Source organism: Leuciscus leuciscus (genome assembly GCF_965113295.1).
Source record: "Leuciscus leuciscus genome assembly, chromosome: 7".
In the NCBI taxonomy this organism is placed as follows: domain Eukaryota; kingdom Metazoa; phylum Chordata; class Actinopteri; order Cypriniformes; family Leuciscidae; genus Leuciscus; species Leuciscus leuciscus.
Genome location: NC_138731.1, coordinates 27,409,939 through 27,554,117, shown reverse-complemented (window position 1 = coordinate 27,554,117; position 144,179 = coordinate 27,409,939). Strand labels below are relative to the sequence as shown.

The following is a 144,179-nucleotide window of genomic DNA, read 5'->3' as shown; positions in this document are numbered from 1 at the left end:
ATTAATTGTGGAAAAAATACTTTAACTTTTTCTGTTATATCCATTTTTTCACTATGAACCCAATATCCTATGTCAATAATTCAAACAGCTTTTCTGCTCAAATAAATAATACACAAGTTTTAACAGAATTAATGTAAGTGCATTTCTAAAAATGTTCTCTTGAATTTAAACCCTCCAAAATTTCATCGCATTCTTTTCCACTGTAAATGCCTCATCCACTGTCACCTTGTTAAATCAACATTATGGCACAAATGCTATGGATTGAGCTTAAAGGATAGGTTAACTTAAAAATGAAAATTCTGTCATCATTTACTCACCCTCAAGTTATTTCAAAAGTTCTGTTGAACACAAGAACTAAACAGTTGATGTACCCCATTGACTTAGTATTTTTTATAATTTTTTCTACTATGGAAGTCAATGGGGTACATCAACTGTTTAGCTACCGAAATTCTTCAAAATATCTTCCTTTGTGTTCAGCAGAAGAAAGAAACTCATACAGGTTTGAAACAACTTGAGGGTGAGTAAATGACAGAATTTTCATTTTTAAGTGAACTATTCCTTTAACTTGTAGTAGGCCTACTTAACCCCAGAATATGACTTTAAATATTCAAGAGTTGGATTTCATTCACAGATATGTGTGAAATGTGTAAAACCAAATTAAAAGCGAACAATCATTTTTGCTGAAAAGATGACTGGTGTTTTACAGACCAAGCGCCACTGACACCAAACATCAGTATCAATGACAACACCACGCCACACTATTCAATATGACGGCTAAAACACACATCCACAACATAGCGCATCCTCAGTAAATGCGTGCTAATCTCCCTAAGCTCCAACTCTAGTTGTTCTATGAGAGAATAATTCTTCCTGCATGAGTCGACTGTCACTAATCATTCAATCAGTTCACTCACGGGAGCGCAAACTGCTCGAGCAGCAGATTCCTTCAGCGAGAGTCAGAGCGGAACTCAGCGAGTGCAGTAATCCATACAAGAGCACACATACACATGAGGAAAACAAGAGCTTGTGCATCTATTTTTGCTCTCCACGACCTATGGTTTTACAACAGATGCAAACCAGACTGAAAGCCTACTGGCTAATCGATAGCAGAAAAAGTGAACCTGTAGCCACAGAATCTGACTCACTGTATAAAGTTACAGAAAAGCAATGAGTTGAAGTAACAGGATAACAAGAGCGCATCTACCCGCTGAAGCAGGGATAGAAAACAAACTGATATATAGGGATGTAAGTCGTCTTCATTAGATAGGTGGATAGGCTAGATTGGTGTCAGCTGCAGGAGGAGGACATGCTGTTCTGTCTGATGGCAGAAAAGACATTTCCATTTCTGAGAACACAGTTGGAATTGGCCTGTGGCAAAAGGTGGAGTTTTATTGCATTACCCATATCATAATGAAAACCTGTTCACCATGAAGTGTTTAACTGCCAAAGTATCAACAATGTTAAACATTATAAAAAAAAAAAAAACCCTGATCTATAATGACTAGAAATGATTAATTTACTTAGGCCTATATATAATTTGCATTTTAGGCATGTTAAGGCCAGTCACATTACACTTTTTGTGCATTCACATGCTTGAAAATACTGGAGACTGGAAACGCATGCAAAGAAGATTGGCATTTGTCCATTTTGGTGAACTCTGACCTGCAAATATTTTATAGTGTGAAGATGTGTAACTAATACAAGATCAATGTCACAACGTGACTTCTTAACTGAATTAGAAGAATACAAACTTTAAAGTTGAGATTTGCAGCTTTGCAAGATAGTTGAGTAGATTGTACTTTTACATTTATTCAACTGATTAGGTATTGTTCCCAGCCAATATTTTCTGTTGGCTATTGCCTGTTTCCCGAATGGATCACTTGGTTCCTTTTGAATTGGCCACATTGGTTAGGAATGCAGAGTGAATCGGTTAGTGATTCTGAAACAATAATTTAACTACAATTCATTGAAAATAAATGCATTCAAACCTGAAAATCTATCCTATCAATAGCTATGTTTACATGCACCCAAATATTCCATTAGTATTTGGATTGATGACTCATCCTGATTGAAAAGCCTTCATGTATTCTTTCGAGCAGAATAAACTCAATCCAAATGAAATTTCGAATGGACTGAAAGGGGTGGTGAAGACCTGAAATAATCTGATCAACATGAAAAAAAATTAAGCATGTAAACGCCTGAATCCTCTGTGTTGTTTTTCCTCAAATGGATTCAAAATAACCTTGTGTAGGCTACATACGCAGTGCTGTGATGAGTATGTTTGTGTTCAAACTACTCAGTTGAGGAGACTTTTTGGCTAAAATTGCTAAAAAACAGCTGTATATGTCAGCTTTCTTTTTAGATACATGTATGTCTTCAAAGCAAAACCTACAATATATGTCATCAATGCAAAACCTGAAATTATACTCATGGTAGCTCTGTTGACATTATTGCAGCAGCTTTCTCCAGTTCTGAATGTGGTGACTGGGCCACTGGGCCAGAAAACGTTAATGAACATGTATAGGAATATGTGAATTAGCTTCCAGTGTTTAGGGTTCATATAAACAGCACTTTCAGAATCTGAAATTAGATTGGATTCATTACAATTGATGAAAATTAGAGCATGTACTGTAAATATACCAATTTAGTAGCCAAGCCAAGTATATCAAGAGTATCAAAAAATTATCATTACACAAATACTTTGTGTACAACACTACAAAAAGGAAGTTGCTTAAAAGTAACAACCTATTTTAGATATGTATCTTATATAGCTGTAACTCTTTGAATGATCGCTTTCAGCTAAAGGATTAGCTTAGCTCATTGTTAGTAATCAACCACCATCCTTTGCACATTCTGATATTTATTGACAATTAATGTATTGTATTGTGCACAATAGGTAATACAAGAAGTGACCTCTAAAGCACTGTATCATGTGATAAGGTTGGTCGATTGCATCTGACAAGAACAAAGGCTAACCAGCAGTACAGTGATCATGCAACTAATGCAAACACAATCAAATGAGATACTATTGTGTATTGGAGTAACACACATGTAAGCCCCAATCAGATATCCCACCCGTAAGTACTTGCACAATCAGTAAAGAACTGATTCTTTGTTGGCGGAGCTCAAGTTGTTTGAGTGCTGCATTGTACTGTACAATGGAGGAAGAGGAATGGAGGGGCGAATCTGGAAAAAAGCCACATAACTTAAAAGCCTTCAGCAATGATCTGAGACCAGCATTTACTGTAGATCTCCTAATTGTGGTGAAGATTATGCTTTGTTGAGCTTTAATTCATTGGTAATTGTAAGAATTAAGTGAACAACTACAATGGATATGCTTCTAAAGGAAGGGAAAGAATGGCTCTGTCATTTTATTATTAAAAACTGAGAAAACAGTTCTAATTTATGTTTAGTCACAAGGATGTCAATTTAATACAATTGCTTATACAAATTTTTTTTTAAATGAATGCCATTTATAATGCCCCCTGATGCTGGAAGGGGTGGAACAAAACAGATTTTTCAGTCTTAATTGTTTATAATTAAACAGACTACTTGTCTTCAGTTGTGAGAGACATTGAAAAGAAGCGAGACCCAGTAACGTGAAAGACTGAGCGAAGACTGTTTGTTTGCACATATGCATACACCAAAATGTAATGCAGATTGAATGTGAATGATTGGATTGTAGACCAGTGGTAGATGTGTTCAATAATATGGAAATAAAATTAACAATAAATTGATTTGTAAAAACACTTTATAATTTCTAGAGTAAGTGCTATTGAAAATATAAAAAGTGCTCTAATTAATGCTTTTGACTGCCATTTAATGTCTTAAAGGTGCAGTACGTAAATATGGGCTCTCTATTGACATCTGTGGTTGAAACATGAAATTGCAATTTAGTTGCAGAGGAACATTGGAAGCCTATAGGTCCTGCCAAGTTAAACCGACAGATTTTTTTTATGTACGGTGTGATAAATGATATTCTTAGTATTTTAACATTAAATTATCTTTATATGGGGGCTTTTTGCAGCAGATATATGCAATTGATTGTGGTTTATTTAATTCATTAGCATATCATGAAATTAATTTGATCACAGTTTGTAATTGATTGACAAACCTAGTTGTGATCTATAACATACGGAGCTGGGCATGGACATCACCAGATGGTGGCGCTCAATCTTTCTCATTGTCAGTTTGGTAAACATAATCAAGTACCTTTCAAAGGCTAAGCATAACGTGTGTAGTTTCCTTTTTTTTTTTTTGCCTTGCCTTGCCAGAGGAATAGGGATCGCTATTGATTTCATATGCAGCAGTAACACTGCATCCCCGTTTGGAATCGACCAGCTGTTCAAATGCTAAAGAGGGATTGCTAAAGTGGAAAAAATAAACCTCATTAATGGGAAACTAGACCGCTATCTTTCTAAATGGCCAGTCAGACATTCATGAAAATCAGCTGTGTCCTGTAGTTTATTTTTATAGATTACATAAAAAAGGACGGTTCAACAATATTTCAAAGTTTCACAGACATGTTACCGTCCCAGTAACCTGAGTGATGATGACTTTATCAGCAGTAAAGGTAGTGTAAGAAGTTCCTTAGGGATGGGAATCACAAGAAATTGAATCAGGTTCCAATTGCACTGATTTAAGACTCTCAAGTCTTAAGTACAACGTAGATATGACCATAAGTAATGACTTGCGGTTCATTTTGAGTGATTCAATCAGATGTTAACAGCTCTGACTGATTCAGTGAGTGAGTGAGTCGATTTAGAACAACAAGTTTGCCTGTGACTCATTTGAATTGCTCTGAAAGATGAAAAATATCTTGTTCATAAGAATGTAAACATTCATGAACCATTAACATATTCAGCTCTGAATAAGAATCCCAATCAATTTCTCAACATTTTCTTCACACACACAAAAGGTAAGAGGGAAAAACAGCCAACCATATACTGCATAGTCCAGCATAGCCCTGGGAACCAAAGACAACTGTTGTCTTGTCATCTTTGGCACTTTTTTCTCCAGCCTAGAAGAGAAAGATCATCGGAAAGAGTGAGAACGCGTGTGAATTTTCCCACTGTTCTTGGCCGAGCTGAGTGACTGCATGGTCTGTGCGTTTAGTGGCTGCTAATCATCTCTTCCCGTCGTTGTTGTGGAAGTGCATCCTGTGCCAAGGCCTGAACCACCCTCGCCTGGCACACTGCCTGGACCATCTCGCCCAGGCTGCATAGCTGAAGTGGCTTGTGGAGCCAGCATGGACACGCAACCCAGCGGGACGCTCCTCACAAAACCGCCCAGTGTTAAAAGAGAACAGATCTGTTCTGTTAGCATGAACATGCTAGTGCTGGAAATATATTCCTTTCTGATATGTGCACAGTCTGTGTAGTGGATAACATATAGCTGTAGAAGCCAAAATCTGTCTTGAACGCAATTTGCACGCTACAATTCTCGATCTTGCAGATTGCTCTGAAGCACAATCCATAATGGGCTGAATTTACATATAAAGGAGGTGTGTTTGCATAAAACAGTGACTTCATCTAAATCACAGAACAGCACAATTTCAATGGATTTAGTGTAAGGTTAAACTTGATTGCAGATGGTTTGTGCAACCTGCAAGTTGTTTATCCTCGAGTAGCACAACTGTTAAAGGGATACTTAACCCCCAAAAGTGTTGTATGAATATGAATTTCTTTCTTCTGCTGAACACAAAAGAAGATATTTTGAAGAAAATGGGTAACAGAACAGTTGATGGGGAAAAAAATACTATGGAAGTCAATGGGGCCAATCATTCTTCAAAGTATATCTTTTTTGTGTTCAGCAACACAGCAGAACTGGATCTTTGTTCAAATATTATATGAATGTCACATTTTAAGGATTACAATCATTCTGGTGATTCTGTGAGGGTGTTAATGATGATTATCATATGAGGACGCGTTTCTGAATTGTAATCTTCTTAATTAGCGCTCGCAGTCATCTGTTGTGTTCATCAGTGGTGATGTAAATGACTGCATTAATAATTGATTGTTGGCACACTGATCTCTAGCTACATGCTCTTAACAGATGGCCTGATGCTGAATGGAGGTTTCTGCAGCTGTTGGTTACAAGTTAAGGCAGGTAGAACTGGATTTAACTTCCACCAAAAGCTATTAGTCTTTTTACTGCCTCCATGGTTTTTTTCTTTATAAGGGTAGGATCACATGCCCCTTATCCCCTGGCAAACTCGGCATACTGTGCTGCATATTCCTGATTATTTACTCTTATTTTGGAGAGGTTTTTTTCCAGCTTGGTCAGCTGACTAGATTTGTAACTGCCAAGGTTGTCCTTAGATACCCTTGTTGCACCTAGTCTTTGCAATTCAAGCTTAATCTGTTACACGGGGAAAGCGCAGCCGTGTAGGAGGGAAACAACATCAATCTTACAGCTGTGGAGATGTCACGCAGCTTACCTATTTCCACCCCTGCTGTCCTGAACAGCTGTAGCGCACATGCTTTGACCTGTTTAGTAGCTCTTGAGCCCTGTTTTCAGATAAAATATTGTTGAGAGAGCAGCATGGTCTTTGTAAGAATGCCCACGCAAGGCCTTGCCAGGTTGTGGCTGAGTGTATCCCTAGCATCGGATTCCATCCCCATGGAGAGACAGAACCAAGGAAACCAAGGGGCTGATGAATAAAAAGTATCCCGCTGATTTTACTGTGAAAATGTTACTTTAGTTTGCCATAGACCAGGAATCAGCAAACTTACATGGCATATGAGTGAAAGAGAAAGAGAGCAATAAGTATTTTATAATGCATTAACCCTTCTTAGTCATGAAGCTTGTTTTATTTAGTTATGAGCTGAACTGGAATAAAAACAGTAGTGAAGTGTGATTAATATGTGCTAATCAACAGAATTGCACTGCGTTGAGAAATAATTTGAACAACCCACTAAACCGAATGCTGCAGGCTATAACAGCAATATATTGCATTTAGTGCATCATAAACCCCCTGATAGCATGGCACAAATGATGTCCTGCTATGGACTTATTAAATTTGCTGAAATTTGCCTATAAATACATATTTTCTTTTCCAAATGTAGTGGATTCAGTTCCTGAATAATAAATAGAATATATTTTTGCTACTAGCCTGCAGCACCATTGCTGGCCTTCTCATTAACCGCGTTTCACGCACTGATGATATTTCACGTTGTGCTTATTATAAATATTATAATGAGATTAGAAATAAATTTGCTGTTAAGAAGGCACAAAGAAAAGTGCTTTTATTCATTATTTACTTATAAACAGGATTTATGTGTGCACACACAGACACACATACTGTTGGGTTTCCATGTTTTATGGGGACTTTCCATATAATGATTTTTAGCCTGTACAAACTGTATATTTTGTCCCCTAAACACAACCCTCAAAACATAATTTAGTATGATTTATAAGCTGTTTTCCTCATGGGGACCAAAAACCAAAGACATTTTGTACGCACAACATATAGGGAACCACCTGCAACACACATACACACAAATAAACATAGAATGCTGACAAAACAAACATATTTACATTAAATAGTTGATTTTTATTTATGATTAAAGCAAATAAATATATAATAAATATATGTGTGTGTTGGTTCAGAACCTATTATTAGATCTGTTATGCATGAGTTCATCAGATCACTCTCTCCTCTCCCACACATTGCAGTGTTTGAAGAGTGTATAGTTGAGCACTGGCACCCATTACTAGTCTTCTTCAATCCTCTGTGAACTGCAGTTCAAGCTGATATATGATGAAATATCTGCTACAGACCTTTGTGTGAGGGAATAGTAAAATGGTCTTGGCATATGTTTGCCAGCGGCTGCTTTTTTTAGATTTATGTTTTGAAAACACAATGTTTCATTGAACTTGAAAGACGACAGCTGAAAATAAATTACATAAACTGACATAAACATGACAAGTGAATGACATAAATGAATAATTTATGTTTCTCATAATTTATCTTTGGCTGCATTATAATGATTTGATTATGATCAAAGATTGCATGAACATGTTCTGGGAATTTGGCTATTGAAAATATAACACTTAACACCACTCAAATTAACAAAATTACTTCACTAATGATTTGATAATTGTGCTGAACGCGATTCAAAGTTAAAGTCAGCTAAACGATCCTCTCTTCCCATTCTGCATATGGGTTAAGTTAACATGCATGACAACTTGTATAAAAAGAGCTTATTGTATAAAGTGTGTATATCAACCATTATAATCACCATCTGCGGTTTCAATTTTGAGAAAAAAAAACTTGTGGGCGTAAACAGACAATGTGACTCAAATTGTTCATGAACAACCTTTCACTATTTGGAAGTAGCCTACATTTTGAAGCATCCAAGTATGCAGATTAACTGGTCAGCGCTGGATTTTTCGTCACTCATTATGTTAGGCAAGCTGAACAATTTTTGTTTTCAGAACAAGGTCTACTTGATTCAAATAAAATCACCACGATAAATGTTTGGGAGGTTTCTAACCAATGTATGCAAGGTTTTTAGCATTGAAGACACAAACCGAAATGCTTTCCACACATTGACAGTAACTCTCAAAACCACAAGGGTTACAAGGCTCCTTTTTCAACTACAAGGTCAATATTGATTTTCACTAACGACAAAACAAAAAAGTATCCGTGAATTTATATGGAAACAAGCTTTAGGAGCTTTCCATCTTTACCTCATGTTACGTTGCATTCGGAGATCGACTACTTTTGACTGACAAAATTCCAGCCACTGGTTTGAGAAAAGTTTCATGCTGTGTCAAGCCTCCTTAGTGTTTTAAAAATAGCGTTGTTTAAAAGCAAAGTGTTTAAAAAAAAAACGTATGCTATCATTGTAGTGGCCCTAGCACTCCCATTCAAAAGGCATTTTGACCAAAAACGAAAATACGGTCAAACTTAAAAGTGGCGTTTACATTCTAATTATGCTTTTACACGAATGTTTGACTCAGGTAGATTAACAAGAAAAGCCTAGGTTGCAATCAGGCGAGAGTTACCCTTTAACCCTTTCATACATCGGTTTTTTTTTATATACTGTAGATCAATGCATCCAACTGTGTCACTTATAATGCAATGAACTTGTAAGTCAAGAGAAACATGCACATACACTATAATAACTCGAACCAACATTAAAAGCAAAGCTTTAAACTCAGCGACCCTTCTGCTAACGGCCTCGGATAAGTCCTCGAGCCATTTGCCAGGATCGTGAAAATGTCACCGCGCTGCTTTCATCAATTGCACAGCCGTTCACTCGATCAAAGGGATCTCAGAAGAGAGTTGGTAAGAGTAAGCGCCTCTGACGAGACCAAAGCTCTGCAAATGGCTCTCGCTCCAGCACTCTCATGTTGCAAATGATCAGCTAATTGGCTAATTAAAGTAATCTTTGTATAAATTGGTCCTTAATTACAACCAGCCAATAATGAGCTACCCCAGAGGGAGGGTTAACCCCCTACCCACACCAGTATAACTATTATTACACCTCTTCAGTTTATATGAGCAGTAGATTGGTGAACCATCAACCATTCTTATTGACAAACATATACACATTTGATGCCAAATGAGTCAGATAGCCAGAACAGCAGATACACGCAATAATTTACAAGACAACAGCTGCCACTGCTGCCACTGAAAGGTAGATTCTGGAAAACTAATCTCTGTAATTTACAGACAAACCCCATTTTCTGATTGCGTTTGTTATGTTCCAGTAAAACATTCCTGCTTAATCTCCCCTCTCACTTTGAACAAATACTGGTAATTGATTTAGAAATGTAGGCCAACTGCCCTGAAATGATGCCTTTCAAGCACAGAAGGCTATGCAATTTATACACTGTATTTTTTTCTCCAAAAGAAGTCCAGAAGTCTAGAGTTCTTCATATGTGCTTAGAACGCACTTAGTTAAAAAAGATTGACATTTTTCACAAGGGAAGAAAATTGGAGTCCCATGACAGCTGAAGTGCTTTCAGGATAATGTTGCATTAAAACTGGTTGGTTCCTCTACTGGAATCCAGTGTGGTTATATTTATGTTCATGATTTATGCATATTAAGACATTAGACATTTAGGCATACTTAAAGGTGCATTGTGTAATATTTAGGAGGATCTGTTGACAAAAATGCAATAGCATATACATAACTATGTTTTCAGTGGTGTATAAAGACCTTACTTAATGAACCGTAATGTTTTTATTACCTTAGAATGAGCCATTTCTATCTACATACACCACGGCCGCGGGTCCCCTTACATTGAAATGCGCCGTCATGTTTCTACAGTAGCCCTAAACGGATAAACGTGTTTCATCACTATGTTGTTCGTCGTGCAAAGAAGCAAACTAAAGTCAGCGAATAAAACACTGACACAATGATGAACAAGTAACAATAATATCCGCAATAACATATCGTTTTACTGAATAATTTAGTAAACCTAATTTCTTAATTTATCTTTGTAAAGAAACCTCATTGTATATATAATATTTATAATATTTACACGAGGTTCGCTGTTTTATATATTTTCCTGTTTTAACTAAGTGGGTGTGGCCTTAAAGAAAGCGCGAATTGCACGGGAGCACTCATTTTAACCATTTATGGAAATATTTTTGCAAATGTATGTGTTGGTTTTATCCACCATATTTATTGTATTTATTGACTCGTTGTGTAACAAGGTTATAGCGTTGCTTGAGAGCACTGAAACTGTCCTCAATAGATGAAGAGGAGTTTGTTGTGTTTTAGTACACAACAGTTCTAGTTTTTAGACTGTTTTTATTGATATCCTGTTTTATTTCTCTTAACCATGTTTATTTGCACATTTTGCACATCCACTTTAATAAGCACCTTTTTGTACTGCAACATCACTCCCGTGTTTACATCTTGGTGCGATTCTCCTTGTGACCACTCGGGTCTCTATCACACATGGTGGCACTGACAGTGGTGGGATATCAAATAATATCAGGTTTATTGCTCAGTTACATTAGCGCTGAGTGCCAAATCACATCAGTTGATGTCTATTAGCTCTGGGAACTGCTGAGGTAAGAGGATGCATATCATTTAAATGGGTGGGAGATGATGATTCCTTTGAGACAGAAAAAAATAGTGTTCCAGATGTTTGACTGACAAGAAGAAAATAGCTTTTTTTCAGTTTCACTCAAATAAAACAACCATAGTCTGCTCGGCTTTTACTGTATCACTTATCTGCCGAATGGAAGTATTTTTTGTATGTTTATGCCTGTTGGTACACCATCTTCATTCTCCTCCCACAATCCTATTTCCTTGTATCATCTTTGACCTCATGCTGAAATAAGAGTTTCTCTTTTCAAGTTTTATGAAATTAATTTTATATATGACGGTAAATGGGAACAAGGAGGGACTTTTTTTAGATATATAAGTTGTGTTTTGTAAGGTTTCTCTGAGAAGGCCTTGCGCAGGTGCCACACTACCATTTTTTCATTTCATGACACTGTCCTCCAGGGCCGTAGCTAGAGGATTCGGTGCCCCCTGAAAAAATATTGATGTTTTGTACACAATAGATGAGCATGGAGGCCCACATATAACAGAAGATGGTGATGTTGTTGTAAAACCTTTATTTTAAAAGTTAAATGTTTATATAAAAATTACAACTAATAAAAACTAACAAAAAGCAAGAAATTGTTAAATAATAATAAAATCAATTCTAAAAAAGTAACAGCAAAATAATATTTTTCCCCCCATCAGTCTGTTATAATTCATAAATCAAAAAATAAACATTTAGAAATTGACAAGAATGATTGATAAAGATAATATGGGACTGGTAATATTATTAAATAAAGCTTATAAATGTATTAATGCAAGTGCAGTGTGTTGTATTCGTGTTTTCTTGATGTAATAAATACATCATCAGCCGGCAGGTCATGTGCATAATGCAATGCGTCGTGACTCGTGTCAATTTTTTAACTCTATTTACAATAGTGTAAAAAGACATGAATTTTGACCACGTAATCATTCGGTCGATTGTGGTGCGCAGACTGCGCACCGATGATGAAAAGTGTCAGTACCCGGCAGGCTGTAGACGGTAGTTTTCTTATTCCCAGCTAAATAACAATACAACCTGTCTGTAAGAACGTCTTGATCGACTGGGATACAACAACTCTCCTGGCCTCCCTCTCCTTCTTTTCATGGTGTTTCTGGTACCCTGATTAATGTTTTCTGACATTTTTTCGGAAATTTTTCAGTCAGTCAGTCTCCTGCTCTTCCACTGCCGCCTCAACTCTGATTGGTTCTGTTCACGAGCAGGGGTGTGACTTACAATTGTATTGGGTCCATCTGATGTTTGTCACTGATTGAATAATTAATAAATACTTTAGATTGGAGTAAACCATTTTTAGGGAGGTAAGAGAAGCAGATATTTGAGGGGAAAAAAACATTTAACCAAATTGCATGTTTTTTTGGTTTTCATTTAAATCTCAGGTATACAACTAATATAAGTATTAGAACTATTCATACAACAGGGTCCTATAGTATAACTGATGGATTTTCCTATAATTGTCACCACCTTTCAACCCACTAGCGACGGCCCTGCTTTCCTCACACATGGCGGTTTATTTCATGGGACAAATAGGAGCATCAAGGTTGGTTATGAATTTGAATTTGAATTTATTTATTAAAGGATAGCCTCTTGAGATGCAACATCTCATTTTCAAGAGGGTCCTATTATGGGGTTAAGGGTTATGGCGAAGCCATGATGTAAATGGACCTGAGCAACAACAACAAAATGTGAACCACTATTTAAAAGGTGGCACCCACATAATGCATGACCACCACAGCACCTTCGAAATAAAAGGGTTTTATTTATATGCTGTCAATACAGTTAGCTTTACATCTTTTCAATGGCAAGTTTGGCAACACAACGGTTCCAGACAAAGACACGGTGAGAGGCAGCTATGTGAACGCAAAAAATATTGTTCGAGCTCACTACAGCTGCCTTGCACACTTTTGGTGACGGGTTTCTACAGTAGGTTTGGCCAGCGCAAGCGGCGCAGTGTGGGAGAGTGCCTCTCGACCTCGCAGACTGAAAAGGTTTCCCAGGGACAAGCCACAAAGAGGTCCGTCCGTCAGAGGGGCCCACGCACGCCACCTCAAAGATCCGCAGCAGCTGTCACGCTGGAGTTCTCGCCAAGCAACAACAGTTCGCTGCTTTGAATAATTTCAGAGAGATTTGAATAAGCACATTTTCAAAAGGGGTTTTTGCCAGCTTCGGGTGACTGCGAGCAGAGCGAAATGAAAATGAGGTGACTGGAGTGAGAAATTGAAGCTCGAAGTGAAGTGAGAAGTTTAGAGGTGTGAGGAAATCCATCTCCTGGGTGTCGATGGAGAGATTCAAAATGAAGTAGCTAAACTAATACCACGGCGTTTTAAAACTATTCTTTGTTTATTGCTATGGCGATTACATACATATTTTCAGTGTTTCCTAGCCTGTTTTGTCTCATGCTGCCCCTGCAGCCCCATCTAGTCTCTCTCGAATTCCACTGAAATGGATAGTTCACCTAAAAATGAATCAATTACTCAGTCTCGTGTTTTTCCAAACCCATAAGACTTTAATTCAACTTCAAAACACAAATGAAGATATTTTTTAATGAAATTTGAATTTCAATTGAAAGTCTATTTACACAAAACTCTTCGTGTTTCAAAACTCTTCATGGTTCAGAAACAAGCAACGGTCAATTCTGCTGTGACTTTTTAAAAACTATTTTTGTTTGGCGGAGCAAAAGCGCAAAAAGTACAGGTCTGTTCACATCAAGGGCCATAACTATATTGTTTTATTAATCATTCTAGGGAAGTCCACACCACAGCTATGATAACATCACAGAGGAACAATAATGTTGGAATCACTTTCAGAATGATTTTTTTCCAGCTGATAAGTGAGAAAAACATTGACAGCCAATCAGAATCCATCCTGCTTTAAACCGCTCGAGCATTTAAAGTGGCAGTATTCAATATTAACATCTTGTTTATTTATTTAACTCTCTTTAAAATGTTTTATTTTTTTTTATTTTTTTTTTATCTATTATTAAACTTGTTTAAAGTTTTAAACCGTTATTTGATTCAGAGAAAATCTCCTGCCCTGCTGGAAATTGTTAACTTTTCGCTTAGTAACACGTAACTATGATATATTGTACATAAATATTATGATGTGCATTAAAAAATAAATACTGCTAATCAACCTCATCATACGATGCATGTTCAGTGCAATGAGAAAATGCAAGTGATATCTGATAACAGAAGGTTCTGGTTGATCTGAGGGGTTTCTGTACATCTCAAAATACCCTTGAGTCATCCTCATAAACCATATATCATACCATATATCACCACATTTACTGCAGACAGCTTCAGCAGCCAGGAACACAGGCCCCAAGCTCAAGTTTCATTTGCATCTCTGATCATGATTTTATCTACAAATGATGTGCAGACGCCATCTCGTCTCCTGGTCTGCGTGTTTGATCTCAAGCGCAGTGAGAATCTGATATCAGAGGCTCTTGTAAAAAGAGACAGGCATCAAAAAGCCTGCCACAGAATAAGTGTTTACCCATGACATAAGGAGCTGTCAGAGTGTCGTCTTTGCTGTCGGTCCCCTCGGGATAAAGAGCTGTGCAGATTTTAGGACTTTATCTCTCTAGAAGGGATTATATGGTTACAGGGCAGAACTGAATCATTAAAGGGGACTTCCGGGTTCAAGATAAGTTAAGTTCTGGCTTAACATGCCTTAATGTTGATTCACAAAAAAATTTGAAAATTAGATTTGTCATTTTTTAAGGCAAAGTTGTGGTTACAGTAAAACTCACAATGGAAATACAAGTGTAAAGAAAATCAACCTAAAATGACACCCTTGCTTTAGGTTATAAGTTCTAACATCAGATTTTATAACTTGCAGAGCTCATGAGAACCGGCCTTGATTTCACAGCATCTGCTCCAAGATTCTGTTGTAATTGTCAATGCCAATGTTTCATTGTCTGAAGAGCTTACAGCGAAGTGCTTGTTTTTCTGCCAAGAAACAAAGCAAAACACCAATAAATCTGACAATTGAATTTTTTTTTTCCCTTTTTCGGGTCTGGTAACTGACTTTGCATTGATGTCCTCTGGCAAATCACATTATTCATAACTGTTGACTCATTATTCAAAATCATTACCACGCAGACAAGCAATTAAAATGCACCCCAAAGTTGTTTCCAATGTGTCATTTTCAGGGACAACTGGGCAGGCATACAGCATATTTCACACTATACAAAGATTTCTATTGTTTCAGATCTGTCAGTACAGTTCTTGTATTTTGCGTTTTTTTTAATGCAGTATTAAAAAAATCTCTAAATAGTGCTGATCTCTGATGAGCTTTTTGCATTTTTATCATTCTGTTTATCAGGGGGGAAATGAGCAAATATTAATCCAGTATCACCATTCTAGGTTTTAATGCATTCTTTTTTCTTTTCTTTTCTAAATTCTGAAAAAAATTCTGAATTTTCTAAACTCTTTTTTAAATTCAGCTTCCACGAGAGAATGAATGGGTTCTGGTTCCATAAACTGGTTTTGGGTTTAACAAATAAACTTCAATTCTAGTTTGATAGATATCTAAACTTAGGTCAGGAAGAGAACATTTCATCTTGTCTCTCATACTATCATAAATATAAGAAGGGAGGAAAAATTATATTTCCATGCTTTTTTGTTCTCTCGTAAAAGTATTGTTTCTCAAATAAACTTTGCGTTTTCTTGGAAAACTATTGCCTTCCTATATGAGAAGCTTTATGTTAATTTACAAAAGCACAAAAGTTTTTCCTCTCACCTCACAAAAGTTTTGCGAGTGAATGCAAAGTTTTTAGGGGGAACGCACAAGTTTTACAAGATAATGCAAAAAGCATTGAAATACTATTTCTCCTCCCATCTATTTTATTTTTTTTTTACCAACACAGTGTCCCATTATGGGCTTCGTACTCTCTGATAGCACTTTATACGAGAAGTCAATTATTTCAACATATCCTAACCCATGATAGCATTGCAGGATAACGTTTTATAATCAATATGATTTTTATCATGTTGGAGTGTTTTTCACAGTGAATTCTTTCATTTAAATAAAACAGGTGTGAATTTGAGAAAACAGGCTGTGGTGAACCACTACAGGGAATTGAAACCCATCTGGCATCCCTTCAGACTTGACAATATCACTTTTCCAGAATGTGGCCATGGCTGACAGCAACAACTTAAATGAATCAACACAGAGAAGGCATATGCGATTTTCTAAGCTCCTCTCTCTGACATCTTGAACAATATCTTTTTCAACCTATGGCTGAAATGGTTGAGGCCTGTCAACCCCACCAGTTCCCTTTGGCACTTGCTCTCACATGAAACACTTTGATACATTCAGTATGATTTAGATCAACTACCTTGGACAAAACCACTTCGGCAGGAAGGTACGAGGAGGGGAGGGGAACAGCAGGAACTTGAGAAATGGCTCTTTTATCAGCACTAAAGTGCTGGTTGATCGATGGGCCGAGATTAAAGAGACTCTGATGCTGGCCACGCTTGAGAGAGACATCAGGAGAGCCTGCCAGGACAAGTTTCTCAGAAGTGTGTTTATGCGAGTAAGCGTATAGCCGATTTGGTAACTGGGTTCAGCTGAGGACAGGAGTAACATGGGGATTCAGGCCAGAACATTCCGCTGGAGAGACACGATCAGGTTGGCCCGAGGGAAAAGAATCTCCGTTTTGAGGATACAGTCCCAAAGTGCACATTTGTGCACTGCTTGGCATCTACTCAGCACTATTGGTGAACCAACAGGTTTTCTTACAGTTTATTTTCTTAGCTATATCATTTATAGTCTCCAACATTTATTCAGATTGAAAACAAAATTTGATTGTGCCTTGTCGCCATGAAATATATTTTTTTGTTTTTTGGCATTTAGTATGAATATGTAATGAATATGTTAGCCTTACTGTTATCTATAAGCTAGTGTGCTCCAAAACAATGACAAAATTCACATTAAGAAGATGAAAGTGTTCAAAACGTACGGTCTCTCACTTCTGCCAATATGGATCAATGATTTTGATGACATCATGCTGCACTTCAACTTCTCATCAGATTTTCTGTCCAATCAAATGCTCTCTGGAATCTGAAGCGTCCCGCCCCCTACATTACAAATAGACACTGAGGCTGCGGCTGAAATCGGTCATTTGTTCACACATTTACTATTTTCTGCATGGTGAATGGCACATATTGCACAAGGGGATAGGGAACGAGTCAGACAGTGTAAATATACTTTCCATTGAGGCGAATGAAGTCACGAATGAATTTCATGTTAGTCTGGTCCAGAGACAGTCACGATAGCACATCATATACATATATGCACATCATATACACGAGTCGGCACATATGCTATTGGCTATTTTTTTTTAAAGTGGAGGAGCTGCTCAATATGTCCCGCCCTCCTTTTTCAGTGGAAATTACGTCAACACATTGAATAATGCTGAGCGTTTCAAGGCACTTCAGTGGGCCTTTAAATGATGTGTGGCATCTCAAGAAGCATTCTGCACAGCAATGTCAATGAGTTGAGCAACCTCTTTTTGTCCTTCAAGAATTAGCCATTTTCCTGTAAGTATATGACTGGAAATTCAGCAGAGAATGAATTCATCACAGGAATTCACCTACAGTATTCATGCTATGGACATAAATGCATTAAAAAAAATTATAAATCTTGGCTAGCCATTCTCATGACACCCCGACTTATCAATATATTTATTCATTTAAGAAAACCATTTTTGACTTTGTTTTACTTGAAATCTCCTTGCATTTTCCATGGCTTTAAACAAACATAGTCCACTAACTCTGATGAAGCCAACATGCCCTAATGGCAATTCATAACTATATTATGTTTTGGCAAATTATTGGCATCAAACATTTCCGTATGAATCACATCGTACAGATTAATACGAAATTGTGACCTTGTAAATTAATTACATTTTGTCTTGAGATCACGTTGTTAATTTTGTGCCCAGTTTAAAATGTATAGACCCAAGAGGAAGAGCATTGAAGGACAGCCATTTTCCAGCCATTCAGAAAAGGTTCTGTCCTCACAACAGATTACAATAACTGAGGGAGATCAAATGAAGTGGTTTTTTAATTGCAAGAGAGAGGCTATTAGTGAAGTGCCCACGCAGAACCAGCTCTGCATGGCCATCGCTACCACATTTCACTGCAAATTAATCTATATAAATAATTAAAACAGAGAAAAGGCAAGAAAGATGATGATAAAACAGCAGGGAGATTCACTCACAGAAAGTAGATATGATAATTACAGAAAAGGGCAAGATGAACTGGGGACAACAAGACGTGGAATGGGGTCAGAAAACTAAACAAAGATCAAGGTGAAGGAGGATAAACAAAATGTTCCTGAAGAGTTTACTCTGGTGTCATCCGCTATATGTGTCAGCTCTGACATATGTGGCATTTTCGAAAGTTTCCCTTTGTTTACTCTTTGTGATAGTGTGATAACAAAAAGTCCAAGTCCTCAATGGCTCGTTAAGTTTACTTTTTCACTAATGTATTCTTTCTTTCTTGTAATATACAATGAGCGTTTCATATGATCTTTTTTTCTGATGTTTTATATCTAAATGTGTAGTGTACAGACTGCAGCAGTACTGTATTGGGGGATGTGCAGTACCATCTGTGCTGTGCTTTTGAAGGTCATTAGCAGGTCCACATGGAATCTGTGCGCACAAAACTCTGCAGAATTGGAACATCCGTCTTTCACAAAGTTCTACCGCATGTTTGTGTGTTGAAATGCTTTCAGCTACCAATAAGAGTGTAGAACTCTTATCTCCATTCAACACATTTTACCACATTCGACAGAACTATGTGCAGTTTCATGCAGAAAGTAAAAAAAATAAAAAAAATAAAATGCCTGAGCCTGGTTATTAGCCATCACATGCTGGAGAAAGTATGTAATAGGGATGTAAATATACGTCTAAAATAAAATCCTTGCCTTTGTATTATTCTCAGATTTGTATGTACTTCACCGAATCACAAGATATTCACTAAAGAAACCTTGATGACCACATTTGAGTCACGAGGTGCCATGACACTTTTATAATGCATAATGCTATTATTAGTCATTAGTGCTCACTATGAAGTTTCAAAAAGAAAGCACCAGCAATAAATGTATGAATATAATAATCTCATACTGGTCTCTACTGCACATGTTTTCAAGCAACAACTAACTTCACACTTGAACTCTAAAGATGCTTACCTAGATATTAATATATTTTCCATTTCAATACATCCTGTTTGATACCCACAGACACCACATCCTTTTGTTACAACCTTACCTGTTACTACTTTCATTTTGCACTGTAAAAAATGTCTAACCTCTCCAAGTCAAAGTTTTCTAGTGACTGGTCACATCTACATTTTTAAATTGGCCCAAGTGCAATTCTGGTTGCAATAGTCTGTTAACATTGGCTCAATGAGAAATAATACGTCAGACTAATTGAAACATTTAGATGTTATCAGTCACTAGAAATTTTTTACTTGGGGATGTAATTTTTTTTTACAGTGTGTGTAGCAAATGTATAGGGTTGTCAATTTGGTATTTAATTTGGTACAATTAATGATATAATTTAATAATAATAATATTTGCATAGTTAAAAAAAGCATTTAATCATTTCAAACATGAACTGCAAATAAATACATTTATCAGGATAACAATTATAAGTCACTTTGGATAAAAGAGTCTGCTAAATAAATGTATATAAATGCAAATATTAATATAATCCCATGTTTTATTGACTTACAGATCGTGTACTGTTATATATGTCTTGTATATGTCTGAAATTTGTCCAATGTTCTTTCATCCTTCTCGAAGAGTTGAAATAGTGAAGATGAGGGCAGAACTCTTCAGTGTCTGAAGTGTTTAGCTGTGTTGGGTCTAGTGGATGTCAAGAGGCACAGCCAGGAACACTTTCTCAGGTCATGTAGTCACAATACAGCCTTCAACCCCACAACCACCAGGTAAAGACAAACACAAAAGGAACCCCCTGCCTGTTTGACCAGGTGTGGGGCGACACCACAGCAGGGGGGCAGCTCTCAACCTTTAAAGCGGGGCTAGATGCAGGCAAGCTTTCCTTGAAAGTCATGCTGTCAAAACCATTTTGATTCCCAATGTGAACTGTTTATGAGAGTTTTAAGGAAAACATCACTTTACAAAATCTAAAGCTACCGTTTACATGCTGTGATAACTGTTATATATATTACTAATATAATGATTAAATGCTATATATATTATTATAATTTGGGGGACAATTATATATAGTTTTATAGATAGATAGATATAGGCAGCAGTGCCGTGAAGATACTGTCACATACATAGATTATCAATTATGCCTCGGCTCTTATGAAACAAATGTTTCAGTCCTTCACTGTTTGTCAGTAGTGGTCAAGATAACAATAAAGTGAAGATGTCCAGTGGAACAGCATGTCTAGTGAGAGACGCATTCGTGCTGTGAGGAATTTATCACTATGGCTCCATCAGTCTCTGCCCAGCCAAGCTGCCAGTCTTTGGATGAAACCCCACTTGGCACCGGCCACTAGCTTTTCATTTCAGCCACGGACAAACCGAACCATCAGGGAATGAAACACAAAGCAGTTAAAAAGAATTAAAATAAATGGTACAAACATAATCTGTGGGGTCTCTTCTCTGCTCCCTACACATTCAGAAGAGGACATCTTTAGAAGTTTACTTGATGAAAGTTGTCAAACACGTTTTTGGAGTTCAAATAAATTGATTAAGTAAAAAATTCATGGAATAATATATTTTATTCATATTTATTCAAATATTAAAACAATTTATTGTATAAATGTACATAATTGCATATTATAATATATTTAAATGACTTGAAACCACTAAATTTAGTGATAAATAATAATAATAAATAAAATAATAATAATTAAAAACTTTAGAGCTTTTAAAGCAGCTTCTCAAAGTGCTGTGCACAAGATAATCAAATGATAAATTAAAAGAAAATAAATGTCGATAAAAACCCAGGCAATAAAATAAAAGAGCAAATGTCAACAAGCAAACATTAGTCTAAAAAAGTGTCGTAAGTTGAGCTTTGAAAATACCATAAGTCTGAGCTTCCTAAGTTCAGGAGGAAGAGAGATCAAATGGAGTATAGGAAGAAAAAGCCCTGTCAACCATAGGTTATAAGCAGGTTTGAGGAACAGCCAACAAAGAATGCAGTCAATGATTTGGAATATAAGAAATTATTAACTCAGATAAAAAATGTTGGGCCAAGACATGCAATGCTTTACATATTAGCATCATGATTTTGAAATCAACACAGAACCAGAGCCAGTGCAAGGACTCCAAAATAGTAATGCAACTACATGTCCTGGTCCCAGTCAGGATCCTGGCTGCCGAGTTTTGTACTTGTTGCAGCTGTTGGTAGTTTAATATGAAAATAATTTTGAGTTGTTTAAATTATAAAATGTGTATGTAAAGTTGTGGTCACAATAAAATTATTTCAATAGGAATCCACGCGATCGGGAATTTTGTGCGCTGGTGAAAGATTTCCCCACACAGATTTTGCAACGGGTTTAAGTTGGTCTCAAAAACTTGCACCCTAGACCAACAGAAAACTGCTTGGTTTGAACATGACTTCTGTGTGTTGCTTCAATAGACAATGGATCTTTTTTCCACCAAAATTTTGCTATTATGACTGTACCTTAACTTTTGTCGACCTGGGCTGCGTTTACGAAAAGCATTGTAAGCCTATAGATAGTAGAACCATTGCCACCAATGGTCTCTACGATCAACTTAGCTCACAATGCTTTTGGAAAACGCAGCCCTGATCTGGACTGAACATATATTCCTATGATTCTCAATTATGACAGCCGAATACCTTGTGACAACAACTTTGCAGGGCACTATTGGGGCGAATGGAAGGTACCAGTACAGTTTAATGTATTTTTATTGATACAAAGAAGAAATTATGGGGAGAAGAAGGTGGAAAGAGCATGTGCCCTAACCAGTAAGCCATGGGTCTCTATGACGCAATACACCAATACACTCTGACACCAAAAACAGAGAGGCAGTATGTAATGTGAGAGTATGTTTTAGTGTGAAATCAAACTGTGGGGCGTGCTGGCTCTTATTTCACCATATGCTGTGACTATTTTCCTACCTTTTCACGAGCAGTTTTATTCTCAAGGGGAAAGTCATTTATTCCTCCTCTTGTGTCTGTGGCCCAGAGGCACTGATTCCATCTAAGGAACTGAAAAATAATTAAGAGCTCTTTCTGCTCATTATGTGTTTGCTGTAAGGCACTAGCTTGGCCGTCTGTCGGAAGCTAGTTATTTTAGTTGATAAAGTTTTAAATATGGATATTTTTCTTACAAATGCAACACTTCGTTTCAGAAGGCCTTTATTAACCCCCTGGAGCGGTATGGATTACTTTTATCATGGATGGATGCTCTTAGTTGGGCTTCAAAATATCATCCTCCATTCACTGCCATTATAAAGCTTGGAAGAACCAGGACAAATTTTAATATAACTCAGATTGTATTCGTCTGAAAGAAGAAAGTCCTATACACCTAGGATGACTTGAGGGTGAGTAAATCATGGTCTAATTTAAAACATTTTTAGGTGAACTATCCCTTTAAAGCTAATTAGGCATGTGTCATTTTGGCCTGGGTCACTCAGGTAATCTCCAGTCACCTTTAGTCTCACAGTCAACCTTAAGCCTCTACAGATAATGCACATGTTCTCTAAACATGTTTTACATGCACATGTTAATCTCTACTCTTACATAGCACTATGCAATAATAACAGCGATTGTTTCATCTAATAAATGTTGGTCAATTAGCTCTGCCATTGCCTTGAGTTTGCTGTGTATCTCTTTATGTTTATATCATAACATTAAGATGAGAGCCACTGCTTTGAAATGGTGAAATATATAATCGTCTAATTGGTGGTGCGATAAAACTGCAGTAATGCAATAAATCATTTTCTTAATCAGTATTTTGTCCTGTTTTCTAGTAAACATCTTTCAAATAAAATAAACAAACTTGAAGGGCAAATTATATTCAAGACAAATACTTGTTTACTGAGAATATAGGGATAGTTCACTCAAAGATTACTCACTTATTTACCAACCTGTATGACTTTCTTTCTTCTGTGGAACATAAAATAAGATATTTTGAAGAATATTTCAACAGTTTTTGCCCATAAAATGAAAGAATCTGAAAAACAATTAACAAGAAATAAAAAATAAAAGAGAAACAAGAGATGAGCTAAAAACAGACTAAGTGGCCATTCACACAGAACTGTTTTACATTCCACTGGTCTGCTTTTCATTGTTTTTCTATGTAAACATGCTAGACGGACGCGTTTGACAGTTGCGCTCATGTCTCTTGCATTATCTCGCACATGACACGGCGTTCTAAAAAAACCCGTTCTGTGTGTCAATGGCCTATAGTGTAAAACTGAAATGATCAGTCTAAATGTTCTTCAATGCAAGTTCATCTTCCTAAGATGCATGCATTTTTAAAGGTTACTGTATAATACAGAGGTGGGGACAGAATATAGCCTATGCTCTGAGAGACTCTGTTGTGCGCAGTGCATTCACCACAGTATGTTATGCATGGTTAAACCCACATCACCATGGATATCTCAAGCATACATCCAGTATTTTTCCCAGAATACATTTCAGGACTGTTTTCAGATCTTAGCTATTATTGTAGAACGTCGGTCAGTGGAATAGCTGTAATTTAGCATTTGAGACTTGATTACAGCTTTCAGAGATAAATGATAGGGCATCGTTAAGGCTGCCATAAAATAATTAAATCAAAGAAAATGAAAGGGAAGTGGAAGATGATGCCTTGATTTGCTGTTATGGTGAATGAATAGGGGTATTCTTGTCACGTGTCAAGGCTCAGCATTAATGTGCTTTAAGAGAACAGGATGTAATGTGATTTGCCAGTGCTTAGACTGTGCGCTTAGCCACGAGCAGCAAGAGGTAATATAAGACGCAAGAATGTGGCTTAGTTTTTGAGAGCTCATTTTCCAGGCAGGGGTTATGTTTGCATCAAATACGCAATCATCTGATTTAATCTTTGACACAATAATTCATTGATTTAGCCTGATGTTAGTACAAATACAAAGACCCAGGGCCACTGTGATTGGGGCCTGACCGTAGGTTATGCATATTTATTGGGCACGCAGCAGTGGCAGATAAAGCACCAAGGAAAATGTTAATTAGCCACACAGAAGAGCCACATGTCCATCGGCCCAAGGACGCCCGGTCCGACGGGTATGACAAGCACTGACAGATGCGCTGTCATCTCACACGCTCCCTTTGAAATATATCAGGATAATCCCCAGCACGTTTAGAACTTTGATTAAAAGTTAATGAACTCACAGGAAGAGATATGTTTGGCATCTGCAGAATTCCTGCAGTCAACCTGCAAGGCAGAATTTTCTTTGTGGTCCAGTAGAGAGCATATGTGCATGATGTCACTGAGACACTGTGCTGACAACATGTCAGTCCAAGTATGTGTTAAATATCCATCCGAGCATTGTGCGGTGCGTGTGATTGACTTAGCAAAGAGGTTCCTGTGTGTCACAAGGTCGATAAAATGGGTAATTTCAATGGGTTATTGTAATGACCTTCCATGGGAGCACACGGCTACTGAAGATAAATTCAGATTTTCTAGCTCTTAATTACGTTGAGCTGGAAAGGAGATAAACACTTAACAGCCTCTCACAGTCAAGTTGACAGTCCCTCAAAGGCCACAATAGAGTAATTCCATTCTAGACCAAACGTTCAAAATCATTAGCTGCACAATATGGACCAATGAGGTTTCCTGGTAATGACAATGGCAAGGAATATTTGTAATTGCTTGACAACACTGCTCTGACCTTGAGCAATAGAGAAAGAATTCCTGTTGATCAGCACAGAGCAGATGACGGCCCATCCGTGGCGAAATGGAAGAAAAGATGCTCTGTAGTCTGTACATGCTGTCAATTTCCTTTTCTCAACTGTTTTACATTACTGTGAAAGGACATGTCAGAAATATAAACCCCAAAAATGATGTTATACTACTACTAATAATAATCCTCTTAGGACCAAGTAAGGAAAATGTAAGGAATAAACTGAAGTAAAAACAACATGTCAATATGTTCTCTAAATGTAAATGTCTAGGGAGAAACACAATGAGTTGTATAGCAAGTAGCAACACTTCAAAGTTTGGAAAATACAACTTCCAATAGATCTCTATTACGTCTAATTCATTTTACAAAAATAATAATAATAATAATAATAATCGCTCTGCTCCCAGTCATTAGAATATGGAAATAGCCTTTACTGTCCCTCTGATCACAGGAAAATATGAAATATGAAGTCTTGATTTCTGTTAAAATGATCAAAATGAAGTGTTTTATGATAAAACAAATAACAAATATCTGTCAAATGGGCTCAGAAAAATCTAATTAATTTCAAAGGAAAGTTTTCATAACTCATTGACAGATATCTGTTCTTGTTTTAAGCATAAACTCACTTAACTGTGTTCAAATAAAAAATAAAATAAAAACTTGATTTAAATATGCTTAGATATTTGTATTAGATAACAGGACAAAAATACTGAGGAAGATGTTCATTTAGCCTAATGCCATTACTTTATGAATGAAAGACTTTCTGCTTTTAAGACTTTTCTAATTTGTGTAAGGGTAAATAAAGACTTTTAAAGACATTAAGACCCACAGAAACCCTGTTATTATTATTATTATTATTATTAATAAATTATTTTTTGTATTTTTTGTCAAAAGTATAATATATTATTTTTGACATGGCCTTTTTAACAATAATGTTAAAACAGCTGTGAACACCATCTATCTATATATCTATCTATCTGTGGAACTGCATTGGTTCATTTTAAAAGGGAAAGAGGAGGTGTAGAGGTTTGTAGAAAACAGCGTTCTTCAGCATTCTCTCGGGTTTGAAATATCAGGAGAGGGAGACAAAGTGCGGTGGGCACTGTCATTGATCATATGTCTTTGACCTTAACACTAGCTTAGTTTGAATATTTCCAAAGTCACCTCAGGTTGGTGGAAAATTGACATTTCACTTGTGAAATATGCTCCAGAGTGCTCTTTTCACATTTAGTTCCAAAGCTTTCAGTTCTTTCATTGCATACACTGAATCAAGAAACAGAAAGACTTCAACAAAGGTTCAGATCACTGCAGCAATGGGGGAAAAAAATGCTTATGGTTAAATAGGGCATCAGGATTATGTGTGAATATTTGTGGATCAGATTACATAGGCTGCATTGGGCCAGGTTGGGAGTTGCTATTATGTTACAATGAGAGCAGCACACAAATCACTAAGAACAGTCCTCTGTGGAGACCTTGTGTAGATTTATGATGCTTTTCATTTAAAAATTGTCTGGTTACCTATCGTATGCTACTAGATTTGTTATAGTACATTTAAATGTCTGATTAGATTTTTTGCATTACATTAAATTAAATTAATTAAATTAAAATACACAAAGCTGCTTCACATGGTCACTCCTGATCATGACAACACACATTTATGTACAAAAGCATATTCAAATCAACAACTGGTTAGCACAGAGGTGTACACATTAGTATTACAGCTCATATGAAGATGAATCTGCGTTATAATGCAAGATAAAGTATAAGTGCACCTCAATCTCTGTTATGAATTTAGACGTTCTAGTCAACATATGACCTGTGAATAAAATCATTGGGATTACATTTATGAAGCAAAAGAAAATTAATTATATTTGATTTAAAGGCAACTATGCCATTAAGGTGAAACATCCACAAGCTTTTGTTCTTTCATCAACAACGACAAATGATTTCTCATCAACCATGCAGAAATTTAATGGTTTTTATTAAGAGTAAAACAATAAACGACTCATTACACCTCTCTATGTATTTCTGTGATTGTTTCCCTTTTATATGATTCCTGTGCAAATAAATGATTGTGTGCTGATATCTTAGTCTTAGCTATAAAAAGCTTTTAAACATCATCACTGTTATTGGACATGTCAATAGCGGGAATCACACTATGGGGTAAGTTGTCATAAGGGAACATGGCATCAAACAGCCTATCTGCTTGTTAAGTTGTGACATCAAAAACCATTTCGGTGTACAAGCCTCTCTGTTTCAAGTGAGAATACTATCTTAAAAAACTGTGTATGAGCAGTATTAATTTAGAACACATTTAAAACAAGATGCAGTCTCCAGACTCACAGTGTCGGGACACCAATATTTTAGAGATTCGGAAAAGATTAATGGAGATAAAGTATTTTTCAGTACTGCACACTATAAGTGTATATACCACGTTTGTTGTTAGAGCATTTGAACACAGAAACAGGGATGCCAAACTTAACTAGATTATATTTTTTTTGTGCAAAATGTAAATAGTATAACAATTATGGGTAACACTTTAAAATAATGTTAATAGGTAACTATGCAGGAAGTAATGCAAGACAAATGAGTAGTACTATATTAACGCTTCAGCTATAACTAATATGAAGACAAGATTAACTAATCAGTAAGAAATAGCACATTTAGGGCTGAGATAGTTCCTTATTAAGTAATTAATAATTACTTAATGAGACTGGCCTCATTAAGAACTAATAACTATGAAAAATTATAAAGAATTACCAATTAATTACTAATCACAACATTAACGTGTCTGAGACATGAGCAATTTCTTAATTTTTATAACTCTGAATTTGGTCATAAAATGCTTCCCTAATTACTCAAGTGTTATAGTTACTCTTCAAGAACTAGTGATCTGGAGTCTGAACCATAATTGTGTGTGTGATAATACTTGAGTGACTAGATAATACTTGAGTAATTGTGATGCATTTTATGACCACGATCAGAGTTTAAAAAAAAGATAATCCGGTCTCGTCCAGATCACTAGTAGTTCTTGAAGAGTCACTCAGTAACAGTTTTATGACCACATTTAGAGTAAAAAAGACACAAAAAGAAAGACTGCATGTCAACTAGCTCTCAGAGTAGTATAAGTAGACTATTAGGGTAGGGTTAGGGTTAGTAGAATAATTTGCATGTACTTGGAAAGAGATCCTTAAAATCTGCTAACGCCTTATTTTGATGGTCCCCCAACAGACATTCTACTTACTTACTATAATGACTTGTAGTTGACCTATTGCAAAGTTACTTATTGTTAGTAGAATGTGTAAAGTGGATTATAGAAATAAAGTGTTACCATAGTAAATGTGCATGCATTTAGCCTTAGGTGCTTTTTCTACTGCCTTTTCGGTGGGAGTGATTTGGAGGCATTGCTCTGCTTGAAATATCAGTTGCTTTGCTTTAACAACAAAATTGTTAGATATGTTTTATGGCGGGTTCTATGCATAGTGAAAACACTCTTCTGTAATTGGACTTTAGACTCAAAACCTTAGGCTATAGTGTTATTATGATATAAAAATGGTGACAACTTCCCCATGTGAGAACTAGCCTAGGTCTTCCCAATGTCTACTAAAGTGCAACATAAAATGAAAACAGACAATTCTGCATTTGAATTCGCCTTTTCATAAATTAGAGGGTGTTACATCACATGTACGATAGTATCCTACACTACTATTAACATACAGTGAATATTTACTGCCTACCTTCGTCACTCTACTGCCACATACACACCTCTCATAGAGAGGGCTGGGTTTGTGTGAACCCAGCACTATGGTTGGTTTCAATTATTTACATATGCTATTCTGATTGGGTAAAAAGCTTGTCAATCGCTAAGGTGCTGAGCCTACGTAAAAAATGGGCGGGGAAAGGCAGTGGAAGACAGAAAAAAACAAAAACAATCCGCCCGGGCGTCCATCTTGAATACAGTAAGCCAACGGTGACTGACAGCAACGGAGAGTGAAATCGCGATAAATTGAGTTCCGACCGCTCTAAAAAGTCAACCGACTGCGATCACCGGGAAAATACATATTGAAGGATTACATTTAGTGACGTAACTGTCAATTCCGTCTCATTTTTGGCGTCATATTCCCGACGGGGCTGATGAAGTTATTTCGGAGGCTGTACATGCTAAGCTTTATTCAGCCGTCGACATGTCTTAGTTTAAAACGAGTGTTTGTTTTTACTACCCACCTTAGCAGTTCTCGAAAAGCTTTGTGAGGTTGGTAATTGCAGGTTTGAGTCATTAACACCCGAATGGAATGTGGATATAGCGCGTTTGGCCATATTTAAGTCCTTCACTGTCAACTTGAGCTCGCGCGTGCGCTGAATCGTGCGCGTGACCCCGTTTATCTATGATCAGTTGTACTACATATATTATATATATTTTTTTAAATAAGCAAAGTAAGCGTGATGTGGAAATATCGTTTAGGGATGTTAATTCCATTTTTATCCCCGTAAATGTGCATGCATTTAGTGAACTGCCATAGACTTTTCAGGTGGGTGTGATTTAGAGGCATTGCTCTGCTTGAAATATTAGTTAATTTGCATTAATAACAATATTTTATACATATTTTATGGCGGGTTCTATGCATAGGTCGTCCAGTTCTGTTCATTGGAAATGGGAGCTGGCCCATATACTGAAAGATCTTATTGAACGGGCTCGTTTATTCTGAGCGCTCGACAGGGCAACACTGTATAGATAGTATTCGTACGCGTTGGAATTTCCTCGTTATTGATATGGGTTTTCAGGAAAACTGCATGGACAGTCGTAGATCACTTTATTTCGAAAAGCTCGTCTGCTTTAAATGAACTGTCACTAGTGGACACTTTGATGCCGTTTCCCAATCGCTGAATCTGAGGACTATAATCTGCCATTGGATTTGTGCACTGCCATATATCACTGACTCGGTTACATGGATGTGTTTCACTGACTGCTGATCAGTAGTTCGAGGGGAAACTTGAATGCAGAGACTCTTGGATTTTGTAGGACAAGAAAGAAGATTGAAAAATGGGACCTGCAACAAAGCTGGCGTTTGGAGTGTTCCTCATCTCCTGCTCCTCAGGTGGGTATTAATATGTTGTAACAACTCTAAATGCAATATGCATGTACAGAGTGTTCGTTTGTATCATGACATGTCTCTCTCTCTCTCTCTCTCTCTCTCTCTCTCTGTGTGTGTGTGTGTATGTATGTATGTGCCACCGGAGGCTGTTTCTCGTGTTACTCCGCATTGAGATCGAATTCACTGGTTTCTCGTAAAATAGCTACATAACACCATCTGAATATAATCTGAGCATGCACTATACAGGAGCAGCGTTTACTGCCAGGATTGTGCAGATTATTTTCTCAGTGACTGGTCTGACAAGTTTCCAACATGAAGAGCTAGGTGTTCAGTAAAGTTTAGAAAACACAAGTGGTGTATTGAACTAGTGTGTGTTCATATAATATTGACCGATAGCATTGTGCTGGCTGCTGCTCATGCATGCATGCATGTTTTATATGTTGTATGTAAACCCCCTCTACTGGTAGCTCTTATTTTTTTAATTATTCATGGATGAGGACCGTTAAATTTATGTATATTAGTACATGAGAGGTTTAAAAAGGAATAAAATAATTTGATGAGGCCGGCTAGGCCAAAGGTCATATTTGCATGTGAGAACATTAGATAAGATATGGCTGAAGCTACATGAGCATATTTAATGTGCACCTTTATGGTTATATTTATTCAGAAATATATTTAAGGAATAGCAAGGTATACAGGGGATGTTTCTATACAGACTCTGTGTTCATGGTTTGAATTTTGGTTTTATTGAAAAAAGAGGCACAATCTGTGCCTGTACTCTGTGTTCCCACTACATCCCTCATCCTGGATCGCACTTGCCCACACAGCACTGCACTCTTTTGGCTACAGAGACAATTAATCAATACAATGTTATATTTGAGCGCATCGCTTCGGTATTTATATCAGTCTAAAGGCAGAAATATTCATGAGCATCTGGGTAACATAAGAAACTGTATCTTAGGGGTTACATTGCACATGCTCTCTCAGAGGAATCGGTGTAAACTAATGGGATGAGCATATAAACCATTATAGACCTGCTTGTAGTGATATGAGGAACCTTTCACCTGATTGTTGTTTGAATCGTGTTTATGGATTTGTGTTGTATACTTGTGTTACACAACTGAATGCCCATTAGAGTTACTTCAGGATGTTACTGGATGTTTTGTCTGTATTTGGACCATTCTTGCTACTCTTCAGAGACCAATTGAAAAGTTAGATTTGGTGTGCTGCATGTAAGTTTTCACAAAAGTTTTGCCAAGACACAAGTTAATGCCTGCTGAGAGAATCAAGTCTAAGCGCTTGCCCAGTCAAATGTAAATTATGCCTTAAAAGCCACAACTCTTAAAATAAATCACAACTGGCAACATCTGACCAAAAGCACACAGAAAAACGGGAAGCTTAAAGAGTAATTTGTGAATTTATTTAATGAAGATTCTATAGATTTATCAATGCAGAATGACAGAAACAGTGTTTTTTCTAATATAGATATATTTTACATAGTAGGTGCAATGCTGTATCATTTGTTATTGTTATCCGTTTGACAGGATAACATGAATTGTATGATTTTATTTATTTATTTTCAATTTATGAGTACTTTTATGAGTGATCAGATTAAACTATGTGCTCTGGTTGAAATCAAAGCATTAGAGTAAAAAGCTTACGCTTGTAGCTTGAATTGATGCATTACAAATCCACTCATGGTTATGGCATGGTTACATTTTGTAGACAGTTGTAGTAGCTGTTCGCAAACACACTTAATGCATCCATGCCAGTACATGTCAGAAGTATAAAATCACTGGTACCTGTCACCTTAAAGTTGTAGTAAATCTGCAACCAAAAAGTTGCAATAAGACATATTTGTTGTTGTTGTTGTTACTAATAACAACAATAATAATCATTATAACAGTTTAACTTTGTGAGTGGTGGTCACAGTGCCTCAGATCTGATGGATGATGACTAGGGCTGCCCCATAATAGTCGACTAAACGTCAGTTGATGAGAAGAGGCTTAGTCGACCATGATTTTATTAGTTAGTTAGTAACTAGCCGTCACGCAGTCCGTGAGGGACAGATCGTTAACTGCGGTGGTAATATACAGAATAAATAGCCTGCGCAATCACATGCATTTTGTCCTGATAACAGCGGAAACAACTTAGAAGACTCCGTCATTTTTGGTCATACAGATAAGAGTATACATCATTTGAAACTATTCTTATTTGTGTGAACTCACAATAACAACAAAACTTTGCTTATGTAAAATAAAGAAAACAAACAGGATGCGCTTTCTGCCGTCTCGATCTCTGTGAACTGGAGCTCGTCACAAAAATGAACCGAAACTCAGCTTATGGGCTATTTGCCTCAGAAACATTAGGTATCTATAGAAAGCTTGAAATGTCTACTTTTAAATGAATCAATTCAAATAAAAATGTAATTATGTAATCTGTATGAAAGGTGCATTTTTCTCTAAAGGCACTAAACAGTGGACATGGTGAGTCAGCATCTTTGCAACCGACACTGACTCAGAAAACACTAGTTTATCAAATAATTAAACGTACAGTATGGGATTTTTTCTCCACTAGGGGTCGCTAACCTATTTACAATAACAAAGGCGTAGATTGATGACGCAACATTTGCTATGAATTATGGATTTTGTCGTCAACGTCAAGCCGACCGATCTAATAATGTATATGGATTACTGAATACATCGATGCTTTTATCATGACTGTGAGCAGTTCGGGATTGCTAAGAGACAGCTATCAGCTCCAAACGCGATGCGAGTCCCGCGGATATAAAAGGAATATGGACATTTCATTCTACCGAACTACACGCAGAATTACTACTCACAGGTCAGTTTATTAGACAAATTAAACTTGAGAGGTAACGCAGCGCTGTTTCACTTGGTCTAACATTACACTATCACTCTAAACTGCATTTGAATGTGTTGAAATGTATGTGTTAACGTTAGTTTGTCTGTATGAGACTAGCAGTAAGCTAGCTAGATCAACATTAGAATAACATACAGATCATATTCTAACATTGTATCATTGTTGAACTATATAACCTTGATTAGTTTTATGTAAATGTGCTCACCTGTTTAATAAAGTACATGTAGGAGTTGTCGAAGTCTCGGACGTGGAGCTCTCGTTTATATAGTGTCCATGGGAGCTCTCGACATCTCGAAAACACCGCGCTGATATTGATTCTCGGTTTAGTTCTCCTTTTTTATCCAAAGTCTGCTTGCCATGGTCCATAATGTTTGAACGAAACAACAACAGCGTGCAAATAGACATTGCAAACTACACAGTTGTCCGCGTCAGTTTGGTTACTATCAGAGGGCTCTGGTTCATAGCTCTGGTTGCCATGGCAGCACGAGCGGAAACCAGAGACAACACGGATATGACGGCATTGACGGCGACAAAACGGAAATAAAGACACGGTCCGTGTCTTCGAATTTAAATATTAATTTCTCTGGATTTAGAAGTTAATTGGAACTGTCGGGATAATGTAAATACACAACTTTAAAAAAATATATAACATAGATATAGTGATTTTTTTATATTTAAAAAAAAAACCAAAAAAACATATTGTGCCTTTAAAAGGTTTCCTTGCTATTTTTTCAACACATTTATAATCATTACTTTCACATTTATAATCATTACTTTTGCCGATGCTTTCGGCAAGCTATGCGTTCGCTTGAGCGTGGAATAGGCATATTGCACCTATATTAAAGGTTAAGTATTCCCCCCAGTATATTTAAGTAATTGAACGTATGCGTGGAATTAGTCGACTAATGGCTTAGGCCTAAATGAAAAATCTTTAGATGGGGGCAGCCCTAATGATAACATATTTTAAGTGTGAAGTAATGCACTTTATTTTATGATATAATGTTGACCACATAGGCAGCCTATTTCTTAGTTGAACTTCCAAACTTTATTTAAGTGGCTTCTGTTTCCTGTATCTGTTTTTCTTGTAAATATTTACTAGCTATTATAAGTAAATGCCATGGTCAGCTGTTTTTCATGGGACCTTTGATGGAATTGAGTGCCTTGCAAGTTTAACATTTAAAGCAAACAAAAACGTTTGTGTGCCTTTCCAGAATGCATCCTTATTTGACAGTGTGCATTAAAATGACACGCTTATGCACAGCGTTATGTACGCTTGTGAATGTGTTACTGTTTTAGACTAGCTACATACTGACTGGAGTGCAGAATAGAAGTAATGGTGGTAGATAGAATTTATAATTTGAGGGGGGAGTTTAGACTTTTTTTTTTATTATTACTTTATCTCGCCTAAATGTATGCTCACTCATTGCATTTTTACAATGGGGGTAATTTTGTTCTTAAGAATTTACACAACTCAAGGAAGCTTGATTTCAATCTTTGAATTAAATTGAAAAAAGTAGCGCAAATAAATACAATAGAATAAAGATACCAATAAAGAAAAAAGTTTTTGCTTAGGTCTAACACTAGTATTCAGAAATACTACAGAGACTGAATAAAGTAATCAAATGTAAAATAACACTGGGTAGTATTTTAGTCCTGACTAAATTAAATACATAGGCTATTAATCCTGATTCCTTAAAATGAAAGCTATGGTTTGTTGTTTTGACAACCAAATTAATGACAGACACATATGGCTGCTGTCCCTTTAAGAGCTAGTGCACGGATTCTGTTTCATTATACGGTCACGTGCGATTTATGCTTATTTAAGACATAACCGACTGTGTTTAGAGGACACTCACCAGTCACCAAGATCGAAATTGACATAATTTTTGCATGTTTTTGACTGTTAATGCGATATAATCCACGAAAAATAACTTTTGTTACCCGCGAGCTGTTTGTCAGGCGGCTTTACTCTATGTATGTGTGCAGAGAAAAAAACATCTCTCAGACAGCGCGCAAGTACCGAATAGTTTAAAATCGCGTGAATGTTTAAACTGGTAAGACTTAAAAAGACTTGCAAATGGTAAACTTTAGTTACTCATGATGCAATGCTGGCCCGATTATGCAAGTGACAATTCCGTCTATCCCGACTCCCGAAACGCGAGAGTGTATTATCGTCGCCTGCAACGATTACCTTGTTCAACTCAATTTGAGAGACGAGAGATAGAAGACGAAGCAGCGCTGAATCACTCACGCTGTTTGTGAAATTGCGTCTCGCAGACAGTTTTAAAATGACTGATTTGATTTTATAATCTGTGTGGATTAATTTACTAATACAACCTACATGCTAAAGTGAATCAATGTTTGCGGGAATTTCCCGCATTATAAATGGGAGACCTGCGGGAATGATTAAAACTATGCGCAATACCCGCGCCGAAATTCGAGCCCTGCCCGGACAGCTTAGCTGGGGTCATTGTACAGCGACACAACTTCTAAAACAAATCCCCAAAACAAAGATCATTCAGTGTTGTGGATAACATTCATTTACTCCATAAATCCTCTTTTTTACAGCCACAACAGGGTTGCTGATGGGCAAATTGATAAATGTGCGTTTGGATTATACAGTGGCTGGTTTTTGTTGAGAAAAAAAAGAAAAAAAGATTTTCACTCAAAAAGTATGTTTACCATCATCTTACTTGCTTAGTTCTTTTTTGTACGTATGTGGTGTGAATGTACTTGTAGGCTACAAGGCTATTGTTTGTGTAGGTGCAGAAGAAAATAGTCATAAACTGTTGGATGGTCTCTTCCTTTTATAAAAATGTTCTTGCAATTTTTGGAATAATGTGTTACGTTGGTTTACTCTTTACATGGTCATTTGGATTTGCCTAACCCTTTCATACGCAAGTTAAAAGAAAAATTTCAGAACCTGGAAGTGCTGGACTGCGGTTACTACGCGAATAGCATAAGGAGATCTGACACAGAAGAGACAAAATTCTTGAATAAATACATTTTTGTTAATTTTATTATTTTTGGTAACAAAAAGTATTCTCGTCACTGTGGACGCAGATGCTAATGGTTAGTATGACAGCGCTGCTTAATACGAGCCTGCTAATTTTTTTAGGACTCTCTACCGCATTCAGTGACAGTATCAAAAATGGCGATGTCCATAACAATAGGAAGTTTTATCTAGGGGTGGGAATCTCTAGGCACCTCACGATTCGATTCGATTATGATTCAGAGGGCTGCGTTGCGATGCTAAAATGATTATCAATGCATCTTTTTTTGGTTTGTGTGACTACTTGGTACTTTTAAAGCAAAGTATTTATAATGACCCATAAAGAATTTACTTCCAATATATTTTATTATTAAAACAAATGGAAGTGATTTGGCAAGTCAACTGTAAGGTTACATATGCCAGCATATGTCCCGACATTGCAAAGAACCAACAGGAAAAGAAGTGTGTGCCTGTAGCCTACTAGCAGCATACTTGTAGTAAATGAATACAAACTTCAGCATATTCTGAATCTCTAACATAAAATAATGGTCTTCTATCCAACATCCTCCTGTTATGTGCAATGAGCAATATAATCCTTCAGACAAAAAATAAATAATAATAATCAAATAAAATAAAATGTTTGCTTTGGCAAAATCACAAAACAGCTTTCATACAAACAAAATATAGAATGATGTACTAGCAGCTCTCATACAAAAATAATGCTTGTGGACTTACGCATATTCTGAATAATTAGTAACATACAAAGCTGCTCCTATACACAAATATATAATAAAGAGTCTAAGACTTTGAAATTGTTGCTGTGTATACCACAATCAAAAACAGCTTATACAAAAAAAGTAAATGAACATCTGCAGAGAGCACAGTCAAAATGTACATTTTTGTTTGCAACGTATAACGTACGTATAACATCTGTTTACATCATATTGATGTGAAAACTAAACAATACAGAAAGTAGCTCGAGATCATACAAAAATACAAAATAGTCCACAATGAAATTATGCCAATTTTCCATACGTTAGCTTTTAACGAAGAGGGTGCCGTTCGGATTTTGCGCTCAGCCATTATGCGTCTCTGTTATGTGTTCGATTTTTGACGTTTGTGAATTGATTCAGAATCGTCCGCATCGCGATGCATCTAATAATCGATTTTTCCCCCCACCCCTGGTTTTATCACAATTGACAGCGTGTTATTAAATGAACAAATCCAGTCGAGGTGTGAGTTCATCCATCAGATATTTTAAAAGCAAGACAGAAACGACAGAGACAAGGAACCCAAACTCCCATCACCTTTTAATTTCCATGGTGCTTGTCATGTTTGTCACGTGACAAATACTTCATGGAAAGGTATTTTTTCAGTGTTTCATTAATAGAACAAAAACACATTAACTAACAAACACATTCAAAAACAGTACAACCCACTGAAGAGATGTCTATCCCTCTCAGCCTCGCTTTCATTCACATTAAAAATGTGGCGCTAACTAGTCCAATCGAGGCGTGAGTTCATCAATCAAACCATTCATTTAAACAAACCAACAAGGACTTTAAATGCTTAGTAACTTAGGGGTGGGGGAGAAACTCGATTCACATATTAATTGCGATTCTATCTTCTAAAGATTTGAATTGATTCATAAATTTCAAAAATCGATATAAATGTCTGTTAATAACGGAATATTGATGGAACAAAAAAAAGTGCAGCACCCAGACAGTTTAGAGAGTGCATCGGCTTGCAACAGGGGACAAATTAAGCTTATTTGACAACAACAGTTTCATATCAATATTTTAACGAATAGAATAGCCTTAAAGGTGCAGTATGTAAGATTGACAGCTAGCGGTTTGAAATGGGTACTGCAGTTCAAATTCAAAATATTGGAGAGGGTTGTTTCCCCCATTGCCTCCTCCTTAGACTCCACGCTCACGCAGGTTGCCAGATTCAGGACAAGCAACAGGAGCGAGCACAATTGACAATGGAAGGCGAGGAGATAGAATCTGTGATCTCTGACGTAGTTTGTTTTGCTGACTTTCATGACTACAATACGCTGAGTTTTCCGCCAACTGGCAACGGGTGTCGAAATACTATTGGGTGAACTGGCTGTGAGCGAGATCACACAGACCGAAACAAAAACAGACATTCCGACACAGAACGCACATTTCAAAGTAAAATAACTGGCTGTAGCATTGATTTTGGGTGGTGGTGGCGCAATGGATAAGACACATGCCTTTGGTGTGAGAGACCCGGGTTCGAATCCACTGTGAGACACCAATGTGTCCCTGAGCAAGACACTTAACCCCTAGTTGCTCCAGAGGCGTGCGACCTCTGACATATATAGCAATTGTAAGTCGCTTTGGATAAAAGCGTCAGCTAAATGAATAAATGTAAATTTTCAGAGAAACAAGTATGTGAACTTAGCATGTTTCCTAAACATATGAAAACATATTATGGTACTTTTATGCTTTAGTACAGTCAAAAAGTTACATACAGCACCTTTAAATAATGTATATTTACTGGCTGTCCGGCACGGCAAGCTTTTTTGTATTTTTTATACACAAGATGCACGTTCACTGTGGACGCGCAAGTGGGTTATACTGTCCTTGCAATGAGTTGCTTCTTCAAAGCTCGACAGTTAGCTAACAGTCTAAAATTCTCCTGAAGAAAACACAAGGCATAACTTTTCTTGGGTTCCACGAAGACTTTACTTTTCTTATTATACTGTAAAACTGTAACAAAGAGCAAAAGACAAAACAGAAATAAGATCAAACCAATACAGATACCTAAAGTACACAACTTATAGCAACAGAAATGCCGAGTCATAGCTAATAGCTATGCTAACTATCAATTTAGTCATTTGACATGAGAAAACTCCAATAACCCAAAGATATGCCAAGTACAATTACTTTTAACATTTTTTAGTAATATGTACAGTACTTACGGACAAATAGTATCTAAGGCAACAATGTAAAAAGAAAGAAATGCAGCAGGAGAAAACAGCACTGGCGCTCTGCTCTGCAACTAAATTGTTATGGAAATTTACTAAACTAAAGCTACTGCTGCTTGATAGCCAAAAGGGGGTACTGTTGCGCACACAATTATGATGAAAAACCAAACTCTTAATTTACTTTAGAGAGGTCAAAACATGGGTGACGTTGTAAGAAACGATACCTGCTTGTAAAAGCGAATTAACATATCCTGTATCTGATGCTAAATCACTAAATATTGAGAATGCAACAGCACGTATTATATTTTTCTAACTTCAAACAATCGGCCACTGATCAGAACCAGCTGATATTCACATATTTTAATGATGCAAAGATGCGCACATGCTCATGCCGTGAGAGCAATGACAGTGTCTGTCTTCAGGGGGCTTGAGTATATTAATAATGCGGTTACAAAGATGTGTACAATTTAGGGAATGTTTACACAATACTGTTTTCAACTGAAAACTTTTTATGCATTTTGGCCGTTCATTTACACAACAATCGCGTTTTGGGGGCTTTTGAAAACGGGTTTCAAAGTGCAAGGTTTGCTGTGTAAACGACAAAAATGTGAATTTGTGAAAACGGTGACGTCATGCACATGCGTATTATTACGTATTTACAGGGTGTATCTTGACAAAGTGACATCGCCAACTACTGACCTGACATGCATACAGCCTTTTTAATCATTTTCACTGATCCGTGTGAACGGGGATAGTTTTGACAACATTGTCATCTGTTTGTAGTACATTGATGTCGTGTAAACATGTCATTTAAACTACCTTACTAAATAACTGCACTGACAGTAGCTGCTGTTCAGTTTGCATACTGCTGCTCTCCTTCTACTCGCTTCACTCTCTTCCTCTCTTCATTAAAGCTTCAGGTAAAGGGTTGCCAGATATCACAAAAAAGCAAAACAAACCCCTTAACTCAAAATAATAAACAGACATGGCAAAAACTGTACCAGAGGAAAAAAATAATCCAATAATACCAATATCCTATAATACCAATATCCTAAAAAATGAAAAGGCAGGAAATAATTTATTTATAGCATAAATGATGCAGGAAATAATTCATAATTTATTATGAATTAAATAGTTAAATATAAAATATTTAGATATTATACATTTATGAAGTAAAACAATAACATGAGATTGAAAAATAATAATTCAACAAAACTTTAATTAAAGCAATACTCGAGTTACTCGACTACTCGTGGTTCATGCTACTGTAAATGACAAGACATGAAATAGCTAACGTTAGATCTTATCAATAAACATTTATTAATTCATAGCCTAATGCAACAATTACATAAGCAAACTCTCAAAACATTATAATTATGACATTTCATTTTTAAATTTTCATGTAACAGTCTCAAGCCAAATAAATAGCCGTTCTTGCCTTTCATTTCAGACGTCTGCTTCTAGGGGCCGTTCACATATCGCGTCTTTTTCACGCTCAAGGTTGTTATTTCAAATGTAGGCGCGCGGCGAGTGCGCTCATAATGGAAGCAACGTGGTTCGCTAGCTTTTCCAGGCGGCGAGATGAAAACATATCAACTTTTCAGAATGCCTCAAGCGCACCGCAGGTCATGTGACAAAAAACAATCAGCTTCGACCTTTCCGTAACTTCATCGAAAGCTCGGCTGAACAGCTGATCGTAGCTGTACAGCGAGGCAGTTAATGGTTGCATAGCAACGACAGACGCCATGGGAGCGCAAGCGCTTAGGAGACAGCGGCACGGCCGCGCTTTCCACACGTTTTTAGACGCAACATGTGAACGGCCTCTTGCAGAGTTGGCCAATTACAATATTTTTGTCATCCTTGATGAAATACTTCCACACATCTGACGTGTGGTGTCTGTTGGTGATGTTCACCATTTTTTTTTATATTGTTTTTTTGGTGATTTTCCTTATATTGTGACAGGACAGTAGAGAGATGACAGGAAATGAGGTGAGAGAGAGACGGGGGATGGGATCGGGAAAGGTCCACGAGCCGGGACTCGAACTCGGGCCACCCGAGCGCAAAGGCGCTACATGTCGGCGCACTGACCACGAGGCCATTGGCGCCGACGATGTTCACCATTTTTAATTCATTTATGGTTAATGGACGCTCGAGTAGTCGATTGTTTCCGACAGCGTTGTTTCCGATCTATCGACTACTCGACTAGTCTATGCAAGCCCTACCTACTAACCGAGTGGGGAGAGTAGGCCTACGTTTGAGTACTTGTCCAGTGCAGTTTCGTTCATTCAGCGCGGGTTTGTCGAGAATGCGGTCGAGAGTCCTGAAAATGTGCAGGTGTCAGTTTGGAATGGAATTGTCACGCTCGTAAAAAAACTAAACGGTGTATGAACGTATTAGGTCTGTGAATTGTATGTGTTTTAGTGCTTTTATTGTGTATGATCTGTTATCAATTATGATCTTCACCAAATTGGTTTCTAAATCAAAAATGAGAAACTTTAGTTCTACCTTTGGTTTTCCACCAAAATAAAAGCCCTATGGTTTGAAACATTTGAATCACATAGGCTACTGTAATTTTACTGCTGTTCTATACAATTATTCTTAATAATAATAATATTATACTTATTCTTATTATTAAATATGTGATCTCTTATTTTACAGTGCAATATGGGGTGGTTCAGCTTTTTCTTGTTCTTTTCCTTTTTCTTTGCTCAAATATCCTGGTTTACTGTGGGCACACTGTGTACATCATGTATGCATTCTTGTAGCATTAGGAAGAAAACATACAAAATAAGCAGTTGTTACAACTTCTGCCTTACTGTGCTTGACCTTAGTCTTCCGTAGTTGGTTTATCTCAGTAAAGTATCTTTACCCAGATGTAATCAGTGTTCTCGGCTGCACCATGTTTCTTTAATGCCAGTCGGATGGATGTTTTCATCCCAGTATCAAATGTCTGTATGAACCCATGTGCTGTGCAGTTTGTCGCACTTATAAAACAATTCTCATTCACCCCGTTAAGTAAAGTCACAGCGCTAATATTCAAACAGATGGACTACAAAAGAAGAATGGACTTTCCGTTTGCAGGAAGAGAGTTTAAAAATGGAAAGTCTTTCGTTTAAAGTTATTTTTATTGATCCATGCAATCTTGATGATACAAACACATTAGAATTTGATTCTTCCCTCTCTTTTTTTTCACCTAAAGCGCTAATGTGTGATTGATAGCTTGACCTTGTGTTGCTTTGCAGTGTATTTTGATCCTCGCCAACTGGACTTCCATGACATAGGCAGGTTGCAGCCACTGTTGCCCAAGATGCAGATGCCCCTGTGAATAATTTACAACCACGGTTGACCACTGCTGACGGAAGGGCTATTTGAAATCAAATGTGCTGCCTTTGTCCTCTAACAGTCTGCTTTGACCCGTGCCATAGTTTTCTTGTTTTTTTGTTGACAGACAGTAAAATCATGATCGAGTAAATATATATCAACCCATCAGTTTCTCACTGTAACAGCAGACATGTTTAGGGCTTTTAGCGTTAAAAATCTGCTTGGCCTAAATATTCTGTATATGAATGGTTTTTCAAAGGATAGCAGATTAAACCTGTCATCTCTCAATGTGTTTGCAACCTCTGAACAAGATTTCCAAGTGTTTTCAAACATTTTTGTTTGAACTTTCAGTGCGACATAAAGTCTAGTTGCTTCCTGACAGCTAGGCACTGAAACAAAGGCTGATCCAGTTTGTTTTTTTGAGTGTGATCGTTCATGTCATGTCATGAGCTTTCAGACAGTCCTTTGGTGGTGGAGGGGAATCAAAGCAGATTAAAGGGATTTGCAGCAAAAAGTATGTTAAACATGATTGACAGCTGATTGACTTGAATGCAAAAAATTTATATATTGGCAGATTAGTGGTGTCCGGATCTATTCCCTTATTCAAAAAAATAAAATAAAAGTTACATTGTAATGATGAAAAATAAAAAGTTTCAAAAGCCTGAAATCCTTGACAAAAAAGTTAAGCTGTTTATATATCTATATATATATTAGGGCTGCAACAACTAATCGATAATAAACGGAGCAATTCCGGTAGGGTCCCCCCGAATGAAAATCATCGACAACGAAAATGTCATTATCGATTAGTCGCGTCTGCCCACCGTGCACTGAAAACTTCCGCCACTCACGCGATTCACGTGAGTATTTCCATTTTGCATGAATGCTCGTCCTGACAGTCTGTGTATTTGTAATTCAAGTATTTTATGAGAGTGGTAACTGTAAATAAATGTAAGACGTTTTTAACATTTACAGCATAAAGAAATTACAGTAACAGGGATGAATACCAGTACAGTAGTAACAGTGTTCCTGCATTTAATACTTAGTTTGTGTTTTTATTTTTATTTATTATATTTATTGTTATCTTTAATGATTAATGACTGATATGATTTAAACTGTTCTTTTGCTTTATAGCTCTTTTATACATAGCATAGATATAGATATAGGGCCTATTTACTATGTTTTCATAGCAATCAGTTGGCAAATTTGTTTGAAGGTTAGCTTTGGCCAGGATGTGGAATTGTTTTTTGTTTTTTTTGTTTGTTTGTTTTTTAAGAAAAATTGGGCTTTTTAATCCAATTAATCAAAGAAATAATCGGCCAACTAAGCAATTATACGGCTGTCACTTTTGTGAAAAAATCCTGTTCAATTTTTGAGACTTAAGTGTTCATTGAATCGATTGTAAAATCGATTTTCCATATAAAGACCTTCGCCAAATATAGGCCAATCCACGGACAACTAACAGGCATGAGGACGAACGTAAAGAGGGCGCTTGAGAGGCACAAGTCAGCAACATTTCTGATGATTAATTGGCGTGAAGTTTCGTGCACAATGACAAGCAGGAGTGCAACATTCTCAAAAAACAATAAGCAGAGTGGACTGCCATAACATCAATGAAAAACATTACTGCAGGCTTCAACATGGCTGTGTTTACAATTAGAAATGTCAAAGAAATTTCGCCTATGTCAGCGATTGTAGCCCATGAAAAGAGGTTGAAAATAAAACTGAAAATTCACTGAAGGACTAGCCTACATTGAACGTGAAGTTCGTGTAGGATAAACACGCAGGGCCGCTTCATTCTCCAACTCAGACAGTGGACTAGAATCATCTGTTGCAGTCTACAACAGGGCTGCATTTATGATTTAGTATCTCCTAAATTATTTTACGTTAACTGTTCAAAAATGAATGTGATATGGGTAGTCACGATTGAACAGTTTGCATACCACTTTGTCCTCCTTCATAGTTTGATCTACAGTCCAAAACCCGAAGTGCTTCCATATCGAACTCCTCAAGTTATTAGGGGTTATCACTCGTCTCTCATGTCGAACAGATTGATCGCCGTTGTTGTCCTCCATTTGTTTGGCAAAACACCAGCAGCAGCCGATTGAAACTATGCGCGTAAAATTGGTGGGAATTTTCTTTTTAGCTTTCGCAATGCCTACTGCACTTTCGGAATTCTTCGTTTTCTTTTTCTGCTTGTTTGTGAGTTTTGTTACATCTATCTTTTTTATTTGTTTAATTCGTTTAAAATTAATAGTGTAGGCCTACATATTTGGTTAAAATCAATTCCCTATTTTTGTTTTCGAATCTTGTGTTGGTTGGTCCGATCGATTGTGCAATCGATTTTCGAACGTAAAGTGACAGCCCTAATCGATGATCAAAATAATCGTTAGTTGCTGCTCTTATATGTGTATATATTTATAAAGAAGTATTAAAGCAATTTAGTTTAAAAAAATTTATAATCCTAACAGTCATTTCTACTGTGTAGCTCCTGAAGGAATCTTGAGTAACATGTTTGTAAGGGAGGCTAGTATGCAAATGACCTGAACTGGAAGCTATGCAACCTGTTTTACAGAATACAGAACTCAAATTGTTTTGTTGTTTGTTTGTTTTTTGTGACAAATATATATAAGGAAATATCACTGAGAGGAACCTTGTAGACTTTCTTGACTGTTTTTCAAGGTCTATTCATTTCTTAATGTCAAATAGCCTAATTTGACCTTTTTAATTGTATGACCCCCATTCATGATATTCATGATTCAGAAATCATTGTTTGAGAAACATGTATATATATATTTAAATATTAAATGAGTGTACATTCAGCTTTATCTTTTTATTCCCAGGAACTAAATATGACTCACTATTTTCTTTTTTTAAATTGCAGATAAAATCATTTTGGGTCTGATGACTTGCTTGTTGAATCTGGGAGGAGTTTAGGTTTAAAATGTGCAACAATTCCTCAAATATTTGCTTCATTCTATTAGTATCCGGGTTTGAACATTTCTTGGAAGCAACTTTAGAGACATGAATGCCAGGAAGTGCGTTTGTAATGGTAAAGTGCAAGGTCTCACACTGCCGAGAGGGCTTTTGTCTGAGCTTCTCAATAGTAGTACAGCCTAAGATGCCCAATTATGCAGCACGTTCTTGAAAGCACATTTATTGTTGTTCTGTTTATTTGAGAGAGTTTATAACTAAGGTTCAGCATTTAGATACAACATTTGAATATTTATTTATGCATTATATTCATACATTTATATTCAACTTAGTTCTATAAAGGTTTGGTGGACTGTTGAAAACTGGCTTACAGTGGACACAGACTAATTCAGTGTTCACAGCGGCAGTGCAAATCAGTTTTTGAATATCTCAGTCAAATGATTATTTGAATGTGGTCAGAACAGCACAAATAAAGTGTTTGGTATCAGATTTCCTAGCTCACATTAATAGATGGTTTAAAGGTCAGATATTTCTAGAGATAGCTAAATTATTTGTTGTTTATTTGCTCTATTACGGGCCAAACTGACCGTACACAAAAATTTCTGTAGCCATTTGAAATTAGATGCAACCACTCCATTTTAATCAATCCAAACAAAAATGTAGTGTGAGCAGTTGATTTTTATTTCAATTAGATTGTATAATTTCAAGATTGAAAGCAAAAACAACATGGTCTGACTTTAGCTTTAGCTTTTAAATTATGCTACACAAAACAACTGCACAAAGCAAAAACAGCAGACGGACTGAATGAAAATGCAAATTCACTCTCTCCCAGTTTGGTGGCGCTTATGGAACAGCAGCAATATAGCGTTTCTTAGGTTACCACTGTACACAAAGCAGTAAACACTACCGCTGTAAACACTAATACGCATTTATACGGAGGGAAGAGGAAAAGATCATTCCATCAACTTTTCTGAAAGCAGTCAGTTCCCTTCAAAGATACATTCATATAAACCCACACCCCCAATTCAATATTTATATTTTTCTTCCAATATTTCAAGCATCGCGAACAGTGAGTTTGCTGTGCCTGGTACAGTATTTGCTCTGTCTTCACAACCCTCTACAATGAGAGTAAATAGGTGACTAACGAATGTCTAATATAGCCACTGGCTAGTAAATTGTTAGATTTCACTCGCCAGTGTTGGAGTTAGAGGCTAAGTTTAGCACAGATATATTTTCACTCGCATTCATCTTGAACATTCTGACTGAGCGCTTAAGAGAGTTTTGCTCTCTGTCTTTGAAGCGCACTATTGTAATTTATCTCAATGGCAGCACATTTGACGCACCATAAACTGTAGTGTGAAGGCGCTTGGGCCCTGTTTACTCTTGTCATGAAGCTGCATCTTAAGTAATTGGATAGCTATCTGATTGCAATTCAATTGTCCTAGACCACATAAAAGCACTTCTGTGTGTTTACATGGACGATTTTATGTGTTTTAAACCAATAAATCTGATTACTCAACTCACTTTTTAATGGCAAATGTAATGAGGCCCCTTGGTGTCCGATTCAGTACATTAGTACATCTAGACGCTATGTGTCTTTTCCTGCACACAGGTATGGTAGTTGAGTACTGATGTCTGCATCGTTACTAAAGGAACTAATTGGCATGACTGAAAATAAGCATTCAGATTCAGTCTGATCACATGCAAATGTGTGGGCAGTCAGTCTTATAGATCACATTTAGAAAAACAAATAGCCATTTAGGATTTAAGATGTGCAGTTTATTTGTTCCAGTGGTAGTTTAAAATGGTTCATAATTCTTTCTAATGCTCCATGGACCGACAGCTAAGAATGAAAATTTGACAGAAAATAGAAAATAACATACTTCCCTGTATCAAGTGTTTACATGTCCTATCAAATTGTTTAGAAAAAGTTTAAACCACCCCTTACAATCCGAATAAAATTTTCATCAGATTTGGCCAATTCATTCCAGTTGACGTGGTTCCGGTGACTTTTTTTATTCCAACTGTGCTACTTGTCTGATTACAAGCAGATTATTAGGGTCCATGTAAACCCAGTTAGTGTCTGATAGGACAGTCGGTGTGTAGTCTCGCTCTCAGTGAGATTAATTTGTCACAGCACAACAAGTTTAAAACAGAAAAGTGTTTATGTACAATACAGTAATGTTTCACATTCTGCACTTCTAGGTCACTTATCATATAATCAAATTTGTGACTTTGATCATGTGAATCTTTGTATGGATGGTCAGATGTTGTTCTTCCATTGAAAGACAATATGCTCTTTGGATCTTCCCTAATCATTTTTCAGTTCAATTTAAAATTGTTATGCTGGTTATATAATAAATTTGTAATAAGGTACAAACATTATTTGGTCACACTTTAGATTAGGGTCCAATTCTCACTATTAACTAGCTATTAACTGTGACTTTTGCCTCAAACTGCTAATTACTGCTTATTAATAGTTATATATAGTTATAATTATAATAGTTAATAGTTAAAAGCACATAAACAGTACTAGGGCTGGGTATCGATTCAGATGTTACAATTCAATTCGATTCGATTCTCGATTCGATTTTCGATTTCGATTCTAAATTCGATTTTGATTCCACTCAATGAATATAGATTTAATACAAATCCTATATTTATATATTTAAAAAAAGAACAGTGAACATAAGTTTACAAGTGGTTAATTAATAAAAAGAAATTAAGAGCTACAAACCTGTATATTAAACTTTTTTATTTTAGGTACACTTGGGTACATGAAAACAAAACCCAACTCTATACTTCAAATGCATACAATGAATAGACAGGATTTTGATGCAAGATGAAAAATGTATGCTGAAAATTGGACAAGTCAGAACAGTCGCATGCCTTGATCAAACAGGTTAACAATCCTCACATAAACCCATTTAAAAAAAATTGTTTAATGTCTAACAGGTAGGACATATACAGAAATTTAATAAAGTTATCAAACAGTCTGCGATGCATTAATTATAAAGTATACATAGACTAATCCTTATTAAAATTACAAAAGTTATTTAGTCAAGAGCAGTGAGTGTTTTTCTCTTTTCCCTTTGTTCTTTGATTAACTTTAATGACAGAGATAATTAGTGGCTACTGTGTACTGTCCCTTTAAGACCAGCCGCTGCTGACAGAGACGCGGATCTCACACGTGCCTCATTCTTTCACGAGTCACAACTCTTCACGTTCATCATAAGACTGCTCTTATGTTATGAAGATACTTGACAAAAAGACATTTTTGCATAATTGTGTGTGTTATTGTTCGTTCAAGCGCGAAAGAGAACTGTGTTCTGTGCTGTCTTGTGCGCACGCACTAATCAGCGCGAGTCTTTCTGTGTGTCACAGTCAGGACATTCACAGGCAGCGAGCTCTTTTTTGTCTTGTCACGCGTGAATGGTTTAAAAACATTTGCATGAATAAGAGCGGGATCATGTGACACTAGCCAAAGGATGACAACAATTAACAGATGCTACGTTAATTGCGTTAACAGCCCAAATTTGTTTATTTCATATAAAATCACAGCATTTTGCGTCATATAATTGCGTAGGCTTGACATCGCGATTGCGATATGATTAATCGTGCAGCACTAGTTGAGGTTATTTTATGATTAAGATCAAAACAAACATAAAATCTCACAGCATTAGCTATAAAATTGAGTTTGCAAGCCTATGAACAGTGGAGGAAATCTAATACTGGCTTTTGGGTAATAGATGAATAAATATGGAAAAAAATTGATTCGTGGCGTTTGAGAATCGTTTTTGAATCGACCACATTTGAAAAATCTATTTTTTTTTGCCCAGCCCTAAACATTACCTGAGATTTTCATTGCCACACTTTGTGTTTGTTGTTCCAGCCACGACGTTGCAGAAAAATAGAAACTGTTTCTAAAATAGAATTGTCACGTGTCGCCGTCGCGGCTGGTTAGGACAAAATATCTGATTAACATGGAAAAGATACACGTCGCGTGCAGTAGTGTTGTCACGATACTAGAATTTCTAACTTCGATACGATACCTTGAAAAATATCGATATTCGATACCATTTTCGATACCACGGAGAAAAAAACTGCCACAATATTAAGTTTTTTTTTTAATTATTTAAAGCTAAATATAACAAGTCTAGAACATGACAATGAGGGATATTTTACATGAACAAAAATGTCCTGAAGTAGTGCACTTGTTCAAAAGCATTAATGCTGGTTAATACATTAACGTTATTTGATGAACAGATTTAAACGCAAACGTGTGTGCATTACACGCGAAAACAATGCTATTAGTGCTTTTAACAATACAGATTGTGTCAAAGCACTTAACAGTATCAAATTGGAGGATAGAGTGTCAGTAATGTATAATAATAAGATAAAACATTACATTTTCAGTTAAAGGCATTGCATTATTGAATTTAAAGATGTCATTCAATAGCTCAGTTTAGTTTAATTAGTATCTGTGTAATCAAATTGATGATAAGATATGAAGGCAAATTGCAGAATTAAATAAAAAAAATTGAATAAAGTTAAATAAGCACAAGTTAATTTACATTTGACCACAGTTAAAATATTTAACGTTACTTGTCTAAGATTTCTCAGTCAGATTATATTAACTTTAAGAATTACGGTGAAAAAAACGAGACAACACACACTCATATCAACAACAATACTAGGCCATCTTGGTTAATGTTTCAGAAATGTTCAAATGAGAAGAGTTACCAACCTCTCGAAATTATTTATATAGATCCCGGTGTCGGTCTTTCAGGTGCTTTGCTATATTAGGCCCCGATCACACCTATTGACCTAACGCATTTTTCAGGTTCGAAAACGCGAGGCACACAGCTGCACTTACCATCACACAGAACGAGCCGTGCGCTGCGTTTGTTATGTTGCTCGGCAACCACTGAAACCGCTGTCCTGTCAGTCAAGTACACGTCAAATCAGCCTTTTATTAACTTTATTTACTTTCTGTTAACATTGTGGTAGTTAACGCGAGAGCACCACAAGTTTATCCTCCATCATCGCACTCTCCAGGCGTTCAAGCAACTAGCTTTCATCATTAAAACGGAAGACCCGCGAGGCGCAGTAGGCGAATAAACAGCGCGCAGAACTCTCGCTGGAAACCAGTTTAAAATAGCGCCTCTCACTGTAAAAAAACGCGTCAGGTGTGATCGGCCCCATTTACTTCACTTTTGCTATTTAACCAGAGCGAATGAGACGGTGCGCGTGTGGTGTTTGTCAACGCGCCTTTGGAGAGAAGTGAAAGTGACAGCTCGGCTAGTATCGATACTTCAGGAAATTAGTATTGGTACCGTTCAGATATTTCAGTATCGATATTTATCGAAATATCGATATTTTTGACAACACTAGCGTGCAGTTAGGACACGGTGTAAGGATATAGAATATGGTCATGTAGAATAAGGCATTAATATGTGCTTTATAAGTACTAATAAGCAGCTAGTTAATTGTGAGAACTGGACCGTAAACTAAAGTGTTAACCCATAAAAAATTTAAAATAGAAGCATGTTCAATATTGGTCTCAGACATTACATCCCTATAGCATGTACATTACAAATGTTCATGAGTTAAAATGTACATGAATGCATTGGTATGTATAAAGTATAATCTCTATCTGTCCATGGCTCCATGCTAAGAGTTTAAAAATGTCAGAGATGGAAAATGCAAGCTTGAGAAGCACCAAACATGCCATCAGCAACCCACTTCTTCTACTAGTCAAAACCTTTCAAAAGACGTTGCAGCTTGTTTTTAATGTACAGGCAAAGTGTTGGTCATCAAGTTTATTTTGTGTAGGAAACCACCATACATGATCCATTATTAACATCATGGCATGTGGTCTTTTCACTCATACCGTTGGCTGTCATTCATTGGCCGTGTTCAGGGTGTTTTTAAGCTTCTTCCACCAGCTCCATATATTTACAGTGCACTCTGCCATTTTACCTCGTGTAACCCTGCTGACTCAGAGGAGTCTGTGTATCCCAGCGTCTCATATTAAAAACCGAGAGCAGCTCAGCGGAGGGGCAAGGGCTGTTGTCAGGAAGAGCAGTCGTAGAATATAGGTCAAAGATTTATTGAGCCATCTACTTGTTAGTGGACAGGGCAGGTGAGTAATTCCCTTATGTTGGCCACTTGTAATTAGTTTTTAATTTATTCTAGATGTTTCCTAACAGATGCTCAAGGCATTGGAGCAATTTGTGGTGCTCCTTTTGTCATTTAAGATGAGTAGGCTAAATGTGATTCGTCCTCTGTTGATCATTGTGCGTCTTGTGCACCGTCGTTCTTCTCTGCCTTGATGTGGATGTGACCGTAATTCCAGAAGATTTCCTCCTAATCCCAATAATGGTAACTTGTGTCTCTGGAACAAATCCTGAGGATTTATCCCCACTGAATGGCAATTAGCAGATTAATTCCCACCACAAAAAAAGTACTCCTATGTTTCCTTCAGGATATTGTTTTTGTTGTGTGATAAACTGTAACAATACCAATTTTTTCCAACAAATTATTATTGATTTGTATTATTAAAAGACTTTTCATTAAAACAAAACCTGTTGCAGATATGTTTAACTATACTTTGTCATAAACACACAGTGAGCTTTCTGTGATTTTGCATGTATTCACATAGATACGCTACTGTTCAAAATAATGTTTGAGGAGGGTACGATTTTTTTTCATGTTTTTGAAAGAAATCTCTATGCTCACCAAGGCTGGATTTACTTGACCAAAAATACAGTAAAAACAGTAATATTGTGAAATTGTATTACACTTTAAAGAAATGTTTTCTATTTTAATACATTTTCAAATGTAATTTATTCTTGTGATGGCAAAGCTTAATTTTAAGCATCAATATCTTCAGTGTCTCACATCTCCCATGATCCTTTTGAAATCATTCTAATATGCTGATTTGGTGCTCAAGAAACTTTTATTATTATCAGCTAATGATAACGGTAAATCACAATATAGTTGTTTTTGCTTTTTAAAAGATTTTTATTATATCAACATTTTTGTTACCATTGATATTTCATAATTCACAAAACAACTAATAATATAAGTAGTAATAACTCAAGCTCACTGAAGACAAGTAAAAAGTGATAAAGAAAGAAAAAGAAACTATTTACAATATAACATGCATAGGAAAACAAACTACAATTGAACAAAGACACAAATTAAATAGACCTATATGAAAAAACTTCAAGGACTAGAATTAAGTAATAAACTGTATAAAGTAATAAAATGTATTAAAAAAACTGCATAGTCTTCACCATGTAAATTAAATATACATTTATTCTTATTAAAGTTACAAAATGATTCAGTCAAGAGCAGTGAGTATTTTTCTCTTTTTTGTTGTTTGATTAACATTAATAACGACAGCGGGTAAATTTGGATGCTGTCACTTTAAAACCGACTGCACTGATCCAATATACTTGTGCGTTTTCTTAAGTGAATTGTTTACGTTCACTTAAGACATAAATGGCTGTGTTTACTTGCAAAGACATGATCACTTTGATACATAAGTATGTGTATTTAACTGTTCAAGCCCAATTAGTTGGCAAAAAGCACTCAGTTCAGTTCTCACGCGCTTAATGAGCAGCGGCTTCATGTGCGCACGCTTCACAGTCAGCGCTGAGAAACAGTCTCTGCGTGCGCATACAGCAAAATGAGTGGTCTTTCGCTGCTAATTGAACTTCAGTGGTTTAAAATCACTTGTTTTCACATGCAAACGATAAGCTTTCGTGACCGTGTAGCACAGCAACGTCAGCGGAACAGCGATAGAGACGATAGTCGAAAACATCTACCGGTTGACAGATTTCTACAGGTTAATCGTGTCTGCTGGTATACCGCCCACCCCTACTTGTATGTAGTTGTGAAATGCACTTACTTAATGATTAATTGTTTTTACTGTAAGAAGTGGTAGCCTATGTATTTTTGGAGCATACTAAAGTGCAGTTTGTGACATTTGAAGAATGTTCTTGTAATCGCTTTATTGCTGTGTTTTTATGCACAATGTGTTCCATTCAAATGTATCCAGCAAGGTGCTGCCACTAAACCTGTGCTACCAGTCCTCAAATACTTGGCCCAAAGCATAAACTGTTCCTTGTGGCACAATATGTGAACATCAGCTCAAGCCAAATGTTCACCAATGTTCCCATAGATGCAAGATTGCCGCCAAACTAGTGCTTCTAACACTTGACTTCCTGTTCTATTCTATTCTGTTACGCTCCGTCTAAATGTTTTTGAGTGCAAGAATGCATCTTATGTAAACGTCCAGACAGAGACTTAGTCGTGCGAGCTTGCACAACCTGCACGAGATCCCAGGTGTCTTTGATCAGGATTAGCAAGTAAAGAATTAGATTAGAATCTCAATCCACTATTTGCTCTTTATTTTGTTCATGAAATCCTCTGGATTTTTGTCTTGTGTGTTAAGTGATGGTGATGACATGGGTTGTGTTTTGGGTAATTTCTTAACACTCATCACATCATATTCAAGCACGATCTGAGTTGCGGTTGTTTTAGGAAAAAGTAAACGCCACATCCTTTTTCAAAGTGGCCCTTCTGTGTTAATCACACTCACTACCTTACATTTGCTTTTGTTTTTTTGGTTAACCACAATGTTTTGCTTTAACACAGTGTTTCGCTTTCTTTTTTTAACCATATGGTAACTCATGAGTAGCTTCTGAAAAAATAAAAAATCCCATTTGTGGATTTCACTTTTTTGGGTTATTTTAAAACAGTTGTGTGTCGGTTATTTTCCTCCAATGCCTGTCATCTTTAATTGATTTTCAGCTGCTTATCAGTGACGGACTGATGGTTGGGGTTTGAGCTTTACACTTTGGGTTGTGGTTAAAGTCTTCTGAGAGATCAGTACAGCAGGTGTCTGTTTCCACTGCAGGCAGTCCATGTCTTAACCAGCTTCCCCTGTGTTTTTTTTTCCAGGTGCCATTCTCGGCCGCTCAGAGACACAAGAGTGTGTCTTTTACAACTACAGCCCCAGCTTGGAGAACCGAGGAAACCGCAGCGGTATTGAGTCTTGCGTGGGAGAAAAGGACAAGAGGCTTCATTGCTTCGCGACTTGGCGAAATGTGTCAGGATCAGTTGAAATAGTAAAGCAAGGCTGCTGGCTTGATGATGTCAACTGCTATGACAGGTAATCATTTTGAGACAAATTTAAATGAAAGAGACATTGACTTGTGCTTCAGTAATGAATCTTGTATGATTATTCAGTGCTCGCTCTGAATGATTTGTTCAAATGGTTCAAACTGATAACCCAGCAGTTTGTGAGGCTTTTTGACTGGTAGCCTCCGTCAATATTGATCAGCATCATTTTAAGTGTCATGTTCAGTGCTAACTGTAGTCATATGTCACAGCCTTCCCCTCTGAATAGCGATTGTTTTGATTTAACTTATAGAGGCGTGGTCAAACCCTTGAGCACTGCCCTTGCGATCAGCATTAATTTCTGCCTATATCATAGTTTCCAAAACTGTAACTATAGTAGAGATGTTTTTGCTCCTCACATGCAGTTTTTCATTTGTTTTGCATCAGCATTTGTACAATAATTGTCATTTTGTAAAAATATTGCAGTGTGAGGGGCTCTACCATAAATAATTGGGGCTCAATAAGATATATATATATATATATATATATATATATATATATATATATATATATATATATATATATACACTGCTCAAAAAAAATGGAAATGAAAATGATCAACCTACAGAGGATTGAATTCAAAGACACCCCGGAAATCTAAGTGAAAAAATGTAGCAGGCTTGTCAATTTTGCTGAAATTTCATTGCAGCAACTCAAAATGGTACTCAGTAGTTTGTATGGCCCCCACGTGCTTGTATGCATGCCTGACAACGTCGGGGCATACTCCTAATGAGACGACGGATGGTGTCCTGGGGTATTTCCTCCCAGATCTGGACCAGCGCATCACTGAGCTCCTGGACAGTCTGAGGTGCAACCAGGTGATGTCAGATGGACCGAAACACAATGTCCCAGAGGTGTTCTATTGGATCTAGGTCAGGTGAGCGTGGTGGCCCTTCAATGGTATCATTCCTTCATCCTCCAGGAACTGCCTGCATGCTCTCGCCACATGAGGCCGGGCATTGTTGTGCACCAGGAGGAACCCAGGACCCACTGCACCAGCATAGGGTCTGACAATGGATCCAAGGATTTCATCCCGATACCTAATGGCAGTCAGGGTGCCATTGTCTAGCCTGCAGAGGTCTATGCATCCCTCCATGGATATGCCTCCCCAGACCATCACTGACCCACCACCAAACCGGTCATGCTGAACGATGTTACAGGCAGCATAACATTCTCCACGGCTTCTCCAGACCCTTTCCTGTCTATCACGTGCTCAGGGTGAACCTGCTCTCATTTGTGAAAACCACAGGGCACCAGTGGCGGACCTGCCAATTCTGGTGTTCAATGGGAAATGCCAATCGAGCTCCCTGGTGCTGGGCAGTGAGCACAGGGCCCACTAGAGGACGTCGGGCCCTCAGGCCACCCTCATGAAGTCTGTTTCTGATTGTTTGGTCAGAGACATTCACACCTGCTGGAGGTCATTTTGTAGGGCTCTGGCAGTGCTCATCATGTTCCTCCTCGCACAAAGGAGCAGATACCGGTCCTGCTGATGGGTTAAGGACCTTCTACGGCCCTGTCCAGCTCTCCTAGAGTAGCTGTCTGTCTTCCTGGAATCTCCTCCATGCTCTTGAGACTGTGCTGGGAGACACAGCAAACCTTCTGGCAATGGCACGTATTGATGAGCCATCCTGAAGGAGCTGGACTGCCTGCGCAACCTCTGTAGGGTCCAGGTATTGCCTCATGCTACCAGTAGTGACACTGACCCTAGCCAAATGCAAAACTGGTGAAAAACAGTCCGAAAAGATGAGTAGGGAAAACAATGTCAGTGGCCTCCACCTGTAAAACCATTCCTGTTTTGGGGGTTGTCTCACTGTTGCCCATCTAGTGGACCTGCTGTTAATTTCATTAACACTAAAGCAGCTGAAACTGATTACCAACCCCCTCTGTTACTTAACTGACCAGATCAATATCCCAGGAGTTTAACTGACTTGATGATATTCTCTGATTAAAAAGTGTTCCCTTTATTTTTTTGAGCAGTGTATATATATATATATATATAATATATATATATACAATAATTGTATTATATAGCAAGGATGCATTACATTGTACAGGAACAGTAGACATTTATAAAGTTACAAAATATTTCTATTTAAAACTGCTGTTCTTTTGAACTTTTTATTTGTCAAAGAATCCAGATTTCTACATTGGTTATAATAAGAAATGTTTCTATTAGAATGCTTTCTGAAGTAACACTGAAGACTGGAGTAATGGCTGCTGAAAAATTCATCTTTGCCATCACAGGAATGAATTACATTTAAATATTTGATCAAATCAATCCAGCCTTGGTGAGCATTAGAAACTAAATCTTACCGACCCCAAAATTTTTAACAGTAGTGTATACTTGTTTTGTTTTTTTTCATTGTTTAACTTAGTCTAAATTGCCCATGCTCAATGCTCTACACATTACAGAGAGAGTATACGCCACACATTCATTTAACCAAACACTTCCTTCTCAAGATTTCACAGTATTTCAGATAAAGTCTTGTGTAAACGTGTTTCCATGTTTAGGCTTGGTTGTGAACCTTGTAACCTCCGGCCATAAAAGGGGAGATATTAAAAACAGGTTTATCAACGCATCTGCCCCTATGCGACAGGTAGCACCGCTGGTAGATCAGGAAGTGCTTCTCCTGAACGAAGCTGTTTTGATAGCGTGCAAAGGAAGCAGCACTTCTCCTGTCCTAACATGCTGCTAAACCCGTTTACCTCCCTTGCTGGAAGGATTTATGTTTTTTGTTTTTTCATGCACATTGCTCTGCCATGTCAAGTCCTTAAGTAGCTAAGCAAGTATTGCGATCGCTTAATGGTGCGTGTGCGTCGCAAGACAGTAACCGAATCACTTTTCTGACTAAATGCCTCTGGAATGTCATCCATTCCCCTTTTATTTTTTCATTTCCACCTGTGTGTGTATCTTAAGGATTATTGGTGTGCTGCTAAGCTTTGTTTATCTTCTTTAAGCCAACCTGAGAGCTCTGCTTTGATGTGGGCTGCCAGATTTTAAAAAGTATCTCTTTGGCTCAGGCATTTTTCCGCCCATGTGCATTTATTCGTTTGTTTGCTCTCTAACCCGAGCGAAATCCAAATAAACCTTGCAGCACGCATGTCTCAATAATCCCCAAATGTGATGCAATCTTTATTTAATTGCCAAAAATTTGGGAACAAAGTGCTGCCAATCTTTTTTTTATAATTAAATGAATTACATTAAATATATTTAATTAATTAATCAAATGGATTGTATGTAATCAGTATGTACTGTTGTGCACCTTTGTGTTATTTGGTGAAAAATGTGTTGTGTTCTAGAAATTTCAGTATTTGAGTGGTTAAAAAAACCTCAGTTGTGGACAAACAGCTCTGCTTGTTCTTTATCTTACAGCACCGAGTGTGTGGAGAAGAAGGAGGACCCAGATGTGTTCTTCTGCTGCTGTGAGGGTAACATGTGTAACGAGAAGTTCTTCTACAACCCAGACACTCAGCCAGTTCAGAGTAAGGCTCCCTTCAGCGACACAAACAGCAAAGTCTTTAAGGGTATTGGAAGTTCTTCAGTTATACCTCTTCCTTTGATGTAATTGTGCTGGTGTTTGATTCTGTCGGTGTGAAACTCTCCTTCTGTCTTTGTCTCATCATAGCCTATATTCCCTCATAACCTCATCATCAAAATCATCAGATTACCTCAAAGCACCTCTCAGGCATTTTTCATGACTATTCATGTCAAAAGTCATAACAGGCCTGTTGTGTTTTTCATATACTCTTACAATCCATTTTAGTTGTTGTTTTTTTTCTTCATGTTTCATATCCTGAATTATGAGGTATGTGTGTAGCCCCGTTTTAGCACCACAATCCAATGCATACCTGCCTTGTAACAACTGTGTTTTTGTTGCGTTATAATGAACACTTACTCTGATAGTCTGTACATCAGTGTTTTGTGCTTCATCATGTTATTTATGAACGTAAAAAAATGCATATTAGAAAGACATCTTTGTGAATAGTATATACATGTAATATATAAACATCCACTTTCTTTTTTTCGCCAGAAAATCATAACGTATAACTTTTATGATGTTTATATTTAATCAACTGGTTGTCTTGAAGGTGCTGTTTTTTTAGTGTGCCTAATTTTATTTTCGACTTGTTCAGAGTGTTGTCAGTGGTGTGAATGTTCATTATTAGTTCCTGTTGGAAACATATGGTGCAACTGAAGATTTTTTCTGTGTGCTTTTTGGCATGTATTTTTAATATCCTAATACTATGTGTCTGTATTTAATATCCAGTAGCTGTGTTTACATGGACCCTAATAATCTGATTGTAATCGGACTACTAGCACAGTCCGAAAAAAAAAAAAAAAAAAAAAAAAAAATGCGCATGTGCAATGATGTAGAAATGGCATAATGACATATGACGCAAGGAACGATGTTGATGTTGAATAGTGTCATAAATGACTGTCGTGTCATTCTAAAATTCTCATTCCACTCATCGTCTGTGAAGTGGAGCAGGACAATGTCCCACCAGTCCTTGTTTAGGTCTCTCATCCACAGACGCCTTGATTTGGGTGCGGGAATGGGCGTTTTACTGCTTTTTTAATAAAAGCAACAAGCCACAACGGTTCATGTGCTCGTTGTCTCCTAATTAGGACCAGAAATCAAAGAAAAGAAGAAATTTAGGAGAATATGCGCAAACAGTGGTAAACTGTATATTCGTGCAGTGTGCGCATGCCAAATAAATCAATTCCGATTTGAAGCTTGTGACATATAAACACGCACATCAACCCCATCACTTTATTCAGAGTTCATGTAAACACTTTGTTCGGATTCATTAAACGTAATTCAAAAGTTGTCCATGTAAACGTAGCTAGCTAGTGGTTTGATAGTTTCTCGTGAGTTTGTAATTTTTCTTTTGCATAATTGTACAGTTCCAGTGAATCCATTGTGCCCTCCTTGTGAATGTAGAAAATACAGTTTTAACATTTGCTTTTTGAAATAATCTAATTACAGATGTGCTTTTAAGCTACAGATATTAGGGACTTTTATAATGTTGGTTATGTTTATTCATTTGTTCAGATAATTCTCTATTTCTTTGATCAGAAGGTATGCTTTGATATGCTTATTGACCAAGCCACCAGAACTCCACTGACAAAAGCTCTGTTAATTGCTGCATGTGTTGGTTCTTATACACATCTGCATTTCTTGTGACTACTGCACAGCTTTATGGCTGTGGATTATTCCGCTTTTGAATGAAGAGCTTGTTGTCTGTCTCATATGTCACCTTATTGATGCAGCTCATCGGGATTTTTCATTTTTCATAACCTTTGCTTTGCTTTAGTGGAGTTGAAGTTCTTTTCAGAGCTGCAGGTTCCTCTGTAAAATTTTAATTGATTGTTGTGATGTTGCTGCTACCGGAGGCTTTTATAAATTCAGGTTATTTTTGACATCAGAAACGAAAAAAAGAAAAGAAAAAAAACTTAGCATGCTTGTGTGAACAAGCCAAGACCAACATTGAATGGAGCTGAAGCAGTGGCTTAAGCTTTTTTTCTTTTTCTTTTTTTTTTTATATATAATAATGAAGTAGCTCTAAAACTTAATTCAAAATCTGTATTTTAGAGGCAGAAAGATTGCATTGGTCTTGAACTGATCGATTTATATCGATATTATTATTATTATTATTATTATTATTAATACTTATACCAGAAAAAGTTTGGGGTCAGTAAGATTTTTTTTATGTTTTTGAAAGAAGTCTCTTAAGCTCACCAATGCTGCAGTTGTTTAATTGAAATACAGTAATAAAGTGGAAAGTGACAGCCAAGTATGGTAACCCATACTTGGAATTTGACCTCTGCATTTAACCCATCCAAGTTAATGCACACACATTAGGAGCAGAGTAGTGAGTAGTTAACACACACACACTGCAAACGTGGATACACAAACCCAGAGCAGCGGGCGGCCTTGTGTGGCGCCCGGGGAGCGATTAGGGGTTAGGTGCCTTGCTCATGGGCACCTCAGTCATTTCCCACCGGTTCTGGAATCGAACCAGCAACCTTTGGGTCACCAGATCAACTCCTTAACCACTAGGCCATGACTGCCCCTATATATTCTGAATTATTACAATTCAATTATAAAAACTTTATTCTCTATTTTAAAATGTAATTTGTTCCTGTGAAGGCAAAGTTGAATTTTCAACATCATTACTCCAGTCTTCAGTGATCCTTCAGTAATCATTCTAATATGCTGATTTGTTGCTCAAGAAACATTTATTTTTCCTTTTAAGTTTTTTTTTTTTGGGACATAACATTTTTGTTCAGGACTTAACAGCATTTATTTGGAATATTATTTTTTTAGTCACATTATAAATAACTTTACTGTCACTTTTGATCCATTTAATGCATTCTTTGTTGTGCATAAAGTGTTACAACTACATGTCAACACAGGTGTTAGTTAATTACAGAGAATCATTGCTGTGATGTGTGCTTTAGGTTTGTGAGAATTACATCAGTCTAATTGCCTAGCAATTGATAATTTCAAAATGGGTTGTTAAAGATACACATTAACAACAGGTTTTTTGTTGTAAAAAAAGAAAAGAAGAGCAACATTCATATGTTACACAAATAGTACTTGTTACTGTTTAGCATAGACCAAATTGTAAGGCTAAAACAGCTGTGTTGTGGGATGTAATGTGTGTTTGGGAAGTTGGAACAGAGTGACCTATAATGTGCATTAATACAATCACAATCAATTTGACAGTATCACATTGGAACACAAATTGGTGCTAAATACAACTTGAAAATTTTTTATATTAAGTTCTTTGGAAATGTATGAAAGAAATAGCACTACTTTAATTTTACACTTTTGTGTTTCACATGGTAACTTGACTAAGCTTAACATTACAGAGTTTGAGCCTGTGTAGCTCTTCATCCACTGCAGTAGATCCTCAGAAATACATGAATTGAACAACCTGAACAACCATCTATTGAGTGATTCTGTAATAAAGACATCAGAGCTTTCGTTGCACCAGTTTGCTTTTGCTGTCTTTGGGCTTTTAACAGCATAGCGTGCTCTCAGAGATGACTGTGTCTTTTAGATTACCGGGGCTGATCTGGTCGCTTTATCTCTTCTGAGTAAACACTGACATCAACATCCTCTTAACTAAATGAGGGATGGAGGCATGTCAGCGAGCCACTGCTCTCGGCTCCCTGCAGGAGGGCTGGTGTACGTTTCAGCAATCGTGATTTATCATCTACCCGCGGCCGCTTTAAAAGATTCCCGATTTAGTTGCATACAGCACTGGTTGAGCTCCGCCTGATGAGTTTTGACACAACAACTGTCTGTATCAGTGCAAATGTGGTGGGTAGAAGAGTCTTCAGTACTTCAGTAGCAGAGGAGGTGGGTTGGGGGGGGGGTCTCACTCGTGCTTATGTAATGGGCCTATTTCCAGCACTGACTCACTCCATATGGAATGATCTTGATATGAAATGCAAAAACCCACAAGGACGCGGAGAGTTGCACAAAGCACACTGGAGTTTCTCAGAACTCGCTTTCTGCGAGCATGGAGCTGTGTGCTTTTCATGACCTTGTGACTGGGTACTTTTTTGCCCCGCGGCTGCATGTGGCCATTCTGCCCGCTGAATGGGGGAAGGGTGAAGTAGGGTCGGATGAGAGTGGGTTTGTTGGGGGTGGATGTGTTTTTTCCTCCGCTTGTGGATTAATCCAGAGTCCTTAACCCACTTCCAAGTCCATAGCCGGCACGAGAGGGAAGAAATGGCATCACGAATGGGATCTCTGCTGGACCAGAGCTAACACAGGTTCAGCCGAAGTTCGACCGGGTGGGTTGTGCACATGGTCCCGCAGTCAACCCAGGCGAATGGGAAATGCTCTGCCATAACACAAGGATGAGGGATCACTGCATCTCTGGCGAACAGCCACGACCCAGTCCGATATCTGGCACTAGATGCATAGAAACCAAAGACCACCGTGTGCTCTAAGTACACACGCTATTCTCCCTCAAGCGCACACTCGTGCAGTTCTGTTGAACCGCTTTTAACGGGAATGTGCATTTGCATAGACGCATGTGCATTGGAAATAAAACTGTTTGCACAAGGCAGAATCTGTCAGTAGCCTTCAGGGAATCTAACCAACCTTGAATTACAAGGCTGGCGTGTAAGAATTGTAATTAGCAAGTTCAAAAGGTGCGGGACTTAAGATAAGTATGCAGTGAGAGATTCTCAACGCACACTGCGAATCTCGCTAATGCAACGTACAGAAGGTGTATGTTAGACTTCACATCTGTCTTGTGTTCGTGTGCTGTTCCTCTTGAGGGAATTAGAATCTGAGATTCTGCTAAGTAATGCTGATATCATCCCTTTTCACATTCGTATCTCTTATTAAACCAATAATAATGAAGTGTGGCATTCAGCTGTTTCCAAAGAGCATATATGTTTTAAAAAGGAGGGAAATGCTGATATTTCTTTATTTAATTTAATTTAATTTTTATTATTCATTTGTATTTATCTATTTTATGTCAGCCCTTTCAGTGGGAGCTGTTCACTTAATAAAAAAATAAACGCTAATTTGATAATAATAATAATAATAATAAAAGCTTAGAATGTGGACTCTCTATATGCATACATGAGATCTGACTCTTTGCTTTTTCTTTTCTTTTTTTACAGACAAATTACAAATGTTTACTTTCATAATTTATGAAATATGATCATGATGATCATAATTGGTATCTGTAAAAATATAATGACCTATATCAAATCAGTATTTTGTAACAGTCTTAACTAGTAGAATACAACAAGCATATTTGTTTCTCATAAGTATTTGTGGCAACTAGGGATGCTCTGATCGATCGGCTGCAGATCGGTATCGGCCGATAATCACATTCTATGATTTGATCGGGAGTCACTAAAATAGGCCGATCCCACCAACTGATTGGAAATTGGTGGTATTAGCGGCGCAGTCATCACCAGTTATTACGCGGTCTCAAGAAACAATGCATTTTTAAGCCTTGTGATTTAAGAACAAGTGATTTGAAACCGCTCACACGTAGTAGCAGCTGCTGCTCATACAGCGTATGAGTACTTATCTTACTGGGCTTGAACAGTCAAATATGCCCGGGTATCAGAAAAGCTTGCATTTATAAAGATAATCCTGCCTTACCTACTTAAGTAGGACGTAGGAAGAAATTACTCAAATACTCAGCAATTGCTGAATAATATTCCTGATCATTTTTGTATCCGACTAATTTAGGAGTTTGTCGTTTCTATTTGTTTTTGTCCTCAGTCACATATTGGGCAATGTTTAATTACACCTTATGGGTTGTAATTATGTTCAGTTTGACGAAGTCTTGTAGGCTCTTTAATAAGCCAGAGTATCCTCATATGGATAGTGTTTTGCATAAACCCTGTTTTTAATGGCCTATTAAAATGCTCATTGTAAAATTAATATTTGTTGTGCTTATTTATTTTATTCTCAATTAATACAACAATCTATAGTAGGGGTGGGGGAAAAAATCGATTCTTCGATGCATCGCGATGCGGACGTGGACGATTCTGAATCGATTCACAAATGTCAAAAAATCGATTTTCTAAAAAAAAAAGATATATATATTTTTTCTAATAACGTAATATTGACGGAACGCAAAAGGCGGAACTATAAGCGGACGTGCAGTGCACGGACAGTCTGTGGCGTGCACATAACAGAGACGCGCACATACATAACAGACTCATGATGGCTGAGCGCCAAATTCGAACGGCACCTTCTTCGTTAAAAGCTAACGTATGTAAAATTGGCAATTTCATTGTTACCTATTTAGTATTTTTGTATGAGAGCTGCTTTCTGTATTGTTTAGTTTTCACATCAGTACACTGTGTAAACCGATCTGTTATACGTACGTTATACTGCAATATACAATTTCAGTCACAAAAAGTTACATTTTGACTGTGCTCTCTGCAGATGTTCATTCACTTTTTTTGTATAAGCTGTTTTTGATTGTAGTATACAGCAAACATTTCAAGTCATAACTCTTTATTATTTAGTTGTGTATAAGAGTGGCTTTGTATGTTACTAATTGAAGCTACAGTAAGTTGTTCAAAAATGTTCATTTTGTCTTCTTAATGATTAAATTGGACAATTTTCTTCTAGAAAGACAAGGTGTTCAGGTGGAGAAAAAACTTTTTCTTTACCTTGACATGTTTCGACTGCAACCTGCAGTCTTCTTCCACCTGAACACCTTGTCTTTCTAGAAGAAAATTGTCCAATTTCTACAGTATGTTGGTTCTGATCTACTTCCTAAAGGAAATAAGCCTTTCATTTATTTGTTATTGTTTAGTTCAACTTGATGAGTCACAACACAATGTGATGTATTCATTTCTGTGTTCTACAGAACATAAGCTACATACAAATAATTCTGAAGTTATAACTACACGACACAGAAAGTGCTTTGAGTTGTTGTTACTCAATAAAAGAGTTAAGAAATTCAGCAGCTGACTTTTTTTTAATACTGCAATCACTTTGTAGTGTATTTTCGTTTACTGTTGTGAAATGGAAAATCAATAATTGCTAATCGAGAATCGTTAATAATCGAAAATCGACTGTAATCGAATCGGGACTTCAATAATCGTAATCGAATCGAATCGGGAAATCAGACAGATTAACCACCCCTAATCTATAGCATTGCTGTAAATAATGTCTGTGGTATTACTTATTTGGAAAAAACACTGACATTCAGCAGAGAGCTTAATTATTATATATATAAAGCTTGAATGATCGGGATCTGTATCGGTCGATCGTGATGACAAATCAATTGGTATTCGGTATCGGCTGCAAAAATCCTGATCGGAAGGATCCCTAGTGGTCACACTTTATTTTACTGTGTCCTTGTTACATGTTACATGTAGTTACAATAGTAATAATAACTGAAATTTTTGCATAAGCAAATGCATCTAACCCTAAACCAAACATAATCCTAACCCTAACCCTATAGTAAGTATATGTTGTTAATTAATATTACTCAGTAATTCAATGTTTAAGTACACTGTAACAAGGTCACCTTAAAATAAAGTGTAACTGTATTTGTATGTATGGAGGCCTTTACACAAGCACATTGAATCAAACACAGGGGTCTTGAGAATTTTTTGTAATTTTGTGATTGATTTGTAAGTCAGAATGGCTAAAACAGACAGAATGACAGAATGTGTGAATATATTATTTTCATTTTCTAGTTAGTAATATTTTGGTCACAGATTACACTATTTTTCAAAAGTTTGGGGTCAGTAAGGTCATATATATATATTTTTTTTCTAAGTATACTTTTTCAGCAAGGACAAGGATTAAATTGATCAAAGGTGACTGTAAAGACTTTTGAACCTCTTTTGACTTTTTATTCATCACATAATCCTGTTTTTTTTTTTTTTTGTATCATGGTCATCCATAAAAATAATAAGCTGCACAACTGTTTTCAACATTGATAATAATAAATGTTTCTTGAGCACCAAATCAGCATATTAGGATGATTTCTAAAAGATCAATCATGTGACTGAAGACTGGAGTAATGGCTGCAGATTCAGCTTTGCCATCTCAGGAATTAATTACATTTTAAAATATAATAAAATAGAAAATGGATATATTAAACTCTAATAATATTTCACAACATTACTATTTTTACTGTTTTTGGATCAAATAAATGCAGTCTTGGTGAGCAAATAAGAGACTTCTTTGAAAAACATTGTTTTTTTAAATTACAGACCCCAAACTTTTGAATGGTAGAGTACATTAAAAGTACATAAAAAGTATTGATTGGTACTGATGCATCTCGTTCTTTTTATCTCCCCAGCAACATCCAACCCTTTCACCCAAAAGCCACCACTGTTCAGCACCCTCCTGTACTCCATCGTGCCCATCATGGGCATCGCTGCCATTGTCCTGCTCTCCTTCTGGATGTATCGGCAACACAAACTGGCGTATCCACCTGTTCTGGTGCCTACCCAGGTAACCTGATACTTTTTGTATATAATGCATGTATTTTGATTCACTTTTTGTGTGTGTGTGTGTGTGTGTGTGTGTGTGTGTGTGTGTGTGTGTGTGTGTGTGTGTGTGTGTGTGTGTGTGTGTGTGTGTGTGTGTGTGTGTGTGTGTGTGTGTGTGTGTGTGTGTGTGTGTGTGTGTGTGTGTGTGTGTGTGTGTGTGTGTGTGTGTGTGTGTGTGTGTGTGTGTGTGTGTGTGTGTGTGTGTGTGTGTGTGTGTGTGTGTGTGTGTGTGTGTGTGTGTGTGTGAGAGAGAATTTCCGTGTATCAGGACATCTTCATATCACTAGAAACTGTGCTTTGGGGAGCTGTTATTTCCCCTGGGCAGAACCTCCTGTTGACATGAATGACAGTGAATTCAGGGATCTAATGTGCTCAATGTCACACTAGCTCAAGCTCAAACACACTGTCAGCTGAAATCAAACGAGATCTGTCAGGACACTGTTGTGTTTCGATGCCCTCTTCTCTTACAATAAACAAAAGATAACAAAAATGACATAACACAAGACACAAGCAATCAGGTGACCTTTACCCCCTGTGTGTGACTAGTGTTAAGATTCACATCTACTTCTGAACTACACAATAGAGCTTTATAGATTCAGCCAGTGAAGTGAAAATCTGAACTACCGGGCCAGTGGGAAAAAATCCTCACTGTTGAGCATTGTAAGACATCTTTGGCAGGTCAGAATAGATGCATTTACAAGCGTGTGCTGGGATGATATATGGGACCGTATGGTAGCACAAAGGGTTACCTTTGAGTCAGGTGAGCATTTGGAATTCCCCGATTGAGTTTCAGTGTTATGTAGGTCAGATCTGACAGATAAACCATCCCCACAGCACTGCTGATATCAAATATCATAATCAGCCCAAACTTGTTTTTAAATTGTTGGAAGCTTTATTAGTTCTTAATGCAGCAGGCAGAAGTCTTCAGGGACTATTACAACACTTAGTCAATATAAAACTGTGTTTGCAACTTCCATAATGGTATATTCTTACCTTAACCTTTCTGTAGCTACTAAAATTGTTGGAATTTAATTCTTAATTGGATTGTGAAAAGCAGTCTGTATATGACAGGTGGTTGGGAACGTGTTTGAAAATAAGGCTTGGTGATGTCAGCTAAAAAAGAAAATCGTTTTGGAGGCGGAGAAAGTTTTATTTCGTATTTATTTATTTACACTTCCGTTTAAAGGCTTTTATTTTTTTGAAAGAAAGAAAGGACACATTAAACATTTTACGTTGTTACAAAGGATTTCTATTTGAATTAAATGCTGTTCTTTTAAACGTTCTATTCATCAACAAAACCTGAAAATATTGAGCATATTAGAATGATTTCTGAAGGATCATGTGACACTGAGGAATAGTTGCTGAAAATTCTACTTTGCCATCACAACTTATAATAAAATGTTGATCAAACAAAGGAATAAATTACATTTTAAATGAAATTAAATAGATAACAGGTATTTTACTTTTAAATATTATTTCACAATATTTAAATTGTAACTTATGTTTGATGAAATAAATGCAGCCTTTGTGAGTAAATAAATCTTACTCCACATTTTTGAATGGTAGTTTATTAATTTACTTTTTGTTTTGATCGATCATATCCTCCAGAATTGTGTCTAAAGCCTCAAAGCTGTCACTCTACTGCGTCACAAACATTGGGAGATTGCCAGAAATGATTTTGTAATGGAAAGTGTGACATTTTGCAAAATGCCACAAAGAGATCTGCTTGTTTTGTATTGCTTAGAAATGTAGTTTCTTTGAAAATCTGTTTCATTGAATTACGCATTTGAGTGCAGAAAAAGGCTTTAAAGTTCTCTTTATTCTTCAGTGATGAAACCATTACCTTCCAAAAGCTTTCTCAGTTTCTGTTGATAAATAACATTGTGCTTTATTTTGATATTGATGCATTATATTGCTGCTACAACCTCCCTTTCTAGTTAGGATGCACCGACTATAATTCTTGCTGCCGATACTGATATCAACTACCGATTTCTTGTCATCTTGATCGGCCGATACTGATCTCGATATTTATTTTGCAGTGAACATTTTTATAGGCCTTTAAAAACAGAGCTTACGCAAAACACTATAGATATTAGGATACTTTGGCTTATTAAAAAGCCTACAAGACTTTTAACTGAACAATTGCAGGCTGTCAGTCAGTGCTGTTACGTTGTTACGCCAGTAGGTGGTGCCAAGGGACTGTCTCTATGAGTGAGTCATTAAACCATTCATTCAACTAATACACTTTAAATTGCTGATTCATTATTAATGAATTATTAACGATTCATTCAAATTAATTTAACTTTGAGCGCCACTTTGCAAGGCTCAATCGACGAGCAACGTGGTTAACGCTGAAGTTAAGGTTGCACTTCATAGAGATCAATGGCATTGAACAGCGCTGACGCCAGTCATGGGAAATCCAATTACATTGGACATTGAAAGGATACTACGACAAAGATAGATTCATCTGGTGTGTGTGTGTGTGTGTGTGTGTGTGTGTGTACTTGTACAACTATCTTTGTGAGGACCAGTTTGAGTTTTAGACCATTGGAGTGAGGACAAAGAGAGTAAAGTGAGGACATTTTGGCCGGTTCTCACTTTCTGAGACCCCTTTAAAGGCCTGTTTGAGGGTCAAGACTTGGTTTTAGGGATAAGGTAATAATTAGGTTAAGGGTGGGTTTAGGGTAAGGGTTCGGGTTAGGCACTTAGTTGTGATGGGTACGGTTAGGGTAAGCGGCTAGAGATTGCATTGTGTCAATGAATGTCCTCATAAAGATAGATGTACAAGAGTGTGTGTGTGTGTGTGTGTGTGTGTGTGTGTGTGTGTGTGTGTGTGTGTGTGTGTGTGTGTGTGTGTGTGTGTGTGTGTGTGTGTGTGTGTGTGTCCTAAGCCCCACCTCTGACACTGAGAACAGATGACAGAGGCAGCGAATGAGGTTTGTTGTGTTAAATCCTTAAACAACTGTTCCTCCACGTGATATTTCTTTAGAACATGACAGGTTACTGCAGCGCTAAAGTTTGACGTCATCGCGTGTTTTACAACATCACATTGGGCTCGGCTTGTAAGATCGGCCAAATTTAGTGACTACGGATCGAGTCGTAGAATGTGATTATCAGCCAATACCGATCTGCAGCCGATCGATCGGAGCATCCCTCCGTTTTGGAGTTTAATACGAAGCTTTGAGCTTAACTTTCACAATGTTTTAATTATGTAAATATAAGTAACACGAGATTTGCCTGACTTTGACTATATATGTTTGGTTAAAGACTACTCTTTTGTCTCCCTATAACTTGGTCAGTTCATTTACTCACTGATATTATCTCTATAAACATCTACACTGAAACTCCTAAATGCACTGTAAATCTCATTTAAATGGGTCTATCTTTCAATTTGGATGGTAGCCTGATGGTGGTTGCTGTATGCATTTACATGGGATGTAATGCATGCTGTATGCAACAACATAAATAAGAATAATTTTTGAAACATTCCTCCATCAATTCTCAGGCCATTTTAAAGCATGTAGTTAAAAATAATGTCTTTATTTGAAACATTTGGCCCCCAGCCTCCAGTTTAGAGTCTTGCACCATTTAGAAGGCAGAGAGACGCTTATTTAACAGTTTTCTTACAAGGGCCCAAGACCCAACATGCCCCTCAAGAGAGAGAGCACCGTGTGCTTTAACCGCATTAAGTGCTTGGCTTCATGGTGAGGAAGGGAATTTCTTGTTTCAGGAAAGAACGGAGATTCAAGCAACTGCACGCATTTTGCAGTATTTAAGGCCATGAGGTCAGCTCCTGCATTCATGTGCAATGCATTGCCTTGGTTCTATTTCTTTATATTCAGGTTTTAGCTCTTGTGCATTATTAGCTTTTCATTATTATTTAGCTCTTCATCTAAATTGCCATTTTTATATTGTTTCGTAGCTTTTTAAAAATTATTATTTGGCATGGATAGGGAGGATGTGCTTACTGTTGCATTATGGCTCTGAAAACACCATATTCTCTATAATTTTCTATTTAGGTTTCACAAAACGTCCTGCACAAAAATGTGTGCTAAGTGTTGGTTGTTTTGCGAAGAGTATGGTACAATATTAAGTCTCTGAGAATGCAGGGAGATCTGTTGTACTCCCTGGACAACGATTCATGCCCCATTTTCTTTAAACTCTATCTTTGGTGTTTTCTTTTTTGAGATTCTGAAATTTTCCTAGTTTTCCGTTTTATTTGGAGAAGTCTCTCAGTATCTTGTGGAAGTCTGGCAGTTGCTATAACATGCAGATTTTGCCTCAGGTGCGAGCAGCAACTGTTGAGTGGTGTCCTTGGGCAGAAGGTTCATTCTTTCCAGTTATATATTTACATAAAGTTAAAATTGCACACAAGCCAGAAATTCTCCTACATAAGGCAAGATTTTTAATCAGAATATCTACTTGAGGCCCACGCCTAAACCAGTATATTCCTTTTTCATCTTAAAGATGAAATATGTGCTTTTTGCAACACAAGCTGCACCAAACAGAATTGCAAAAATACAAAATCCCCAAATCATTGGTTGAACAAACAGATTGTCCCATCCCTAACACAAGACATTGGTTCAGTCAGTGTTGCTATGTTGGTCAACCTCTGAATGGCTTACTTTTAGTTTCTGCACATTAAAGTAGCAAAAAAATAAATAATTTTTTTACAAATTTTTATGGATTTTAGACTATATGAAAATCCTGTTCTTATCTTTTGGCTTGACATAAATCTTTAATATTTTGGACAGACAAAACTGGGTTAACCTGTAGAAATATATTGTGTTGGCCAGCAAGTAAAAGTTCCTACTGAAATAGTGAAACAGATTTATCCGTCTTCCAGAAACCATGAAATTCCCCATCTCGTCTTTCCATCTCATATACGTTAAACTAAAACTAACGCTTGATTTCCTCTTTCCTTCCTCAACTAGCACGCCTTTCATATAATGATAGAGGTAAGAGAAGCCTGATTCATTCATCTTTTTTTTTTCAAGATTATGTTGGAACCTCATTTTAAACCTTTTTTTTTCATTGCTATCAAAAGCACCCCTTTGTTTTCGTTAGCACATTTTCCTATAATATCCCACTGATTTTATTTTGCGTTTATCCCTGCACATTGCCTCATCAATCTGTGATGTTCTGAATTTCAGTGCACGGATAACAAAAACGAAATCCCCTCTGATTCAGGGGATTCAGGCAGAGATCCCTTGATTTAGGTGCATGGTAAAACGGCAATACTGAGATTGATGAATGCACGTCTCCAAGCATGCAGCAAATGTATGCAAAGATGAATGTTATGAATGTGGGAATGGGGAACAGCTTAAAGTGTTTTTTATTGTACTTAACATATGAAACATTTGCTGTCATATTGAAAGATTCATAGCAAACGGTCATATTGCATCAGCGCCACTCCTTGGACATTCTCTCTTTCAGCAAGCATAGCACAAATTGCACATGAAAAATCTGTGGTTTGATCAGTTTAATGGATGTGAAGCTGTGGGCCTGTGCAACACTCGTTTGCCCATCTGTGTGGTAGTTTTTGCCAGAGAGGCAAAACTCTTAAAAACTGGAATGAACCAAGATTATTCTCTAATGAGTCCTGAGCTTTATTTACATTTGTATGAATGTGCTTCATGACAGATGTTCGTCCATGAGCTAAATAAATCCTAAACTGCAAAATATTAAAAATGCCTTGCTAGTTTTATAAGGGTCATGTTATGTAAAACTGGATTTTTTTTCCCCCTCCCAGCTAGAAATGCAGCAGTATAGTGATTATTTAGATTATATTGATTATATTATGTTTTCTCAGCAATCATTTTCTATGTCATCCTAACGGCAAAAGCAGTCTGTTTTATTCCTAGGGCCAGAAAGTTTAAAATGGTATGCAAAAACTGAATTATGACCAGAATATTTAACTTTTGGTCCAGGAAAACTTGATCAACATTATAAGTGGACCTCGGGTCCTGCAAAAGTATTAGATATTGCCCTTTTAAAACTTTTTTTAATCATTTTGTATTCCCAGAAGGTGCTTAAACAGTAATGTTGGGCAGTCCAAGAACAAGTAAATTACTAGTCATTCAGTGTGTGTGGAGCCAAAGATTGTTGCTCAATTGATGACAGATTTAGTCCATCCTGAAGATTTATTACAAAACATCACATTGATGCTTTTATCCATCCCTGTGTCAGAACTTATAAGATGCACTCTGGCACTTAGAAATCTATTTAGTTCTGTAAGGATTTTGCTTTGCATTACATTGTATATGTGCTGCCTACGCTTCCATTTGTTACAGCAAAGCGCTGTGTATTGCTTTGGTCTAAATGTGTCTTCCAAATGAACAACTGTACGTAAATAATTTACAAGAGATCAAAAGCCCCCAAATGCATTTGCTTTCTTCAAAAAGTTTAGTCATGGACCTTATGGGGAGGCTTTTTTGTTATAGAAATCTAATTATTTTTTCCACACAGAAAATTTACAGTAGACTTAATAACAATGCTTAAAGCTTTGAGTGAAATAAAAACATTGTTTGCATCAGATTCATTTAATCTATTAAAACTATTCAGACATGCATCGACAAAAATTATAGGGTGCTTAAGAAATAAGAATTCGGAACATCTGTGGTATGAATGCTTCACCCGTACAACAAATGTCCATCGGACTTTTTCCACTCGTCTCTTTATTTTCAGACTTTAAACAACAAACAACTCCAGTAACCTGCTCACGGAAATACTATATCTGCTACAGGCATCTGGGTAGATGGATAGCCCTCTTAAATTACCTGTGTTGTTCTTTCTTTTACTCTATTTTGGAAAAGGAATGCTTTAAAAATGTCAGCCTTTGCCTCCATCCACGCCTGCCGCCCCAGGGGCAGACACTTCCCATAAGACCTATTGTCATCATGTTTATAAGTGGTGTCTGTTTAGTGACAGACATTTGGGCAAATGGAAAAGTAAACATGACCCTGACCTGTGTGGGTGTAGGTGTGTGAGGTCAGGGTTACGTCCCCCTCAGGAGCTCAGTCCCCTCCCTTACCTCCATCCTCCCTCATTACTTGTCAGCTCTCTCGGTTTGTGTAAAAGCAAAGCATTGCCATCTCAGAAGTGTTCGCTTTTTCGCCTGGTTCCTGACCGTTTTTTGTTTTGTTTTCTGCATGATGGATGTTCTGTTCTTTAACCTCGTCTCCTCCCACCCACAGTCATGTGATGTAGTTTTCTTCGGCATTTGTTTCCTTGAGGACTTGGAAAAAAGTTAGTTAACAACCCAGATCCATATGCTAAGGAGTCTCGGTTCAGAACAATCGGTGCCTTCTGTCTCTCTCTCTCTCTCTCTCTCTCTCTCTCTCTCTCTCTCTCTCTCTCTCTCTCTCTCTCTCTCTCTCTCTCTCTCTCTCTCTCTCTCTCTCTCTCTCTCTCTCTCTCTCTCTCTCTCTCTCTCTCTCTCTCTCTCTCTCTCTCTCTCTCTCTCTCAGTTGGTGGAAATGTAGGCCACATATAAAAACATGCCTGTTCTCCATTTGTCCTACTTTTGCCTGAACTCCAAACCACATTTCAGCAGGTGCTCTCTGGACAGCCTTTCTTCATCCTACCTACTTATTGAGCATTTGTTTCTAAGAGAGGCCAAATAAAGCAGTTTTTTTTCCCCTATTCAAGCACTTAAGACTACCATTAGCCGTGTTTCCACTGACGGTCCACTGTCACTTCTGGGGCTTGGTCGGGCCAATGGCCAGGGTTTTTTGGCCCGCCAGTTCGGGATTGAGGAGTGGTCATGGACAGGGGCGGAGTTTGCCTAAGTCTAAGATTTGCCTAAGTTGTTAAGTTGCCTAAGATTTCATATACCAGCCAACATCAGCATTAAAGACTTTTAAAATCATTTTAGCTCAAAACTCACTTTCAGACAGCAGCGAGTGTTTGATATAACTTCTGTTTGTGATCCGATGTGGATTCTGATCACCGTGTAGGCAGAAATATTTATATGCGATGCAAAAGACTATGCACACTAATAATTACCATAGTAAACATGGTAAATACAACCGCTTGAGGAAATCAAGACATATCGTATAGGCGATCACAATCGTGTTTTTTTTTTTTTTATCTGTCAGTACGTCTCGTCTCTTTATACTGGACTCTCTGATCCATATTTAGCTCAGTTTATGTCATAACATAAAGCAACTCCTTTTTTTCAGGAGCTTCCTCTGTTTCTCTGACTGAAAATATAACTGTATTGGGACTGTCAGTGGAGAGAGTGCTAAAGCTCCTTAGGTCGTATTTTTGGTGGAAAATTCGTAGAAATTATCATTCTTTCTGAATGTGATGTAAACATACTGTCCTGTGACTACAAATAAACAGAAAGAGACGCGACTGAGTAAGTACGTGTGTCCTCTTTCTTTTGTGATAACGGTAAATACCACTTTATTTCTGTGTGACTAATGTGCAATCTTGGATAATTAATTCCTTATGATCAATGTATCACTTATTATTGTAAATCTGTGGTAAAACATCAATGCTTGGGTTTTAAATCTTTTAAGTAAACAACAAAAATGCCAACAAACGGTCGCTTTTATCATGTTCGTTTTGCAATCTCGTTAGTTTCCAGTGATTTCTGTCTGATTAGTTTTCTGATTAAACGTCCATTTGTTGGTGAAATGATGGGTTTGTGTGACGTTCTTCCAGAGAGGCGTGTTATGAGCGGGTCTTAGTGAAGCGCTGCGGAGCTTCTGGCCTGACAGTGGAAACGCAGCGTGGTTTTGGGGTCGGTGCTATTAGCACAGTCCGGCCCGTTGAAATGCCCTGGCTATCACTGGCTCGACAGTGGAAAAGCGGCTTCTGAGAAGTAGGTTGTTCTGATGACCTGTAAAGAATGTACCTGGATCATTTTTATTCCTAGTAGTAAAATAATTGAATAAAATTTTGCTTATATTTGCTTAAAGAAAATCGAGGCTGTATGTTTGCATTGCGACTAAGTTATTGCGACAATAATTATTGCAAAAATAAATAAATAATAAGCTTTTATATATATGTATATCTTACAGTAAAATTATATTTATGTCAGTGAAAATTTATATTATTTAATCAGTTATGTTTTGTTAATGTTTTAAAATGTATTGTCTTTATAAATTGTTTATACATTTATACATTTTCTAAAATATTTAGAAAAATATTTTATTTATTTATTTTCAGTGTGAAATTTGTTGAGAATTAGGTGAGCAGTATGGCAGGCTCAGCCAGCACAGCGGCAGGGTTTGGGTTTGTGCCTACAGATGCCATCTATATTGCTTTCCTACACTGATTCGCTTGAATAACTGGGATTAGCTTATTTGATAAGCGGGAAACAGCCTATTGTGTTTTGCTGACAAAGGATAATTGGTCAGAAAAGGTCATGTCGGGTGTAGACAGAGCACACTCATGCATTTAGATGAACTGCTAAATGGTCTCTTCCTGCATAAGGCATATTCAGAAAGGTTCAATCCTTCTAGGTGTAATGGCATGCCAGTGCATTTCACAGCACCCACAAACTAGGTCAACTGATTATCACATCTGTGGTCCACTTACAGAAGCTGTGGATTATGTTTAACAAGCTCTGAACTTCAACTCCCATAAGCCCCTTCTGTCAAAGCTTTATGCAGCTCAGCTGCATGACATGGGTCCACCTTTACCCCACCACATCACCACAGTCAGCTAGTATTATTTGCATGTGTTATTTCATATAAGGTATCTGGCACAATAGTAGAACTTCTGAACTGTAGCTTGTGTTATTCACTTCTCTTACACAAACATTAAAAGGTTCAGGGGTTGGTAAGATTGTATCTAGTTTTTTAAAGAAATTAATACTTTTATTCAGGAAGGACACAGTAAATTGATCAACGGTTTAACTCATTTTCAAAATATTACCTATTTTTTACAGTATGTATAAAAACAATTGAGTTTTGATGAGCATAAGAGACTACTTTCAAAAACAGTTTAAAAAATATAACCGACCCCAAACGTTCGGATGGTAATGTATGTAAAACATGACCTGAAACTACCAAAATGAGAGTTTTCTGCGTGCTTGATTTTGATCCAAGAAATCAATCTGGATGTTTTGATCCTATATTTGTCAAACAGATTTTCAGGGTTTAGTGAAGACAAATTCTTTGCATGTGCTTGTGTACCCATTCTCTTGCGTTTTCATGTACATACAATTGAAAATAAAATCTAGCATGAACTCCTTTAAAGTGGGGATCACAATTCACCTGTGGAACCAGTAATCAACAAAATGGAGATGATGTTTTAGATAAGAGTCATGGGTTAATTTCAGGGTCTGAATTCCATCTGTAAAGGTCATTTTGAATGGCCCTTCCCTGTACACACATCTTATTGAAATGACCTTGATGGTTAATGATGTCACTCTAATAACCCTGCATAGGGTGTTTAGAAATCAGCACAGCCAGAGTGTTATTTAGAGAGTCGCTGTGAAACATGCTGTTTGAGGATGGTCACCATAGTGATGAAGTCTTCAGCAGTTATCACACCTACAGATGGTCTGTTTAACCAACCCTATAGCTTACACTTCCTTATTTGTTGTCTTTATAGGACCCTGGACCCATGCCGCCGTCTCCCACCCTGGTTCAGAAGCCACTGCAGTTGTTGGAAATCAAAGCTAGAGGGCGCTTTGGCTGTGTGTGGAAGGCTCAGCTGCTTAATGACTATGTGGCAGTGAAGATATTCCCCATTCAGGTACCACGTGGACCCAAGGCCAGAGAATCACCTTCTAAAGCTGATGAGTTAATCTAACCTGCTTAACCAATTACACAGCCAAACGTGGAGCTGAGCCATGTGTCAGCCTGTGAAGCACACAAACATTACATTGTTACAAAGCATTTCTATTTCAAATAAATGCAGATTTTACATTTCTGTTCATCAAATAATCGGAGAAAAATTGGGCATATTAGAATGATTTCTGAAGGATGCGACTCTGAAGAAAGGACTGCTGAAAATTCACAGGAATAATTTACATTTTTACAATAAATTCCAATAGAAAAGTGTTAAATATACATTAATTAAATCACAAAACATAAATTATATAAAGATAAATATGTATTTCTTGAAATGAAATGAAAATTCCTTAGTGGAAACACATCTAACAGGAGCTGTCTCTCTCTTAGAGTTACAACTTAGAGTTTGGTGTTTGGTGAAATCATGTTTCATCCATCAATCACCCATGTAATAATTTGCTCTGGTAAATGACTGCTTACTTAAATAATCTGAGTTGATTGTGAATGTCAGCTAAGGCTCGATGTGTCGATTGTTTTAATGGTCAGTTAGCAGTCCTACTGATGTCGACTGACCAGTGGATCAGTGTTTAGGGGTTTGCCCATCATGCCAGTATGCTGTAATAACTGTGTACTTTGTGTCTTTCTCAGGACAAGCTGTCTTGGCAGAATGAGTATGACATTTACAATCTCCCTGGCATGAGGCATGAAAACGTTCTGCATTTCATCGGGGCCGAGAAGAGAGGAAGCAACCTGGACATTGAATTGTGGCTCATCACAGCTTACCATGAAAAGGTCTGGAACTGAATGGGGGCTGAAACAGCATTGGCTTGCACTTAAAAGGAGGAACATTTCTAGATCCATATTTTAGTTTCTCAAAGTTTACAAATCTCTCTGCCATCATTATCAGCAGGGATTACATTATATTCTTTCTTTTTTTTTAAGTCTTTTATTTGTTTGATACATTTTTATTAAGACTTTGAACTTTAGACTAAAGACTTGAGTTTTGCTCATTGAAATGACCAATCCCAGTTGCTGAACACTCAAATAAACATGACAAAAAAAGAGTGATAAATGAGAAAGAGAATTAATACATCACATTGCATGGCTATTTTTTGAACGCCATTGATGTAGTAAATTTGCTGTGTCTATAAAACATTTTGTTATGAAGGTCTTCTGCTTTAGATGTTCTTAAGGGGCAGAAAGAATGAAGTGACAAAAGATTCATTACAAAAGAAACGTTTTTCGTATGTCATGTTGATGCCCGGTAGGATCCAATTATACAAAAGAAATCATTTTCATAAGTCAATATGTGCTACAATAGTGCTCAGAGTTTTTCCCTTTTTTTCCCACAGTTTTTTTTTTACTTTATCAGCAGTCAGTTTTTGTGTTATTGCTGAGTTTATACTTTTTATTTCGAGTTAAAAGGTTTTAGTTGTTTATACTGCAGGCTGAAGCACAGCCATGATTGATCCACGCGTCTCTGCTGTCTGTGTGCAGGGCTCCCTGACAGACTACCTGAAGGCCAACGTAGTGACGTGGAACGAGCTGTGTCACATCGCTCAGACCATGGCTCGAGGACTAGCTTACTTGCACTCTGACTTCCCAGGACACAGAGATGGCCACAAACCGGCCATCGCACACAGGTTAGAAATATACAAACCTAAAATATATATCCATTGTGGTTCTTAGATATATTGAACGGTGGACATTTGGTCTAAATCTTGTCTCGCATGTTGTTTCAAACCTGTATGACTTACTGTCACAAAATAGTGTTGTTTTAGACCCCATTGACCCCCTTTCATTGTATAGACACAAACTGCTGAAGCAGTCTTAAAAATATCTTTGTTTGTGCTCAATTTAAGCCATTTTTACATATTTAAACTTGTATTATACATGCACAGGGATATTAAGAGCAAGAACGTTCTGCTGAAGACAAACCTGACGGCTTGTATAGCTGATTTTGGTCTGGCTCTGAAGTTTGAGGCAGGAAAGTCAGCTGGGGACACACATGGACAGGTAAGTGTTGGAGCTGGTGCTGATTGAAGTGCCGCCCTTGTGCGAGGGTTGGCTGTGTGAAGTGTGTTTAAATATGAATATGATTCTGTGGAGGTGTATCAGAGGCTGTATCTCAGCTGTCCACATAATAGACTAAAATGTCAGTAGTCGATATCGAATGAACAGTGAAATTTCATTATCAATACCACAACAAAAACATATGCTATTGAGCACACTCTTTTATGTAAAAAGTTCAATTATAATATAAATGTTAATATAAATGATAACAAATTCAATTATAACCATGGCATTTAGCAGGAGTGTTTCTCGATGAAGTAAACACATCTTGAACTTTTTCCAAGAAATTATTCAAGTAAACAGGTGGTAATAAAATCATGAACAAATAAAACAATTAAAAACAATAGAAAATGGATAAAAAAGAATTAAACAATGCTTGAGGTTTTTCAGTCTGAAGTGTTCAGGTAAACATTCAGTAATTGAATAAATAAAAAAGTAATCGAATTAAAAAAATTAAAAAATAAATAACTTTCTTGTCCTATTGTGTTCTACAAGACGTACAAAACTTAAGATATTCACTAGTAGTGTTTATTAGGCTGTCTGGACCATCCATATTGAAACCATGACTGAATTGACTGCAGTGCTGGCAGAAAGATTGCAGAAGGACTTGTATAAATTTTTTGTTGTAATGACTTGCCGGTACCAAAGTACAGTTAGTTCCCCTCTACATATACATCATTTTATTATAGGTATGTTTAAGCATCTAGATCAGTAAAACATTCTCATATACTTTAATGTAAAATTTGCTCTGGCAGCTGCTCTGGCAGCTGCATCCTATAGCCCATAATTCCCTTACGCTGTACTCATCAAGGCTGACTATATGCATTTACATGTACCGTTTTTACTGTTGTACTAATCAGAAGGTGGTATCTCTATGCGCTCCAGGTGGGAACCAGGCGTTACATGGCCCCGGAGGTGTTGGAGGGGGCCATCAACTTCCAGCGAGACTCTTTCCTCAGGATAGACATGTATGCGGTCGGGCTGGTGATGTGGGAGCTGGCGGCCCGCTGCACTGCATCTGATGGTACGAATGCGTGAGCTGCTGTTCCTCTAAGACCGTTTTGACATCACACTCTACAATTGTATCAGTTATTATACCACAGTCTTTCTGAATACTCAATTCTTATTGGCAGGAAAGTGTGCATTCAAATCATGTAATGCTAACCATGTAATGTAATTCTAGTCAGTTTAATCACATTCTGTATTAACATGCTGCCTTCATTGAAGCATGCAAACACACATCACTCGCACACAGAAATTGGAGATCGCGCAGCACACACACAGAAACATTCAGGTGCACATCATTTTGTTGTCAATACTGCCCTGTGACTTTTATTTATAAATTAGTTTTGCTACTGAATCGCTGCATTATATTTATCAGCAACAAAGTGGTGGTAACATCGCTCTTTTAGAAGTAATTAAACTCAAAGCTTCACTATTAGTAGAAAGACGTTGCACAGACGCACAGTCTCTTTCTCTTGCTCCCTCTCAATAATTCTTTGAAATAAATGTTATATTTCATTCAAATAAATGTAATCTTAATGCATTATTTTCTCTCCAAGTCTGTGCAAAACACTTGATTTAACGAGTCATAACTGACGAAAATAATCATAATTTTTATATTTCCAGTCAGGTGATTCTTTTCCTCCATTAAAATCTTGTAATGCACACCTTGCTGTGTATTATCCCTTACTTATAGAGTAGAAATTTCATTGATATTAGAGTTGTAACAGTCTGGCAGCACTCCCTGATCACACACACACATTTTCGGTATGTTTTACTGCCAGAATACTCCTGAATAAGCCTGTCATTTTAAGTGCAGTATGCTCGCCATTATTGATTATTGCTGTCTGGTCTAATGGAACAGTATTGATCAGGTGTGGACGGTGAAGCAGACTGGGACTGTTGTGACAGTGGTAGTCATGTGTGATGACCTCATTGAGTTCAGTGCATGATGGGATTGAATGGATGATAGAGTGTGATGGCAGATCAGGTGGTTAAACGTCATTCTGTTCAACTTCCTCTTCTCCAAAGCTTCTCTTCCCTTGTTTATTTTGCGTTTCTGTGGATAATACTAAATAATGTTGATTTAATATTATAATACTTTCTTCTCACCTGAGTGAATACCTGTGTCAGCTAAGCTATCCCTTTTCTAAAATTGAAATGCAGCCATATATGTTTGTGTATACAGAAAACTTATGGAGGAGAAACATATTAAGCCTTGTTTCGCAAATTAAATAATTGCCTTTAATGTTGTAAATCTAGTCAAATCAAGTCTTAGCAAATAATAATAAAATAATGTATAAACCTGGACAAAAAACTTTTTAAATTATATTTGAATTTATTTGTGTAGCACTTTTTGTGATATATATTGTTCAAAGGCTTCTTTACAGAGAATATTGCACTACAACCCTCGGTTAGAAAGATAGAGTCGACAGTGTTGAGAAAATATCTAGAAATATACAACACAAATTCAAACAATTCTTAAATGTATGTACAAGGAGAGCTGAACACATTTTCCCCAAAAATCTATATTTCCTACAAACTGCATTTCAAAATACTTAAAGGGGACCTATAATTCACTTTCACGTGGTGTTTGAACATAAGTGTATGTCGGTAGTGTGGTAAATGGTCCACCCACTCCTTTTTTAAAATCCCCATAAATCATAAGCGGTGTCTCAGAATAAGCCGTTTGTAGATTCTAACAGTGACGTCACATATGCTTAGGTCCCGCCCACTATTGCTGAGGACTCTGCTCTATTAGCATAGACCCCACCCTCAGTGAGCTGTACACAGTCCGCCATGTTTATCTCATCGCCAGAGCATTAAACAGCAGCATTCAAGTAAGAAATGCATTCTTATTAAAGCTTTTTAAGCTAAGTTATTCAGTCAAGAGCAGTGAGTGATTTTCTGTTTTTCTTTTGTTGTTTGATTCATATTAACAGCATATATAGCAGTAGGTACTGTATAGTATGCTGCATTCACTATGGCTGCATTTACACTGCAAATCTTAATGCACAAATCCGATCTTTTAACCATATCCGATTTTTTGGCCCACCTGTTTACATTAACTTTAGACAGGACTGGTATCCGATATCTGTGTTTACATAAATTCGGTTACAAAATGTTCAGTGATCTTTATACTACGCATATGATAGACCCTGGTTTTGAATGTGCTATTAAAATTATTTACATAATTAATGTCAGGTGTTCATGATTATTTGCCAGCATGGACAAGATAATAGCTGTTATGACTCATGAATGTTTTGCAGTGCAAAATCTGACGGAACATATAGTCCGGTGAATTTTTTAGTTTATCTACAGCTCAGATCTAGAATTCTGAAGTGAAATAAAGCCCAATATTTCTTTTTTTTTATTAATTCAAATGAATTAACCAGAGAGAGAGATAGAGAGAGAGAGAGATTACAGCAAAGTTATCACAGGGTTCCCGCGGATCCTTAAAAAGTCTTAAAATAGATTTTTTAAATTTAAGGCCATAAAAAGTCTTATTTTTACTAATGAAAAGTCTTACATTTTTGATGACACTTTGACTTGGACGTATCTAAATGCTTTCCAAATTAAAACTGTCTAATTAGCGCACGCATTCTTTTTATTATTCTGTCTTTGTGGATTTGCTTGTTCACGTTACAATTCGCGTCACATTCGCGGCAGCATATTACGTCTGTCTCCTGCACGCGAAAGGAAGGAGAAGAAAGTTGGTAAATGTCAGTTCAATTCGGTTGAATGAATGACTCCCTCAACTCACTTATTCAGACAGTGACTTGCCGCCACCTACGGGCGGTTTTAGTTTCATATTTAAAGTAGCTGCCCTTTAATTAAAACGTTAAAATTAGAAATAATTTCATATTTAAATACTGAATAAAAAAAACTAATCTCATAGCTTTATTTATGCAATTGTAAATGGAGTTTAAATATATTAATGCCAGTTCTGATGCCGCTTCTGTGTCACCTCTGCACTGCAAAGATTGATTTTGATTTAATGATTTAATTTGACTGGTAAGTGGTAACAGTGGTAAAATCGAGATGTACAGGATTTCTTCAGGTCTTAAAAAGCCTTAAATTTTACTTTAAGTGTGCAGCAACCCTGTATCACCTCATTGCTGAGAAATATAATGTAGCTTTTAGTAGTGAAGCTGTATTATTTCTAAATGTCACGGGCAGAGATTGAAAATCAGCTCTTCAATGTTTCGGTGTTTGCGCAATTTCTTTTCTTTACAAATATAAATATAAAGTTCCCACCTCAATAAAAAGCTGTGAGCGAGCGCATACTGACACGTCTGCCTCATAATACAACATTAAAAAGCTATCTTTGTGAATAAACGTGTCTTCCTTGCCTTGTATTGGCTTGGAATTCAAAGAGGAATCGGATATGCGCGTTTAGACATTTAGATGTCCAGATATCGGATATGTATCTGATTTAAAACCACATTTGGAAGTGGCTCAGATTGGTTGCGAAAAAATCTGATCTAATGCGGATTTTTGTGTTTACACTTGTGCAACAAATTCCGATCTGTGTCAGATGTGAGTAAAAGATCGGATTTGTTGTGCCAGTGTAAACTCAGCCTAAAATACACAGATATATAAACACATGTGATTTCTTCACTTGCTGTTTACGTTCACAGACATAACCAACTGCGTTATGTGAACTTTGTGTTTTTTGACACAACCTTTTGTGTATTTGACAGTTTAAGCGCATTAAGACGTGAAAGAGAACTTATTTTAATACTCGTGTGACGCGCCATCTGACATCCATCTGTCTGCTTGTGCTTCGGATGTGTGCGCTCAGAAAACCATATATCAGATGTTTAGACTGAAATGGCTTAAAAATGCATGCAGTTAATAAACATTCATGATGATGAAGAACTGCAATGTCACGTGAGCGTGACCACAATAGACATGATAATAATCAAAACCAAACAGATGTTCTAGGTTCATATACCTAAAAAAATCACTTTTTGTTTTTGTCTTGCAAATTTTCTGTGTACCCCTTGTAGCTCCCTGAACCAAGTTTGAAAACACCCTCAGTGATTGGACTTCCTGATCTGAGCAGATGTTTGTTCATTTTTTCTGAAGGTCCAGTTGACGAGTACATGCTTCCGTTTGAGGAGGAGGTGGGCCAACATCCCTCTCTAGAGGACATGCAGGATGTGGTGGTCCACAAAAAGCTTCGGCCCACTCTCAGGGAGTGCTGGCAGAAACATCCGGTACATAACATCAATCCTAAAACCTCACCAAAAATTTTCATTGAGTGAATATTAGGCTTGATATAAAATGCGTTCATTTGTCTCACAGGGTCTGGCCATGCTGTGTGAGACTATAGAGGAGTGTTGGGACCACGAGGCCGAGGCGCGTCTCTCCGCGGGATGTGTCGAGGAACGTGTGGTCCAAATGCAGCGGCAGACCAGCATCTCTGCCCCAGAGGAAATAGTCACCGTCGTAACTATGGTGACCAACGTGGACTATCCCCCTAAGGAGTCCAGTCTATGACTAGAGGATATCAGCATGTGAATTGCGGGCTGACCGAACAGAAAACACGCGTCGGGAATGGTGGTGGACAGCTGTTCTGACAGCCGGCTTCAGACATGCTGGATGATTGTCCTGTACTTTCGGCTGGAGCAAATGCAGACTTTACATTTTGCGCCGAATCTGGGTTTAATACAGGTACACCTGGAGCCAGCTATGTTAATGTATGTGTGTGTATATATAAACTAGTACCACAGGGCGCTCCGGCAAGGACGGAAGATTATAAGCCGGCATCAAAAACGTTGTTGTCGTTTCTCTGCTTGGAGAAGAAACTTTCCCGTTCAAGGAGTAAACGAGACTACGGCGCTAGTGTCATTTCAGTATAAAAAAGGGCAACGTCCATGTAAAAAAACACATTTTAATGTGTTCATATGAATGACTATTGTAATGCCAATAAGAAACAGCTTTTTGAATGTGTAGTGTGACGCTGCTGTACAGATATCAACAGAAAGGGTGACGATACAACCCAAATCAACACGTGTTTTCTCTGAAAGCTTTCAGAGTTTCTGTCAGATAACCACCAACCTCTCGACAAGGTATACCTCAGTTTCTCATCCTAATAATACGTTTGTTTTGTAACACTATATGATATTAAAAAAAGAGGCTTTTCGATGACCTCCATTTGGCACGGAAGCTTTTTAAATACGGGGAAAAGTTTTTTTATATGACAGATTATGCCAAGAAACGATGGCCATTCATAAACCAGTGTTCTGCCTTCTTTCTTTTAGTCGTTCTCTGTGTTGCCCTGCTGTTTAAAATGTGATACTTTTGTTTTTTGTTTTTTTTTAGCATTGTGACCGTTTTGACCTTTATCGAGACCTGTTGAGAAGAAAAAAATCCCTGAAAATATGAATTTTGTGAAAATAATACAGCACTTACCAATATAGGTTTGCGGTGTCCTCACAACATTGACGTATGTGCATGCCTCGTGTTCTCTTTTTTTTTTCCTTTTTTTTTTTCCTTTGTTTTTCAAACCTTTGTTATCACGTGGAGCTTGTGCATGAGATCCCGTTAGCAGTCATGGAAACCCCTTCATTATTCGTTAATCTGAAGTATTTCCTGTCTTCAGGGCATCACTCATTTCCATTTTCATTTGGAATCCTCCAATCCTGGTTTTCTGTGATCACTGTCTGTCACCTCAAACTGGTTTCAGATCAGCAGCCAGGCGACCTTCTACACACTTCTACAAGAACTGTATCTCAGTATGTCTCAGGAAGCGTTTCCCTTTGCTTTGAGCCCTTTGGTGCCATTATGGTTACCCTTGTTGTATTATGTATGCAAGGGCCCTTGATATATAACACCTTATTAGTGTGGTCATATTATGTGCAATAACATCCTAAGCAGGGACTGTTTCACAGCTCACAGGCCACTTCCAGTGTGGTAAAAATATAAGCGCCTAGCTGATTGCTTAAACCATAATGTACATCATGAACTGAAGTTGACGTCAAGCTTACGACATGCTATGCATATGTTATGATGCCCGATTGTCTGAGAGTATTAAGATAATAATGTGCTGTAACGGGGACCGAACACATGCAGTAACTCTCTGCCGACTGGCTGACAGTCTTTCAAATGAACAGCTTCTCTGCTGCTGCTCTTAGGCTTTGTTCACACTGCACTTAAATCCATTTTGATTTTCAAATCCAATTTTTAGGATCAACTGTCATTTTGCAAGAAATCTGATCCATTTGTTCAGACAGTGTAGTCAATATCTGTCCCAATATCAGTCATTCATTACTATCACACTGCATCCCAGATGATGGAAAATATGCCTGAAAATCTGTTCACAATTAAACCGATTTCAAACCACATATGGGTCTGATTTGAATCAGGCTTGTAAAAATCGTATTTTTATGTGGGGGTTGTTTTCCCGTTCAGTCTTCAAACTAAAGTGATTTGAGTTGGACACCAATTCAGATTTCTGCTGTCTGAACAAAACCTGAAATATGATTCAGTGGCTCAGTGATTTTGTTCATTTTGCTTTTGATATTAATCACATCAAATCCTGAATGGTGAAAAAATGAATTGAGATCTGATCTGACCATTCAGACATGTGGATGTGGTTTGAATCCGGTTTGTAAACATTGAGTTTCGTGTTTGTTTGTTTGTTTTTTTCACCCATTCACACTACGAATATCTAAACGGATTCGAGTATGATACAAAATCGGATTTCTGTTGCTTGTCTGAACAAATTCTGAAATGTTGGTTCATTACCTTTCGTGATACCCCATGTGATGCATTTGACAATGTTCAGGTTCATACAACCGTATGCAATCAAGCCCTTTCAATGAAAGCTTTCTATCTCTCTACTGTAGCATTCTCAGCCAGCTCATTCTGTTGTACTTCATCTGACTGCTGTCAGAATGGTAAAGTAATAAGGGCCCATGCCACCTCTCAAAGGCCTTCCGTTGGACTTTGTAGGTGCAAAATTGAAGGCCAGGTGGTTATAAGCCCAAACTAAAGCTCTTTGCAGGTTAGGGTTAGGAGGACGAGTGCTCTTGGTCTAAGAGCATCTCCTGTGAGGTTCTTGCAATTTGACATTGTGACTGTAAACACTACAAAAGATTCACTAAGCCTGAGTGACTGCTGCTGGCCTGTAGAGTGTTTTCACCAGGTGCTGTCCTGTACCCTTGTCTGTTTTTGGTGTTTTATTTGGGGAATCTGGGAAGAAGGTTGAATAAGATGAAAAGCCAAACTTTAAAAAAAGCCCCCTGTTTAGTAGAAGACTCAATTTAAAATGCACCGTATGTACAAATGAATGTTGTTTAAGATTGTGAAAAGAGCATGAGGTTTTTTTTATGTCACAAAGAAAGAAATCCTTTATTGATATTATTATTATTATTATTATTAAATATTTTAATGTTAATTTTGTACATCTGTATCTTAGTTTTATTAATTTATATCATGGCCCAACTGTCATTCTTCTTTTCTGGATAAATGAGAAGTGATGCTTTCTCTTTTTTTAAAACTGGTCAGATAAAACACTACAAAAGAAACGATCCTTTACCTCAGACTTCCACTCACAGCGTTCAAAAGATTGAACAAACAGTGTAGCACGACTGACAACATGGTGCAGCGTTGCAAAAATTGCTCCTGGGATTCGACCAGCAGCTTCTCTTTGTCTTTTCTCTCAGACACACTTCAGTGACAATGTTTCTTCTCATTGAGTGAATGTCTCCACTTTACCAAAACTCTCTAATTTAGGTGCGAGCAGCTGTATTACTGTTGTGCTGGACATGCCATTTTTGTCCACCTTACTCTCGAGTATTTACCGCATTCAGGGCCTGATCAGACGTAATTGTTACATAATGTACAGATTAAATTTTATGCTACTACTCCCCTCAAATAAAGTATAGTGACTGCTCTCAAATGTGTACTGTGTCTCAATTACTCAACTGATCTGAAAATAGTAATGCGTATTTCCGTCTGTTTTAAAGACAGAAGTGAAGATTTCCACTGATAAATGTTTAAGCACAAACACTGCATCTGAAAATATATCTTTTTCTTTGTGTTACTGATTGTAATATTGGCAATTTGACATTTTCTCAAAGCTAAGGTCAGTACTGTCCAGCCTGACGTGTATTTGATGAATAGCTGTGTGTGATCACACCACTAGATGTCAGCATTTCACCTCATTGTACACTTTTTGATTGTAATATTTTACTGATGCTACTCGGTTGAAAAAGTTTGGGGTTAATAAGATTTCTCTTTTTTTTTAATTTTTTTTTTTTATCTTCAGCAAATATGCATCAGATTGACCAAAAAAAACAGATGACAATGTTACAAAATATTTATTTTTCAAATAAATGCTATTCTTTTCAACTTTTTATTCATAACAATCACAATAAATGTATCACGTTTTCCACAATATTAAGCAGCACAACTGTTTTCAACAATGATAATAATAAGAAATGTTTCTTGAACACTAAAATCAGCATATTAGAATGATTTCTGAAGGATCATGTGACACTGAAGACTGGAGTAATGATGCTGTAAATTCAGCTTTGCCATCTCAGGAATAAATTGTATTTTAAAATACATTGAAGTATAAACTTTTTACTATATTTTAGATCAAATAAATTCAGCCTTAGTGAGCATAAAAGTCTATTAAAAAATAAAATCCAACCATGTTATGAATACAACAGCTTATCATTAACATTAGCACATAATCTAGATTTGTTCATTATTATTATGTATTTATTATTATATAAAATATTTTTCTAGTGTTTCTAAAATTGCTGTCATTGTCTCTTGTCCCAGACTCACCTGGAAAGGGATTGAAGCTCCAGCTGGAGAGTTCTGCAGTCCAGTGACTGAACGCCCACCATAGAGGTTATATATAAATTCAAGTGGACTGCTTGTCCGGCATCTCATCTCACTGTTTCTCTTTCAGCTGTTGAACTGAATCACCTGGTCAGGCTGCTGTAAATGTCCTTGAATAACAGTGTGGGAGTCAAAAAATCACATTCTCCCAGGATGTGCTTTAATATAACAAAAAGGAGAAAGAGTTCATAATGCATGCAGTAGGCCAGAGAAGCATTCATATCTGAAGCTCTGAAAACTATAACCACTAAAACCAGGATGCCCTCTTGAGATCACATGACCTATCGAATACTGCTTTTACTCAATACCTTTAATTGAGTATGGATAATCATTGCTAACTGTGAACAGCACATTTCTGCAATGGCATCGGTAAGTGTTATTTTATTACTATTTATATACTATTATAGTTTTTATAAAGATTTTTAATTAGCTCCTATTTTTATATATCATTTTGGTATATTTTAGTTTAATATTTGCCAAAGCAAAAGTAGACGTTTTATTTTATTTTAAAGTTTACGTTTATAGTTTTTTTTTATCTAATATTTATGTTGTACTTTATTTCAGTTGACAAACTTTTTTTTCTTTTTTTTTATAGTTTAGTTTTAGTTAATGAAAACCAAAACTGACCAGTAACTGAAAACGATTGTGTTATTCCAGATTCGAGGTCTGTTCTGTAAATAAATACGATTTTGAAGCTGATCTTGTGACTGCTGTTATAGTTTTTCTGGCTGAATATGTTCCTCTATTGTAAAGTCACTTTGGATAAAAGAGTCTGCTTAATGCAAAAAAATTAATTTCATAGTTCAAAAATTGAGTAACAAAACATTGAGTTACTGTTTTATCATTTCACAGCGTGCTACAGCCATATCACCCTGTAGCCCAAGACGACTGGTTGCCCACTGAAGCTAAGCAGGGCTGAGCCTGGCCAGTACCTGGAGACCTCCTGAGAAAACCAGGTTGCTGCTGGAAGAGATTTTAGTGAGGCCAGTAGGGGGCGCTCACCCTGTGGTCTGTGTGGGTCCTAATGCCCCAGTATAGTGATGGGGACACTATACAGTCAAAAAGCACAGTCCTTCGAATGAGACGTTAAACCGAGGTCCTGACTCTCTGTGGTCATTAAAAATCCCATGGCACCTCTCGTAGAGAGTAGGGGTGTAACCCCGGTGTCCAAAATTCCCTCCATTTGCCCTTATCAATCATGGCCTCCTAATAAACTCCATCCACTCCCTGAATTGGCTCCATCACTCTCTCTCCTCTCCACCTATAGCTGGTGTGTGTTGAGCGCACGTTGTACTGTGGCGGCCGTCACAATATCCAAGTGGATGCTGCACACTAGTGGTGGTTGAGGAGAGACCCCGATATGATTGTAAACAGCTTTGGGTGTACAGTAGTAAAGTGCTATATAAATGCCTAATTCATTCATTAGCAACATGTTTCACACACATTCTTAAGTGTTTTGGGTATGTGGTGTGTTTTGAATTTGACCAATTTGTCCAATATCCATGCAAAAGCAACTCCTTAGAGTCAGTCAAACTGCCCCGTGAGACCGAGTGGTTGATAATAACCTGATCAGAGAGAGCCATTATCCCTGGAGGAGAAAATTAACATCTACATTGAGCTCCTCTTGGGAAAAACATGTGTCTCTAGAATCATTTGGCAGCTCCCCAAACACAGATGTCACAATGCCAATGCATTATGCCTCCATGCACATCTGCCATTTGCCTCTCCATCATCTCCAGAACTCACAAGAGGAGGTTTCTCACAATGCATCTGAGCATTTTAACCAGTTTAAAAATCTGCAACGAGATGCAAACGAAATGTATTCAAATGTGTTTTCAGTGATTAAAATAAAGCTGAAATATTGTGCTGAAGTATTTGACTTGATTCTGTATACTGATAATCATTAAACTATAGCTGATTTTTGTCTTCTGACAGGTATTCTACTTGACCACCATTTGACAAAATCAGTCCACAACTGAATATGTATATACAGTGGTATCCAGTTTTTATGAGGGGAAATTTGATATCCAGTCCAGAAGACATGTGTTTGAGTTATAAATGTGATTTTTTTTTTTTAAACTGTCTCTACTCTCCACAGGCAAAAAGGAAAATTATAACTCTTGACTCTTAAAGAGTTTCAGTACAAATGAAAAAATAAAAGACATTGCACTATATAGAAGTGTGACTTACTTTTCTCTCTTTACACTTTCAGACTGAAATGTCAATATCACATGCCCAAGAAGAAGTTGCCTAAAAAACATTCCACAGTGAATGTACATTCACACATGAGCTGACTTGAAACTGGGTCTATAATCCCTGTGACCCACATGGGGCCACGTCACCATTTCACAAGGGCCCCTGGGCTCACTATTCCCCCTCAGTGAATACATGTAGCTCATTATATATAATTCAGGAGGTCTTAAGGTCATTTGCATGCCATGTGCATTTACTGAAGTGATACCGAAAAATCTACTGACTGAAACTTCCACTTCTTTTTCTAGAGGAATCTCATAGTGTTCATACAGGCTCCCAAAAATAAAGAGGGAGCCCAACTCAGACTGTCAGCAGTATCCTAAACACCTACATGTACAACACTTAGAGACACTTGGCCACACTCCTGTCACCATTAGTTGGCAATGTGGAACGTCACGTCCAGAACTCCCAGGACTTAGCAGAGAAGGACCTGCAGTACCTAAAGTACAGGACCCTGAGGGGAAAGAAGAGTGTTATGGTACAGTAATGAGGAATGTCATAGCCATCACAGCACAGAGGGGATGGGACACCTCTGGACAAGACTAAAAGATGAGGTTCACACATGCAGGCCAGGGATATTCAAGTCAAAGTTTTGGAGAAACAGGATGGTTTGTGAGAGGAAAGAGACCATTTGTGAAAAGTGGAATAGCCATCTTTGAATCCTGTGACGCCATTTGCCGGCTACTTACCTTTCATCCTTATCGCAGCAATTTCACACCAATTCAAACTCGTGATCTCAATCCCTTCAATGACTCCAACAATTAACAAGTCTTGTTGTGACATCATTGTTTTAAGGTGAAAGGCAGGGGAATCACCACTATCAACAACTTTGGAAATGTCTTGAACATCAGAAAATAACATTCAAGAGACTAAAACAATTGTACTAAGGGATTTTCAGAGACATGCACATTTCAGATAAAAAAAGAAAAAAAAAGTTAACAAGTAAATTTGCAAAGTGTAGACATCTTAAATGACCTCCTCGGGTATTTTCCTCAATTAGAGTAGCAGTTGAAGAAGATCAGCAATGATCAGTAATTAGTGGGACCAAGGCAAACCGACCAGCATTTAAAACCAATTGAACAGGGAATCAGATTGTTCATGAAATGCATTGCAGAAAATGTTTTTTCCCCCATGACACCTTGCTTCTTCTATGAAGGCCAACTTTCTTCCACTCACTTCAGAAGTTTTTTCTCCCCTCTCATCTCATATAAGTTTAATTTACTGACGTTGGCCTGGTCTAAGCAATGGACTAACCATAAGGAGCACCAGGATATTTCCCAAGTGTCAAAACCAAATGCACTTTCACAAGTTTGGGGTCGGGAGATTTTTTACAAAATGTTTTGCTTATGCTCATCAAGGCTGTGTTTATTTAATCAAATACAGTAAAAACAGTAACATTGTGAAAATTATTACAATTTAAAAATATATATTTTTTCAGTGTCACATGATCCTTCAGAAATTATTCTAATATGCTGATCTGGTGCTCAGGAAACATTTCTTATTAATATCACTTCTTACATTTTTGTAAAAATGTAAGACATCTTGTAAAACATTTTGTTGTGGAAACTGTGATAGTCACTCATTTTTACTGACCCAAAACTTTTGAACAGTATAGTGTACAACATAATAGCCTAGATTAATTCATGGATCCTAGTTTATGTAAGCGATTCAGACAATGTTCTGTAGAGAAACACTGAGTGCAGCCCCTGCAGTGCTCAGACACTCTCCACTTATGCATCGCACATCCACCACTGCTTTAGGATTGCCTCAGTGCTCGAAGTTCTGCTCGTTCCTCTCATTAAAACTGATGTGTCTTAGCAGGCTTAACTTCTTTTTCTTCTAGCAGACTGGCCACCCAGCTCACTCCTGCTGCTAACAGACAGCCAAGGAAACTCAGTTGCAGTAGACCAATCAGAAATCTAATGGTGAAAGATGGATGCTATTTATTTAATAAAAAATAAATTAATAAAAAACTCATGTCAACAGAATACTTATGTTAGTGTGAAAACGCTCATAATCAGAGTAAAACGTGGATTTAAAATGTGAACCAGGCAAATAAAAAGCAGCAACAAACAATGTCATTGCATTTGAATTGAACATTTGTGTTATTCACTGGGTTGGTCTACAACTTTATAGCCTAGATTTTATTGGTTGGATGTCGTGAACCAAGTAATTTTTTCATTCTCATCATCAAGTTTTTTGGTGTGAAGGTATGCTACCAACAAACTGTTATGGAAATTCATAACCATTTTATGTTTTGGCGAATTGTGGGCTAATTCGTATGAATTTGTTCAATTCATATGCGATCTGCTTACGCCCCACTGATGGTTAGGTTTAGGGATGGACCTTCATGTTGAAGTTTTTCTAAAAAATAATTTCCACACGAATCACATTGTACATTTCATATGAAATACCTATTGTAAAATTATGTTTTCTCATGAGATCAAGTTGGAAGGTAAGCTACCTATTAAGGGGATGGTTGCCAAAATGTAGGTTAATACTAACAGTTAATCAACAGGGGCACTGTAACAGGGGAAGATTAAGACAATTTTTAGGGCCCTGGTAAGACAGGGGCCTGTCAGATGCTCCGAATCCACCCCATCCCCCAGCCAGGAGGATAGGTGACCCTGTCAAAAAAAATTCTATAGCCCAGAACCTTTAATATTTGTTTACATTCTTGATTGTAGGCCATATTGTCTTCGTGGCACGTTTGAAGACGTTATTATCATCAATATACATTTGTAATGGACGGTCTAATGCATGTGACAGCTCTACGATGCATGTATGTGTTCCCTCGTGCCCGTGTGTCGTAATATCGTGTGCACGCATGTTGTATGAGGTGCGCGCGCAGCGGTACACGCGCGCTCCCGCTCACGCTCTTTGGCAGTGTCGCGCGGGCTGTCGGGATCATGTCCGCCATGTTTTCACACCAGCCTAGAAAAAAAAGCCCGTGAAAAAACACCATAACTCGCTCAGAGATGCCCTTAACCGCCGGATTTCGATCGGAGGGACGTCAGTGAGTGCGGCCGCGGAGAGAACCGTCGGCTCGTGTGTGTACTTGTACCGAATGATCCGTGTTTAGTGTGTTTGTGATCGCTGAAAACAATGAGTAAACTCTCGTTCCGCGCACGAGCGCTAGACGCCGCCAAACCGCTGCCGATCTACCGCAATAAAGACCTCCCGGACCTCACCGACTGCGTCTCCATCAACCGAGCGGTCCCACAAATGCCAACCGGGATGGAAAAGGAAGAGGAGTCGGTATGTAAATGATTTTAAATTCATCATTTTTCATGAGGTTCAGGTGCATAGCAGGGTGTTGGTATTCACGTATCGTTTACGCACGTTTTACTGCGCAAGTCCATTCTCTGCGTATGGGGATCTGTAAGCAGCGTTCTGAGGCTCTAGGTTACGTATACAGTGCACGACAGTTGCGTAGTCGTGGGAAATGTTTTACACTAGTGGCGTGAACAAGGTTATTTACGTGAGAGATTTGCTAGTGGTCAATGCGCATTGACGTCAGCCTTTTTGCGCAAATGCGTTCGAGATTGACGTATGTTACGACAGGAATACATGAGCTGAACGGCGTGCCTCTGAAGCCTGAATCTGTGTTTGATTCTTCAATGGTCCTGATGTTTAGTTTCTGCATCTGCGGGCCCTAGTCATCTGTTCAAGCATACGCAGAACTGCGGACACACAGTGCAATCCACCAATATGGCATGTTTTATTCTTCACATTTAAATATCATATAGTACAGTGGTATATTAATATATATCATTTAGTACCATGGTGTACCGGTATATCAGGGTACCATGTTCATGATGTTGCCATCATGGCACCACAATATTTATGTTCAAACCACTAACTTACCCAATGAAAAAGTAAAAAAAACAACAACAAAAAACCCCGAATAATAATAATTCTTAATAACAATAATTATAATTTGCTTATATTTTATTATTGTTGTTATTATTATAAAATATATATTATTTAAACATACAGTACATTAGATATGTTCTAAATACATTAGATATGTACCAACATTAGATATGTACTACATATCTACATTTTATATTATTATTATTAGTTACAAAATTACTTAAGGAAATAAGCAGTTTAGTTTTATATATTTTTTATTATATTTTTGTAAACTAAATCATTCATATTTATTGTTGTAGTATTTGGCTACCCCACTGTTATGAGTTCTTTTGAAAGATGTGTGACAGATCATCAAGCATTCATTGATTCATTCAGTTTGATTCATTTGATTTGTAAGTGAAGTTAATTTGATTAAAATAGAAGTATGAACTGTCATGCTGCCATTGTGATCAGCAAGCTCAATGTAATGTTGGACAGATGTACAGTACGGAGAGCAAGTACTTGTTAAGGTATTTTTAACTATTCAGATTCTTTTCCATTCCCAGTTTTAATTCCTGTAAGATAAAAACATTTAGTCAAACTATTAAATCAAACATATTTATTCTGTGTCTTTTCATGAACAAAAATCAGCAGCCTAAAGAACACTAATGTTTTCACAAAAATACCACAGACAAAACAACTGGACTAACTAATTTAAATTTCAAACATTATTAAAGACAAGTAAACGGTATAAAAATAAGAACAAATAAACAAATTAGCATTAGCACAAATAAATACAAAGTTCAGGTACAGAAATTGTAATCAAATGTAAAATAACACTGCATAGTTTTCTTTTTATAAATAAAATATAGATTGATGCTTATTAAAGTTACACAAGTTTTTCTTTTGTTCTTTGATTAACATTAATACCACACAGCTGCAGGTTTTATTAGGCTGCTGTAAGACCTCATGCAGGTTCCAATATACTGTTACTAGGCGTCTGTTTACACCTGGTCATTTCATGTGTTTTTACAGATCGGATAGCGTTAAATCTGATTTGTCAAAACGGTTCCGTTTACACTTGCCCACTTAAATGTGTCTCCACAAAACGGATATAAATCCGATCTTCAATTTCCGTGCTATATGCAAATTTAACGGAGTTCACGTCAGAGAAAGCAACAGAAATGAGCTGCATTTTATTTATCATAAGCTAATTTCCAGATCAAAGACCGCAATAAGACAGAGAGAGCTGCATCAGCACTGGTAGACATTTAGTCTCACCACTTTTAATGATGATCATTTTTGTTTTGAGCGTCTGCGTCTTTTGGGTTTTATTTTCGGCAGTTTCCTTGTTGGCTTGCCGAAGAGATTCATCAAATAAATGAATAATCAAATAATAATTCTTACTTTTAAAAAAATAATTAACACTCAAATAGCTCAAACTGAGTTGTACAAACATTTGAATTGCACATAAGGCAGTTTTTATATCAACTTTTTAATAACAGAATTGTTTCTACTAGATTGTTGGTGAAATATAAACATTTGAACGAATAGCTATAAATTAATAACTTGTTTTCTTGTCATATTCATTCAAACATACATTAAATAATGAAGACATCTCTAACAGGTTAAGTAAAAATATAATGAATATATAATACAGTGCATTTATTTAACAAAATGCTCTTCTCTATTATTATTTTTCTAGCTAACTAATGAGTTTATGGATATTTGAATTGCTTTCTTGAGGTAAATGTAACATTAAGTGATTTTATAGCCTACAAGCTGTTTTATTGATGTCTTTCCCTGGTTGAAACACTGATTGAGCGATTACATGAAACAGGATTCATGAGAAGTTGTAATGTAGCCTATCTTTCGACATACCTTCTGATGTTCACCCATGTTTATTTCGTGATGCAGTAAAGAGGAGATGAGATGATCCGTTCACGCGCCGCTTGATCCGTGTTGCCGTTTGAACTGCACTACTGTGATCTATCACTCCGCATTAAAGAGCGCCAAAGCAACATTTATTGTTTGAATCTCGTAATAAAATAAACAGAATTTAGAGTTGAGGCATTGCTTTATATTAAAAGTAACAAAGCTTTTTGTGATTATTGGATGGCAGATGCTCTCTCCACAAATGTTTAGTAAAGTTTTGTTCACGCTGCACATCAATAGAAAACGGCACAGACTAAATGAAATTTACACACAGAAATCGATAAGCGGAATCAAAATTGTAATTTTATTACAAGTATCCGATTCCAGAATTGGAATCTATTTTCAATTCCCAACCCTAGTTAAAAACAAGTTATGTGCTGCTTTTGTGTGCCACAGATTGCATTTGCACTCCTGACCTACCTGATAATGAACCGCTCACCCATTGATCAGTCTTGAATCCAAAAGTAATCAGAACAATTTAGAGTTCATTTGTATGCTTGCGAGCTGTGTAAAACATTGCAGTGGTTTTCATCACGTTGCTGTTCTCAGCTGCATTAGAATTTGTACTTGCCCAATTCTTATTTCCTCCTCTGTGTGAGTTGTTAAACTTTTTCTTTTTGCTTAGTCCAGCTACATCAGTTTCAGCTTAACTAACTTGCTAATGGAAATATTTTGTGCTATATATGAGGTGGCAAAATCTTTACTGTTCTGGCGTATATGGTGTAACCTGTTCACATATTTGAGTTGGCCGACTCTCACACTCTCTCTTATGGTGTTTCAGGAGCACCATCTCCAGAGGGCCATCTCTGCCCAGCAGGTGTTCAGGGAGAAGAAGGAGAGCATGGTCATCCCTGTGCCAGAGGCAGAGAGTAACATCACCTATTACGACCGCCTTTACAAAGGAGAGTTCCGCATCCCCAAACAGCTCATCCACATCCAGCGTGAGTGACGTCTACCTCAAGCCCCACTGGATACTTCAATTTCTTGGTTTAAACATACACATAAAATGTAATTTGAATATGACCTCAATCTGACCTTTACCCCTATACTCCACACCAGCTCTGGGTCTGGATAACGAGCTGCCTGACTATGATATGGACTCAGAGGACGAGACTTTATTGAACAGACTCAACCGCAAGATGGAGCTCAGACCTGTGCAGTTTGAGACCATGATGGACCGGTTAGAGAAAGCCAGCACCAACCAGGTTATAACAAGTGCATTATACCTTATAAGTATATGTACCTTATAAGTCTTTTAATTAAGTGCTTCTCAGCTGGTTTTGCTTTAGGATTCAGTTTTTACATGAGATATCAAGTGCCGACCGAACATGGTACCAGAATTGTATGAAAGTAACAAAAATGTCAAAATACAATAAAAAACGGTAATATTGTAAAATATACTATTACAGTTTATTCTATTTTACTATATTTTAAAAAGTAATTTATTTTGTGAAATCAAAGCTCAATTTTCAGTAGCCATTACTCTAGTCTTCAGTGTCACATGATTCTTCAGAAATCATTGTAATATCCTTATTTGCTGCTCAAGAAACATTTATTATTATTATCAACAATAAGCTGTGCTATGTAACATTTTATTGGAAACTGTGATGAACTTTTTCAGGATATTTTGATCAATAGAAATTTTAAAAGAACATCATTTATTTAAAACAGAACTTTTTGGTAACATAAATTTCTTTACTGTTTTTTTCCCCCATCAATTGAATGTGTCCTTGCTTGAATAAAATAATTAATTTCGTAAAAAAAAAAAAAAATCCTACTGACACCAAACTTTTAAATGGTAGTGTAACAACATAGGCCCAACAATATGATCAATGCTCCAAGTAGGCAATAATTCAGTGTCTCCTCAAGGATTTTTTCCAGCTGTGGTGGCACTTCCCCAGGGTGAGGGGGCGTCGCCCATGAGTAAACCTCCCCTAAGTATTATATGAAAGGCTCCAATTTAGAGCGGCAAAGCGATTATGCGCATCCCGTGCGCAGAATGGTGCACTTGAAGCAATGCTTAGTGTATTCAACAGTTTATTGAGCCTTTTCTTTTAACAGTTTTAAATTTTCAGTTACAGTGTGCATGAAGAACAATGCTCTACTCCAGTGCTGTAAACTAACAGACACCCGGGAGAAAGGAATATGATTTAGAAAGCGCAATGAATAGCAAGATAAAGTCATTTTATGCAAACCATAGACCTTTATCCCATTAACTTTAATTTAACGACTTAAATATTCATTTTTACCTCACATTATGCTATCGAATGACTTTAGAAGTCTTGGAATATACTAGTGCACGAAAACTTTATGGTGCTTTACAATGTTTTTTATGCCTTTAGTGGGGCTTAACAACAACACAATAGTATGCACAATATCGGACCTCACTGAGAAGCTGCAGCTGTGGCGGGATGATTTTTGGTGTGGCGGACCACCACGGCAGAATGAATGTAGCGGGAACACTGATTCATCACACAAACACTTTACAGTTGACAAATCATTTTATCATTGCAATTAAAACCTAGTAAGTCACATCCTAGTTGTATTTTTTTTTTTTTTTTTTTGTTCATGATTTTCAAGATTGAGGATGTGTCAGGCCATCTGTAATCTAGCTCGATTTTACCAAGGGACAAACCCCCCCCCCCCCCCCCCCCCCCCCCCACTATCAGAGACTTATTTTTGAGTTGTGATCTACAAGTTGAAAACTGATCTAAAATACACCTCTTAATAAATTAGATTTTTATTCACACGCATTCCTGTCTCTTTCTCTCTCTCTTGATAATTTTGTAGTTGGTCACTCTTCAGGAGGCTAAGCTGCTGCTAAATGAAGATGACTACCTTTTAAAGTCAGTGTATGACTACTGGGTGAGGAAGAGGAAGAACTGCCGGGGCCCGTCGCTCATCCCGCAAATCAAGCAGGAGAAGAGGGATGGCTCCACCAACAATGATGCTTACGTGGCCTTCAGGCGTCGCACAGAGAAGATGCAGACTAGGAAGGTATGCACGTACTCTGTGTTTTGTCATGGATGCCTCAAACAGCATTATTAGAGGGCATTCAGATAGGACTGGTTTTTACCTTATACATTTGTGCATCAAACTTACACAGACAAACATGGTCCACACATAGTACAAAGTACCCTACCTGTGAACGGCAACCCCAGTACTGACAAAAGCAAAGAAACAGTTTGTTATATTAGCTCATCCTATTTATTCATGAATTCGTTTTCCAAGACTTCATGTAGAGATCATTTGACATAACAGCTTCAGATTGTTTTGTTCCATCCAATGCTATGGTTATCACTTTCAGATTCAATCAGGCATTTAAATAATTTTGTTAATCCAGAAACTTTGCAACATGTAGTTAGCAGCATGGAAAATATATATTATATACAGAAAATGAGCAAAGATCGCCATTATGATCACTAAAGCTGTCAGGTAGCTTACAACGCTGTATATGTGTATATATATATATGAAGAGTTCAGATGCAAAAGCCTCTTAAGTGCCATCTGAAATTTTCTTCTAGAATGATCATTTTTATAAAGCTTGTATATTTAAGTTAAGCAATTTCACTTAAATGACAATTAATAGGCAATTTGCATTGCCATTTAAGTGAAATGATTGAACTTAAATATACGAGCTTGATAAAAATGATCATTCAAGAAGAAAATTTCAGATGGCACTTAGAGGCTTTTGCATCTGAACTCTTCATATATATATATATCAGAGTTTCCGCTAGAAAAAAAGGGTGCCGGTCAAAGTGACCGGCAGAGATTTCGTTTTCCGGACATTTTGATGATATGCCGGTCAAATATTGCCTCTTAATTAGTCAAGTTGAGGAAAACTGGAGGCAGGCTATGTAACTTAAAAAAATGACATAATCAGGCCGTATAGAATGCAACATGTTTATTAGCCTAACTTTCAAATAGACGGAAAAAAAACTTGAACGTCCGATTGGCGTCAATCAACGCCAATTGTTTTTACTATGGTTTCACATTCATAGTTTAACAAACCAATCCCCTTCCCAACATAAAATATCTGAATATCTCGCGGTGTAAATAGCCGCATTTCCATTACAGATTTGCGCAAATGTTTTGCGCTATTATCTAAATATCGATAAAAAAAACTATTGCGAAATGACGGCGTTTCCATTAACCGATGTTATATGCGATAAACGTCCTTTTTTCTCTCACGATAAGTCATTTCAAAAATCACGGCAACAGACGTTGGTTTATATAATATCACAGCCACCGCATTAGACATTATTATTATGATTAATGGAAGGAGACGTGGCGTGTTATCCAAGCATTAATGGCAGGGAAAGACCCTTGTACTGCGAACGACACATAAGGAGTTTCTGGGTGTTTCGCCCTCATTTCTGCTCCGAGGTTTTGATTGTGGCATTTCTTTGAGATTTAGAATCCAATATTCCTATAGGCTAATTATTGTTTCTTTTATGAATTTAATAAAGAACTCTGTCTCGTATTCTGTCCAAACGATCCATGTAGGCTACTTTTGTGTCCATTCGTTTTTCCTTTTTTAACCCGTAATTGAAAAACGAAAAATTAACGGTTGTTGTCTTTTTAAAACGCAAAGTTGAACACACCAACTGCTACACCAACTGCTGCGCAAAAAAGTAAATACAGACGCATTTTCTGATTTTTGTTTATGACTTTTTGCCCCTTTATTGAACATTTAAAATATTCACAAATTAATATGGAAAACATGTCGATTTTACTGGTTTTCAAAGGCCAGATTAGAACCTGGAATTGATGTTTTTCCCGCACTGCTAAATGAGAAGAGCCATTAATATTATTAATAAACTATTGTTTCCTAAGTGTCGGCTAAAATCACATCTCCATCTCCGCTGTTAAGCAGATGCGCTTTTAGAGAGAAATGCACCTTTCATACGGATTAGGTACATAATCAGAAGGTATTAGCTTTCGATTCGAATTTGTTCGTTTTAAAGTGGACATTTCAAGCTTTAGACTATATTTTGTTTCAGTTCTCGCGCTCCAGTTTATGGAGATCATGAAAGTGCGTCTGATTGTTTTGTTTTATTTTACAAAAGCACAACGTTTTCTTGTTATTGTGAGTTTACACAAATAAAAGTAGTTGAGAATAATGTATTATTATTTTCTGTATGACCAGAAATGATAGAGTATTTTAAGTTGTTTCCACTGTTAATAGGAAAATGCAAGTGGTCACGCCCGCGCCTCCGTGCCATGCAGTGCGCGCTCCACACTCAGCTTTGTTCCTTTTTGGCATAAAAGCGTCTTCTAAATATAGCTTATTAATTGTTATAATATAATAAAATTATATAAAATTATTATTATTTGCGTAGCTATACATGGACCTCAAACAAACCGCGTCTTCTAAGTCAGGTGACTGTAAATGCGCAAAAACTGTTTCCATTGCAGCTTTGCGAAATATTCCTTTTTCGAATTGCCTGAAAAACCACCTCATGCGAGCATAAAAACGTTCTTGCGATAAACGGGAGTTTTTGCGAAATTAACGTGTTTACATTGTGCGTATTTTTAATTAGCAATTTCAATTTGAAGGGTAGCCTAATGGAAACGCGGCTAGTGTCTCTCCACAACTTGCAATGCGCATAAGCCGCGTAACCTTGTTCTCCGCAAGGCGACTTCGCTGCTTCGTCTTGATCCGATTCTGCTTTTTCTCCGGTGGTGGTGGAGCTGTCTGGACATCTGAGGCTTCAGGCGTTCCTGATTCACCATCGTGAATCAGATTCTAAATGTCTGGCCTCTGAAAAAAGCTTTTACGGCTAGTCTGCCTGGGCCTGGCCATATTTGAAACGTCTCACTCATTCGTTCGTTGTTTAGGTCTATATTACAGCCGTTTTAGGCGTGCGCTTTATTTGAAATGCAGCATGCGATGTTGTTTAATAACTTTCAAACGGTAGAGCCTGTTCCTTTATAATATAGCCAAAGGTCGGTGTATTTTTGTTTTATACATTTTAGGCTTATTCTCAAATTCAGATTGTGTTTGGGGGGGCGGGATTATTAGGTAATTTTAATCGGACAATTTGACCGGAGAGATTTAATTTTGTCGGACATTTCATTTTTTTTCCGGCCAATGTCCGGCAATTACCGGACAACGGAAACCCTGATATATATATACTATACATACATACATGCATACATACATGCATGCATACATACATACATACATACATACATATACATGCATACATTTAAATGGACACACACGCAGTCACACATCCCTAATAAAGATCACATTTTCCCCTCAATAGAAGTGTGAACACCTACCGGAACCATCCGTCTCTCTGTTATGCTGTCTCTGTAGAATCGCAAGAATGACGAGGCGTCTTATGAAAAGATGCTGAAGCTGAGGAGAGAGTTTAGCCGAACCATGAGCATCCTGGAGATGATCAAGAAGAGAGAAAAGAGCAAACGAGAGCTGCTGCATCTGACACTAGAGGTGTTTGAAAAAAGGTTTGTCAACATTGCTCTTTTAATACAGCTGTTTTGAGACAATGTCTGTTGTTGCATACTCTATATAAATAAACTGTTATGTGTAACTTAACAGTAGTGTTGTCAAAACTACCGACTTCAGTACCATGCTGGTACTGAACTTTTTAAATGTTATGATACCAGCATTTCCCTCTAGCTTTTTGAGCGCTGTTGAACGATTCTTAAACGCTTCTGATTGGCCATTGTGTTCACGCGCTCAACATATATGTCTGTGATTGGCTACAATGACCAACGCTTCAAAAACATGTTGTCTTCACTGAGCGCTTACACAGATACACACAGGAGCATTTGAAAGCAAGCGTCTATCAGTGGATCCCTAATATATCCGCTGATAGACGTTTCCGCTGATATACGCCTGCTTTCAAACACTACTTAACAGCTAGGATGGTTGTTGTTTGTAAAGTGACTCATCTCTCTCGCACCGATGCCACTTTTTCCAGAACGAGTCCGATACCGATACTTTAATTTTTGGTACTTGCTAATACTGATACCTGTATTTTTCACTGCATTTCATTTTTTTTTATATATATATTGGGTAGAGAAACAAAAAAAAATAGTACCGGTAATCATATTAGTTGGCTTAATTTGCTTAGTAAATATTTCCTTTGGTTGTTTTCATGCTTAAGCATGTTAAAATGTATTGTATGAGCTTCTGTTACTTTCACTGTTCATTTGCTCTATCATATTTTATCTATCATTTAATTGCACAGCACATATTTAAAGCTGCTTCAGTGCTAAGGATTGGGTCAGAGGTTCAAATGTGTAGATGCCAGTGAAATATCACAATTCTCTATTATAATTTTGATGCAGCAAAAACTACTAGCCTAATTAATGTAAATTCAAAACATTATTAAAGACAAGCAAGCAGTCAGCAATAAAATAAGAACAAAAAATCTAATTACAAATAGCACAAATAAATACAATAGAACAAAGAAAGGCTACAAATTAAATAAACAGCTGTTTTTTTTTTTTTTCAGGTAGGTCTAACAGTAGTTTTCAGGTACATCATTTGAATAAAATAATCAAATGTGAAATAATACTGCATATTTATCACTGTATAAATTAAATATAGATGAATCTTTATAAGGTTACAAAAGTAATTGTCAATAGCAGTGAGGGATTTCTTTGTCTTTTGTAGTTTGATTAACAGTAAAAAAAAACACAGCAGCAGATTTATTAGGCTGCTGTCCCTTTAGAACAAATGCACCAATATAGCCTGCCCTATTATATGCCCTATTATGATCCAATATAGCCTACCCTACTGTACATTCGTTTTCTTTGTTTACGTTCATGAAGATATAACTGTCTACCGGTATGTTTACTAGGATACTCACCAAACGCAAGACGTGAAAGAGAATTCAATTCAATTTGCGTGCAGTCTGAGGCAGCTTTCAGGGCGCGTGCTTCGGATGTTTGCGTTTATGAAACTTCTTGACCTGCAAACGTCCTGTAATAATGTAGGGAACCACTCGTCATACATAAATCACGTAACAGACAGTTCATGTTTTGCTTGCGTATACGATTTAGATTTAATCCAAATGATGCATGTGTGCAACAAATCTTTCTCTCCCTCTCTTCCTTCAGTTAACGTTAGTAATACATGCCTCGCATTACTTTCTTTGCTATTGACATATCCGACAGAACTACAAACTTTCCACTGATGTCTGTGAAAAAGGGATGCACTCGACATGATCGCGTGTCTGTGCCGCTACACACTCAATCCACTGCGTGTTTTTCACTTATCAGCTCACGCACCACAGCTATATAGGCATACTATATTTTAGGGCTGGGATGATATAACTATTTCCCGACTCAATACTATCACAATACTTGGGTGCCAATACGGTATTGCGTTTTTATTTTATTTATTTTTTTAAGAATTGGATTCTACAAGTATTGCGATTCGATATTGCAAATTTCGGAAATAAAAAGGAAATAGTTATTGGTGTATTTATTTGTGTAATTTTTATTTTATTTTAGCACTAGACCATGGGGAAAAGTTAAATCATACATTTATACAGACTGTAAATGATGCATAAGATGAGTCATATTTACAAAAACAATTCATCTCATCATCTGACTTTTATTTCAGAAGCATTATACTACATTCTCTTGAATAAATTATTCAATAACAAATACATTTTTTAAGTCACTTGTCGCCACCTAGTGACAAAACAATGTAATCGATAAATGTGTTATTTTAAGCACCAAGTTACTATCAACAGCTGATTTACTCTATTTTGATCGCTATCGTAGACATCAGTGTTAATATTTGAACTTAAAACTTTTATCCCAGTACTTCTATGATAATTTGAACTATTGTATCACAGAAACAATGATACTATGAGGTTGAAAAGACTGCTGTTTCATGACTACTCTCTCTGGGTCAGCGGCAGTGCCAACACAGATTTTTTTTTTTTTCAGCCCTACTATATTTTGTTTAATATTTCACTAATTAGATACATTTACTTCATAGACAGTAGGGCTGCACGATTTCTTGCAATATAACATTTCCCTAGAGAAATGCTATTTTATTACGTTTTTTAAATAATTTATATATGTAATGATCATACTAAAATAAATGGGTAGGCTAATAGTTATTCTTCTGATCTTCCGAAGAATATCTCCGTTTTTTCATAAGGAGTTAACGTTACACATGCAACACTTTGATTAATGGTTGTCTCTGAGACTTATTGTTACTTGGCAGTTTTGGTAGATTTAGTGACACCATCACTTATGTTCACATATCGCTTTTTTGCGCGTGCAAATTCGTTATTTCAAATGCAGGCGCGCGGTAAGTGTGCTCAAAATGGAAGCACATTTTTCCAGGCCCGCCTATGACGCGACGAGATGAGAACATCTCAACTTTTCAGAATTCCGCATGCTCACGCAGGTCATGGTTGCATAGCAACGACAGACGCAAGCGCTTGTGGAAAGGAGATAGGGGCGTGGCCGCGCTTTCCATGCGTTTTTAGACGTGATATGTGAACGGCCCCTTACACAGTACCTGCATTTATGACAAAATATTTTTCAGACGTACAGTTCTATTTAGGCACAGGTTTTTCGCTGTGTTCATTTTCCTCGCTTGTCTCTACTCCCGCCATTATTTTTTATTTTCCACTCTCTGCTCTGAGCATAGGTTCTGAGCCACTAGGTTCCCCTTTGGGCCTGATCTAGCCAATAGCATAATAGCACCTACTGTGGAGATGGGTATAAAGATAGTAAGGCCCCATTTGATTGGTTGAATTTGGATAAACAACCTTTGCATGCATGCATCACACAAATGCTTGGCACATAAAATAAATGCCATTTAACGCACCTCTCTGCGATATGAATATCGCATATACTATTATCGCGATAACGATAATTTTTCGATATATTGTGCATCCCTAATAGACAGTCTTCTCTTTTATCCCCATTATTCTCTCTGTTGTCTGTGATTCTTTGTCTGGACACTATGTACATGCTGCGTGATATCAGTTGTTGGTATCGGAGCATTTTTATGTGTACAGTACTTTACATGAGCACAGTACTTTGTGCATCCCTAGTTTTTACATATTGTTTCTCCTTGTTTTGTGTATATTAGATATCAAATTGGAGACTTCTCAGGAGAGGTTCTGAATGAAGTCACTGTACCTCTGGCAGAGAAAACCAGTTACCCTGCACCCACATCCTTACCCATAAGCAGTCGGCACAAGGCAGAGAGTAAAATTAAGGTAAAGGCCAACAGTAGGAGGGAAAAGATCTGCGTGCGAGAAATGTCATGAATGTGCTCAGTGATAATTATGAATCCATTTCTTCTGTCTCTTTCCTTCAGTCACACAAATCTGGGTCCAAACACCTCCACCCCTTCACAATCAAGCCTGAGCCTCACTTTGACTTTGTGCATTCTCATAAGAAGTACAACAAGAGGCCCAAACTTGATACATTTCGGCAGCCTGGTCGGCCAGAGCGACAGCAAACCATCATCAAGGCAGACATTAAACAGTACGACTTCCACAGCTCTGGAGAGGAGGATTACCCACTGGTCAGTATACAATCAGTGTTTCGTTACACATGCTCATATGTAAAGGTTTTACTTAAAGGTACAATATGTAAGAATTTTGCATTAAAATATCCCAAAATCTCAAGGCCAGTGTTATATATTTTGTTAAGTTGATTACTTACAATATCCCAAATGTTTCCAACTATTTTTAAATCGTGAGAAAATTGCGATTTTAACCAAGGAAACGGGGCGTTAGAGCAGGGGGGAGCTGGGAGTCGCCAGTCAATTGCGTCATATCCGCGTCACCCTCGGTTTCCGCTCGTACTGCGTGGAGTCCTGGACAAATGCGAAAGTTGTAGTTGTAGCGTCTATCAAGCTACAAACTTTAGCTTGTTTCTTGCAGTCGTTATGGGACACAATTATTCTTTACCGATTGCAGCTGGTTCTGTCGACAAAGCATGCTTAATTTTATATTTTCCAAATGTAGCATTCGGTAATAGTTATGTTTATGTAAGGAAAGTATTATTGCTTTAGATTTGTGTTTAGTTTATTGACATTGTTTATCACGTCTGGTGTTTATGGCCATGTAAATAAACATAGCATGTGTTATACATAAAGATTAATCAGTATTTTGGCAAATGATGTGGGCATGTTCGAATGTACTTTTACAACAATTGTTTAGAACATGTAAAACTGCGCAGCGTTATCACAACAATGAATTCAACAAATACAGTAACATCTATGAAGTATTAAACCTTACTTTTCTTGCGGTTAATTCATTTTAATGAAATAAAAGTGTGATGAGGTTTAAGAGTCAGGAAGGAAGAAGACGCGTCGTCGTGACTGGGACTCGTACTTTATTAAAATAAAGCAAAACAAACAAAAGCCGCGCACAACGCGCATTCACTGTGGCAACCGCGACGGCACAAAACAGTTCAAAAATGAGAGCTCGGATCCACCGGTTTTCTTCCTCTGCGTCCAATTTTCTCTCCAGTCTCTCTCTCGTTCCAGCGCGGCTTATAAGCGGTCTCTCCACGCCGATCACTGCAATAAGACACAGGTGCATTTGCACTTGACCTACTTGCTCGTCTCTTCTCTCTCCCATCACAGACCGCGCTGAACCACGCCCCCCTCGCCACAAAAAGCATGTCATTAAACGCAACATTTATAAAAATAGAACTTAGCCTCATCATCCATGAACATGATTTTTCGATTCCCGTCTGACTGATTTACATCCACGGTGGAGTTTAAAACGACAGTTCCCATCATTCCACGCTCCTTCACATCGTCATCAAGCTACGCCGTTGTTGTTGTTTGGAATGTAGCGCCCTCTAGCGGCAAAAATTCTTGCATATTGTACCTTTAAAAGACGTTAAAATATTTTTTGTCAGAAGATATAATAGTATATATATTTCTCCTTATTTTCTCTTCTGAAGTCTCCAGTATCAGAGCCGGATGAAGAGAACGATCCTGATGGAAACTTCGCCTTTAGAAGGAAAGCTGGCTGCAGTTACCTCTCGGTGAGTTTCCCACTGAACATCAGTGCTGGCTGAAGAGCTGGGCAATATAGCTGAATAATTATATCTTGATATTTAAGCTGCACTAAAATGGCTTAAAGCAGTGATTCTCAACCATTTTGAGTTCAAGGGCCCCATTGACCGCAAAAATATTTGAAGGCCCCCTAGTTGTTGTTTTGCTTACAAAACATTTTTTGAATCCATGGACTCTCCTACAGTAGTTTTTATAAATTAAAGTAACTGAAATAATACAATTGTTTTTGTTTTTTGTTTTGTTTTTTAACCGTATTTTAAGGCTTGTTTTGTCTTTGCCGAGGCCCTGTAGTGGGCCCTGGACCCCTGATTGAGAACCACTGGCTTTTTTCTACCATCATTTCAACTAGCCGTTGTTGTCAAGTAGATCATTTCTTGTATTAAACATTTAAAATGTATTTAAAAGAATTGAAATAAACACACAATATGTTTTCTACATTATTTGTAATAATTGTATTTATATAAGTGCATGTTGTTATTCTAAATACTTGTAAGCATGAGAAAATGCTGCTTGAGGACTTTTGAGAACAGTTATGAATGTTAATTAATTTTCGAATTAACATTTATAGCTGTTCTCAGTGGAATGGTAATTGCATCAGAGTTTTTAACTTCCTCAACCAGTAGGTTTACATTTCAGATTTGCAGAAATTAACCTTACAACTGAACTCTCTCTTACATGAGGGTCATGACACAGGGAGGGTGTGAAGGTGCCGGCACTGGCAGTTTTTTTTTTTGTTTTTGTTTTTTTTAAGCATGTAAATTAAAGCGCATGGCCAAAATCGAGTATTGTGACTAAACCCTCCTGCCCATAGAGTATGATATACTTGCTTTATTAGTGACAGAGCACCATATTATTTAGCTCTGTGGTGCATTGGTCATTTCCTTTGCCATTATTAAAAGTTTTGTGTGTCCTCAGCCACTGGTGGATCAGAGCTGCTCTCCTCACTGGCAGCAGGCGGATCAGGACCGGCTGTGGCAGAGGAACTGTCTCACCGCCCTCTCTGTGCCGAAACGCTGTATTGCAGTGACACACAGGAGGGTGGGCAGAGGTGGCAGGTGTGTCACTATTTACAATTTACCCATTTCCCCTTATATCTTATCATTTATTGTATTCAAGTATAGATGATGTGTGGTTTGAATTTATGACCCTGCTCTTTGTTACTTCAGATTAAAGTAGAAAAGTTGATGAGGCTACTCCCTAATGATCAGCGCTGAAGGTCACAGATTGTACCAAATATCCTAAAGCACTCTGTTGTTTTCCTTCAGGGTTGTTTTGGATCGCACCTCGTCGGAACTGGACCGTGCCCTCAGGCACCTGGACCCTGACATGTTTTATCCCTCCGCTGGCTCTAGTGTGCCTGACCTCCCCGTCCACACAAACACAAACTCTCACATCTCCAAATCAGCTCCTGATTGCTCACTGACTCAGCTCCTGAATGACATCCAGGCCTGCAGGTGGAAGTTTTTCCGCCCTCGGCCGCTACAGGACAACTCAAGGAGTGAGGACAAGAAAGGGACTCCGCAGGTGGAAAAAGGTGGTGGGACGCCTCTCTCTAACAGTGTGTCAGGTGAGGCGTCTGAGCTGAACAGGATTCAGAAGGTCAATCAACTGAATTTCGTTCACCCGTATAAGCGTTCTCCATTGTGCCTTTCTATCTATCAGTTTACTCTTGGGTTTTTCAACAAATTCAGCCTGTCAATCATTTTTAATGTGGCCTGCCGATTGGTTTTGATGAAATTGCTGCACTGTCTGATACAAAATAGAATTCTATGCATAAAACTCAGCAGAGAGTTCAAAGGCTCTCAGTGGTTGTCTATTAGCAGACTGCAGTCCAAATGCGGAGCACATTTAAGATTTTTTTGCTGCTCATAATTCAGCTACATTTCTTTTATAAACTTGAACTGGCATCATTTAGGCACACACATTCAATTGTTTACTTGAGGTGAGCTGTGCTTGAAGCACTGTGTCATTAAACAAGCAACATTGTGTGTCTGTTGAAGGGCTGAGTGCAGTGGTATTACAGTACAACATTACTGTTTAAATGTTTGGGTCTCTTATATCTCTTATGCTCACCAAGGCTGCATTTATTTATTACAGTTTAAAATAACTTCTATTTTAATGTTTTAAAATGTAAATTTAAAAATGTTATGGAAAAGCTGAAATATGCTGATTTAATCAGGGATTAGATTTTTTTTTCCGACTGTGCCTTTCCATGATGCACTGCATAATTCAGAGTAAAGCCAAAGCACAGCACTGTGTTCATTTTCAGTTTCGATTCTCAGTAAATGCTACTTTGCGAGTGCTGTTCTTTATAATCGCTTATAATTTGCAGTAGGGAATGCAGTGTGCACCAACCATCTTCCCAAATTCATAATGAGAATCGTTTATAAATCTGTTATTGTCAGAGAAGAGTTAGGGTCATCCTGAGGTTTTCCGCCAAAATAAAAGCTCAGTTGTTTAATGTTTGAAAGCAAAGAAATTAAGGCAAACATAAATGTTGGTATTGTAATTTTACTGTTGTTAAAATAAAATAATAATTATTATTATTATTGTTTTTGATAACAATAATAACAAATATATATACTTTTATTATAACATTGTATTATAATTTAATTTATTATTATGATTAGTAAATACTGATTTTACAGGACGATAGTATTTTTTTATAATAATTGTGTTGGGGGGTCAGGTTTTCCTTCTTTGTCTTTAGCTGATCACATGCCTGTGTGATGCTCAAGTACCAATTCTTATTGTCACTGTTGAAAACAGTTGTGCTGCTTAATATTTTTTGTGGAAACCGTTATGCACTTTTCAGGATTCTTTAAATAGAAAGGTCAAATGAACAGCATGTATTTTAAATAGTAATATTCTGTAACATAATAAACGTATTTACAATTTGGTCCATTTAATGCATCCTAAATGAATAAAAGTGTTAATTTCTTTCAAAAAAAGTCCTTTACTGGCACCTAGTGGGGGAAATAAAAATTGCTGGTTTAAAGCCTCTTAAATTTGTAGAACATCACATTTACACCCATGTTCTTACATGTGCAGGTGGATTCACAGAAGAGCAGTTTCACTCCCATCAGCAACAGCTGGTTCAGATGCACAAACAGTTACAGCAGCAAGAACTCCAGCAGAACTCGACAGCACCAGAACCCCACAAGCCCCTGCCCGTGAGTATATCCACACAATGCCAGGCATTATGGGGCTAAACCTCACTCTTACTCTGTTCTGTAATAATTACGAAGTCATTATTTTATTTTTTTATTTAATAAGTAAAAAATCATTTCTTTTACAGAACACGGCCTCATCTGACTGCATGTCTAAGACTCTGGACTCGGCTAGTGCACACTTTGCTGCCTCTGCTGTGGTCAACACTCCCAACAATGAAAACAGGCCCCAGATTGCAAGTGTCAATGGCGTCCTTTCTAATTCAGGCATGTGCAGCTCATTGGGAACTGAGCAGAGGCATTGAAATATAAAATAATCTTTATATGAAAATATGCCTGTAATTTTGATCCAAATATTTTAAAACTGCTTTATAGAACTTATTGGGGAATCATAGCAAAACTGTGACTGAAAACCTTTTTTTGGACATTTATATGACAATATCAATTGCTTTGATGTGTGGTTAATTAAAGGAAAAAAGGTGAGCATGATTGATCATTTAAATGATTAGTTATTTTTGTCTCTTGCAGGAAGTTTTAGACAAGCCAAATTGAACCGTTCTGCAGGTGGTGGCGAGTCAGGCTCTTTAGTACGGATGACGAGTGCATCTGGCCTTCAGCTGCCCGTCCCTCAGTCTCTGCCTCACGGCCACGGGCACCTGAGTACAGTGAGCGCTGTGTCTCCTGCCCACACACACCACAGTGCACGTCTGTGTGCCCCTTCACCCTCAGCCTTAAAGCTTGCCAGTGTTGCTAGCAGTCTGGACCGGGTACCCAAAGTCACCCCCACTAGTGCCATCGACATCGCCAGGTCTGAAACAGAACTTATTCACTTTACAATTGTTTTGTTGTTGTTTTTTTATGTTTGGGTGGAGGGTGAAAAATGAATTCAAGTATCTATATTTATTTATTATTTTCGGACTACAAAAGGAGAGATACAAAAACAAAAAAACACCTGCTCATGAGTGCATGTTTCAAAGTCAAAACATGGTGCTTTTGCACTCTCTACAGGCTTGCACTTTCAGAGAAGTTCACAATCAATGAAAACCACACATTTATGCCAAGCCATTACTTATGAATTACTTCTGATGAATTATGACAATGTTTACCTTATGGTGTTTATATCATACCTCCAAACTCGTTGCATTTTTAAAAAGCGCAGCTGCGTTGTATACCGTATTTACCAGAGTAATTGCCATATTTCTGTTCTTCCTTAAGCACCACCTACTGTCAGAGAGTGTAATCGCATTTTCATTCAGCTGGTGGATTGAATATATAATTGTAGTATTTGATTTAAAAAAACCCTGCAGATACCCTGGCCTGGACTGCGCATTCATGACTATAAGCGCCGCAGTTCACTCTGACTCACCCAGAAAAGCACACAAGTTGTGAGAAATCAAGATTAATAAAATCACGACATGAAAAACGCCTAGAAATCCCCAAAAAGAATCTGTACTTTCTTCACCGAGTTAAATATCTCCGGACAGGAACTCTTTAATTTGTATCTTTATTCTATTGTATTTATTTGTAATTTAAGCTAAGGGGGGCGTTGTGAGGCACGACGTGGGCGTTCTAATTTCACTATTAACCACTGCTTCACAGGGCTTATTACAGTTAGTGTATACTTATTACAGTTTTTTTTATATATATATATATTATTTATTTTATTCACAAAATAAACACACACAGTAACAAAAAAAAATTGTGTAGAGTAATTTACAGCAGCTTTGAACGTGACTCAACCAATCAGAATCCAGTACTGGAACTATCGTTTTATAATTGTTCTTATTTTACTTTACTGTTTGTAAAGTCAGTTCAAAATTGAAATCAAGCTTCCTTGTGCTGTGTGGTAGTTGTAAAAACAAATAAAAAAATACCCCATTGTAAAACACAAATACATAGAGTGAGCAAACAACTAGGATTTAGGTGAGACAATTGTAAGTAAAAAAAAAAAGTAGTGAGGTCAAAATGACCGTGTTAATTTATGCGATTAATTTTTTCTCGTCATCCTTTGGCTAGCATTACATTATATGATCACGCTCTTATTCAAGCAAATGCTCTTATTCTTTTCAAGCGCGATAAGACACAAAAGAGAATGCAGTGCTGGCGCACAGTGTGCACAGAAAGCCGCTTCAGACAGCTCTTGAACGTACAAAAACACAAAATTATGCCAAAAGGCCCGTTTTTAGTCCAGTCTTAAATGAACGTAAAGAGTTGAGGAAATTTGTATCAGATCCACGTCATGAACCTGCTGCTGTTTGTCATTAAGGATAATCAAAGAAAAAGAAAAAATCACTCACTTTTCTTGACTTAAAAAGGAATAATCTAGATTTAATTTATAAATTATGCAGTGAAGACTGAAGTGCTTGATAACTTTATTCAATTTTTGAATGTATCCTACCTCTTAAAGCACTGTTTGCAAGGTTACATGGGTCCAAAACAATGAAAACAATAACTTTTTGTGCATTTTGACAGGGCAAGTAAAAATCTGAACTGGTCTGACTGGGCCAATAGAAAAAATTGAGCCCTGATATATTGAAGGGCACAGGTAAATGTGACATTTATTATAATGGGTTTATGTGAAGATTGTTTTTATTTCACTTAAATTAAAACGTTTTTGAACTTCATTTTTTAAAGCCTAATAAATGTTAAAATTGATAGCTTAGAATTATACCTATATAATTAATGGCTAAAATTGAGAAAAATAAAATTAAAAAAATCATACAGACATCAGTAGCAGTATTGGTATCTGTAATACTGGCCTTTCAAAAAAAGATGCCATTAAACAAATATTTAAAATATAGGCTACTGTCCTAATGCTGTTTCTATTAATTTGGTTAACTTTAATGTTAGGTGCGAATTACAGAAAAAACCCGATTTTTAATCGATTGGCCGCACTGAAAAAAAACATTTTATTATTTTTGTATGTGTATATAGACTTTTATGGAACATTAGGTCATGAATATTTGCCTCAAAAGTAATATATTGGAAATATATTGGTAAAAATATGTATGGACCCTTAAGTATTGTTTCCCCCAAAAAATGTATTGCCAACCCCAAACTTTTGAACGATAGTGTCTTATATATTTGAATTAAAATGAAAATGAAATTTTTAACTTCTATATTTTTATTGATCTTGCAGGGAGAATCACGAACCAGAGAGGCTGGCTCTCAACGGATTATCAGAGACCACAGTCGCCATGGAGGTCACATAGCCCATCAGAAACACAAAGACTTCAGTGCTGAGATCTGTGCGCTTCTACACGGACTTATACCCAAAAGCAGCATATCAAAATATTAAGAGAAATTTGTCAATATTATAAGTGTACATTTTGTAAAATTGGGAATTATCACTACCTTGTAAAATAGTATATTTGTATCATTAGTCTGTCATTTCTGTTACTTGAATCCTAGATTTTTTTTGTCATCATGCTTTTGCACTTGAAAATGCAAGCAAGACAAGTGCATTAGTTCATGTTGGGATCATGAGCATGAATATAGGTCCTGCGTCACTTGTTTTAACTATTTATTTTGCAATGTTTACATTTTTGTATCTCGTACAAATAAATCCAATGTTGTGACCACAAAATGCAGACATAGCTAGTATACCATGCTTTTGTGCCTTTTTTTCTTTAGAGGAAAGAGAATTTCGGTTTCACGGATGAAGAAATGTGCCATTTTACAAGTGATGATCTTCCCTCTTGAGATGTTGACCGTATTTCATTGGTTTCTTTTTTTTGCCACCTTCTTGTCTTACCAAGAATAGCATGTTAATTCTGGAGGCCGATGGCCTCCACCAGAAGGTATTTACGTGAAGTTCTTTAAGAAATCTAGCAGAAGACCTTTAATCTGGCTCATAGTTTCTGCTCCTCTGTCTGAGTCAGCCGAACGCTCATTTTTTTTGTCTTTAGCTGTTGCTGGTTAACCAGTCTGAAGGGAGCCGTTCGGGGCTTTGACAGATATTATCTTGGAGGAAACCTCAAAGTCTACAGGTCATAAACATTGTCCGCCATCTTGTTTATGAATGCTGAAATTTCTACATCCTCAGTCCAGTATCTTCAAATAAATTTCACCTTTTCAAACAGCCTTTTTAATGAAATGAGCGACAGCTGTCAGTTTGGCTAAAGTCATTTGAACTTGTTTTAATTTTCTTGGAAAATAAGTACACAAGTTTTCAGTTGTGATATCTCAGACATGAATGTTTTGTTGTTGCATGTTCTTACAATGTTTAGGGAGATGTATACAAGTTTACAGGCCGTCTTCATTTTATTCTGTTAAATGAAATTCCATTAACTTTTAGTTCAACAATGCAGGAATTTGCTTTGACCACCAGAGGGGGCATTTGAGCTCTTCGAGCCACAAAACCCAGGGGAAGTGGTTAGTTTGAGAGGCTGCAATGGCTCTGCAGTGAGCAACCCTTGGGTTAGTTTGGTAGTTGTTCGGCTCACTGCTCTCTCAGAAGTATGTGACCTGCTTGGGTGTAAATGCCATGCGACTAAAATGACATTCTCTCAGTGTTGATGCTGATACATGCCACACAAAGTATTTACATATCAGGGGAATGAACCTACAAGTTGTCTCTGCATATTAGGCTGGGATCGGATTCAATATTTTAACATTATCTTCAACAAATGACCAAATACAATGTCTATTACTGGGTAAATAATGAACGTCCAAGGAGCCAGGACCAGAATTTGAAGAATATGAGACAGTCATATTGGTTTGTATGACTTTTAAAAAATATTTTTGAAAGAAGTCTCAGTTGTCATAAATGCTGCAGTTATTTGATAAAAAATGCAGTAAAAACACGAATATTGTGAAATATTATTACAATTTAAAGTAGCTGTTTTCTATTTTAAAATGCAATATATTTCTTGCTGCAAAGCTGAATTTTTAGCAGCCATTCAGTATCACATGACATATGGAAACTTCTTCCAGGATTCTTTAATGAACAAAAAGAAAGAAAAGAAACACCTTTTATTTGAAATAGACATCTTTTGTAACATTATAAATTTCTTTACATACACTTTAATTTTTTAACAGTAGACAATCTTGACAAACTTAAAATAAACATGACAAACATTTTGTAAGATTTTTTTGTTTATTTATTGTTTTCTTAGATGGAGTTCATTAGCTTATTACTAAAGACAGAAAAGTGTTAAGTTTAGGATCTTGTTTAAAGACAGCTTGTATACAAACTAGTATATTTTAGCAAAGAACAAAAAACAATTTCAGGTTTGTGGTCATTTAAGCATTTATAAGTTATATATTCATTTATTTGACTGAAAGTGATCCGTATGAATGGTTAGTGAGCACATTTAAAACAAAATATTTCTTCAATACCTCAAATTGTGACATTATGGCCTGGTTCCACAAAAAGGGCTTAGATTAAGCCAGGATTAGGCCTTTTATAAACATGCCTTTATATAAAAAAAATTACTGATGTGCTTCTTGAGACAAAATAATGCAGTGCAATTTGGTTTCCAGCTCAAACATGCATTTTAGTCCTGGGACTATCTTAAACCTTGTCTGTGAAACCGGAGGTATGCATTTTAGCATTGCAACATTGTGATCCTGATTATAAAGTAATTTACTAAAACCTTTGAACAGTTAAATACAGTAGATGTTGCAAATGTGAAAAAACAAAAAAGACCTCAAACTTTTTCAGCAAACTCATTAATTATTAAAGTACTTGCAGTCTAAATGCTGATCAGATTTCTATATACGCTAAAATCACTATTGTTAGTCCTTTTTGTTCTTGTGCACATTGTAACTCTTTATTAAGTTTAATATTCCTAAAATAGCATAAGACACAAAAATAGAACAACTCTTTGTGCAGAAAAGACAATTTCACATTTTAGATGTAAAAAAAGGCTTACGAAAAGTTGAAAAACAAACAGCTCCACTGAATTAAAGAAAGTGTTGAAGATCTGCTGCTGTGTCAGAGACACCCATGTGTGATTCTCGTTCTTTATGGCTCGCAGATCAAAGTCTCCACAACAAACTTGTTTTCAAAATGGCGGATCTTGTGGCAGTTCAGAGCCTCACGCTTCTGCATACCTGTAGTGAAACACATTCAGCTTTCAGAAGTTTGAAAGTATGCAGCAGCTAAGATGTAAAACTGGATCTTACATGTATTCAGTTTATGGCAGGCCAGCACATTTCAAATGTACTTGCTTATACAGTGAACATAATGCAAGGAAATACTGTCCTTTTCACTTATGCCCGTATTTGTGCTTAAAACTTGAGTTTATGCAAAGACATAACCACTGTTTCCTGTAAACACAGTCTTATCAAAGGGTTTGTTTGTGTACACTTACCCAGTATGGTCTCTCTGCGCTGCAGTCTGTACGTGTCTTTGTCATTGCACAGGTTATTGATGTAATAGCCCAGATCACTGGTGCTGTCCAGCTTCTCTGTCACCATCATCTCTTCATGCACCAGGTACGACTGAGGAAGATACATTCCTGCCTGCAAAAAACACACCGAGAACGTAAACCTAAGGCCCGGGACACACTGAGCCGATGTCAAATAACTCTCGGCAACCAAAGATGACTATTGTTGCCTTTCGTCGGCTGCATCAAATCTGCGCTTCATCACAAAAAAAGGATAACTGGCAATGTATCAGCAGGTATCAGTCTATTTTCGTCATTCAAAATGGGAAACCAAAACAACACTGTAAAATATAATATGATCAATAAGTAATGATAACGTGTTTTTACATTGCTTTAACTCATCAACATAAGTTAAGCAATTTTAACTTATTTTTTTAAGTTATTCAAGATTTAAGATTTTTTAAGCCAGTTTAATGTAATTTAAGTTGAAATTACTTAAAAATCCAAGTTAATTGAACTTAAAAAATGTTTACAGTGTAGGACTGCAGATACACAAACCAAAAACAGCAGCGCTTGCTTACCATTTTGAATATCAATAATGCTGATCACTTCTTCATTCTAGTCGGCTCATGTTATTATGAAAATATTTGTGCATTCGAATGCTTCGGTGAGATCTTGTAAAACCTGACTTTGTTACTCGCTTCATTACTTTCGTTTTTATTCTCATGCAACAGCCAATCAGAGTTCTCTCTCTCATCGAAGGCACTGACGCCGATTCAACATGCTGAATTAGCCCAAAAAACCCTGATGGCTTCCGATTAGAGCTGACGGTGCGTAACACACCAAAAAAACTAAGCCAACCAATGCAGTGTGTCCCGAGCTTAACGTCTGAAATGCATTTGTGTGAAAAAAACAAAAACAAACAAGAGGTTAGAACCACTTATTGACATAGATTCACAGTGTCTCCTTGTTTACCTTGATGTTGACCAGGAACTCATGGAAATCTTTGGGTGGCATGACGACAGAGGTGTTCAGGGCGATGATGTAGCATTTGTTCAGATTCAGGTCGAGATAAGCAGTCAGCCTCTGAAAGCAAAGAATGACATACAGGTTTATTCACATGGATCCATATACATGCACTTAAGACTGACACCATTATTTTAATATTATAATATAAGATCGATGTAACCAATTATTCAAGATCTAGGGGGGCTAGAAGTAAAAATGTAAGAACTGGTCAATGAAAAATCCATATTGATAATCTTAATATGCCAAGACGTTTTTCTGACAAAAACTGTGGTGATATTTGCAGCATTTTAGTGTTGTTTAGCATTGAAAACCCATAAATAATCATGTATTTATGTAAGTAGTATTAGTAAGAGTACAGTGAGAGTACAATTATATACAGTAATACTAACACTTTCTCCACTACTCTATTCTATTCTGTTCTATAAAAAAAATAAAAAAAGTTCTGTGTTAGATTAAACTGGAAAGGGTCATAGCACTTGCATATTGTCCTACTGTTAGTTTAACTGTTTCTATTGTTCTCATTTGTAAGTCGCTTTGGATAAAAGCATCTGCTAAATGAATAAATGTAAATTACACCAATGTAAAAAAGTTTGGGGTCTGTAAGATTTTGTGCGCATTTATTTGATCAAAATACAGTAAAACCGTAATATTACGAAATACTTTTACAATTTAATTCTTTTTTGATTCTTTAATGTCTGTATTAAATATCTGAGAGGTGACCGAGGGTCTGGCCCCTGCCAGGAATGCAGTAACAGCGCTTGCTCATTTAGCCCGGCTTCCAGAAATGAAATATGGACTTGTTTTGTAAAGATTGAGAGAGGCCTCTAAACATGCGTCATTACATATGTGTTTCTAGCTTACCCTGACAGCTATAGGTCACAGGGGTCATTGCAATCAATAGTTTAAGTGACCTTTTTTTAGTTAAAGTGTCCTCTCACTGAGAGAAAGAACATGTTATCTTGATGTTTTGGGAAGAGTCTCCTGTTTATAGTTAGAGCCAAACCAAATCCGACCTTGAAGGAGCTGTTGTTCCGGACAAGCTTGCGCCCAGAAACGCTGTTCTGATCAATGGAGATATGCTTCTGTCATTTCTTAGCCTATCAGAATCATTCAACCAAAGGTAATGACGTAGCTTAGACCTTGGTGAAGGGTATAATTGCTGTGATTTTTGTAAATGTAAAACAGAGCGGCCTCCTGCTCCGGCCGGGTCTTCATTCATCATATCTGGTTCTGGGTCTTTAACTGTTTTGTCCTCAACAATACTTTTTGCGAATTAATATCTAAGACATTAAACATTTTAGAAAACCAGTCCAATCCCCACTCAGTTTAAAATGGATACAAATACAGTGGCAGGATATTGTATGGGCGGTTTGGACGACAACACACATGCGTTATATAATTGCATTGCATATAATGTGTGCTGGTCAACTAGTCTAAAATTAAGAAACCCCTAGAACACAGTAAAAAAAAAAAAAAAAAAAACATTGTGTACAATTAAGATAGGCTAATTAATTTATTTTCAAATATCCAAATATGATACTAAATACCACAGGGAAAAGGGCTTCTATTTGTGACGTGCTGTCTTTGCATTTAAACATTGCACATTTTAAACAGGACACGCATTAGCTAAATAAATGTTAGCCAATACAAACATATTGAATCACTTATTCTAAAAATAATATAAAGTATAAGTTCCGAATCCGACATATAATGAGGGCTGTGTTAACAGTAAACGTCCGTCATTTAACGAATTTTAAAAGCAGGGATGGATAATACAAAAGGCTTTTTGACAGAAAAAAAAACAAGCAAGAACAAAATTTAAATTTAGCCCGTCAATTTTCATTTTACAATGATCTTCTCTCTGTGCGCGCGCGCGTCCGTGTTTGTGAGAGAGCTCGCGCAGAACTGATACAACGGTACTTTTTAATCCATAAGTAACTAACGCGCTAGTTTTCATACAAAATAAATATGTAACATAATTAGGTAGGCTACTTTAGATATAATTAACACAATAACGTAACACATACGTTTCTCAACACTGAGAATGAATGAATAAATAAACGCCTGTTTCTCCAGACTCGCGCTTATCAGTAGGCTAATCCACACATCACAGCACTTTCATAATCACTAAGCCATAGCGATTTCAAGATTTATAGTTCAGCATTACTTGAGCATTTTATTATTTGCATGACTGAATGATGTCTTCCTCTTTTCTGAGTGACCATGAATAACTTAACGGAGTATTTTAAAATAATCCATGCGATCTGTGTGATCATCGAATCCATAAGATTAAGTTAACTCAACAATCAACTTTCCACATCGACCCCAGGCCGTTTACCTTCAGGAGTCAGAAGTACCGTACTGTACTGTCCTCGCTTATGACATCAGTCAGACGGCGGCCGCGGGAGTGGAAGGGGGATCGAGCGGGAATCTTTATTGGTGTCGATTTTCAGTCTCTTTTTAATGATAGGCCTTACGCATCTGTCAATCATCCCCGCTTGCTATTTGGGGAATGAACCCAGCGCTATGATTGGTCGAACTTTTCTTCTTTTGCTGTAGCTTGATTTGAGGACAGCGCGTACCAGCGTACTTTGAAGTCAAAATGCGTATCCGCTACGCAAAATGCGTACAGGTTGGCAGGTCTGACTGTGTGTGTGTGTGTGTGTGTGTGTGTGTGTGTGTGTGTGTGTGTGTGTGTGTGTGTGTGTGTGTGTGTGTGTGTGTGTGTGTGTGTGTGTGTGTGTGTGTGTGTGTGTGTGTGTGTGTGTGTGTGTGTGTGTGTGTGTGTGTATGTGTGTGTGTGTTTTTGCACCATTTTGAAGTCGTGCAGGATGCCAGCTGGATCGCTGTCCTTGAACTCAGGCACTGGCACTTGGATGAGCTCCACCTCATCGTCTTCGAAAAAGCTCACATTCTCTTCAATCTGCCTCAGCGGCATTCCCACCTCCACCTCCATCTCCTCATCAAACTCATAGTCTTCCTCAAAGTACTTCATCCCACAGACAAACACCTCATCCTCCTGTGGGGTTAGAAATACATATAGAGTAAAAAAACAAGCATGTTTATGTCTGCATCAACATTTCCAAGAACGGTTGGGTAAACACTTCCCTGCCACAAATAATGGTGATTGGTTGAATTTGCATTAATTCTTGCAATCACAAATCTGTTTTATGAAAACTACGATGACCTTATTTATGACTAAAGTTGGGCGTACACTGTGGGAGTTCGGACACTTGGGAGGTTGTGAGCCATTGCACACGTTGTGAGCGAGTTAACCTGATAATCGCGTGAAAGCCGCTGGTACACGGCACAACTGTACTGCACAGTGAGCCGCCGGCAATCGCATGAGCTTTCACGCGAACCACGGAGACTGGAGATTTCAATATTGTTGCAATCGCTTCAGATAGAAAAAAGAAATAAAATAAAAAGACGAGCGTGCAAATTATTTGGTGAAAAGCAGAGGACATCACAGCCATTCCTAGACTAGAGAGTGTATTTGTGCGTGTGTGTTAAGGGTGGGAATCACAGGGAACAGTACCTCACGATACGATACACTATACATGGCTCACGATAACGATATCACGATACAGCAATTCTGCGATAATCAATATATTGCTAGACAATCCTAAAATGATACATCACGATATCTGTCTAACTATGAAAACAAAATGCCCGTGAAAAGGTTTAGTGCAGGCAGGGCCGGTTCTAGACATTAGGAGGCCCTAGGCAAAATTCATGTTGGAGGCCCCCCACCCCCAATAAAAAAACACTTGAAACAAATATGATTCCTAACCTTTTTATTTATACAACATTTAATTTTAAAAGCAGTATATTTTTACTTACACAGTACATAAGTTTGGACACATTACTATTTTTAATGTTTTTGAAAGAAGTCTCTTATGCTCATCAAGCCTGGATTTATTTGATCAAAAATACAGAAAAATAATATAGTGAAATATTATAAAAATTTTAAATAATGGTTTTCTATTTTACTATACTTTATATTTCTGTGATGCAAAGCTGAATTTAGTGTCACGTGATCCTTCAGAAAACTTTATAATATTCTGATTTATTATCAAATGTTAGAAATGGTGCTTAAAGGAGTTCACTTTTAAAATGAAAATTCTGTCATCATATATTCTAATATTATAATTCTGTCACCCTCATGTTGTTTCAAACCTGTATGAATTTCTTTCTTCTGCTGAACAGAAAGGAAGATATTTAGAAGAATGTCCGTAACCAGACAGTTTTTGGGTCCCATTGACTTCCATAGTAGGAAAAAATATATACTATGGAAGTCAATGGGACCCAAAAACTGTCTGGTTACTGACATTCTTCTAAATATCTTCCTTTGTGTTCAGCAGAAGAAAGAAATGTATACAGGTTTGAAACAACATGAGGGTGAGTGTATATGATGACAGAATTTTCATTTTAAAAGTGAACTTCTCCTTTAATATTTATTTTATAACCTGTGATACTTTTTTTCAGGATTTTTGATTATTAAAAAGTTGTTTTAAAAAAGTCTTCACTATCACTTTTTATATATTTAACACATCCTTGCTGAATATTCCTGTTTTTTTCTGTATTTTTGATCAAATAAATGCAGGCTTGTAGAGCATAATAATAAACTTCTTTCAAAAAACATTAAAAATAGTAATGGGTCCAGACTTTTACCGGTACTGTATGTACATATTAATCAAACTTTATCTAAGGTAATCTCTTTTTTGTTTAATGAAGATGTTATTGTTGTTATTTTTCTGTTTTATTCAATTTATTCACAGTTCCAGAATCCCACTTCAGTAGATGAGCATAAGTGCTTTTATATTGCATTGCTACCTTAAATATGCTATACACAAATCAAGTGGAAGAGAAAGACACGATCGCTACTGAGCAGAAAAAAATATATAAACTGATATTATTGGCGTAATGTCAGGGTATAATCTAATCATCAGCAGAATTTAGAAGATAGACCCATAGATATGAGATCCTTTATTTGAAACATTTAAAAATGTTGTAGTGTGTTGGCTTTTTTATTCATTGTACGCGCAAATTCAAAGCGTCGCGTCTGGGCACGTTAATGACGCTCGCGCTCTTTTAAACTCGTAATAAAGCGGTGAATGATTTTTCCAGAAATGACGCTGACTGATCTACAGTACAAGTTTATATTTAGAATACATTGCAATCACTCCAAAATAGATGACGACAACTCACACACCTGCATTATGAGCTGTGCTTCTTTGTGTGCTTATTAGGCTTTTGCCTCGCAGCACCTGATGGATGCGTTCGTTACACATACTTTCAGAAGCCGGCACCCGCTTTGTAACGGACACATTCATTGGTTTAACTGCAGTAATGTTACAGTCTATGGTTAAGATAAACATCGTCACTATTTTTAGGTAATTAATAAATATTGAAATAAATTGTAGATAGGACATTAATTTTGTACATAATTATTTTTTTTTTTTGTCCCTCTGTCTGGGCCCCATCCCGTCAATCGGGCCCTAGGCACGTGCCTAGTTTGCCTTTGCGTTAATCCGGCTCTGAGTGCAGGTTTTCTTTATTCAAGTTTAAACTGTTAGAAAACAGCACAAAAATGTTTCAAGCTATACATTTAATTGAACATTTTAAGTAAATTAAACATTTTCAATGAGATTAGGGTGATGGCATCGCAAGTGGCTTTGCATGTTCGTGGTTTTACGCGTGTACTTTACTTTTACCAGGCAGTTCTTGTATATCGCGTACTCTTTGTCGATTTTGTTTGTCCCATCAATGGTATAAAAGCCGAAGTGGGTCTAGACTTAAACGTGGCTGGGGCATCTATTATTTTACTCACCCTGCTATCCGCCATCTCGTTAAAAACCTATTTTTCTTAGGCTAGTTAACTTATGTTCACGTTTCCCTCATTCATGTGTTGAGCGCCACCTCGAGGAGCCATTAAGTAGCGACGCAGGGAGCAGGGAAATCTATTTGGAGCGCCTTATTTTATTAATTTAAATATCGATATTTGGAACCAACGTATCCATTCTCATATCGCACAGAGAAGGACAACGATATATTGCCCTATCAAAATTTTGTCCCACCCCTTGTTTGTGTGTGTGTGTGTGTGTGCGCACAATGTGGTTGCAGCCACATGGGCTTTTATGGATCTAGCCAATTGCCGCTTTTCCACTGCATGGTACGGCTCACTTTTTTGATGCTTTTCCACTGCATGGTACAGCTCGGTATAGCTCACTTAAATAGTACCACCTCGGATGAGGTTCCAAGCGAGCCGTACCGGTACTAAAATGTGACGTGTAAACACTGGAGATCACTGATTGGTCAGAGAGAATAGTCTCTACAAGCATCATTGGATTTGCGACACGAGACACCAAACCCTCTAGAAACAAACTTCTTCGTCTTGCAGGGAAAAACATCCACATGCCGAGAATCAAGAACACCGTTCCATCGATATGCTCCATTGCTCATGTGTTGTGCGTTTGTTTGTGTCACGTTTAAGATATCGATCAGTCTATAATCCCACCCACTTTGAAGCGGTACTAAACTGCCGTGCCGAGTTATACCACGCAGTGGAAAAGCAACATTAGTGACATGGTTGTGTATGATTTGGCAATAGGGACAGCCTATGCACAGATCAAAATCAGACCGACTCCATTTGAGATATTCTGCTCAAATTAAAGTGTAATCGACTCAGTCTGTGTTCCTTCATGAGCATAAATAAATCCAAACATGGATCTCGACTATATTTGTGATTATAAGGTTGACAAAAAAAAAAGTACATTTGACATGACTAAAACTAAATGAAAAATATAACAGATGAACAACACTACTGATGATATGTGTGTGGTGGTTATGGCTGAACACTGTGTGTGTGTGTATTTTTGCACCATGTTGTAGTCATGCAGGTTGTCAGCTGGATCGCTGTCTCTGAACTCGGGCACTGGCACCTCATCGTCTTCCAAAAAGCTCACATTACCAGGTTTCTTAGGGAAAAACAGCAAAGCTTGATACAGAATGAACTTACAGGAACAGATCTATAAATGTCCTGCTGTCTGAAGTAGAGATTGATTGATATTAATTTTTTTATAACCGAAACAACACCAATTATTTGCATGTTTATGTGCCCGATAACCGATATATAGAACTAATAGTTATTTATTGTTTCTGTTTTTACAATTATAACAACACCACTGAACTGAACAAACTTTTTTATTATTAACACTTTTTAAATACTGTAATTTCTGAAATTTCACTCCCTCCTAGCAAAAAAACAAAACGATTCTACATCAATAAATGGAGTCTGAAAGTCTGAAATCTGAAAAAATATATGGTCACAATTATAGCATGTAAAAATCATTCAAAAAAAAAAAAAACATAAAACAATCTAAACCGCCTGATTAAAAAACATTACTACTTTAGTGTATCTTAATTATCCTAGTTGCATCTTTTTATTTATAACAATAGCATTAATATTAACAACAGGTAAAATACATTTACAAAATGTAATGGTTTCAAATGGAGAACATTAATAAATGACAGAGGAATCTATCAACTCCCCATAAATATAATAAGCATAAATATAAGTATTTGCTTTAAAAGGTTTATGTGTTGTTTGATAGGCTAAAGAGAAAAGAGAGAATGGAACACGCAAACATTGTCAGAAAAATAAACAAAACGGCGAATACATCATAGCAATTATAGAGTCCATTTCATCTGGCATGTTATAAGAATTATTAATAATGTTTTGTCGGTCTAGATAATGAAATATCTGCTGACATAGCTCTGTTTTTATCTGTGCTTTTATACAGAACTTCTCTCGCGGCGTCTGAAACGAGTGGATTGTGTTAAAAGCTGCATACGGTGGCCATGCTGGAGCATTTACCTGAACGACTTCACAAGACTAATGATGAGCATAGACAAGAGAGAGGGAATTAAATCCAGTGCTTTTATTTACAACATGCACTCATTCATGGCTGTTATATTTAATTCATGTAAACTTGCATCTTTATTGGGACAGGGACTTGACCGATTCCGCAACTTCATATCTATTTTTTAGCGCCAAGTTTAAACTACATATGAAGCATTTAAGTTACACATCTCTTTTGTCATTTTTATTCATTATTATTAATTATTAATTAAGTTTATTAATGAAGGGAGACAAGTTATTTTACCTTTGAACAACGTTGTTGACTCATCTCCCCTCAGACACAACGCTGTAATGGCTTTAATTCTCACACGGCCACAAGATGGCGCCATTTATCGGTAAATCCGATATTACAAAACCGATACCCGATTATGGGAAAATGCTGAAATATCGGGAAAACTGATTATTGGTCGATCTCTAGTTTTAAGCATTCTGCCTTGTTTTGGAAGAAAACTTTCTCTCAAGATGTGATCACTTTATGAAGAAATGTCGTTTCCTCTGTTAATACCAGTGACTTGTTTCTTAGAAGTTGCCACCATGTAATGTAAAATGGGCGGCTTGCATCGTCGCACAAACATGTTTATTCTCTTTGCTATGTATTCTGGGTTGTATACTTTTAATTATGGTTGAGAATAGGGATGCACCGATGCATCGGCTGAACATCGGTAACGGCCGATATTTGCCTCGTTAACTGCCATCGGCCATCGGGATATAAAAATGACATTCGCCGATGTCACATGGGCGTCAGTTTGGTTTGATATGCTGGGGACAGAGACGCATTCGGAAGTGCATTTTCAGAAGTGCTGGGTACAATGACGCATTTATTTATTTATTTTCTATGAGAAAACTCCTTTTCTCGAGAAAAGAACGACCATGGTGTGTAGCAGAAGAAGCGGCGGAGTATGCACGATCCGCGAGTGCTGAAGACGTTCTGCACGGCTTTGAAGGGTGCGCAGGAGGACACAAATGGGCGGCGACTGCTTCTTCCAGTGGCGGGAGCTTTTCCCTCAGCGCCGTCAACAGATAGAGCGTTAACTGTACACACCGCCGCCGCCTTGAGCTGCAAAGAAACTCTGGCCTCCCTGTCAAGGACTCTTGTCAAAAAGTACGGGGAAGCTTGACCGCTCTGAATAGTGAGTGAGAGCGCGCGCGCGGTCGGGGCTCTCTCTCTCTCTCTCTCTCTCTCTCTCTCTCTCTCTCTCGCAGAAGAGCGCGTGCGCGCTTAAAATTTAATATTTTGGTATGAACATTCACCCGTGTTTTTTCCCTCATAAATGCGAACACGAAAAATAAAATGAATATTATAATGGTTTTTTTGTTGGGTCAGACAATGATTACCAAATTTCTCTCTCATATTGCTCTTCATAACAACTGAAAAAGAACTTATAAATAAGGTTATAACTGTCAACCAGAAAGTGACATTAAAGGTTTTTTTTGTTTCATAAATTGGTCTGATTGAATTTGTGCTCATTCTAGGATAGTGTGATCAAGAGCCGAAAGACTTGTATATTTCCGTGGCACAAAAGAAGGAATAAATAACAAAAAGAAAAAACATCGGCATCGGCCAAGTTGTTATGTTAAACATCGGTATCGGTATCGGCCCAGAATTTCCCAATCGGTGCATCCCTAGTTGAGAATTGCTTTATGAAACCGGCTTAGACTGATTATGACATAAATATAAAAACTAATCAAAATAAAGATAAACAGTGACACAAGATGACAGGATGTTATGTTTTGTTTTTGATATCACCATGGTTACAGGAATTATCTCACCTCCAACACATAGTACCTATACAGGTAGGCTCCTCCCACCACTATGCCAGAGAGCACGAGAGCCAATCCCAGACAGAAGCACCAGCACCACACCTTAGACCGTTGACGCACCCACACCGCTGCTTCAGGATCCTACCGGACAGATCACACATTATAATGATGGTTAACAACACTTAACACTACCATTCAAATCTACTATTTGTTTTACTAGATTCAGCAAGGATGCAGTAAATTGATCAGAAGTGACAGTAAAGACATTCATAATGTTACAAAAAGATTTATATTTCAAATAAATGCTGTTCTTTTGAACTTTCTATTCATCAAAGAATCCTGATTTTTTTTTTTTTTAATCATGGTTTTCACAAAAATATCAACCAACAGGAAACTTTCGACATTGATAATAATAAGAAATGTGCAATTATTTTGAGCACCAAATCAGCATATTAGAATGATTTCTGATGGATAAATGTGACACTGAAGACTGGAGCGGCTACTAAAAATTCAGCTTTGAAATCACAGAAATACATCACATTTTAAATACATTAAAATAGAAAACAGTTATTTCAAATTGTATTAATAATATTTCACAATATTACCGTTTTACTGTATTTTCTATCAAATAAATGCAGCCTTGGTGAGCAGCATAATAAACAAGGCTAGGCCTAAATCACAAGGAGAGGTTAACAAGAGGATTAAAGTGGTTTCTTAGAAAGAACTAAAGGACAAAATATGAATTTAAACAGAAATGATGACTAATGAAAGTTCTGAGAAAAGAAAAAAGAAAAAAAAGAAGTGAGAATCTCTCTGTTCTGGTCAAAAGTCAAAATGTGTTAAAACAGTTTGGTATCAACTTCTGCAAAGTCACAAGGAGGAATAATCAGCAACATTTATTCCACATACAATTATCTTCCTCACTCAAACAATAACTGCAGACAGAAGCTCGCACATGAATCAAAAGAGAAAGTAAATCAAGTTGTTTCTATATGAAGAGCAGAAGGGGAATTCAAGTGACTATCTAAACCCGAATAAAGAGCCACAGACAACATTTATAATGCAGGAGTGAGATACTGCCCCAATAAATCATTTCATAGTGCTCTACTCATTTAATCCAAATAGTTTATACTCATTCAATAACTTGTAGTGATAAAGCAAAACCAGTTTTTAGACTTTTTGCACATTCTCTCATTGACGTAACCACACTGACCCTTTACTGAGTACATGGAGGATGTTGAATGGCCTTAACCAGGAAGTTAAGAGTCTTTTTAAAGCTTCTAGAAACTTTGGCTTCAGTCATTTCCTGATTCTACCGAGAAATCATATCAAATATTTTTCTATATTGCATGCTTGTATTTTGCACTTTGGGATCTTCTTTTGTATTCTTGGCTTGCAGCTCCGACTGCTTTTGCAATACACTCATTATCATAAACATGTTTGAGAGTGCACACATCAAACATGCCTCAACAAGTCTGTCTTTCACAACCCATGAAAAGTCTCCAGGTCCTACTGAGTGCAAGGCATTTCTAATGTGTGCTGTGAAAAACACAGCTAAACTATGTCCGGAAGAATCCCATTCGTAGAAATTCAACTTTGTTTACTGCTTCCAACTCACAAAACACAAAAACTTCTTGGGCTACCACCACACAGACATTTGAAGATTATTTTTTTCCAGTGTCATTACCGATTAATTCAATAGTGAAATGAAAACAAATTTTATTTCCTTCCCTCCCTAATCGCAAACACAAGAAATAAAGTTCCAGTTATGGACTGAACCCTTCATCTAGATATGACACTTGAGCGTAGCATATATTTTAGAACTATGATGACTAAAATAAAAAACATACAATTGCAAAAGGTTCTTTATAGTGGAAAAGGTTCTTCTTCAGATTATTAAATGTTCTTCACACACACACACACACACACACACACACACACACACACACACACACACACAAAGATTCACTGAATAGAAGAAATGGTTTTTCCATGGAATCGCTGTGAAAACCCCCCTTTTGGAAAGTTTTTTTTTTTTTTTTTTTTTTGGAGAGCAATAGGCTATAGCAGGGGTGGGCAACTCCGGTCCTGGAGGGCCACTGTCCTACAGAGTTTAGCTTCAACCCTAATCAAACACACCTGAACAAGCTAATCAAGGTCCTCAGGATTACTAGAAAATTACAGGCAGGTGATTTTTTTCAGGGTTGGAGCTAAACTCTGTAGGACAGTGGCCCTCCAGGACCGAAGTTGCCCACCCCTGGGCTATAGGCTACTTCTGTAAATAAATATAATATAAATTACCATACTTTAATTTAATATACAAGTGGATATTTATCACATCCATGGTTAATATTTAAATATTAAGTTATTAATCATTTAAATAAAATAAATTGTCATATTTGAAAGCACTAACTAAGTGATAAACCTCTATAGTCATGTTTAACATGGGTAAATTTCCCTCTACACTTCCTGTTAAGTGGTCTATCGATGTTATTCTATTCTGTTCACAGTGCTCTCGAACTGAACATATTCAATCCCTTCGGATTGAAATCACTTATGGTCGAATGAAATGCATTTAACCATCTCAATTTTTTTCTGGGTTTTTCTTATTTTGACGCCACCTGGCAGAGGCCCCTGCGCACGTGCTCATACAGTCCATCCTTGATTGGATCAGTTTACTTTTGTGGACAGTCTAAATAAATCGATTTTAAATTGTTTGTATTTGTGAGGACATTTTCAGATATTTGGTCCTTACAATACACACAGAAAAAGACTTTATGCCCTCTGTATCTTACTTTCCTTTCTATTTGAAAAGGCACATTTTATCATTAAAATACAATGAAAGCAATAGGCCTAGTTCTCTATCAGCATTCAGATATAATAACCAAAAAGTGGTAGTGAGAAAACGAAAAAAAAACCTCACACTGTGTAACTACTTTCCCAAAAGTTAAAATTTAACATTAAATCTTAATCGAAGAATATATATAATAATATAATACTATAAAATAATAGTATTTCAAATTATTGCAGTAATTTTTGCCAGGGTATATATGGATGAGTGATTATATCCGTCTTTGACAATCTTTGGGCCGTCAGCCATTTTATATAACACTTTCACTGAACTGATCAAAGTCTGTTAAAACTTAAACAAAGAAACACACACTAATAATGCATTTGAGATACTCTAGCCTACTTCTCTCAAGATAATATAAGAACAACGTGCACACATTACTAGCCTTTTTGATTAAAATAATTAAGACATTATTGGACGTAATATTCCTAATTCAATAAAAGTGAGCAAGATTTGTTAATAACGTACCTGTACATCAGGAATGAGGGTTTCCTTCTTCGGATCCTTTAGGGCGAGAGCCTTGTTAAAAGAAACTTTAACCATACTGAAAGGTCTCTGTAAGTTGTTGTTACCGTGAAAGCGAAAGAGAAGTGAGACAAAACTGAGAGCGTTTAGTTTCCTGATCAGCAGCAATGTTTGTGTGTGACGCACATGACAGATCACAACAGAGGCTCCCACTGCCTCTAGTGACAACTACCAGAAAATCAACTACAACACCTGGAACTAACACAGAAATAATTACTAGAAGATTACTACCTTTCGTTACTTGTAAATGTGGAATAGATAATCCAGTAAGTGTAGTAACAACAACAACAGCTAACAAATGGAATAGTTTATGCATGGATACCCTCTCAGGGGTCCAAGATGACTTAAAACTATTTAAAATAAGACTAAACACGCTTTGAAATAAGCTACATTTAAATTATTATCATTTTAATTAAAATTATTTTAGTTACTTATTTTAATGCACTCCTACTTCTGTAAATTAAAAAAGTGGAGGAGGGCCGGGGCCTTTATGTTGTGGCCAGTATGAGGCCTTATCAAAAAGGTTGAGAACCAGAGGATACAACTGCATAATAATCAAATGGTATAACCATAACCACATAACCAGCTATAAATTACTGTTATACCAGCATACTTGTAACCGGGTTTATGTTCTTCGTCGTTTACTCTATTAACGTACCCCGCAGTTTTAAAATAACTGTTTATATTATAATGATATTATATTTATATTGAACTCTAGATAATATTTTAATTGACGACGATTGCATTTTGGTCCTACTGCCAACAGGCGTCACTGTTTGACACATGCGTTTGCTTTTCATTTCTCACGCATGCGCAAGTGAGGAGAAACAGTCATGGCGGCGGCAGAGAAGCCCACGAAAGAAAAGCTTTTATCCACTCTGGATGATATTGAAGTTTTATCCAGGTTTGTCGTCATATATTTTGCACATTTAGATGAAGAATAACCATTTGTGTGTTTTTTTTTGGCTGACACAAAGCAGAATGATAATAAACTGTTTACGTTAGTTCGTTCATTCATGAGATTTCCAGTGATTTCTGCTATCAGTTGCTGGATTAACGTTAAATGAATACTTGCATAAATAAAGTCCCAGTCTCTCTTGTCCACCCCAGCCTACTGTTTTTACTTCTAGTAATACACTTATTATACACTACTACTGTTCACACACGACTCCTCTTTCGTTCTTTTATTTTCTCTTTTCTGTTGCAGAGAGCTGATAGAGATGCTAGCACTGTCCAGGTCACAGAAACTGCCCCACCCTGGAGAGGACACACAGGTGAGAGACACTGTTTACACACACACACACACACACACACACACACACACACACACACACACACACACACACACACACACACACACACACACACACACGTACGTATAGACAATACTCAATCAGTGACTGAGACAACACTGAGATCTCAAGTAGAAGTGAATTCACTGATATTTACAGGCTTTAAAGTTCTGATGAAAAGTCATGCAGTTACATGCTTTAAAGTAACTTAACTTAAATTAAATTAGCTAAAACATTTAATTAGAGTCAGTATTAAAATGATGAATTACTATATGTATGCTGCTGCTTCTGTGAACAGATACTGGAGCTGTTAGTGCAGAGAGATAAAGAGTTCCAGGAGCTGATGCAGACGGCGATGGAGCAGGGCAGAGTTCACCAGGAGATGCAGACGCTGGAGAAGGAAGTCGAGAAGAGAGACAGTGATATCCAGCAGCTCCAGAAACAACTCAAAGAGGCCGAGCACATACTGGTGACTGACATGAGTCAATGCACATTTCTTTTCAGTAACATTCAATTGTTTCAGCACCACTATGCAAACCAAAATACTTTATCACTTTATAAAAAAAAAAAAAAAAGTATGCTTTGCATTGCAATATTGTTAAAATATATATCTTTTATGATTTCTTTTTTACGATTGAAATAACTTTTTCATTTCCAGCTCTAACCACTGCTTTCTGTGTTGTGCATTTGATTTGAGGCACTCACATAAATCATTGATCATTTGAAATGACAGAACATTACCGATGCATTTTGATTAAACTCACATTCTTGAACACTTTTAAGTATCCTGGTTATACATCTTATATGTACGAACTAATATAAATAACAGTAAAGTTTACTTAAATACAAGAAACTAACCCTATAATCAGTGCATATTGTTAATTAAAATTGTTGTAATATTACTTGTTTGTGTATTTATACCGTAACAAAGACAACTTAAAATAAAGTGCAACCCATCCAATCTTTTATTTTTTTATTAAATGTGTTTGACTGAATATTTATGAATCAGATAATAATTATGTTTTTCATTCATCATCAGGCCACTGCTGTCTATCAAGCCAAAGAGAAACTGAAGTCTATTGAAAAGGCCAGAAAAGGTATTGTTGTGTGACAGAAAATAAGTTTCACTGGGTCAAAATAAATTGCATTGTTGAGAGAGAGAAAAACCAGAAGTAGCATTGGTGTGTAAGTCACATTTTATTACACTGTAATAATAAAACAAAACATTTACAAACATTATAAACATGTATTTTAGTAGTTCCCCTGACTCCTCAACAAATCCTTTAAATTTGATTGTATTTAGAACAGAACAGGAAGGAAAAATTTAAGAATAAAACAACCTAAACTCTAGTGGCATTCATTATAAGCAACATTTATTATATACAGCAAGCTTAAACAAATTTATTCAAAGCAAAACTGAAACTACTGACGTTTAGGAAATGTTCTATACAAATAAATTAGGGTTATGTTCCTCTCTTATTCAGCACAAATTGTGTTATGTAAGTTGCTTTAGAATTCAAGTTGCAGCATGTTTCAGATAAAAAATGTGACTTATATTCCAGTGTATGTGTTCGTTATCAGTAGAATTGAGTCATAAGACTGAAATGCAAGTAAATTGTAGTTTTTTGTTTTACTTGATATTTGCTCGATATACCACAGTATCTACATATACATTTATGTATACATATTTATACACACAAGTATACATATTTACTGTATATTTCCTCAATGTTTCTTCTTGTTTGGTTGTTCTGTTGGTTTTGACTAGGGAGTATCTCTTCAGAGGAGATCATCAAGTACGCTCACAGGATCAGTGCCAGTAATGCAGTGTGTGCTCCTCTGAACTGGGTTCCTGGTAAACAGACTACTACTTCCTTCTACATCATGTTCTTCCTTTCCTGTCATTCCTATCTGACTTGATTTACTCTGAAACATTTCCAGTGACTTGATTGGCTTATATCTGATTTTATCTGTAAGCTCATATGATGTGCATGTGTGTGTGTAGGTGACCCCCGCAGGCCGTACCCCACTGATCTGGAGATGCGCAGTGGAATGTTGGGTAACATCAGCAACATGTCCACCAATGGAGTGAACGGACACCTGCCTGGAGATGCATTGGCTGCTGGGAGGTTACCAGGCAGGTTCACTCTTCTGTTTAGATGTTTGATTCATCTGTCCATGCTCTCTTCTCTTTTTAGTTGTCCTTATCATAAGCCCCTTTCGCACAGAGATTCCGGATAATGTGTCGCGGGATCTTTTGATTTTGGTTCATTCACACTGCCAGTGATTTTCTGGAACCTGTGCATGCGTTCACACACATCCCGTAAAGACGTGATAACAGGATGACAAACACAAACACATGCGTCATCACTAAAACACACCCCTTACGGCATTAGTCCTGTCTTTTGTTCACACAGGCCGCGTTCCGGGACTGATTCCAGCGATGTCACTAGGTCCACATCCCGGGATCAATCCCGGGATTTGTTTGCGTTCACACAGAAGCCACTCTAGCAATTCAATGTCAATTTTCTGGGATCAACGCTCTGTGTGAAAGGGGCTATATAGATATTATAATGTGTGTGATTATGTACTTTTTTTTTGTTAATGTATATTTCTCCTTTCGCTTTTAGATGTACTAACCCCACAGTATCCTTGGCAGTCCACTGATGTTTCCATGGGGATTCTGCCTCCTCACCATGGCAACGATTTTGGCCTGGAGCCACCTGGTCATAACAAAGAAAATGAAGATGATGTTGAGGCCATGTCAACAGATTCCTCCAGCAGCAGCAGTGACTCAGACTGAGTGTGTGTGTGCGTGCATGTGTGTGTGATGTGTCCACAGTAACATGAGTTTGTCCACCTGAACAGCTTGAAAGGTATGAAAGTATGTTGTCTGCATCAATTGATCTTGTCTCTGTGATTGTGGAGATCCGGATGGCAACATAAAATGCCTTGCAGAGGACCAAACCTACACAGGTCCTCTCTTAAGCAAAGCCTCATAAAGCTTGGATATGTTTTATCAATTTGTTTGTTTTTTCATTCTCCAGATGCCTACAGTCATCATTTGTTTGCATAATTTCATTCCACTGGCCTCAAATGTCACCAGTGCATTGTTTTCATTGTGTGCAGCATGACAGACTCATTTGCATTGTGCATATTTGTAATCTAGTGAAGTGTTAATATCTGGTTTACATTTGGAATATAAAAAGCATTGTAAATAGCTCTGAACTTTCAGACTCTGTAAATAAATATTTTTTTTTTTAAAGATTATGGTTTTGTTTTTTTACAGTCTATTTTGTGTATACAGAAGGGCAGTGATCTTTGTAAATGGTTTGTTTCCTCTCTGGAGCTGAGGTAAAGTAATATAGGAATGTGTCTGATTTAAATGACTTTTTAAGTCCAGTTATCCAGTATACACATATACATACACACCATGATACACACACACACGCATGTATATTTGTTCCTGCTCTGCATTATCGTTGCTCAGACTGTCAGCTTAAATGTATTACATTGCTTGCAAGGCAAAACGGTATTTTTCTAACATTCTGTTTAGGGTGTGTTCAAAACTGCATATGAATTCAGCCTGAACCATTAAAACTATGATCATTTTTCGGCCTTGGGTATCTATATTTAGTTTAAACCTCATATAATATAAAATTTTAAAAATTATCCTATTGACACTGAGCATTCAAGTCTAATCGTCAAAATTTCAATTAAAGTTATTTGCATATACTGAATATTGTTTATTTCTTTAAGCTGTCTTGAGACTAGGGAACACGAGGCTCAGAATATGCCTTATCTAATTTATTTTGCACATTTCTCTCTCTCTCTCTCTCTCTCTCTCTCTCTCTCTCTCTCTCTCTCTCTTTTAAAAAGTAGTTCTAAACTTCTGAATTAGTTTCTCTCTTTAGCTCTAAAATCAGTTTGCTGCCTTATTATATTGCACCCGATGATTGGGTTTAACAGTCCCACTGTGCCATTCTGAGCACTGAATTCTTACTTTGTTCTCAGTCAATTTTATGAAGATATTTCTGGTCGTGCCCAGCCACCAGATGGCGCATCAACACTAATTGGCCAGCACAACATCTTAAATGATTTTATATCACACAAATGAATTCACCTGACAACCAGCTGAACACCCAAATCTTGTGTTATCATAACATACCAATTACATTTGATTTAAGTATTTATCATTTATATAATGTGGATAAATTACTGACATTAGAAATGTCACAAATGTTCTACAAATGTAGAATTGGGCCAAAATCATCCATGACAATTTATTACAAATAAAATAATTGTTTATAGCGATAGTGGTTAATCAATGGCAGATTCAGAGAAGTTAAAAGAGGATCAACTATCCTAGATGTTTTTCATATGTTTAGTTCAGATCCGGTATAAAAGCACAAACTGGGTAAATTCAAAGAAGTCCATTTTTAGTGACTATGGACCCTGGACTATGGTGAGTCAGTATGTGACTATTTGAAACACTATGTTAATGTGTATTAATGTCAAGTGTACCAATAGGTGAGCGAATGTGTCAGGACACTTTAGAGATTTTACTGCTTGTAATTAATAATGACTATAGGGAATCACACAATAATTTATTATTTTCCTTCTGTGCCTAATTTACCTTCACAAAGAGAAGGGAACAACCCCTTCTTACTGTGCATCTTTATGTGTTTCTTCTTTTAGCTTTTTCTTCAGTCCATGCTCTCGGCAAGCTGTGGGATGAGTAGGGAAGGACGAAAGAAGAGCTGGAGGAAAAAATGATTAAGACTCTTAGAGGTGATAACAGACAGTTGAGCTGTTCGTCTGTGTTGCTTCAGCTCACAGATTTTACACAGAGCGCTGCAGCCACATGCTCGTCTATAAACCTTGCTCAATTGTAAGGTCACAAAAATATATTTTTCACAGGATATAAATGTGTAAAAAATTATTCAACAAACCATAAACAATGCTCACATCACACTCACATTCACTATTTACTACCCTTAAAATCAGAGGTGGACAAAGTACACAACTTACTTACTTGAGTGAAAGTAGCCTACAGATACTACTGGTCAAATATTATTTACTCCGTTACAAGTAAAAGTTGTAAAGACCGTTTTTTACTTAAGTAAAAGTACAGAAGTACTTGTTTTTAAAAGTACTTAAGTATCAAAAGTAAAAAGTAAATGTCAACGCATTGTTTTATTATTGTTGCATTGTTGTGTGTAATACTTACAGTACCTTATGCCTCTGAATCTATGCCTGCCTACCCTCATATCAATATCACATTTATTTCTAGAACACAGTTCCAGTAGTGGGATTGAATGTGAGATTGAATAAGTGCACTCAATAACGTCCAAAATGGTTTAGGACACCCAAATGGCTGTTCCCTCAAATAGTGCCCTATTTAAAGTTTTTTTGGCATATAGTATGAATATGTTAGCCTTACTGTTATCTATAAGCTAGTGTGCTCCAAAACAATGACAAAATTTGCATTTAAAAGACCAAACCCAACGTTGAAAATGAAAATCTGGTTGATGTCAGAATCCAACGCCAGATTGATATTAGTCTCTAACGTTGGACAGACGACGTATTGTGGTTGAAAATGAAAATCGGGTTGACGTCAGAAACCAACATCAGTCGGGTTCTGACGTCAACCCGACTTTCATTTCCAATCAAAATCCAACGTCTGTCCGACGTTGAATGTTGAATTTTCAATCTGACTATCCAAAATGCAACCCCTGTATCCAAAATCACCCCCTGATTGACGTTACTACTTTCTACTCAAGGACCTTGACAGAATTGAAGTGGAGTAAAGAGTACGATATTTGTCTTTCAAATGTAGTGAAGTTAAAGTAAAAAGTTTCCCGAAAAAAAATATATTTTACATCATCAAAAACTTACATCATGCAGAGACTCCTTTCATTCTCTGTTTTTTTTCTGTGCTCTTCCTCAGTCATTTAATTACAGTATAAGCAGACCAAACTCTTTAAAATAATGTGTCTAAAAACCACGATTATGAAAGACATTCCTGTGACACTTGGTCGATGGGTCAGAGACATCTTCTCACTTCTCTAATGAGATGCTGAATGATTAATCTCTTGGTTTCACAACCTTACTCATCCAGGGGGGAAAAGAAGTGATTTAAATTCAAACTGTTGTGATGTAACAGTTTTCACTGCTTGTTCTGTGTTCAAGATCGATTATTCCCAACAGAACATCTCAGCAATATGTTGAAAGACAACAAGCAGTATTTCTGCCCTTAAGTTATTAAGACTTGGTTTCAGAAAATGTGTCTTACATTTTCTTACACTACCATTATAATAATAATAATAATATAATAATACACTACCATTCAAAAAAAAGTTTTATGAATACTTTTATTCAGCAAGGGCACATTAAATTGATCAAACGTGACCGTAAAGACATCTGTGATGTTACAAATTATTTTTATTTTAAATAAATGCTGTTCTTTTGAACTTTCTATTCATCAATGTATATTGGAAAAAAACATGTATCACGTTTTCCACAAAAATTTATAATAATTCATAATAAACAATGATAATAATAAGAAAGGTTTCTTGAGCACCAAATCAGCATATTAGAAATAAACCTGACTAAATGTTTTATTTTATTTCTTATTTTCTAACAGTTATTATAACAAACCAATTGCATTAGTTTGCATTAAATTTGCAAATATATCTGGCTGTGAGTCTTTCAGCTCAACATCGCAACACACACTTTTACACACCTTAAAAGGGCACATGATGGCTCAGTAAATCACAACAGGGTGGCCAGCGTCTCATATGGCAATCTCTGACTCATCTGACAACATTACTGTCTTTAGTCCACCAACACATTCCCATAACGCAACAGGAGTGTAAATGAAGTGATGATCCCCATCTTCACTCTATCAAATATGTGTTATCTTTCACATAATATACATGTATCATCCTCTTCTGCAGAATTAACTGTGATCTAATCTTGTTCATGTAAAAAAGAAAAGAAAAAGGACTATATACAGTGCTGGTCAGAATTATTTGCCCCCTTGGTAAATATGATCAAAGATGGCTGTACAAAATAAATCTGCATTGTTAATCCTTTTGATATTTTATCAAAACAATGAAAAAATCTAACCTTTTATTGAAGTAAAAGAATTGAAAGTGGGGGGAAAATCACATTATGTAATAAATGTTTTTCTCCAAAACACATTGGGAACAATTATTTGCCCCCTTTTATTAAATACTTTTCGCAACCTCCTTTTCCCAAGATAATAGCTATGAGTCTTCTCCTATAACGCCTGATGAGTTTGGAGAACACCTGACAAGAGATCAGAGACCATTCCTCCATGTTGGCGCTTCTTCTCTTCAGTTCAGCCCATTCATTTTCTATAGGATTTAGGTCTGGATACTGGGATGGCCATTGCAGATGCTTGGTTTTGTGCTCAGTGACACATTTTTTTCTGACCAGCACTGTATGAAAGACTTGCCTTCATTATTTGTTAGTTGTGAATGATGATCCATTTTAGGTTCTCTTTGATCACATGGATGAGCTGGAGCATGGAGGCATGTCTGCTCTCTCTCTCTCTCTCTCTCTCTCTCTCTCTCTCTCTCTCTCTCTCTCTCTCTCTCTCTCTCTCTCTCTCTCTCTCTCTCTCTCTCCCGAGTAAAGGTGCCGTTAGCAGTAACCGGCTCTCTAAGGACTTCTCACCTCTTCCCTATGTGTTTCTGTCTACCCTGGTGCTGATTCTTTATAGTCTTCGTTAGATCCATCAAAGTACTCAATTATAAAAGAAATACAGTAAGTATAATTACCATTAATAATTACAGTAATTTACCAGGAAACTCATTTAGTGTTGTAATAAAAAGTGATTGTAATAGCATTAAATTATATATGAGGGGTTGATTGGGTATCCTACATGGGAGTGTTGTTATTGTGATTTTTCCATTGTTCTATAAAGTTCTGAAGCTAATTTACATTATCCCACTTATTACACAGCCAAAAACCAAATAGGCTACAAATACGTAGACATGAACTATTGATATGAATTTACTGTACATAACCCTACATTTTATACTTTACCTGTAGGCTATATCATAAATCTGAATTGAATTATCTTAAAGGGATATTTCACCCAAAAATGAAAATTCTGTCATCATTTACTCACCCTCATGTTGTTTCAAACCTGTATGAGTTTCTTTCCTCTGATGAACACAAAAGGAGATATTTTAAAGAATGTTGGCAATCAAACAGTTATCAGAGGAAAGAAACTCAAACAGGTTTGAAACAAAATGAAGGTGAGTAAATTATGAAAATTTAAATTTTTTGGGTGAACTATCAACTAAGATGCAAGATGGGTCCAGTTACGGAGTGATACGAGAGACACGTGAGTGGCGCGGCTGCAGTTACCAGGATGCGCGGGGTGATACGGTCAGTTACCATCATAGACAGTATAAGAAAGGTTACCATGGACGACAAACAATAGAAATATCTCTAAACATCTAACGTTATCCACTGAATGTAGCGATTGGTCAAGCAAATTGAAAATTCCTGTAATAAGAACATTTAAAGTAAACGAAAAATCTTTCTACATTTTGCTTAATAACTGTCACTGGACCCTGTATGAAGAGTGATACAAGAAACAGATCAAAACAATCTTGAACTTCAGTATTTTATGTCTATGGACAGCCTAACATCATTGTACTTATTCTTATTTTGCATTCTGAACATAATTATTTTACAGATCAGGCTCTCCCCTGCTGACATTCTTGATCTGGTTCTGTCAGTGAAAAAAATTAACGTTATCTGGACTGACATGAAATAGAAGTTATAACTTCATAATCTCTCACCTGAACCTTCAGACTCTGCAGATGGCTGGTATAACTTTCATCACAAGTTCTTGGAGACCATGATGCCATCATGCCACTGGACTGCAAGGTGAGTTAAACACTTGACACTAAACTCATTTGGACTTGAATTTACTGCCACAGTCATAATAACTTCTTTGTAAACACTGTCTGCATCTTGCATTAATATTACTAGACCACATACAGTGTGCAATGGTTTACCATTGAATGTTTCATTAAGCAAAATAATGTTTGCATGAAGATTACACTTAATGAATATTTACATTGCATGAACATGACAAGGGTTTATTGATACTAGAAATGTCAAGGACTGATTAACCTAGTGCTTTTTTATCCCTGTCACTAATCCTGACATCAAATTTAGACTTTAGAAGTTTACACTGACAAATAATAGCTTTAACTTGGATCAGATAATAAAAGCTGGTATAAGTCAGCTGGAGAAAAGGGATTAGAAAAACGGATTTTCTCCTGTCAGATTTGTACAGAGGTGTGAGTGTTTGTTTTGTCCGCTGAGAGCATCTATGACTCCTTTCCCCTGCCCGTACAATCTGTCTGAACGTATTTTTTTCCTGATATAACAAAGGAGAATCTGTGACTGTCCACTCCGTAACAATTAACAAACTATTAAAGACTACAGTTTAATACGTTTTTTTTTACAAATTAATACTTTTCTTTAGCAAGGATGAATTAAATTGATCAAAAATGACAGTAATGTTCTTACAAAAAAAAAAAAAAATTTTTTTTTTTACTTTCCGTTCATCAAAGAATCCTGAAAAATGGTAATATGTCCTTGAAGTTACATTACAAGAACACTGTCTCGATTTACACAGCTTCTCTTTCCTGGAACAATCTAGGACCATTTTTCCTGTAATGAACTCAGATAGACAACAAAGTGAGGTAAATTCTTTTTGCAGTGAATTTAATAAAGTGAGTCTCTATTATTTGGCACAGGAACAGTGATGATTCAAAGCTGGCATTCATCTTCAACTCATTTCTCAATTTCAAAAAGGTGTCCTGACAGAACATTAACACAAGATAGAAGATATATTCAACTGCATATAAAACAATCTGACTAGAAAAAGCCATGCTGAAATGTTTTTCATGTTGTCTGTTCATCATCAAACATTTAACTTATTTTTTTTTATTTTTTTAAAGAACAAGTAATTTTGTGCAACTATGACAACGCTGGGCTCAGTGTGAGGTGGCATTAGGGGACAGTCTCTCTCTCTCTCTCTCTCTCTCTCTCTCTCAGTCTCTCTCTCTCTCTCTCTCACACACACACACACACACACACACACACACACAGTAAACACTAATGCACTCTC

At 37.0% G+C, this 144,179-nt stretch overlaps 4 protein-coding genes across 9 annotated transcripts; 3 read left to right on the top strand and 1 right to left on the bottom strand.

Annotated features, from left to right (window-relative positions):
- Positions 1 to 28,860: 28,860 nt before the first annotated feature.
- Positions 28,861 to 90,888, top strand: acvr2aa (activin A receptor type 2Aa). 3 transcript variants are annotated; one of them, XR_014207785.1, is made up of 11 exons: positions 28,861 to 30,044; positions 54,095 to 54,305; positions 57,687 to 57,838; positions 66,134 to 66,288; positions 76,896 to 77,039; positions 77,726 to 77,869; positions 78,575 to 78,720; positions 78,979 to 79,093; positions 80,036 to 80,174; positions 88,955 to 89,386; positions 89,870 to 90,888. XR_014207785.1 is itself a non-coding variant. In XM_082176388.1 (11 exons), the coding sequence occupies exons 1-11, from the start codon at positions 29,990 to 29,992 to the stop codon at positions 84,656 to 84,658; spliced, it is 1,545 nt and encodes a 514-aa protein (XP_082032514.1). In that variant the 5' UTR covers positions 28,861 to 29,989; the 3' UTR covers positions 84,659 to 88,064. The 3 variants fall into 3 exon arrangements, 2 of the variants coding, with proteins under 2 accessions (XP_082032514.1, XP_082032513.1); XM_082176388.1 differs by lacking the exons at positions 88,955 to 89,386; positions 89,870 to 90,888 and adding exons at positions 84,245 to 84,375; positions 84,464 to 88,064 and having other exon boundaries at positions 57,687 to 57,796; XM_082176387.1 differs by lacking the exons at positions 88,955 to 89,386; positions 89,870 to 90,888 and adding exons at positions 84,245 to 84,375; positions 84,464 to 88,064.
- Positions 90,889 to 94,164: 3,276 nt separating this feature from the next.
- epc2 (enhancer of polycomb homolog 2) lies at positions 94,165 to 115,882 on the top strand. 3 transcript variants are annotated; one of them, XM_082176376.1, is made up of 15 exons: positions 94,165 to 94,528; positions 97,842 to 98,001; positions 98,120 to 98,265; positions 99,851 to 100,057; positions 103,386 to 103,534; positions 107,160 to 107,289; positions 107,391 to 107,600; positions 108,995 to 109,078; positions 110,025 to 110,164; positions 110,375 to 110,676; positions 112,161 to 112,282; positions 112,408 to 112,546; positions 112,808 to 113,087; positions 114,752 to 114,824; positions 115,419 to 115,882. In XM_082176376.1, the coding sequence occupies exons 1-14, from the start codon at positions 94,376 to 94,378 to the stop codon at positions 114,798 to 114,800; spliced, it is 2,271 nt and encodes a 756-aa protein (XP_082032502.1). In that variant the 5' UTR covers positions 94,165 to 94,375; the 3' UTR covers positions 114,801 to 114,824; positions 115,419 to 115,882. The 3 variants fall into 3 exon arrangements, with proteins under 3 accessions (XP_082032502.1, XP_082032501.1, XP_082032500.1); XM_082176375.1 differs by lacking the exon at positions 114,752 to 114,824 and having other exon boundaries at positions 112,408 to 112,550; positions 112,812 to 113,087; XM_082176374.1 differs by lacking the exon at positions 114,752 to 114,824 and having other exon boundaries at positions 94,166 to 94,528.
- A 1,356-nt stretch (positions 115,883 to 117,238) lies between these two features.
- On the bottom strand, positions 117,239 to 132,812 carry itm2bb (integral membrane protein 2Bb). 2 transcript variants are annotated; one of them, XM_082176423.1, is made up of 7 exons: positions 132,645 to 132,812; positions 129,335 to 129,466; positions 126,525 to 126,620; positions 122,453 to 122,659; positions 119,587 to 119,697; positions 118,597 to 118,747; positions 117,239 to 118,336 (listed from the first exon to the last, which is right to left on the bottom strand). In XM_082176423.1, exons 1-7 carry the CDS (start codon positions 132,717 to 132,719, stop codon positions 118,248 to 118,250), a joined length of 861 nt encoding a protein of 286 aa, XP_082032549.1. In that variant the 5' UTR covers positions 132,720 to 132,812; the 3' UTR covers positions 117,239 to 118,247. The 2 variants fall into 2 exon arrangements, with proteins under 2 accessions (XP_082032549.1, XP_082032550.1); XM_082176424.1 differs by lacking the exon at positions 126,525 to 126,620.
- A 669-nt stretch (positions 132,813 to 133,481) lies between these two features.
- On the top strand, positions 133,482 to 137,726 carry med4 (mediator complex subunit 4). Its single transcript, XM_082175703.1, has 7 exons — positions 133,482 to 133,605; positions 133,909 to 133,975; positions 134,292 to 134,462; positions 135,033 to 135,090; positions 135,762 to 135,848; positions 135,999 to 136,130; positions 136,624 to 137,726. Exons 1-7 carry the CDS (start codon positions 133,535 to 133,537, stop codon positions 136,794 to 136,796), a joined length of 759 nt encoding a protein of 252 aa, XP_082031829.1. The 5' UTR covers positions 133,482 to 133,534; the 3' UTR covers positions 136,797 to 137,726.
- Positions 137,727 to 144,179: the final 6,453 nt, after the last annotated feature.

Bases quoted from the DNA above. Each gene is read 5' to 3' on its own strand.
- acvr2aa (XM_082176387.1), top strand. From the start codon at position 29,990: ATGGGACCTGCAACAAAGCTGGCGTTTGGAGTGTTCCTCATCTCCTGC. The intron at 66,289-76,895 runs GTAACCTGATAC...TTGTCTTTATAG, and splicing joins CTGTTCTGGTGCCTACCCAG to GACCCTGGACCCATGCCGCC. The intron at 77,870-78,574 runs GTCTGGAACTGA...GTCTGTGTGCAG, and splicing joins TCACAGCTTACCATGAAAAG to GGCTCCCTGACAGACTACCT.
- epc2 (XM_082176375.1), top strand. From the start codon at position 94,376: ATGAGTAAACTCTCGTTCCGCGCACGAGCGCTAGACGCCGCCAAACCG. The intron at 107,290-107,390 runs GTAAAGGCCAAC...TCTTTCCTTCAG, and splicing joins AGGCAGAGAGTAAAATTAAG to TCACACAAATCTGGGTCCAA. The intron at 112,283-112,407 runs GTGAGTATATCC...TTTCTTTTACAG, and splicing joins AACCCCACAAGCCCCTGCCC to AACACGGCCTCATCTGACTG.
- itm2bb (XM_082176423.1), bottom strand. From the start codon at position 132,719: ATGGTTAAAGTTTCTTTTAACAAGGCTCTCGCCCTAAAGGATCCGAAG. The intron at 126,621-129,334 runs GTGAGATAATTC...TTTTTCCCTAAG, and splicing joins ATAGGTACTATGTGTTGGAG to AAACCTGGTAATGTGAGCTT. The intron at 122,660-126,524 runs GTGCAAAAATAC...CTAACCCCACAG, and splicing joins ACCTGCATGACTACAACATG to GAGGATGAGGTGTTTGTCTG.
- med4 (XM_082175703.1), top strand. From the start codon at position 133,535: ATGGCGGCGGCAGAGAAGCCCACGAAAGAAAAGCTTTTATCCACTCTG. The intron at 133,976-134,291 runs GTGAGAGACACT...TTCTGTGAACAG, and splicing joins ACCCTGGAGAGGACACACAG to ATACTGGAGCTGTTAGTGCA. The intron at 135,091-135,761 runs GTATTGTTGTGT...GGTTTTGACTAG, and splicing joins TATTGAAAAGGCCAGAAAAG to GGAGTATCTCTTCAGAGGAG.